The 136,741-nt window shown below is 43.4% G+C and overlaps 5 protein-coding genes across 8 annotated transcripts; 3 read left to right on the plus strand and 2 right to left on the minus strand.

Annotated features, from left to right (window-relative positions):
- The first annotated feature begins 891 nt into the window (after positions 1-891).
- On the plus strand, positions 892-9,409 carry IL4 (interleukin 4). Its single transcript, XM_042955583.1, has 4 exons — positions 892-1,026; positions 1,297-1,344; positions 6,962-7,087; positions 9,317-9,409. The coding sequence occupies exons 1-4, from the start codon at positions 892-894 to the stop codon at positions 9,407-9,409; spliced, it is 402 nt and encodes a 133-aa protein (XP_042811517.1).
- A 9,507-nt stretch (positions 9,410-18,916) lies between these two features.
- On the minus strand, positions 18,917-65,053 carry KIF3A (kinesin family member 3A). Of its 4 annotated transcripts, XM_042934806.1 has the most exons (19): positions 64,866-65,053; positions 61,456-61,729; positions 51,952-52,096; positions 51,728-51,812; positions 43,099-43,204; positions 38,562-38,701; positions 37,966-38,163; positions 37,485-37,659; positions 33,391-33,489; positions 31,577-31,648; positions 29,468-29,476; positions 26,012-26,168; positions 25,436-25,616; positions 24,727-24,837; positions 24,004-24,129; positions 22,822-22,875; positions 22,396-22,464; positions 21,696-21,820; positions 18,917-20,031 (listed from the first exon to the last, which is right to left on the minus strand). In XM_042934806.1, the coding sequence occupies exons 1-19, from the start codon at positions 64,869-64,871 to the stop codon at positions 19,983-19,985; spliced, it is 2,181 nt and encodes a 726-aa protein (XP_042790740.1). In that variant the 5' UTR covers positions 64,872-65,053; the 3' UTR covers positions 18,917-19,982. The 4 variants fall into 4 exon arrangements, with proteins under 4 accessions (XP_042790740.1, XP_042790714.1, XP_042790733.1 ...); XM_042934780.1 differs by lacking the exon at positions 31,577-31,648 and having other exon boundaries at positions 18,918-20,031; positions 64,866-65,052; XM_042934799.1 differs by lacking the exons at positions 31,577-31,648; positions 64,866-65,053 and adding an exon at positions 64,375-64,725 and having other exon boundaries at positions 18,918-20,031.
- A 5,760-nt stretch (positions 65,054-70,813) lies between these two features.
- CCNI2 (cyclin I family member 2) lies at positions 70,814-76,977 on the plus strand. Its single transcript, XM_042955593.1, is given in 7 exon segments — positions 70,814-71,175; positions 71,309-71,375; positions 71,599-71,742; positions 72,242-72,307; positions 73,812-73,952; positions 74,886-75,116; positions 75,767-76,977. Coding segments are annotated over 7 exon segments (1,317 nt in total). The 3' UTR covers positions 76,073-76,977.
- A 1,897-nt stretch (positions 76,978-78,874) lies between these two features.
- Positions 78,875-99,983, minus strand: SEPTIN8 (septin 8). The gene is made up of 10 exons (XM_042934820.1): positions 99,865-99,983; positions 88,107-88,227; positions 86,968-87,163; positions 86,471-86,657; positions 85,784-85,945; positions 85,103-85,199; positions 84,734-84,902; positions 84,379-84,511; positions 84,094-84,284; positions 78,875-81,591 (listed from the first exon to the last, which is right to left on the minus strand). The coding sequence occupies exons 1-10, from the start codon at positions 99,892-99,894 to the stop codon at positions 81,588-81,590; spliced, it is 1,290 nt and encodes a 429-aa protein (XP_042790754.1). The 5' UTR covers positions 99,895-99,983; the 3' UTR covers positions 78,875-81,587.
- Positions 99,984-132,216: 32,233 nt separating this feature from the next.
- On the plus strand, positions 132,217-134,061 carry SOWAHA (sosondowah ankyrin repeat domain family member A). Its single transcript, XM_042905857.1, has one exon. It carries the CDS (start codon positions 132,217-132,219, stop codon positions 133,924-133,926), a length of 1,710 nt encoding a protein of 569 aa, XP_042761791.1. The 3' UTR covers positions 133,927-134,061.
- The last annotated feature ends 2,680 nt before the right edge of the window (positions 134,062-136,741 follow it).

Genomic DNA, 136,741 nt, shown 5'->3' on the forward strand with positions numbered 1-136,741 from the left:
GTGGGGGTGCTTGGACCTCAGCGGGGCCCCGGGGATTAGACTCAGGCAGCAGGGCAGGTTGTGGGGTGTTGACAGACAACCGACTTGTAAACCAGGAAGATTATGGCTCTTTTTCGTAATGAGCTGAGGACATATTTAAGTTCCATTTACAAAGTGGTCATTCCTGAAAACCCGAGATAGACATGTTTTGTGAAGGGGCTCCTTATCGCTAAAGGCCTATGGACTGGAGGTAATCTGGACTGAGCCCCACCTGATGTCACTCATTTTTGCCAAAGCCTAAACCTGGAGGAATGGCATGCCTGAGTGCCAAGACAGGAGAGAGTCTTTGCCCATTATGTTCCTTCTACCCAGAGAAAGAACCCCAGATCAGCTTTTCCACAAGAGCAGAGTTTCCAAGATGCCACCCGTACTTGGAAGAAGCCAGGCTGAAATACTATTCAAGTCAAACTTTCTTGATATTACTCTATCTTTCCCCAGGAGGACTGCACTAAAACAAATTCGGACACCTGTGGCCTCTTCCTTCTGTGCAAACAAAAAGCCAGCAGCAACCCCAAGCTGATAAGATTAATCTAAAGAACAAATTATGGTGTAATTTCCTATGCTGATACTTTGTAGTTAATTTTAAAAAAAGGTTTCATTTTCCTATTGGTATGATTTCACAGGAACATTTTACCTGTTTCTGTGAGGTATTTTTTCTCCTGGAAGAGAGGTGCTGATTGGCCCCAAACGAATGACAACCTGGTGTAATGAAAATTTCCAATTTCCCTCATTTTCCCTCAGTTTCAGCAATTTTAAATCTATATATAGAGATATCTTCGTCAGAATTGCATTGTTACTCTCTTTTAGTAAACGGATTTGTCTCAGATTGTCACTGCAAATAGAGATCTATTAATGGATCTCACCTCCCAACTGATTCCAGCTCTGGTCTGCTTACTAGCATTTACCAGCACCTTCGTCCACGGCCAGAACTTCAATAATACGTTGAAAGAGATCATCAAAACGTTGAACATCCTCACAGCGAGAAACGTGAGTAAGATATCTGGCACCATCTCTCCAGATGTTCTGGTGATGCCGTGGGTATTTCTTAGACTATGAGAACATCAGGACTTCCAAAGAAGTGGATGGTTGGTGACAGACAGGGAGCTGTGCAGAGATTTCTCTGCAGGAGCTTTTTGGTCCTGAGGGATGGTAGGAAATTTACTTGGTTGGAGGGAGGGAGAACTGCCCAGCAAGGATCCCTCCGTACAGTCGGAAGTGACTCTGTCTCTTGTTCTCTCTCGTTCCCGTCGCGGCCAGGACTCGTGCATGGAGCTGACTGTCATGGACGTCTTGGCAGCCCCAAAGGTAAGAGCTATCCCAGGGTCTGCTTTGGCAGATTAGTGACTTGGGAAAGGAAGGCCACGTGTTTCTTGTTTGAACTTTTAGAAATTTCTTTTACACAGAAATTGAATGGCCCAAATTAACTATAAGCTGTTAGATGTTTTTAAAGAATGAGAATTCTGATCTTTACTCTCAAACATGTTTTGGTGTTTCTGGTTTCACTTGATTTACAAGATGGGTAATAGGAAGCTTGGATTTTGTCATCTTAAATCAGATCCTGGTCAAGGAAAAGTTCTTTCTTTTCCTCCTACACTGCAGCCTAGTACCTGGAATATAGGAGGCACTCAGTAAAGGCCTGTTGAAGGGGAGAGTTTTTCCAGCCCATACATTTCTGAAAAACCAAATACCCTCACAAAGAGAGATATGGAGATTACAGGTTGAAGGAGCTTTCATTTTGTCTAAGAGACTTCCTATGGCAACAGAGGAGGTATCGCCAGAGCCCCTCCTTTTCCGCAGCCTGGTCACCTAACAGCCCACTGGCTCCGGGGGCGGCTGTCCAGAAACCCTCAGCTGCTCCATCCTGCCAAGCCCCTTCCAGTCTGGTCCAGAATGGCCCAGCTACACGGGGACCCACACATCCCTGGCTTTGGCTGCTCGGGCATCTCGCCTTTCCGCCTCCTGTGCCGTCTCACCCCCGCCCCTCTATCTTTAGTGGGAGGAGACAGATTTGACAGCTGATAGTGCATTTTCTCTGACAAACATATGACTACAGCCATGTCAATAGCTTTGTGCACATCAGTTCCTGTTTTCATGGAAACACAAGACTGAGAATGAAAAACCCAAAGCTTCAATTTACCAGTGGTCTCCTAACCACTTGCTTTCCACGTGGACCAGAGGGGATCAGTTGGCCAGGAGTGCAGCCATGCAGGCTGGGCATGGCCACACCCCAGCACCTGGGCCAGAGGACAGACCCATCCTTCTGGGTGAGGAAAACTGTTCTTCAGGCTTTGTCTGGACGATCTCATTTCATTAAAGATTAGTCCCGGAGTCTGATACACAATAATATATAATACTATAATCATATATATAATATTGATGCATAATGTATTATTATGGAATAATATATATAATATATTATATATACATTATGCAATTTTGTCCTTTAGAATCTCATCCCATTTCAGACTCTGTCCATCAGGAAGGAGCTTGGAAGAACTTGAAGATTTTATACATACGTAGAATTCTATAATACATACATAACATCTATTAACATGTTATATATATATATATATATATATATATATATATATATATATATATATAAATAAATATATAAAAATAGCCAAGAGTCCACTGGGCTGTGCTCTGGGTCCTCCAGATTGCAGTGCACTGCTGAAGGGGCTCCATCAAAGCCAAGGGCTGGGTCCCAAAGTGCTAAGGGTCTGGAAGTGACACAGCCTGTCGTTCTAGCCACAGTTTTGCCATTAACTAGCTATGTGGCCTTTGGCCAGTCTCCATATCTCTTTGTGCCTCAGTCTCCACACTGGAAGATATGAAAGTGATTTTGACAGTTGGCTGATATCCAATTCTTGAGTCAGTGGAATGTGTTACTGTAAAATGATGTAACTCTTGGTTAAAGGCAAAAACTGGTTATAAAGGAGCAGTAATTCTAAGGAGGGGCCAGGGGATAGAAATGATCCAACCCTCTGTGACTTCATGCCCAGGGGCAACTCCACTCCAGGCCATCTCTAGAAGACCAGGCCTGCCCTCACCCCTGCTGAGGCACAGGCCAGGACATGCCACTGTCCTGCCGTTCTTGGCCTTCCTCTCCACCAGTTACCACATGCTCCCCTCACCACATGGGTAGACATCTGCTAAAAAAGTCCCTGTTGTCCTGCTTCAGTCCTACCTGCCTTCCTCAAACTGCTTCTACCCCTCTGGCATTAACCATCTTCATTGTTCCCTTTTCTTTTCCTCAAAAACACAGCACTGCTTACTTATCCATTAAGATATTATAGAATAAGGAAAGGCTGCTATTTTCTTTGTGTTGCCAAAGAAGGACATCTTTCCCAAATCCCATGTATTAGTTTCCTTTCTTTGGGGGATCAAGAATTCTATTATCTCCAAGTTGGGTGGGATCCTGCTGTTGGCAGTGGCTGGAAAGAAAGTGCTGATCTACCCAGGTATCTTTGAAATTAAGGTGGTCTGAGATAGATCAAAATGGAGAACAAGCAAGCTGGCTGGTCCAAGATGGATTTCTTAGGTGGACCATTAGTTGGAGGTATTTCCTGCTTTCCAAAGAAAGCTCAAGTCCATGATTCCTCAGAGAACTCTATGCCAGCCCTCGACACCACCCCCCTCTTTTTTTAAGTAAAAGTGAAAGACTTTTCACAAGTAGTATTTGGGCAGAAGTGGAGATAATGAGTACAACACAAAGGGGACTAGATTTTTACGGCCCTCAACGAAGCTAGTCAAGGACCACGTTAGAAATCTAACAGTCTCTGCCACAGGAGAAAGCCTGGAAGGTATTCTCCCATTTGCTTCTACTCCCATGAGGATCAGGCTTGTTTCCAGCAAAGGCCTAGGCCCCCCTGTTGAAGCTCCTTTCCTTGAGCAGTCCTAAACTGCAAGGCCCACCAGGCTGTCCGAGCATGCCCCCTGCACTAGGCAGGACACGCTCGGGCAGCAAAAGCTGGAGAAGCAGGGAGCAGCATCCTGTAGCTGCGATACCAGTGCAACTGAAACTTTGAGGTCTTAACTAAAACTTCCTTTAGAATTAGTGCTTTTAAAGTTTTTCCATGAGATTCAAACTCTTTTCAATTCCTATTTTATCCTAGTAACCTTTAGAACATCCTTTGAAGAATGTGTTCAGAGACAATTATATATAAGGCCATATACTCAAAACTGACAGGGTTTAATTTCTTTTTTTTTTTAGTTTTTTTTTTAAATTTTTTAATGTTTATGTTTTAGAGAGAGCAAGAGAAGAAAGAGCACAAACAGGGGAGGGGCAGATAGAGAGGGAGACACAGAATCTGAAGCAGGCTCCAGGCTCTGAGCTGTCAGCACAGAGCCTGATGTGGGGCTTGAACTCACAGATCATGATATCATGACCTGAGCCGAAGTAGGACGTTTAACTGACTGAGTCACCCAGGGGCCCCAAGGGAGCTTAATTTCTAGGCTCTAAGCCAAAGTCTTAGAAAAGTTTTCATTCCGTTTTGAAGAAAAAATAAGCAAAGAGGCTCTTGTCTTCTTGGTCTTCCCGAACCTCATTGTTCTCTCCAGCAGCACAGCTGGGGTCTGCCTTCCCTTTGCCTTCACCACCTCGGCTCACCCACTAAGCCTCCAAAGAGAGAGAGATTTACGGGAGGTTTCTGGACTCTCAGAGCCCAGAGATACTGGTACTGCTTTCAAGTTTCCAACTACAATCAGAGACCAGGAGCGCTCCTGTCTGGTTCATTAAGTCCGCGTCCTCCCAAAGGCCTTGCCCATGGGCCACGAAGGCCCACAGGGCAAAGGGGAAGCTTCTGTAGCCTGGGATTCTAATGCTTCCGTCCAGGTCTGGGTCTTCCCGGAAAAAACCCTAAATTATGAAATACACTTCTAGAATTTAGCCTAAAGAAATACGAGATGAACATAAACATTTACACAGATGACTCACTGCCACTTTATTTTACGGAAGCAAAAAACTGCAACGATCGGGTATGAACCAATTACGGTACAAAGATGCCACGGGTTCCCATGCAGCTCTCAACCCCATGGTCTTAAACACTAGTGAATACTTAATGTTTATACTATCTAGTGTGTAAAAAGGCTACAAAACAGTATCAATAGTTGATCTCCATTTTTAAAAAAGTATTTTTAAAGGGGCGCCTGGGTAGCTCAATTGGTTAAGCCTCCATTTCTTGATTTAGGTTCGGGTCATGATCTCATGGTTTGTGGGTTTGAGCCTTGCATCAGGCTTTGCACTGGCCGTGGAGTCTGCTTGGCATTCTGTCTCTCCCCTTCTCTGACCCTTCCCCGCTTACTCTCTCCCTCCCTCTCTCCCTGTCTCTCTCAAAATATATAAATAAACTTCAAAAAACATTTAGGGGCGCCTAGGTGATTCAGTTGGTTAAGAGTCCAACTCAGCTCAGGTCATGATCTCATGGTTTGCAAATTCAAGCCTCACATCTGGTTCTCTGCTGTCAGCGCAGAGGCCACTTCAGATCCTCTGTCTCCCTCTCTCCGCCCCGCCCCCTGCCCCCCCCCCCCCGCCCCGCTGGCTTGCATGTGTACACACACTCTCTCTCAAAAATAAACATTAAAAAAATTTTTTTTAATAAAAAATAATTTTTAAACTGTAAGGTATTTATCAAAACATCAAAAGTTACCTCTCTCTGGCTGGTGGAGTAATGAGTGAATTTCATCTTTGCTGAATATATATCACCTTTATAGTAGACATATATTACCTTAATAATCAGAAAAAAAAAAAATGCAGGAACTTAAAAAAAAAAAACTGCCCAGACAGTACTTGTCATATAAATCCCCTGGAGATTTTGTCAATGGAACTTGTGATCTAGTGCGTCTAGGGGGCGGGCTTGAGATTCTGCATTTCTAACAAGCTCCCAGGCGATGCCCAGGCTGCTATTTCATGGACCACACTTTGCGTGGCAAGGGACCAACAAAGCATGTTCTCGAAGAGGATAGAGACAGCTTTATCTGAGCTGGATCAGGTTCAAGCTAAGACCACTCTCCACGCTCTGTGCTTTTTGTTCTTCAGTGCAAAGTGGGAGGACACACTGAGCCTGATTCAGACTGAGTTACAATCCCTCTCCCAGGTTCCCCAAAAGAACTGTTTTCCCCCACTGGACATTCCCTCTTCTAAAGCCCGAATGTCCCCATGAAGAGTCATACAACCAGACACACATCAGGGCTACTGCATCCCACCAAGGTTCTCTCATGCTGCACATCCCAGACCAAAGGCCTCTACAGAAGCTGTGTCCACAGCTCAGCTCAGGGGCACCCTCTCCCAGAAGTTTCCTCTGATCTCACACCTAGCCCCAACCCTGGCACACCCCTCTAGCTGTATGGGCTAATGTCTGATCTCCTCACATGGACCCCAAGCTTTGCACATACTGCCATCTCCTGTGGGGAGGGCCAAGTGGAGAATGCTACCCAAAGCACCAGGCCACAGGATGGGCACTCATTTATTCAACAAGTATGTAGGATCTCTGGGAAACCTGGACTTTAAAACCTTATAGCAACGAGACAGAGCAGAATCTGACTACAAGCTCATGCAGACACCTACAGAACAGCACGTGTGGTGGAGAGAAACAGACGTGGGCTATAGACAGATGGCTCTACATTCAAATCCCTGCTCTGTCACCTACTTAGCTGAGTGACTTTACTCAGGTACCTTTTCAGCAACACCATCTGAGGGAAAAGAGAAGGTTGCTGCACTTGCAGGTAAGTGGGAGAGGATGTTTACTGTGACCAGCAGCCTTCAGTCACATGGAAGGAATTCTTGAGTACCTGATCCATAGTTGAGCAAACTCACTTTCTCAACTTGTCCTCCTGGAAAGAAGCAATCACAAGGAAAACTCTCTCCCCCATGGTCAAAATGGAGCTAGTGCATGGCTAACTGTGGCATTTTTCTTTCTAGAACACAAGTGACAAGGAAATCTTCTGCAGAGCCACAACCGTGCTCCGGCAGATCTATACACACCACAACTGCTCCACCAAATTCCTCAAAGGACTCGACAGGAACCTCAGCAGCATGGCAAACAGGGTGAGCTGCTTGATGCCCAACAGCTTGGCTCCTGATGGACAGGAACCTCACGTCTAAATGTTCCTCCTTCAGAGTTGTAGTAACCTTGGTTAATCAACCCATTCATTCATTCAGCAAGTATTTGTTGAGGCTCTGTGAGTGCAAGGGGCTGCTCTAGGCACTGGGGAAAAAGTGCCTGCTCTCACAGAATGTTCTAGTGAGTGAGTCAGGAAAGCAAACTAACATGTAATACTATGTCCAGTAGTGATATGTGCTATGAAAAAAACTGTAAGAATAAAGAATAGAAGGGTCATGAGAAAGAGGGCTGATTTAACAATTGATGACATCATCTGAACAAATATTTAAATTATGTGAGGATAGCAGGCCACATGACTAACTGGGGAAAGAACATTGCAGGCAGAGGAAATACTTGTGCAAAGGTCCTGAGGTAGAAATGAGGTTCACATGTTCAAAGATTAGTAGGAAAGCCAGTGTGATTGGATCAGATTGAGCAAGGGGGATTTTAATAGATAACACATGGTCTTTGCATTCTACCCCAAGCATGGGAGGATATATCCACAGGGTTTTGGGCAGAGACTCCAGTCTAATTTATGTGATTTAAAATGATCACTCCGGTTGTTGTGTGGTGAATAAACTGAATGAGACTAAGCACAGAAGCACGCTGGCCCACCAGGTGGTCATCCCACTAATCCAGGTTGGAGGGAACAGCAGTTTTGCAGGTGAGAGCGATACAAGCTGTGAGCTTTGGAATATAGCTACAAACAGAGCCAGGAGAACCATCATCACGGGTGAGGGAATGAGTAGAAGGTGGCCTCTTGGTTCTTGGCCTGAGCCCTTTGGGAGATGGTTGGTGTTGTTTACAGATTTTGAGGACTGGGTGCGGCAGGGATGGGGGCTGAGTGCAGGATCGGGAGTTCAATTTATAAATACTAAGTGTGAGGTGCCTCCTGGATAGCCAAGTGGAGATGTTGAGATTGTTGGACTGAGCCCAGAAGCACTCTCACATACAGAGGTCAGGAAGAAGAGGTCGGCAGAAGAGCTGAGAAGTGGCCAGTGAAGCAAGAGTGAAATCAAAGATTGTGTGGTGTCCCAGACAGCAAGTGAACAGACTCTTTTAATAAGGAAGGAGGCATCAAATGTGTCGAATGTACCAGAAGGTCAAGTCAGATGAAGAGGAGAACGGCCAGTGGATCTGGCCTGACAGAGGACAGGGGGGATGCCGATATCTATGGAGATTCAGCACTGAAAGCGTGATTAGAGCGGGTTCCACAGAGAGTGGTGGTGGGGAGGAGTGGAAAGGAAGGGGAAGTGAGGACACAAAACTCTTCTGAGGTGTTTTTCTATTAGGCTGCCTAGAAGTGGAACAAGAGCTGAAGGACAGGTGTGGATTCAGGGAAATTCTTTTGAGGTGGGGCATATATGCAGCAGGTTAACACTCCAGAAGGCATGATCCAGGGGAGCGGGGAGAATCGACGGTGTGCAAAAGAGGAAGAGCCAAGAGTAGATGTTATCTAGGGCCAAGGGCAGGAATTGGGGACATTCACCCCCTTACTGCACCTGCCCCCCTCATTTGTAAGGTAAGGTAAGGAATAGGGTGCTGCCACTACGCTCATTCCCTCTTTTAATCCTCTTAATTATCTCATGGAATAGGCACAATTGTCCCCCTTTTATAAGGGAAAACACCGACGCTTTTATAAATGAAGTAGTGTGTCCTAAGCAACATAATTAATAAAGTGGCAGAGCAGAGCTGAGCCCCAAACTGAAGCAGTGGCCTGGGATCCTTTCCACCCGTGGTGCTGCCAAGCTGGAGGGATGCTGTTCATGGGCAGGAGAGAGAACGGAACGACTCTCTGTCTCAGCAGGCCAGCTGGCGATGCGGAAGGCCCAGGATGGCTGCAGGCAGGTCTGAGGCTCCACCTCATGTTAAGCCCCAAAGCAGCATGGAGTTGTGACACTCTCCCCCCCACCTCCCGCAGGGTCTGTGGCACCCCTCAGAGGCTGACAGTGAAGGTAACCATTTCTAGGAGTTTATTAGCATGCACAGAAGAGGCCTGGTGGCAGAGAGGGACTTCCAATGAAACTAGACTGGAGGAGTGAGGAGGTCCTGGTCAGAAATAATTGCTTGGGTAGCAAGGGCCACAGCAGGCTTGACTCAGTAGACAGGCAGGAAAGACAGACTCAATTACTTAGCTAATGAAATGACAAGCTAATGAAATGTTTCTTTTGCAGACCTGTTCTGTGAATGAAGTCAAGAAGAGTACACTGAAAGACTTCTTGGAAAGGCTAAAAGCGATCATGCAAAAGAAATACTCAAAGCAATGAAGCTGAATATTTTAATTTATGAGTTTTTTAATTACTTTATTTTAAAAATATTTATATATTTATAATTCATTATAAAATAAAGTATATGTAGAACCCGACAGTACGGTGTCCCTTCAATGGCATCAGTTGTATCTACTTGACAACTTTTGGGGAAACCATTGTAATTTACCAAGAGTCTAAAATTGGTGTGGGTGTAAAAGTGGAGACACTGTTTTCCTCTCCAGATGGGGACTCAATGCACAAAAGGATTAAAGAATAGAAGGCCACACAAGATGTAAATGAGAAATAAGGGAGCTTGTAGAGTGTGGGTCCCTGAGTCTTACTAACTAGCAACTAATTGTGAATTGAAAGGTGTTAACTAGACACTTAGAACGTTCGTCTCCCAGTGGCACAAGGCTGTCGCCCTGAGTCTATGGGCAGGGCCAGGGATGAAGTCCAGCACAACATGTGGATCTGCAGTGAACGATATCTAAAGCCCTGATAATGTCAATTCCCTTGACGATGTAAGACTTTCAAATCTTAGGACCAATAGACAAAGCACAGACAACTTAATTGTAATTATACAACCGGCTGTGAATGCTATCAACCTGACAATGTAAGAGGTACAGCTGAAAATGGTTGAGGGGTAAAAGCAGAAGGAAAGACAGGTGAGGCTCCCCCAGCTTACCGGTGGAAGGCATCAGTTGAACAGCACTGAGGAGGATGGAACAAAAACAAGAGATTTAAGTATTCAAAATTGCAAAGGTAACATAAGATCTAAAAATAATTTACCATAAAAAAATGGGGGGGGGGCACCTGGGTGGCTCCGTCAGTTAAGCGTCCAGCTTTGGCTCAGGTCATAATCTCACAGTTTGTGGGTTCAAGCCCCACTTCGGGCTCTGTGCTGACAGCTCAGAGCCTGGAGCCTACTTTGGATTCTGTGTCTCCCTCTCTGCCCCTCCCCTGCTCGCTCTCTCTCTCTCTCAAAAAAATAAACATTTTAAAAAATTTATAAAAAATTTATAAAAAATTTGGAAGGGGCAGTATAAATGGGGTAAACCCTTACTTTTCAAGAGGGAAATCAACACACAATATCTAATGTTGGAAAATTAAAAAAGAGTTGGCAAGAGGGGTCATAAGCTGAAGACCGGTGTGGCTGGAGGTGGGAACAGGAGAGGTAACTGTACTACTCTGCCCTCATGCATGTTTGTAAGTTTTTGTAATAAAAAGTGGACAAAAGCCCATAGTGAGTGAACTGACAAATCTTTGGAATTATGCTAGTAGCCACCATAAAAACTAAAAACTGAAAAAGGAAGGTGGTTTGCTGGCAATGGGACTTGGAGTAAGGATCAGGGAAAGCAAGACACAAGACTGCTGGCTTTCCATGTTAAGGCCGTGGCCATGTGCATACATAAATGATAAAATTTTTTTTTATTTTTTAATTTTTTTGATCTTCCCAAACTTACTTACTTATTTTGAGAGAGCGAGAGCGAGAGCATGCACACTGAAGAGGCAGAGACAGAGGAGAGGCAGAGACAGAGGAGAGGCAGAGAATCCCAAGCAGGCTCTGCACAGTCAGCAGGGAGCCCATTGTGAGGCTTGAACCCACAAACCATGATATCAGGAACTGAGCCAAAGTAGGATGCTTAACCCACTGAGCCACCCAGACACCCCAGTAAGTGTTTTTGAAAATTAAAGAACTAAAAATGACAAAGACAAATGCTGGTGAAGACGTGGAAGAGTCAGAACTCTCATATATTGCCAGTGTGAGTGGGACAAGGTGCAGCCACTTTGGAAAATAGTGTGACAGTTTCTCAAAAGGTTACATGCAGTTCCTATATGCCCCAGCAATTTTAATCCTAGCTATCTGTCTACCCGAGAGAAGTGAAAGCTTATGTCCACACAAAAACCTCTACACCCAAGTCCATAACAACATTCTTCACAATAGCAAGAAAACAGAAATAACCCAAATAACACCCGAGGAGAGAATAAAGTGTGGTATACCTATGCAACAAAATATTACTTGGCACTACAAAGAAATGAGGTACTGATACATGCTACAATATGCAAAAAGCTTGCAAACACTAGGCTGAGTCAAAGGAGCCAGACACAAAAGGCTACATAGGTTATGATTCCATTTATATAAAACGTCCAGAAGAGGCAAATCACTAGTGGGGTACCTGGGTAGCTTAGTCGGGTAAGAGGCAAATCTATAGAGGCAAAAAGCAGAAGACTGATTTCCAGGGGCTTAGGGGGATGGAAGAAGAGGGAGTGAGTGCTAATGGACACAGGCTTCTTAGGAGAGATGAAAATGTTCTCGGACAGTGATGACGACACTTGCATAACTATGAATACTAAAATACTAAATACTGGGGCACCTGGGTGACTCAGTCAGTTGGGCGTCCAACTTCGGCTCAGGTCATGATCTTGCGGTCCGTGAGTTCGAGCCCCGCGTCGGGCTCTGTGCTGACAGCTCAGAGCCTGGAGCCTGCTTCAGATTCTGTGTCTCCCTCTCTCTCTCTCTGACCTTCCCCCATTCATGCTCTGTCTCTCTCTGTCTCAAAAATGAATACATGTTAAAAAAAAATTTTTTTTTAATAATAAAAAAATAAAATACTAAATACTAAAATTCTAAAAACCACTGAAGTGTATACTTTAAAAAGATGAACTTTATAGTATATGAGTATACTTCTAGCATATGAGTATACATCTTAACACAACAGTTACTTTTTAAAACGTTAAAAGGGAAAGGGCGCTTGGGCGGCTCAGTCGGTTGAGCATCTGACTCAGTTTTGTCTGAGGTCACGATCTCACGGTTTGCGAGTTCAAGCCCTACATCAGGCTCTGCGCTGACAGTGCAGAACCTGCCTCAGATTTTCTCTCCCCCTCCATGCTCAGGCTCTCTCTTTCTCTCTCTAAATAGATAAATAAACACCAGAGTTAAAAAAAAAAAAATTAAAAGGGAAGACAAACAAAAGCAGTGGCAAGTTGTTGAAAGTTGCCTTTTGAAGACATGCAAGAAACTGCATCTAGTAGCAGTGAATGAGCACTCTCCTTTCATCCTCGCTTACACGTATGTGACAAAAATTAATACTAGTACTAAAATTATACCCAAACATGTAACATCTTTTTAACCCTTTCAAAATAAGGGAACAAATCAAAAGCTTGAAGTCTCACCCTGACCACAGCCAGTTTCACCCTGCCCACATAAAATACCAGCATGTCAAGGGCAACAAGTAACTAAGAGAGTCATGGAGCCTTCTAAGGCCACACTGAAAACTTTAGTTTCCTTTCTTCTTTGATTGAGACTCATTTGCATTCAATGGCTAATGTGAGCTGTAGTCTGCCACAGGATATGAGTTGTGGGTTGTATTTGTGTATGAGGCCAGGATGGTAAAAGGAAAGGTTGTTGGGAACAAAGACTGAGACGGGGCCATAGGAAGGACAGGCAGACTCCGGGCACGTCTGTCAGAAGCCGAGTTTCAATGGTTAAGAGGCAACTAACATTTTTATTTGCTTCCAGACGGGTGGTTCCGGGCTCTGGACAGAAACGCCCAACAATCACCCCTTGAATTTACCAGGAGGGCAAGAGAACATGAACAGAGGAGGACACACATAAGAAGAAGGAGTGAATAAATGAGGATGAAGTGAAAGGTGAGATGGCTGTCATTTGAACACATTCATTTAGAAACTTTGCCACAGCCCAGGCTTGAGGGGACGTGCCTGCCTGCGTGGACTGTGCAACACTGACGACAAAGTCTGAACCTCTCCTTGCCAGCAACCACCTCCACCTGTTGCCCACGTATATATTATATCTCTAACTGACATTAGTAGGTAAGAAATACCTATTGAATAAATGAAAGAAAGAAAAGATGTTTCACTCCAATCTATGGTGGAAGGACTTTTATTGACACATCCTTGGACCAGCCACGGTTAGAAATGCATCAGGGGCTTCCTTGTTCCTTACTGGCTTATCCATGCCAGTGAGCCTGCCCTATCCTTCTCCCCTCTCCTCCACAGGTCATCTTGGTGGGGAGGGGCTCTCAGGGTGCCCAAATCATCTGAGAACAAGGAATTTCAGTGCATAGCGGGCTGCATGGCTTTCTCATGGGGTAGGGCTCAATCAGTACGCAAGGTTAGCCTCTCCGTTCCCACCAGCTTCCACTGAGAGCAAGGACTTTGTCTGGTCCCAGAGCTGATTTCTTGGTTCAATTTATAAGCTCAAGTGGAGAACCAAAATCTAGTTAGCTGTCAGGCCCAGCGTTTCCCGAACTGGGTTTGCCCTGAGCCCCTGGACATCTTCTCCTCAGCTCTCCACAGTTCGGCTCTTGGGATCCATCCTTCCTGTCAACTTCCTCTTAGGTGCACCTTCAGGCTCTCCACCGTCTCCTATTAGCCAGTGTTAAGCCAAACACAATCATTCATTTACTTTTGTGTGTGCTGGCTGCAGGCCTGGGTACCTGCCAGGTGACGTGAGTAAAGAGAACCAGGGAGCTGGCAGAGAAGACAGAGGGCTTGGCTCCTCTGGCTCAGAACCAGGTCAGCCCCCAGGGCCCGGGAGTGCGCACCATCTGCTCTCCCAGCTCCCGTCTATCTAATCCTTCACAGTCTTTCCAGAAGTTGTTCCTCTAAAACACAAATGATATGAGTGACCCACTTTAAGTTCCCGTGTGGCTTCATATTCCTTACAGAAAACTCCCTTCACAATAGGGTCCTGGCCTATCGCTTTCCTTTTCAGGCTCATCTGTCCCCATGCTTTTTGCCTTCTGTATCAAACATCCTACCGGGGCACGTGGCATTCAGACCCATATGTTACTCCTGCTGCCCTGGATGCCTTTCCCTACTTGTTACAACATTTCAAACGGCACTGTCCCTGAGAAGATGCCTTTTCTGGCCATTTGGTGCCAGGCACCATCCTGGCTGCCAGGGAAGAACACGGAGCCTGGCAGCTCACCAGTCACACCCCGTAACTACAGCCCTCAATGTGCCGCACGCTTGTTCTCATTTCCATGGTCACCTGTCCCTCCGGAGGGAGGCTGTGAGCATCGCAAAGACCTTCTGAGTAGAAGAGCGTAGGCACACAGTAAATAGAGAAGACACCAGTGACGCAGTGGCACAATTCATGATGGAGTAGAAATCAAGGCCAACATAATATTTCTGTAATGACTCTGGTGCTTTTAGGTTGGGTTAGGCAATATCCTCTCACTGAGATTCGTATCAACTCCGAGAAATATTTTATTCAGTTGTAAAGTCCCAGTTAAATTCCTTTGTACCACTGGAGAAATAAAGCCTTTGATTAAAACCTAAAATTTCCCCAGCCCTCTGAAAAGGGGAGGGGGAGGGGAGCAGGTGTGGAAGAATGTGTGATCTGTCATATTCTTTAGTCAGAGCCATAAACGTGTTTGGGTAAGACAAAGTGATGTTCTGATAACGTTGATAAAAGTAACTTGAAGATTGGGTCACAGGAAGCCCAAGATAAATGCTGAGAGGAAACAGGTTCTTTTTGAAGTAGCCTCTTCATAATCATTTTCCCACACATTTGTTCAACTTCCGAAGGAGGACTGAAGACCTGATTTGCTTTGCAAATGAAACAGCCTAAGAATGAGACACTCAGCTCCTGTTGTAACAAATGTGCTCAGAGGCTCCTCCAGCTCGGTGTAGGCTTAGGCTGTGGCTTCCGAATTCTGTGAACTATTCCCGCAGGCACAGGGTAACTATGGTCCCCTAGGCTGGTCCTTGGCTCTATTTTTTGTTTTGTTTTCGTACTTGGTTTTAAAAGAGATTTCTCAAGGTCTTCAAGAGGACAGACAACGTCCTCAGCAGCATCCTGACAACACAGGCAGTAACAGGTTTCGTGAGGGAACGCATTAGTGGGTTAGTGGTATCGCTTGGTCGGAGTATCACGCTCGGAAACTCAACTGGGGAGGATGGGCAGATGCGAAGGCGGCACTATTTATTACCTTGCTTGGGCCATAGCGGGCCTTTAATCTTCTTCTCACATTCTACACAGTGAAGGAGTGGGAGCTAAGTTAGCAGCTGGGAAAAGAGAACAAGACTGAAAGGCCCAGAGGACTCTCCTTTCCTATGTAAAAGCACATCAAGTCCTCTGAGACTGGCTGACAAATCCAAACCTCTCAGCGCCTGCCTGCCGTGAATTTTCCAAGGCAGCTCAGCACGGTGACTGGTAATCAATAAGTGTTTGTTAAAAGAACACACGATTAATAATAATCCAAGCAAAGTTTTGTTTTACAGATATATTAAGCTCATTAAAAGTTTTTGAAAGAAATCAGGATATCTTACCACTAAGAAATGTCTCCTTTTACCTTTTAGTGACATACATTTTTCATACATGGTTAAGTTTCTGTTCTCAAATACCTAGTGAAAGGGTAACAAAATTTAGATAAAAATATTTTTGGTGAAAATAAATTTTATCAATTAGAAGAAACATTTTAAAACTTCTCTCCCAGGTTTCTGTTTCAGGATGATTTCTGTTTAAAGGCTCACAACATTAAAAGCTTTGGGTGTGGGGGCGCCTAGGTGGCTCAGTCGGTTAAGCACCCAAGTTTGGCTCAGGTCACGATCTCACAGTTTGTGGGTTCAAGCCCCGCATTGGGCTCTCTCTGTGCTGACAGCTCAGAGCCTGGAGCCTGCTTCAGATTCTGTGTCTCCTTCTCTCTCTGCTCTCCCCCCACCATACCCCCCAGCTCGTGCTCTCTCTCTTAAAAATAAACACACATTTGGGACATGTGGGTGGCTCAGTTGGTTAAGTGTCCAACTTTGGCTCAGATCATGATCTCACAGTTTGTGGGTTTGAGCCCCATGTCAGGCTCTGTGCTGACAGCTCAGAGCCTGGACACTGCTTAGGATTCTGTGTCTCCCTCTCTCTCTGCCTCTACCCTGCTCACACTCTGTCTCTCTCTTCCAAAAATAAATATTGAAAAAAATTTTTTAAACACTAAAAATTTGTAAATAAATAAATACACATTTAAAAAATTAATAACAAAAAGTTTTGGGTGTGAAAGGTGCTTGGGTGGCTCAGTCAGTTAAGCTTCTGACTAGTGATTTCGGCTCAGATCATGATCTCACGATAGAGCCCCACATTGGGCTCTGATGACAGCACAGAGCCTGCTTGGGATTCTCTCTCTCTCTCTCTCTCTCTCTCTCTCTCTCTCTCTCTCTCTCTGCCCCTACCCCACTCACACAAATCTTTGTCTCCAAATAAACAAACGAAAAAATTGGGGTGTGAAATGACACAGGCCTCTCTAAACCATATAAAATTGAGATGCCAAGCATAAAGACCCACAAAGAGAGTTCAGGGGAAAAAGCAGACCACCACTATCAGTGTTAGGTAAAGATTTTTATTTCTAACTTAACCATGCTGCATGTATACATACAATATCAATATATACAACTTGAACAAATACAATTTATACATAAAATACAATGAAAGTGTGGCTTTTGAAATTAATGCAACAAACTCATTGGAAGATTTGCAATTTTGGCCAGTATACAGTATTGTAGTAATGCTACTGAAGTTATTAATGATTTAAAATTAATCGAACTACAGTATAAGTTCAAAGGCACTAGGAAGATCTAGGTTTTCTTCTAGCATTTTAAAAACAAAAAATAACTAAAAAGGAAAACAAATGTATACATTAAGAAATTGGGCAGACACTGGCATGCTTAAATGTAAACTCTACCCATTCCTTAATTCACAGCCCTGTAAGAAAGAGAGGGACCTCCCTTTATAGAAGAGTTAAGGGGAAAGATATTTTTAGAAGACTAAAAATGATAGCTACAACCCAAAAACCATAATCATAATTTTAAAAATATGTTACAGATCAAGTAGAATCACCTCCCTCCCCTAAAATAATCTTAAATTTCTTGCTGCAAAAAAAGGTCCCCTTTTCCCAGAAAGATGAGATACCTTGTCAAATGGATTCTACTTGCCAGATAAAAACACAGATGCAGGCCACCCCCATATACCTTGATTAATCTTATATTTTACAAGAATCTAAACAAAAAGGGGGTGTACTATTATATTTTAATATCCTAATTATAAGTATATATAATTGAGGTTTTAAAACAGGGTTTATTAAAGAATGTATCACAAACAATTAACATTCTACCAAGGCTCCTTTTAATAAATAAATATTACTTTTTTTAAATTAAAGAGAAAATACCCTTTCAATAACCTATTTATATGAGACACTCATCTTAAAATTGTCTATTTCAAATAATGAGCAAGTATCTTCATCCATATCCTTTCATGAAATTAACACTGAAGTTAAAAATATTTCATTTTATGGACAAAGACACAGTACATGTGAAGAAACCACAGAATTGCTATGATCAGAGCTAAATGAACAGCTCTAAAGTCAGTATCCCATGTTTTCATATGGATATTCAAGCCTGGCTCGAATATCTTATTTTGGTATTTCATAAAATGAATTATCTAAGGTACATCTGGTATAATCAATTTCTGATGTAAATGTTAAAAAAAAAAACAAAACTGCTCACATGGCCTGTTTTGTAAATTGCTCAATGTTTTGACTTTTTACAGATTTTTGCTATTGTAGCAGAAGTGGAATAGAAAAATAAATCTAACACACTGGCTTAAATTTTCTGTTTTAAAGCTTAATGCACAAGTTGTTCCTTCCCCACAGCAAAGGGAATATAGTGAACGATACTGTAATAGCCTGTAATAGCGTCTTATGGTGAAAGATGGGAGCTACACTTGCCATGAGCACAGTGTAACTCAGCAGCGGAATCACTATTTTGCACACCTGAAACTAATGTAACACTGTGTGTCAACTCTACTCAAAAACAATAAAAAATAAAGTTATTCCTTTCCTATTCACTGGATGGTTAAAGGCTAGAAGTGTGGATTTTTAGAAAGAAGTATGCATCTTTTTTATTCTACTGGCAAAATTAAGATTTCTCTGGAGCATTTGCTAACCATTAAATGTGCATCTACAACTGCCAAGACATTCTGCACAGACAAAGCTTTTACAAGACACAAATTCACCTCTAGTCTTCACAGTACCTGAACAATGCCCCACAGAGTGTAAAGTCAAAACTTCTAACTATCTTACACATTACAAGGAAAATGCTGCCAGGTAAATGCAATTCTTATTACCTAGAAAATATTCACCATACACAGGACATCTGGTACACCACCTTTGGAACGAACTTTAAACTTAGAGACGCATTTTTACCACCACCTCACAATCATGCCACCTACACTCACCCCCAGTCTATAGGCAGCTTGGTAACTACAAACCAATATTTAACCAAACTTACTAAAATACTGTTCACTTAATAAATACTAATTTATGAAGTCTCAAACTTGCAACCAATGGACTTTAGGGCTGATCATATAATTTTAAAATTTATAAAAGATACATTAAGTGGCTTAGGAGTAGCATAACTTATGAAAAAATTAAAATTTTGTAAGCAATCACCATGAGAACAATTCTAACTATTATAACTTATTTTACTATAAAAATGATTTTTTTTTAATTTTTAAAGGAATATGGTATAACTGGGATTTGTCAATAAAAGAAATTCAGGGAAGAATGTTTTCTTTTTATAAAATATAAATAAAAGCAAAACAAATGTTTTAAAGTCTAAGAATTAAAAGATACACATATTTCTTGCTTTGATTGCATTTTGTGGAAAATGGAGACCTTTCTCAATTGGGAGATACAGAGCAATTCCTATCACAATTTAGAACTGAGATGCAGAAAAGCATCCATTAGTCACACTTCAAAGTGAATTTTAGAAAATATACATATATGGGCAAAGATTAGTGACCAATATTTAGCTTCTTAATTTTCTGCAACTGTGACTTTTATATCTATGTACAAACTCAATGCTTCGAGAGAACATGAAACCAGAACCAAAAAAGTGTATTTCACTTGAAGTCCAAGTGGCAGAAAAAGGTCAAGAGAGGTCCTAAAGAAACGTGTTTCCAACTTCTGCATTTTAAACATGTATACTTCTAAAGTTTGGCTGCTGAATTATAAAATTTTCCAAAGATCAATAACATAAGTTGTCTCATACTTAAAATGCAATGAATGTTAGTATAAAAATTAGAACATTTTTAAATAGGCCAGGTGGGTGTTAAGATCAAATAATTTCTTAGATATGCAGCCCATACATTCACATATGACAGCACAACATAGAATGATGAGATCTGCTACTTTCTGTGTGCAAAACAGGACATATATATTTTTTTCTATTTTGCCTATCCAGTTACCTAATTATACAGTAGTTGAATAAATCACTAGCAGATTTATGTATACATTAAACTGCAACTCTCTCAGTATAGTAAGCTGCTCCCCCAAGTTCCCTGCACCGTATAAACTAGAGTGTAATATGACAATCTGAACAATTACCAGTTGTACAATTTTAATATGACATTAATATATATACTAAGACTTATTAGGCAAAATATTAGTTCCAGTCTTACTCCATGATTTACAGCTTCCATAATCTGAAATTACACAACAGTCTTCAGTGTTTTAATTAAAGATTTTGTCTAGGCATGAGAATATCATTAATTTTTATTGTGACTTTAAGTCTGTAATGTTTACTGAAGTAAAGAGTCAATCACAGTTTCAGGCTTTGCAGAACGCTTTCTGTTTGGAGAAGAGAAAAAGAAAATATGAATGCTTTCCTAAAAGACTGAATGCGAACACTTTACATTATGTAGCAGGTATGGCCACAGGGTGGCCATAAGGTCTAGAAACAAGCCAAGGTTTGCCACATTTGACATGTTAAGAGATCAATGCCCACCTTTTTAGGCCAGAGGAAGGTCACCTGAAGTAGGTGCAAGAGCCTGACACTTTACCCTACCAACCAGAATGTAAGGGATTGAGTCAATGAAAACTTCTAAAATAGGACTAGACAGGCCAGGGCCAAGTGGGCTGTATGTTTGCCAGGCCTGAGCCCCTGGATTATCCGTTCTGGGGCATGCTGAAGGTACAGGTTCATTCAGTGAAAAAAAGAGACACAAATCCTCTGAAGCAACACCTGCAGAAGCATGTGCAGGGACCGATGGAAATACTACATTAGTGTACGGTGTTCAATGGAATTTTGCTTAGCGCACTCAACTATGCATTTCTAATTTACAGGAACATCACATTGGACCTTATCAGGTAATGTGATACATTATCAACAAACCATTTATTGTGTATGTTTACGTTCAGGGGCATCTACTGTTTTTATAATACAGAAGGCTAATTCTGGTACACAGAGAATGATAGGTTTGGCTCATCCAATGTTGGCTCAAATGAATTTTTTTTACGTTAAACCATTTATCATCACTCTTGTGTTGTAATTTTTCTTATTGACTGCAGAGGTAAGAGAAAAATATCTCTATTAAAAATGGAAAAACGAAAGATCCAGCAGGATTTGTGTTTGACTTCTTCATTCACTAATATTACATACGTGGCTTCTGTTGACATGTGAAAAGTTTTTAACAAGTGGCACTTGAATGCCAAGAAATGTAAAAATTTGTACATCTTTACAATGCTACTGACCTTCAGTCACATATACCAAATTTATAGATGTTAGGTTATGTCTATGATGTTACGTAACATAAAATATTAAAACCTTACAACTTCATCTGACTTATAGCTCAAAAGTCTACATACTCAAAGTAGGGGGGAAAATAAGCTTAATATTTCCTATCATTTCAGGAGCTCCAAGTGTTAAAATCAGTTTAAATAAGCTGAACAGTACTTACGTAGGGAAGGGAGAGAAGAAACACGCCCCAGCCCTGATCTCATGTTATGATACATATAGACTACTCAACAGTCAAAACCAGCACTCAAAGGAAAGGGAAAAAATGGTCAGAAAAGCTTTCTTTAACTAGCAAGGTTAAAGGTTAAAGGTTCTTGGAGCAATGTTTATAACAGAAAAGCAAGCCAGCAAATATAAGAGCTTGGAGTTGAACCAGGCAAATTCATTAGCATCTCACTAGAAGAATTACTGTAAGAAATTAAGGGATTAAGACAGATAAGAGATGACTTCTAATACATTTGGATAGAACAAAGTATATTAAAAATAAACTCCAGTACTCAGGAAGGCTAAAGAAGTTGGAAGCCTTAATTTAATTCTTTAGTTTTTACTTACTCAAATCATTACTACCTAAGGACTCTGATATTTATTTAAATACAACTAAAATGCAGCTTTTTAATACAGCTAAAATATTTATTATGTTAACTAAATTTCCTCTAAATGTACCTACATAGGATATCTCAGTGCCTTTATCTCACAGGACTGAAAGAGAAGTCTTTACCTTCGCCCCGTCTTTGGCCTTGCTTTCCCCTTTGACGTCCGTGGCCTCTCTAACTTCATCAGGGACTGCCGTAGGCTCTCCTCAGTATAGGCAAGATACACGTGGGAAAGGTCCACTTCAAAGGGCTAAGTAAAGGGAGCAAACACAAGACACACTTATAGGAAGGATTTAAACCAGATGTGGGGAGAAGATTAAAAATACTGAATATACTCCTAGAGAAAAACTGCAGAAGACCAAATAAATGTCTAAGGGTATCTTTTTCTAATGCCACTCATGTCAAACGTATTCACCACGGGCGGTAAGTAAGGAGCCCTGACACCCTACCAATATCTTCAGAGGAAAGGAAAACCATTATTGTTTTCCCTATAGCTGCTACTTCCTCTTGTTGACCGAGGTCCAGGACCAGCTCTGAGAAGGAGACAGACCCACTCTGGTCTCTAACTATCCCCCCGCCATGGCCTGGAGAGGTGAAGAGGCTCTGAAGAAGCCACCATGCCACCTGTGTGGTGCAAAGGGAAAGCCTACCTTCATGACTGAGGGGAGCAGAAACGTCCTCTACCCCCCTCCCAGGGCTTCTCTTCCCAAAAGATAGGCCTATTTTTCAGCTGAGCTGATTAATTTAAATCATATTGATAACACAGATGAGTGACCCACATCCTATAAAGAAACTGCAGTTACAACAACAAAAAAGCACTCTTACATCTTTCTCTTTTTTATCAGGAGCTGGAGTCTGCTTCCTCATGTTATTTCCTGTATAGGCAACACATTTCTCAAAAAAGGAAAAAAAGGGGAGGGAGGAAAATTATCTTAATTAGCAATTAATACTGAGAATACAGCAAATTACTATGAGGTATACTGATGTTACAATCGTAAAACGTAATTTGAATACTGGAAAAGAAAGGAATCTAGAACTCCGACAGTCCTGTGCAGCCCCAAACGACACCACTTCCCCTGAATAGTCTGTGTGTTATAACACGGTTAATGAGAAAAATATCTTATCCACTCTAGTGGACTCTCATCTGATTCATTCCCTGGACCATCTTAGTCTCCTCAGAGCCCGCACAGTCCCCAGGCCACAAGATGCACTCCGTTAAGTACTTCATGAGAGGATGAAGGTAATACTCACCAGCTGCCATTCTCCTATGTCTTCATTCCAGTGGACGTAGTTTTCAATCATTTCCTTTTAAGAGTCAAAGATGGTCTACTTTTAATATTTAATAACATTTGAAATACTGAAAATGCTCTCAAAACTAAAATTTTAACATATTAAAAAAAGTTGCCTCAAAACATATACTGCATTATAACTTTCTGATAAATTTAAAAATACATACTTTGAAGGAATATACATAAATGCAATTAAACCATATAAAAATAAAAAGCAATTAAATGAAGAACATGGGATTCAGGATGATGGCGACCATGAGTTGGAAGAGGCAATGGGATGGCAGAGGGGAGAGGGAAACCGTTTGGTTAGAAATAGGTTAGTCCTGATAGCAGCTTTTGTTATGCATGACAAGGTCACTACAAAATAAATAACAAAAAAAGGCCAAACAAACACAACTAACCAACTAAATAAAAGCAGGTCACCCAAGGACCAGTAAGGAGAATGTACCATGAAACAAACCTCAACCTGAGGTCCAAAGGAAAAAAATATTAAGGCTTATTTTCAGAAAAAGTTCTTTGAGCTATACAGAGACTCGAAATAAATTTTTGAAAAATTAGTATGTTAAGGTACACTAAAATGTACCAGAAAAGTGGCAATTTGGGGTACAGAGAGGCTGACATTTTAAAATTATACTAGAATTAAAACTCAACATCCACCTGGAGATGGATGGCAGTGATGAGTGCAAAACACCATAAACGTACTTAATGTCACCAAACTATATTCCTAAAAATAGTGTAAAAAGGTAAATTTCATGTTATGTGTATTTTACTATGATACACACACACACACACGCACATACACACAATTAGTATCCATAAGCAGGGAGAAAAATTAGCAAAGGAGTTTCATTCATTCTATTTATAGGATCAAGTATATTGAATGAATAAACAGGAATGCAATTACCTAAATCTGGGTTCCTCCAAAGGGCTGAGAAATTCTTAGTTAGATACTTACATACTCAGAGAATTATGTATTGAGAAAAGATAACAGTTGAAGTGAAATGTGATGGCATTAGTTCAAGTAAATTTTACTGTCAACAACTGAAATGTAAATACGTACCATCAATTAAATTAAAAATTATATTCCCATTTCTTCACCCCAGCCAAGTGATGTAACATCTAGGTCAGAGAACTTCCCTCTTACCTGATAATCTTGAGGTATAAAGTTATCAATAATAAGCATCTGAAGTCGAAGCTCCCGGCTAAGTTGTCGAATATTCTCCAGGAGGCCTTCAATTTCCCTCTGATGTTCCTGTTGGAGATCAGCCATCTACCAGAAGAATCAATAAAAATATGAAGGGCAAACAAGATTTTAAATACAGAACAGTTTTATCTGATTTAAGCACTGGCTTAAGAAACCTTGTAAAACTTACTCAGTTTTTTCACAAAAACAATGCACAAAATGATACTACCCCTTCACTGTCTATTTCCACATTATTTTTTTTCTTTTTTAATGTTTGTTTATTTTTAAGAGAGAGAGAAAGAAAGACAGAGTAGAGTGTGAGTGCAGGAGGGGCAGAGAGAGCGAAGGAGACACAGAATCTGAAGCAGGCTCCAGGCTCTGAGCTGTCAGCACAGAGCCCGACGCAGGGCTCAAGCTAGGTTAACAGCAAGATCATGACCTGAGCCAAAGTCCGATACTTATTAACCAAATGAGTCACCCAGGTGTCCCTATTTTCACATTATTAAGGTTGGAAATACACAATATAGCTTAACAGCTAAAATGTGAAATTGCACACAAAGGAGAAAATGTTATTTCTTTAAAACTGTAAGCATACACTATACCTCTTTAGGATTTTTAATCATACTCAAACAACTTTTTTTTTAATTCAGAGCTACATTTGTAGGTAATCTCTAGGAAACCAACCTCTGATTTGGCAGCCATCAGCATAGTCCACACTTTCTTTAATTTCTTGGTTTTTCCCTGTGCTTCCTCTTGCAAGCTGGTGTATTTTTCTTCAATATCCAAGCGTTCTTGCTATGACAAAAATTGATAAACTTCAGCCAGAATCATTTATTCGTTAAGTCACAAATTTCATTATTTAACAAATGATAAAAATGTTTAGCAACTATTATCTTTCAAAGCAATTCACAGATCTGCTTTAAAATTTTATTAAGATTATAGATATAAAACAAATACCACATGATTTCACTTATATGTGTAATCTAAAAAACAAAACAAATGAACAAAGAGATAAACAAAAAGCAGAAACAGACCTATCACTACAGAGAACAACTGCTGGTTGGGTTTCAGGGGGAGAGAGGCAAAATGGATGAAGCAGGGAGTGGGAGGTACAGGCCTTCAGTTATGGAATAAGTCACAGAGATGAAAGGTGCTGCACAGGGAATATAGTCAGAGTACTGTAACAGGGATTATATGTTAACAAACGGCAGCAACATTTGCCAGGAGTACAGATTAACATATAGAAAAACTGAATCACTATGTTGTACATCCGAAACTAGTATAACATTGTGTGTCTACTATACTTAATTAAAGATTATGGATATAGAACTTTTCACTAGAAGAGTTAAATACCCAAGGCTAAGTGTCAACCAGAAACAAAAAGTCACATTACCTCTTTTTCCTCAAGTTCTCTGCGAAGTTGCTCTGCTCTTTTCCTCCGTTCTTCCAGCTCCATGTTAGATTCTTCAAGAAGTTTCTCTTGTTCCTCAGCTTTTGCCAACAAATCAACACCACCAACAATTACCTTCTTCTCCAGAGCAGATAATTTCTCTAGCAAAGATTGATGTTCTTGTCTGTTGATTAAAAAGGAGAATAGTTAATATCCATCGATTATCTTCTATTCTATCAATATCATTTCCCAAAATTTCCCAGGTATTTGGATGCAAAATTTAAAAATAGGGATATAATTATGTAACACCTCTATCAAATTATATCACAGTGTAGTATTAATTAACTTATGATTTAATCTGTAACACCCAACTTCACTGAATATTGTTCCTCCTACACAGAGATGAAATAACAAAAACAGATGTAATTTCTGGAAATACAACAAAACCTTCCATCCCAAAAAGCTATTCTGGAGACAAAAATCAAGCTTTTAATTACTATTTAATTTTCTTGCTTATACATGCTATGAAAAATACAAGATTTTTAAATCACGAATCTATCTCAATTCAGTAATACTCACTGAGCCTTAAGTAGATCTTTTTCCCGTTTCTCTAATTCAGCTCTAGCCTTGTTTCTTTCTTCTTCTTCCATGTCAAGCTTTGTTTCAAGTGCTTTTCTCTCCTCATCAATTTTTGCTTGCATTTCAACCATCTTATCTGGGGACACTTTCTTTTTACCTATATGAGTCATTTATTTGCAACAATCACTTTAGGGCCAATTTTTCAGGCTTGTATAAATTCTCTTCAATTACAAAAGATACCTTCCTCAATAATACAAAATCAAATACAATTTTGAGAAAATCAAATAATATATTTTATTTCTATTTAATATGTTCCTAGAATAACTTTTTAACTAATTGCTAAACAAACTGCTGTGTAATTATGCGATGATAACTAAAAACAAAAGTATGTGAAAGAGAAGCAAAAGAGGTAAGTAGGAAAAAAAAAAAAGAGAAAGATTAACAGGAAAGCCTAATAAATAAAAAAACCAAAGACCTATGTGTCCTCAAATACGCAGTATGTTCAAAAAAGCAGTATGATTATTTACTTTTTTCTGATAACGAGGTACAAAATAAAGTGGCTTCCAAAAATACCCCCCCAGAGTTTATTAAAATAAATGAATAAATAAAAGGCACATATAGTCATAAAATGCACAGATGAAAGTATCAGGCAAAATTTATAGCAAGAAGTTTCTAACATGTATCTTCAGAATTTTTGTAAAATTTATGTTTAATAAAATTACTTGAAAGTATTTCATTTCATATTATACCTTTATTAAACGAAAAATTCTATACTAATTATTTAATGGTTACATTACAATTAACCAGGCATTTTACAGTTGTTGAGCTACCATGATCTATCATCGTGTCTTAAATGAGCAATTAAAATAGCTCATTATTAGGTCAAACTCAGGAGCCTAAATCTCAATAAGCCACTTTAAATATGTCAAGTATCAAATATAAATAGAAATACTATCAAATAATAAAGCTGGAAATGCAGTTTCCAGTTGATTATTTTGACTATAATGCCAACTAGAATGTTTCACATATATATAACAGGTATCCAATGTAAGTTTATTGAATGAATTTCAAAATCATGAAACTAAAATGAGAAATCAAAAAGAGCAAATAAAAAACCAGGTTATCAAACTGGTTATGAAACTGAATCAAATAAATTCATTTCTGGTAATACAATTTCTTTGAAACATACTTTCCTTTAGAAAAACGATCAAACTTTTCGTAGAACTGGTGTGTGGCTCTCCTGAAAGCTTTCTGTCATTCTTAACTTCCTTCCCAAAGGACCACAGAAGAGTGTAAACCAGAAGAGTTTATAAATTGTTAATGTCTCCACCCAAAAGCTAACCCCTCCTGCTAACAAGGAAAGAGAACTGAAAGATAATGATGATGCAGATATTTATCTGAATATACGTTTTCAGGAAACATGAGATGAAGAATCATTCAGAGACTTTAAATCTTTAGGATAAAATTATATTAAAAACCCAAGGGTTTAAAATATATTACCCTCCATTTCTATAGAAATAAAAGTCCAAAGCAAACTTAAGCCACAAAACAAGTAAGTTAAATAAAAGAGTAAATAAAAGCACTGATCCAAATTCATGCTTTGGTGTGGTGTGATTCATTGCATTCCAAAAGTCAGGATGTAGACCTGAGTATGTTGGCTTCTTTGGCACAGCCACCTGTATTGAATATTCTGAATTATGGTGTTAAAAAAATGATTTCAAAAAGCAATCTAATTCCTACTCCCAGTGAACTCCTAGACAGGAGTAATCAGCAGTACTATTTCTTAGAAATTTGAGAGGGAAAAGCTGAAGTTCAGGTATAAAGGAATTGCATACAGAGGGTGCCTGGCTCAGTGGGTAACACATACAACTCTTGATCTTGGGGTTATGAGTTCAAGCCCCACATCGGGTGTAGAGATTAAAAATAAAATCTTTAAAAAAATAAAACAAGGGCATGCATTAAAAAATTGTAACTTACTTTCCACCTCAGCATTACAAATATTTAAAGAAAAAATGGCCAGTATGTTAAGACAAAAAACAAAACAAAAAAACCTCTCTGTAAAGATGTGGATATTAACAGTATAGTGGAAATAATCTGATAAACATATGCACATTAATTTTTAGGCTTCAGGGTTCTAGTTGTTTGGTTAGCACTTAAAAATATCTAGTTTTCAACCCCATTATGAGGCAGTAAAAAAGACATTATATATAGAAATACAAAAGCACAACCTGTTGATGAATTACTAGCAGGCCTGAATTGCATTAGTTATTCAAAACCATTCAGGTAGGATTTTCAAACTGATGCTTTAGCAGCAAAAATCTTACTGTGCTCTTACAATATTCTCATAAAGATGGCCATGCATACAGAGTTCGGTTCAGTTTCAAAAGTCTAATATTTAAGTTAAATAATATTCTAGCCAGTATTATTCAGATAAATCATTGTATTTCTCTGCAAATAATATTTCAGGCTAAATGTGAATATGTTCCAACTCTCCTAACCAGTCACTTAAAATTGTGACATCACTAAAAGTCACTCTTATGTTGATTTTTTTTTTTAAGAATTTAAAAAAATCTTAACTAAACCAACCAAAAACCCTTCTTCTAATACTGCATGATAGATTTCAGCACAAAATTTCAGGTAAATACATCTTAAAAGTTGGTCATGTCATATAGTATATAATTAAGCCAAACAGGAATAATAGTATTTTTAATTGCCCTTTGCCATGCATTCCAACCAAAATTGCCAAGATGAAATTAAAGGGAAGAATTTCAGGAAGAGTTAACTGAATTAATTTCATTCTCATTACATGAGCATTGTTGGGCGTAAGTACCCAGGTGTGTGATTCCTTTTTTTATTTAAGAAAAAAAAACTTTAAGTTTTTTTTTTTTTTTTTTGATTCCTTGCTTTAAAAAAATTCTTGAATATGAAAATCATTTATATTTGCATTACTGAAATTTGGCCTAACGGGTCCTTAAAAATTTAGGAAAAAATATTCTGTCATCTGGTTCTGGTGTTATATTGACTTTTGTCTATTGTGTTGATGAGGTCTAGAGAATCCAGTGTGTGTGAATGTCGATCTAACACTTGTCAACTGTTCCTCTAAAAAGATCATTTGGAAACAAGACTGTTGCTAATATCTTCCTGAATAAAAATGGAAGTAATTTTTTTTTAATTTAGGAAAAAGTAAGTTTTTTAAAAAAAACTAAAAGTTGAAAACTAAAGTTGATTTTTTAAAATAAAAATTGAAACATTTTTTTTAATTTAGGAAAAAGTGAGGTTTTTTTAAAAAACTAAAGGTTGAAAACTAAAGTCAAAAGATGTTTTTTAATACAAAAGACAGATACTTACCTTGTAAAAAAATAGTATTAAATTTTAAAAATGTAATGTAATTAAATAACAAAATTCTTTATAGTTTAAATAATTATACCATGTGGAGTGCAAATCAATCACACCAACCTGCTTGATCTTTCAGTAAGAAGTAGTAAGCAAATCGTAGACAGGAAGCATATGCACAGAGATGAAGAAGAAAAAAAGAAAAACATTATTTCCTTTGTAAAACAAAGAAAAATGTATAATAGCATTTACTTACAGTATAAATACAGAAATAAATCAAATCATCAACACTGAAAGAGAGGAGCTTTACGTAAAAAGAAAGGATATTCAACACAATCAGAGATGTAATTTAAGCAAATAAGATTAAGATTACACTTCAAATCAATCTCAAGAGCTCACACAATGACTCCCACACTCCTGAAAATATAAGAGTTCAGCACCATGTGGTCACACCAACGATACACATGGAATTGGGAACCTGCTAAGATCTAGGAAGTAGTCTGTAAGGACAAAACAAAAAACGATGCCAAATTTAAAAAATTAGTTGAAAGTAGCAAAATTTGCATTGTCTGTTTATAAAATTTCCCAATTCAATGTTCTAATATAAAGATCCAATACAGGTGTGCCTCCCTTTAAGAAAATCCAACACAAAAACCTCAATCAACTAAAGAGATGAATTGGATTATAGTAATTTGTAGTGATAACTTGATTAACAAAAGGATTTAACAAAGAAATGTTAAGGACAGCAAGTTCTCCCAATGGATGTGATTCTCCAATTTGGTTTATAAGCAAATTTTTCAGAAAAAAAAAACCAAAACACATTAATTGCATAAAGTGAAGTACACCTGTATAATAACAAACTTGCATTCAATCTATTAGTAGATTGTTAAAGGCAATTATGATTTCATAGAAGTAAATGATCAATTGATGATTCAAGCAAAAAGCACCTTAAAAAAGGCCATTCATATTCTTAAAAGGAAAGGTACATACAAGTTACACACAGCAACCACATGCTGGGAAAACCATTTTTCCAATGCACCAACACACCCACATCACAACAAAAAACGTTGTATGCTAGGTACACAAGTAGTAACTAAAACTGCATGAACTGAACAAAGTACAACTCATTTCATATAACTACTCTTTAAAGATTAAGGTAAATTTTAAAAAAGAAAATTAAATTATAATGTTCCACTCAGATATTTTCTCAGACCTGACAGTTTATAATAAGAAATAATACCTCTATATGGTTTCTAAAGCAATTTCTCGTATTTTATAAATTATCCTATGAAATTAATTGTTTTGCTAAAATGTAAGAGTTGTCAAGAGAGAAAACAATTCTTAATATTCTTGGAATTCTTCCTCTAGAAAGCTAAATGTGTAAGAACAACCAAAGGTTTTTGTTATTAGTTTTGGAAAGGTGAGTACACAGATAATGCTTTAAAAGGCAGTAAGCTGCAATCTAGTACAAGAAAACATCAATTCCCCTTTCTTCTAAAAATATAAATAAAATTAACAATACTTTTCAACTTAATGAAATTAAGGTTTAAGAAAAAGCCTTTACGACTGAAATAAGTCTAGACAGATCCTGCAGAAACAAGTTCTTGTGGATCTGAAGTCTCTAATCATACCTTAGAACATTTCTTAAAATCAATCAGGTAGTTTAGAAATAGAGAAAAGTGGCCATTTGAAATACTACCCAATGTATCTTTACTTGCTTCAAACTTTACAGTTTATTTGGGAGCTTTCCATCTTAAGCTACCCCTAAGAATAGGACACCAAAGCAGAAGATCTTTATAACCGTAAATAAAACATGTTATAATGGGCACTGGTGCATTGCCAAATATAATTTGTACTTTTAGAAATTCAGGATTTGTTACTGCATGTCCCTGATACTGACTAGGATTAGAAATTTATGATGAAACCTAAAAAGGAACCTCTTAAGAATTACTCTTTTATACAGCTTACTAGCTCTCTTTACATTATCTCAATTGCAAAAGCATGAATCTCTCTTCCATTGTCTCAAACATAAGTTTAAACACATGTTTTAACAATTATGGATAATTGGAAGCAATGAAGAAGGGGAGAAATCATCACATGCTTTGTTCTACTGAGAAGTCCAACACGTATTCTTTAAATAATGATAGGGAGCAGTGCAGCATTTCTCAAATGAAGCCCACGGGTTATGGAAAAGCCAAAGCTCTGTGACGGAATTTAAGAGCTACCACTCACTAGGCAAGGACTTATCCAGAGGTTTCTCTATGACAGAACATGTGGAGTCTGAACTACTGCTGCTGCTACTGCCTGGAAGACAAAGAAATGAACCCAACGGGAACCAAAGAAAGAGGAAACAAGAAAATGAACACATACACAGAGGAAAATTCAGTTCCAGAAACAGAATTTTAAAGAACAATCAAGCTTTGTATTAAAGAACAAAACTTATTTTCCCTTAAAACCAGTCCTGGTATATTATCCAATATTCTCTAATTACAAAGTCAGAGAGGGCAATTAGAAACTGTATTCCTTTAAGCATGTACTATGGGCAAATCCCAATATCTACTTAAAACAGCAGCAATTCAGAGGTTGGAATGACATGAATAAAAAAGTAAGTCAGCTGGTGACATTTAAGTCTCTTTAAACTATTTAGTTGATAAGTTACAGGAAGTGAGTTTTAAAACTCCAAATTTAAAGTTATGCACAATTAAAACTATAGAAATGATAAATTACCCTTCATTATAGACAGCTTGCTTTGTCTGCAATTTCACTCCTTCTCCACCAAAACATCAAGCAATTGGATGTAATTATGTATGTTTAAGGTTTCATGACAAAACTGTGAAAGGCTCACTGAAAAATTTAAAATTTGTAAGCCTATCTTACAAGGTAATAAACTATCTTACTATTAAATATTTTAACATATTAAGCAATGGCATTTTTTTCTACTTAAAATTTTATTTTTAACAGATCTATTATCTGCTTTAGCTATGACAAGTCTGAAAAAAATAGGTATGAACACAAAACCATTTATGTAAATCAGGGGTGGGCAAACATATTCTGTTAACGGACAGATAATAAATGCCTTAGGCATTTATTCTGGGCTATCCAGAATCATGTGAAAGCAGCCATACACCATATGTAAACAAATGAGCATGGCTGTTTAAATAAAATTTTATTTACAAAAACAGGTGGCAGGGCAGATTTGGCCAGTAGACTTATCATTGACCAACTCTTGCTCTAAATCATGTTCTTCCTGTCTTTTTAAGTTATAGGACCTTTCATTTTAAAATTGGGGACTTCTGGTTTTATCTTCAACAAGATCATTTTAATAAGACAAGCAAAATATGCACCAGCTTGAAAACAATGATCCACACATTAATGATCCACATTAATGGAAGAGAGTTCTGAAATAAACAAACACTCAGAGCACAAAGGCTTGAAAAGCGGGCCATTATAATGTCTCTCTCTTTCACCTGTTACTTTTATCTTTATCACAATAAACACAACCTTACTTCACCCTTGGCAACAAACGCCCCATAAAAGAGTAAGAATGAAAATGCATTTTACAAAGTATTGAAACATAAAATCCTCATACAAAGTTATTTAAAAAATTCAGTGACTTCTAAAGCCTACCCATGCTTGAGAAAAACTCCACATTATCCTGACTTCCTAAAACAAAACAAAACAAAACAAAACAAAACAAAACAAAACAAAACAAAAAATTTAGGTTCCTAACAAAGATCAAAGTTCCCACATAAAATTAAAACCCTGAATGAAATCTTAACATGGTATAACCACTATCACAGATTTTTACATTTCTAAATTGTAAAAAGACAGAAGATAAGGTATTCTGATTCAGCTGTAAATAGAAGATCAGCACTAGAGAAAAAAATAAGGCAAAGTTAACCATGTATATGGCATATTTCTTGTTTGAACTGCTACCATAACTAAAAATGGCAAAAGAAAAGGCATGCACTCAACTGCATTAGGAATGTGAAATCATATGTAGGTAGCAATCCCAGTTAATTTCTAGAACATTAAAAAGAACTTACCCCTTCTTTTTTTCCTCTTCTCTCCATCTTCTCCAACCTCACCCTCTTCATCATCCTCTTCCTCTGACCCACTGATATCAGAGCCTGATATTTCTTCCCCTGAACAGAAATGTTACAAAACAATTTATATTCTATACCAGGTAGGTCATGACCTCTATTAATTTTCTTCATTAAGTTTTTTTTTGCCTGAAACAAACCATATTTTAATATTCCTAAACAGTATATCAGATATGCTAACCTCAGGAATAGATAAGATGTACGTAGAGGCTTTAAAGTTCCTAAAGAGAAGTTAAACTGATCTACTTAAAATTTCAAATGATTAGTTTACAAACAGTTCTAAATACACATAAAAATTTCATGTTAAAGTTGTTATTTCGGTTTTTTGAAAAAGAGATCACTTTGGGAGACCATTTTCTCATGGGTTTTCTGTTTAAGATGTTAAATAATTCATTCAACCAGCATATTTTTTTAAGAACCATAAAATTGTCATCTAACATAGTGATTCCACTTTTAGAACTGTATCATAAGAAATGTTTCAAAAGAAGGGGTTATTTGTACAAAGAGTATAATAACTTTTCCTTAAGACTGCATTTTTAAAAAAATTTTTTTTAATGTTTATTTATTTTTGAGAGAGACAGAGACAGAGTGCAAGCAGGGGAGGAGTAGAGAGAGGGAAACACAGAATCTGAAGCAGGCTCCAGGCTGTGAGCATGGAGCCTGATTTGGGGCTCGAACTCACTAACTGTGAGATCATGACCTGAGCCGAAGTCAGACACTTAACTGACTGAGCCACTCAGGTGCCCCAAGACTGGATTTTTTAAGTAATCTGTACACCCAATATGGGCCTCTTAACTCACAACCCTGAGATCGAGAGTCACTCTTCCAAATGAGCCAGCCAGGCACCCCAAGTATGACTTACAATGAAAAACAAAAAATAAAATAAAAGGGAATAATTAAACTAATATTAATTCAAAGCAGTACTATATTACCTCCAAAATAGTTATTTAAAAATAATACCGTCAATGTAAGAAAAGTCTAAAAAAAACAAAGGTAACTTGGGGGGAAAAATATACACTAATCACAAATGATAATATCTGAACAATAGTAAATAATGGATGGGAAGAGATCAGCATATTGGGAGAAAAAATTCATTAAAAACATTTTCTTTAGGCCTAGTGACAATGACACCCTTGTAGCAGTGAGTGCACATAATGTCCAAATCTCGATTTCTAAATACCATTCTCCATTGAGAGGGACCAGGGAGAAACAGATGGTTTTAAGACCAGAGCAGGGAAAATATAAAATGAGCCTAAAATACATGTGGTGCCAGAAATAAGTAAGTGCTCAAAACCACAAGCCAAAAAAGTGATGGGAGCATGCTCAAAGGATGTAGCAACCAACTACCCTGAAGGGGTGCCTATGGCTAAAGTCCAAGTAATTTGAGCAATAAAACAAATAACGATATTGTTGCATTACACTGCACAACATAGTGCAATGACATAAATAAATAATTGAATAAATAAACCAGTGGGGGATAAGGGACTATTCCCCCTCACAAGAGAATGCCAGACATTAAATATTAGAAGGAATGGTGAGAAGAGAAAGTCACCACTGAGCAAATGCCACAGATTTATTGCTACAGGCAAGAACGCCTGTTGGGTGCTAAAATTAGGGCAGAAAAGAATGATGAGAAACAGGATCTTTTCATAATTTTTCAGAGTATCTTCTCACGAGACATACCTTAAGACCAAAGAAAAAAAATTAAATGATAGAATTTATAGTGAAGAATCCTTGCAGAATAATTATGAGAGAACTACAGACAACCCAAACTGAAGAACATTCTACAAATATATGACCTTTACAGTGTGAAGACCATGAAGACAAAGTAAGATGAGGAACTGGAGACAGGAGGAGACTAAAAGGTCCTGACAACTAACTGCAATGTGTGAGCCTAGACTACATTTTAAAGTGAAGATAGGGGCGCCTGGGTGGCGCAGTCGGTTAGGCGTCCGACTTCAGCCAGGTCACGATCTCGCGGTCCGTGAGTTCGAGCCCCGCGTCAGGCTCTGGGTTAATGGCTCGGAGCCTGGAGCCTGTTTCCGATTCTGTGTCTCCCTCTCTCTCTGCCCCTCCCCCGTTCATGCTCTGTCTCTCTCTGTCCCAAAAATAAAAATTAAAAAAGTTGAAAAAAAAAAATTAAAAAAAAAAATAAAATAAAAAAAATAAAGTGAAGATAAAGGGCATTTTTTGAGGAAAAAATCAACATCTGAATAAGATCTACAGATTAGTTAATAAGTCTGTATCATTGTAAGTTTCCTGGTTCCAACAAACATAAAAGATGTTAACATTAAGGGAAGCTGTATAAGAGCTATATAGAAACTCACTATACTTCCAAATTTTCGGTAAGTCTATAAAAAGTGTTTAAAAAATCATTCTTTTAATGTTTTCCCTTACCTTTTTATTGTTTATGTGACCAACTGTATTAACCATAACACTCTTAACTGGATTATAAAAACAAATGTCATAAGCATCAATGAAATGAAATGAAATGAAATGAAATGAAATGAAATGAAATGAAATGAAATGAAATGAAATGTTTTAAATATAAAGTCAGCATTACCACATGATCCAACAATTCCACTTCTGGGTATATACCCAAAACAAGTGAAGGCAAGAACTCAAACATGTATCTGTATCCCCACATTCATAGCACGATTATTCACAGTGGTCAAAAGGCACAAGCAACCCAAGTGCCCATCAACAGATGCACGGATAAACAAAATGCGGTGTATACAAAGAATGAGTATCATTCAGCCTCTAAAAGGAAGGAAATTCTGACACATGCTATGACATCGATGAACTGTGAGGACTTTATGCTAAGTAAAATAAGCCAGACATAAAAGCACACATATTATATGATTCTACTTATATGAGTTATCTAGAATAGTCAAATTCAGAGATAGAATAGGGGTTACCATGGGTTGAGGCAGAGAGGGGGATGGAGAGTAAATGTTTAATGGGTACAGAGTTTCATTTGGGGATGATTAAAAAGTTTTAGGGATGGACAGTGGTAATGGTTGCAGAACAAGGTTAACATACTTAATGAATAAACGAATAAAAGTAGTTAAAATGGTAAATTTTACGTGATGTGCATTTTGCCACAATTAAAAAATGTAAAAAAATAAAGGCAGCAAAATAAAGGATGAAATGAACATTAACAAATCTAAGAAATTTAAACCTTTAAAACATACTGACTATAAATACCACCTAGTGGTCATATTTAAAATACCAAATTTCATTACCTAAGAGGCAACTCAATTATACTGCTTTTCCTCAATAATCTTACTCAAATTTATTCAATCAGTACCATCTCCAAACATTTGTGATGTTGGAATTCACATCTGACGTATCCAGTTTCCCCATAATCTGTAAAAAGGCTATTTTAAGCCCTCTGTTTATCTGCTATGCAAAGCAGCCCTTATGCCAATCAGTTCTTAGCATGAAGTGGAGAGAGTCATTGAGCACTTAATGACAGCCAGTAAATTTCTCACCCTCATGAACAAGGTCTTCAAACTTTCTAACCTTCTAACACCTTATTAGAAAAGGATTCCTCAAATTCAATCTCATGTTCAAATTTAAGAACGAAAAAATATTTTCAAAGCCACACAATGAATTTTGACTTAGAGTAAATGTGGTTTACCCATGACTCTCTGATAGCTTTCTTTATTTTGAACAGTGACTGATACTCTAGGTCATTTTCACCTAAATACATATATGGTAAAACTCACTCTTATATGGAGACAAAAAAATTCATTATTGAATAAGTGGTCAAATGAAATCTATAAAAGGTCATAGGGATTGAGATGGAGGTTTAAATTAAATCAATTTTTAAAAATTACATACACAAATATTACATAATTAAACTTAACATGAAAATGCTAAAGTATGTATCAAGTTACCTTGTAGAAATATTCCTTAAAATATCAAAGTTAGATGCTCAAAGAATTTAAATAAGTGATTTTTATTAGAATACTCAGTGGTTAAACAATATATTTTTAGCCAATATTAACATTAGTATTTTGAGAAAAAGTTACCTTCTTCAAGCTTTTTTTTCAGTTCTTCTATTTCTTTCTGAAACTGACGAAGCAAAGCATCCTTTGGATCTTCATTGATTCTAGCTTTATTTTTAATATTCTTAGCACGGTTAGCATACCGTAATGTACTAATAGTTTCATCATAATTGTAATCTGCTGGCCCAATATTTGCACACTGTTGAATCAGGAATACAAAACATTTTACCCTTGATGCAGTCAAAATTAATAATACTATTACAAATATATCAAAAAGAATTTCTTAAGCATAGATAGTTCCTCTCTGGCCTTCTGGAACAAGAAAGCAACCACCACACGGATTTCTAAACACCATTATATGGGTTAGCACACGTGATGTTCTTCCAAAAGAATCATCACAAAATCAAAAAAAGTGAAATATCAATGGTTTTTAAAAAGTCATGGCAATACATAAACAGGAATCTGAAATTTGCCTGATGCTAACTATTCCACAATTAAGTCTTACCATCATGGTTTTTGAATTTCCTCCTAAGGAATCTTGAAGAAGACGAGTCAATTTAGAGTTGCGATAAGGAACATGAGTGCTTTTTCCATCAACCAAGGCAGAAATTACATTACCAAGGGTGGAAAGGGAAAGATTGATTTTTGTGGCTTCCTTCAGGCGCTGTCCAGTAGCTCCAGTTTTTGCTTGTCTTTCTGAACCCTAGCAACAGACACAGAAATAAAGCTCAAATAAAAAATAGAGAATATGCCTCTGACAGTTTAAAACAGACTTTGATGCTGAAAAATCTGACAGGATATCTGGAATTTGCTTCAAAATAATACAGGAAGGGAAAAAGTGGCTAAAGGCAAAAATGAATCAGGACTGCCCATGAACTGGTAATCGCTGAAGTTGGGTCACGGGTATATGGGAGATCATTCTACTATTCTAACTAGTTTTGTATACATTAGAAATATTCTATGATAAATAAGTTAAACACGTACATAAGTAAACAACTTAAAAACTGTATGTAAATTACACATTTTCATTTGAATTTTTATCCGTTAATAAAAGGTAAAAAACAACAAAGGTTATTCCTTCAGTAGTATCCTGTTACTTACAGCAAGGTCTACAAGATGGAGCTTCCCCATTCTGACATGCATGTTACCATCAACGCCTTTTTCACTGCATTCTATAGTAATTGTAAAGATGGCATGAGAACGGGAACTGTGTTCATTCATATTAGTTGCGCCAACAGAACCTTGAAGAAAGGAAGGAAGTTCTTAGAAAGTGTAACACCAGGGAGTATCTTTTAAAATAATCAAATATACAGGGGCCCCGGGGTGGCTCAGTCAGTTAAACGTCTGGCTCTGGAATTCAGCGTGGGTCATGATCTCACGGAGCCTGTTTGGGATTCTTTCTCTCGCTCTCTCTCTCCCTCTCTCTGCCCATCCCCTGTTCTCTCTCTCTCTCTCAAAATAAATAAAACATTAAAAAAAAAGTAATACCACAATTAAAGTTTTTTTTTTAATCTTTAAAAATCCGATCCGACACCACTTTATAACATCTGGTAAGTAGTACTACACATACATGTTTCCACAGAGTATTATTTTATCTTCTGTTTTTTTCCACCTAACATTATCTCCTATATTTCCATGCAAAAACAACTTGCAAATCTTACTAAAACTGATTTCGCTATTCCCTGATACTTGGATTGTTTCCCATTTTAGGTCCTCATAAGGAACAACAATACGAGCATCTTTGAGCAGATACCTCTCTTTGTCTTAAGGACTATGTCTATGGGATGTATTTTTCAAACTGGCACTAGTGGATCAAAGGGTTGGAAGAGTTTTACAACTATGTGATTTTCAATCTGGGGTGGGAGAAAACATGTAATGTAAAAAACTGGTATTAAATATTTTAGTACCTATTATTTTTCCAACATAAGTACAGCATGGGATTTATGACTGTGATTTTTCTTTATTTCCAGTTATGAAAACAAAGCAATGCAACAGACAAGCTATACTGAATGTTATAATCCCTAAGGAGAAAACTGCTTGCAGCAGTCAAGTTGACTCAATACTCCAATCTACTGAAATACCACATATGGAAATAAAACAAAATTCCACAGCTTTAATTTGTGTCAAAATTTTTATTTTGGAATAAGAAAAAAATTAGGGCGCCTGGTTGGTTCAGTAGGTTAAGCGTGCAACTCTTGGTTTCAGCTCAGGTCATGATCTCACAATTTCGTGACTTCGAGCCCCATGTGGGCTCTCAGCAGGCAGTATGGAGCCTGCTTGGAATTCTCTCCTTCTCTCCCTCTCTCTCTCTGTGCACCGCCCCCCCCCCCCCCAACTTATGCTGTCTTTGTCTCCCTCAAAATAAATGAACAAACTTTAAAAAAAAAAAGAAAAAAATTAAATATTTATGTTTTTTAAGATGGTAAGGAGAACTTATGCTATAAATATGATTGCATGTGTATAAACTCACATATGTAAGAATATTTACTACAATATTACTAATAACAGCGAGAGTGAAAACAACACAAAAGTCCATGAATAAAATATTGGGTAAATACGTTATGTAGATAAATCCAGCGGAATACTATATAGCTATTTTAAAAAGGTCTACCGTGTGTTGATGTGAAATGATTTCTAGAACAACACCCTTAAGTGAATAAATACTACTATTATTTGGCTCCTGAAAAAAGGACAAGGACTCTCTGTAAAACTGCACTTGGGCATTCATGGACTGTATCAGGAAGGGTACGTGGGAAATTAATGGAGGTTGCCACTGGGGTGGGAACTAGGTGACTGACACCCAAGGGTAAAAGAAAGACTTGTTTTTCAATGTTTACTTTTGTGCCTTTTGAATTTTAGAACATGTGTATGGATGATCTATTCAAAAATAAAAATTTTCAAAGAAAATGATAATTTAAAAAAAATTTTTTTTAAATGTTTTATTTTATTTTTGAGAGAGAGCGTGAGCAAGGGACGGCAGAGAAAGAGGAAGACACAGAATTGGAAGCAGGCAACAGACACTGAGCGTGTCTCCACAGAGCCCAACGTGGGGCTCAAACCCACAAACCGTGAGATCATGACCTGAGCTGAAGTCAAACGCTTAGCTGACAGAGCCACCCAGGTACCCCTAAAGACTTATTTTCTTAAGTGTAAAATTAACTATTTCTATACTATGACCTCCTGCACAAAATGGGAACTAATTTTATATTTGTATCAATTTTTCATCTGTTTACAATAACAGCTTTTACTGTCACATTTCCTTGCTCTGCTACTGTCCTCTGGATAGTTACTTTACTCTATTTCCATATGATAAAATTACTATTTTTATGTTAGAACTTTTCTATTTGGTATTTGTACTAAATGTCTAATTCTTGGATTCAATCTATTAATTAAGATTATTTTTTTTTTTTTTTTTTTTTTTTTTTTTAATTTATTTTTGGGACAGAGAGAGACAGAGCATGAACGGAGGAGGGGCAGAGAGAGAGGGAGACACAGAATCGGAAACAGGCTCCAGGCTCCGAGCCATCAGCCCAGAGCCTGACGCGGGGCTCGAACTCACGGACCGCGAGATCGTGACCTGGCTGAAGTCGGACGCCCAACCGACTGCGCCACCCAGGCGCCCCAATTAAGATTATTTTTATATCTGCTATCTTACGTCTTAAAATGTCTTTGGCTTCATTTCTCTTTTTTTATTTCTTCTTATTTCTCTCATTAGAATTGTAGTTTTCCTCAAATCAATCTCACATACCAAATTAAATTAATTCCTTTTTTTTGTTTTGTTTTGTTTCTGTTTTTTAAAAGTTTATTTTTGAGAGAGAGAGAGAGAGGGAGAATGTGTGAGCAGGGGAGGGGCAGAAAGAGAAGGAGACAGAGAATCCCAAGTAGGCTCTGCATCATCAGTACAGAACCCAATGTGGGGCCTGAACTCACAAAATGCAAGATCATGACCGGAGCCAAAATGAAGAGTCAGATGTTTAACCAACTGAGCCACCCAGGTGCCCCAATTCTCAGTTCTTAATGGAAAGTTTTGATCACTACTGTGAATGGACTCTTAAGTCAAAAAAAATTTTTTATAGAATAAGCAATACATGATCGTATTCCTGGTATAAAAAAATTTGAAAATACAGACATCTGAAAACATAAAGTAAAGGCTCCATATATCCCTTTTGCCCAAACTTACTTCCCCTTCCCTAAAGGTAACCACTATTAAATGTTCTTTTGTTTTGTATTTAACATACACACAAGTCTATACACACACAAACACACACACACACACACACACAGCCCAAATACACAGTTGTTTAATAATTTGGCTTTTTTACATACATAAATGAGATGATGCAGTACATACTATTTTGTGATTTGCTTTCTTTTCATTTAATGATATACCTTGAAAATCTTTCAGGTCTCTACATGTAGATTTACTCTTTCTTTTTTTTTTTTATAACTTCATTATGTTCCATAGTATTTCTGTACCATAATCTGTATAGACAATGTTTGACTGATAGCTATTTAGACTACATCAAACTTTTACTATTACAAATAATGTTGCAATAAGGCATTTTGTTTGTTTATGTCTAAAAATATTTTTCTAGAGGTGCCTGGCTGGCTCATTTGGAAGAGCATACAACTCGATCCCAGGTTTGTCAGTTTGAGCCTCACACTGGGTGTAGAGATTACTTAAATATTAAGAAAATATTTTTCTACATATATATCAATATAGGTAGGTAGGTAGATAGATACGTGTTAGAATCAGAAACACTGGGTCAAAAGGCATGCCCTCTCTATCGTTTCTCGGCCTTTTGGCTAAGATCAAGTGTAAAAGGCATGCACTCTAAAAAATGTCAACAGATACCATTACACTACACTTCAGAAAGGCTGTAGCGCATTACACTCCCATCACCAGTGCCCGTTTCGTCAGAGCTTCATGAACCTGGATATCCCTTCATCGAAAACAACGGGTGAAATATCTCCCACTGCTGTTCTAATACACGTTTTCCTGATGAATTGTCCTGTTGAACATACCTCCATACGCTGGTTGCTGTGTATAGTTCTTCTGTGAGTAACATATTCATATATATCTTTTGCTCATTTTCCTGTTATCATGTGGTCTATTACTTGGTTTATAAGAATACAATTGATTTTTAAATTTTTCTTTAATTTCTTTGAGCTTGCTAGATTTACAGTCTAGTAAAAAAAAAACTCTTAAAAAGACGTTTACTTCCTACGTTCTCAATTTTTTACCTCCGATCTCTCATTGCTGCTGGCAGCACCACTAGTACTAGGCCCGAGGCAGCTTGTGTTTAAAGTGCTGAAGTTTCTTACTCTTTACACAAAACTTCAAATAATTCTTAAAAAGAATTTCATTTAATTTTGGTTTGCTTTTCTCCCCAACAAAAGGGAAGCAGTAAAGAGCTTGGTTAATGATGACCAACAGTCTACACTCAAAGACTATGCCACTTACTAAGTAGTATACAACCTTGGACAAGTTACTTAAACTAAGATTCAGTTTCCTCAATCATAAAATAGGAATTTAGTACCTTCACAGTCCACTGTGAGGATTTTTAAAAATCATTTTTATAAATAAAAGCCTACTCAACACATAAATGTTCAATCACAATTATGCACTACCACTTACGATTTTTGTGGCCTAGAGTCATAATTCTATCCATATCATCAGCATTATTTACCACATAAGCTGATAAATCTTTGATATAAACTCCCACATCAGGTCTTTCTTTAACCTAAAAAAAAAGAGAAAGAAGAAAATGACCATAAGATTTTATACACATATCCGTAATTCTTCCACAGTTAATTATCAAACATCTATTATGTATTGGACACTCTGCTACACAGTGATGATACAGTGATGGACAAGGTAGTCATAGTCTCTACATTTGTGCAGGTGACAATCAATGGCAAGAACATACAAATGAAAAATAATACACACTATTTAATTTCAATTGGTATATCAGGAAGCAAAAAAGTACAGGATAGTATGAGAATGCATTATAGCAAGACTAAGACATATAGTTTCCCCAAGATGATGTTTAAGCTAAAACTTGATAAAATAAGAGGTAGCCAATTCAGGCTGGGGTAGCAAGAAAAGAGTATGTTATGGGATCCCGAAATGGGAAAAAAACTAAGCACTCAAAAAAGTTAAAAAATAAATAAATAAATAAAAAGCCAGATCAGCTGGAAAGAGTAGGAAGCCTGGGACAAACAGGCGGGATACCTGGCTACAGAGGTAGCCAGAGATAAGACGAAGCACAATTATTGGTCTTTATGTTAACAGCAACTTGAAGCCACTGGAGGATTTCAAACAACGGAGTAAAATAATCAGATCTACAACATCTATGTAAAAACATTACCTTTCTACGAGTAACCTTATGAGAACTTTCATCAAATTTCAAGGACATATTTAGGATAGGTTTACCTAAAATACAGTGTTAGAAAGCTGACGCTCACTTTGTAAAGGCCCTATTAGTGACCTCCACGAGTCAACAAAACATAGGCATACCTCAGAGCTATTGCGGGTTGGGCTGCAAATGACAATGAAGCTGAAATACTGAAATAAACCAAGTCAAATGAATTTTTTGGTTTCTCAGTATATATAAAATTATATTTATACTATACTATAATCTATTAAGTGTGCAATAACATTATGTCTAAAAAACAGTGTATACAAATCTTAAATAAGAAATATTGTATGGGGTGCCTGGGTGGCTCAGTTGGTTGAACATGAGTTAGTCCAACTGTCAGGTGAGGTCATGATCTTGAGGTTCCTGGATTTCAGCCCTGCATCAGGCTCTGCAGTGCAGAGACTGCTTGGGATTCTCTCTCTCTCTCTCTCTCTCTCTCTCTCTCTCTCAAAATGGATAAACAAAAAAATTTTTTTTTAATATCTTATTGCTTAAAACACTAACCATCATCTAACCTTTCAGCCAGTCATCATCTTTTTGCTGGTAGAGGGTCTTGCCTGACTGATCAGAGTGGTAGTAGCTGAAGGCTAGGGTGGTTGTGGCAATTACCTAAAATAAGACAACAAAGTCTGCTGTAGTGATGGATTCTTCCTTTCAAGAATGATTTCTCCATAGAACATGATGCTGTTTGATAGCATCCTACCCACAGAACTTCTTTCAAAATTGGAGTTAATCCTCTCAAACCCTGCCACTGCTTTATCTACAAGTTTATGAAATATTCTAAATCCTTTGTCATTTTAACAATCTTCACAGCATCTTCACCAGGAGTAGATTCCATCTCAAGAAACCACTTTCTTTGTTCAATCCATTAGAATCAACTCCTTATCGGGTCGCCTGGGTAGCTCAGTGGGTTAAGTGTCTGACTTCTGCTCAGGTCACGATCTCACAGTTCATGGGTTCGAGCCCCGCATCAGGTTCTGTGCTGACAGCTCAGAGCCCGGAGCCAGCTTTGGATTCTGTGTCTCCCTCTCTCTCTGCCCCTCTCCCACTAGCACTCTGTCCCTCTCTCTCTTTCAAAAACAAATAAACATTTTTTTAAAAAGGAAATAACTCCTTATCCATTAAAGGTTTATCATGAGACTACATCAAGCCAGTCACAGCTTCAGGCTCCATTTCTAATCCTAGTTCTCCTGGTGTTTCCACCACATCTGCACTGACTTCCTCCACTGAAGTCTGGAAACCCTCACAGTCATCCACGAGGGTTGGAATCAACCCCTTCCAAACACCTGTCAATCCTGATATTTTGATCCTTCCCATGAATCATGGATGTTCTTAATGGCACCTAGAAAGGTGAATCCTTTCCGGAAGATTTTCAATTTACTTTGCCCAGATCCATCAGAGAAATAACTCTCTAGGCAGCTACAGCCTTAGAAAATGTATTTCTTCAATAACAAGCGTTGACGGACAGGCTGCAGAATGGATGTCGTGTTAGCAGACATGAAAACAACATTCATTTCATTGTACAACTTCATCAGCACCCTTAGGTGATCAGGAGCACTGTCAACGAGCAGTAATATTTTGAAAGAGATCTTTGTTTCTCAGCATGTCTCAACAGTGGACTTAAAATATTCAGTAAACTGGGGCAATTGGGTAGCTCAGTCACTTGAGTGTCCGACTCTAGATTTCGGCTCAGGTCATGATCTTAAAGTTTGTGAGATCAAGCCCCGTGTCAGGCTTTGCACAGACAGCATGGAGCCTACTTGGGATTCTCTCTCTCTCTCTCTCTCTCTTTCTCTCTCTCCCTGCCCCCATCTGCCCCACTCCCACTCATGCTCTCCCTCTCTCAAAATAAATGAACATTTAAAAAAGATATATTCAGTAAACCATGTTGTTGACAGATGTGTTGTCATCCAGGCCTTGTTGTTCCATTTATAGAGGAAAGATAGAGTATATTTAGCATAATTCTTAAGGGCCCTAGGAGTTTTCAGAGTGTTAAATGAGCACTGGCTTCAACTTAAGAGTCATCAGTTGCATTAGCCCCTAAGAGGAGAGTCAGGGTGTCCTTTGAAGCTTTGATGCCAGGCACCGACTTCACCTATCTATGAAAGTCCTAGATGGCATCTTCTTCCAATAGAAAGTTGTCATCTACACTGAAAATCTGTTGTTTACCATAGCCACCTTCATGAATTATCTTACCTAGATCTCCTGGATAACTTGCTACAGCTTCTACATCAGCACTTGCTACTTCAGCTTGCACTGTCATGTTATGGAAATGGCTTCCTTCCTTAAGCCTCACAAACCAATTTCTGCTACCTTCAGACTTTTCTTCTACAGCCTCCTCACCTCTCTCAGCCTTCACAAAATTAAAGAAAGTTAGGGCTTTTCCCCGGATTAGGCTTTGGCTTAAGAGAATGCTGTGGCTAATATCATCTTGTATCCAAACCACTAAAACCTTCTCTACATCAGCAATTAGGCTGTTTGCTTTCTTATCATTTGTGTGTTCACCAGACTAGCACTTTTAATTTCCTTCAGGAACTTTTCTTTTACAGAAAAAATTTGCTGTTTGGTGCAGGAAGCCTGACTTCCCACCTATCTTGGCTTTCGACAGATTTTCCTCACTAAGCTTAATCATTTCTAGCTTGTGATTTAAAGAGATGTGTGACTCTTCCTTTCACCTCAACACTTAAAAGGCTGCTATACAGTTAATTAGCCTAATTTCAATACTGCTGTGTGTCAGAGAATAGAGGGCCACCAGGAGAGGAAGAGAGATGGGGAACAGCCAGCCTGCAGAGTAGTCAGAGCACACGAATTTATTAAGTTTGCTGTTTTATGTGGGCGTAGTTTGTGACACACCAAAACAATTCTAATAGTAACATCAAAAATCACTGACCAGAGATTATCATAACAAATATGATACTAACTAAAAACTTTGGAATATTGTAGTAATTACCAAAATGTGACACAGAGACACGAAATGGGCAAATGCTGTTTGAAAAATGGTGCCAACGGATTGCCTGACACGGAGAAACGCATTATCTGGAAAGCGCAATAAAGCAAAGCATCATAAAACGAAGTATGTCTGTAAAGTGAAATGGAAGGCTGAGGTCTGTGGCTGCCAGTAGGGAGAACCATTCCACAGGCAGTAAGATCCCAAAGACAAAGATGACAAACAAAATTTTAAAAAAAACAACCCCATGGGCACCTGGGCGGCTCAGTTGGTTAAACGTCCAACTGTTGATATCAGCTAAGGTCATGATGTCACGGTGTGTGAGATGGAGCCCCACATTGGGCTCTGCAATGACAGCAATGAACCTGCTTGGGATCCTCTCTCTTCTCTGCCCCTCCTCCTCAGGCTCTCTCCCTAATTAAATAAAGTTTAAAAAAAAATTAAAAAACAACCCCAGAGACAAAAATCACAAGGGCAGACACTCCAAATTCTAGGTGTTGATTCGAGATCTACTTGGCAGTTTGGGAGTTTTTTGGTATTTTTTGTAAAAATTTATCAGATATATTTATACATTAGGAAAAATTACTCTTTACCTTGTCATGAGGTATAAATATGCCCTAATTTTATTTAGTAGTAAAGGAGTAATGGTGGTCTCTATAAACCAGGAGTGTCAAGCTGCTCTGAGAGCCCTAGAGAGTCCATGGTGGCCCTGAGGGGGCCACTGTAGGAGTTTAGGGGTTCTCAAGCCCAGACAAATTCTAAAGAGAGCTTCATTTCATGTGTTTTGCACACTGTGCTTCCATACGAGGTCTGGTACAATGAATGTATTTAATTGTTTTAAGTCTTTTAAATGTTTGAAAATTACTGGTCTATATCATTTACAGATGATAAATTTTCCTTCTCAGGAAATCTATGGTAAAGAACACTGTGTATGTTTCTATTCCAGCAAACTGATATTTCTGAAAAACACAAAAATCATGCAGCTGATGTCATGGCAATGTCAAAACTTTTAAGCATTTACTCTCATTCTCTGCAGTCATTATAGAGCATTATAGAGCAGAAACACACTTCTAACTTGCTTTAGTCTGCAAAATCTAAGGTCATTTCCAATAACAATGTGACATTAATTTAAAATTCATTTAGTAAGTGCAGTAGATAAACTGATTAGATATGAAGATGAAGAACTGAAATATGACTCTAAATTTATGAAAGTTTTTATTGGGTAATGATATCAAATAATTTTTGTCATAAAAACAAAGAAATTTAGCTTCTATAACAAATACAGTTTATAACACTCAAACAGTAGATCTCAAAGGAGCAGTTACTCCCCAGCCTAGAATATTTTAGAAATTTGTAGATGGAGTTTCTGGTTCGAGAACATGATTGGTATTCACAGGCAGGAGCCATGGATACTAAATATCCTGAAACGAATGGGATGGTCTATCACTGAAGAATTGTCCCATGCAATTTTGATGTCCTAGTATATATTCACATGAATGAAAAAAATTATTTATGATTACCTGAGTCTAGACCCAAACTCTATTTTATATATAAAGACAAAGTGCTTTTCCATGGTAATAATAGAGCAATGTACAAAACTGAGGAAAGAACTACTACTTTATTTTGTTCAGAATACCAAGAGGTAGTTACTATTTTAAAAGACCATGCCATTGACAGGAACACCAAGCAAGGTGCTTCTTTGTTTTTGTTTTTTGGAGGGGGAGTTAAAAAAATTTTTTTAAGTTATTTGAGAGAGAGAGAGAGAGAGAGAGAGAGAGAGAGAGAGAGAGATTGAGAGGGAAAGGGAGAGAGACAGAAAAAGAGAATCCCAAGCAGCCTTCACACTGTCAGCGCAGAGCCCAATGCGGGGCTCAACCCATGAACTACACAATCAGGACCTGTTTTTTGGGTTTTTTTTTTTTTTTTTTTTTTTTTTAAAGAAGGCTTCGCACCCAGTGGGAGCCCAACGCAGGGCCTGACAAAGGGCCTGAACTCACAACCCTGAAATCAAGATGTGAGCTGAGATTAAGAGTTGGACACTCAACTGAATGAGCCACCCAGGCCCCCCCCAGTCAAGGTGTTCAGATCACCGATACAACATACTTATAACAGTCTGCATTTGTAGCTGTTGCGTTCATGATGTTTACATAGGCCTGACTATTTCATTATGTCACTGAGTACGGTCATATCTAAGCATTTATATAATGAAATACTACCATTTTATATTTTCAGTACTTTTATTCTCATTTATATTACAGTTGGGCATTCATCAGATGAATGGATAAAGAAGATGTGGAATTCTGGATTACACCACCATTCACCTACGTGACTGTGATTGAATCAGGAAACCTCTCTAGGTTTCGGTTTTCACATCAACAAAACTGAACTGCTAGGAAGAGTAAATGAAATAAAGTGTGTACTACTACCACAGTTTATTGCATTGAATGCCTACTACCACACTGTAAGAACTTAACAGTAGCCACTGTTACTCTACATGTATTCTATGCAATTCTACGACAGTACCTATTGTTATTCCACATTCAACTACCATATACACCTTATTCTTTAATCATTTTACTGACAATGAAATTCCAATCAAAATTCCAATATTAATATTTTAAAGGCTAATCTTTTTTATGTCTGTCTCATATCTTAAAATATTAAAATGTTAGGCAATATTTACCAATTATTTACCACCTGACCCAGCAGTTGAGCTTCAGGAATTTATCCTCAGATATGCCTGAAGATGTATGAATTCATATATGTACAACACTATTTACTACAGAATTGTTTGTAACATATCAGCAACAACCCAAGTGTTCATCAAGAGAGGGCTGGCTGAATACATGATGCCCCCCAAAAACAGTATGCAGCTTTTAAAAAGGACAAAAGAAAAAAAAAGAAGAATGAGGAGGCTTTTCTGTACTGATATGCAAAGATTGTCACAATCCATTGGTTCAGTGAAAAATACAAAATGCAATGAGGGATAAAAATAGGATTTTCAATAAAAAACAGTGAATAGGAATCAGCTAAACCTATCAGTTAACAACCTTATGTACCTATTCACAAATTTTGTGATTCTCTAACATTTATGCATGTAATTTCGTATTTCCCTTTTCGGGAATTCATCATGACAACAGTCTTTCATGACAATCTATTATTCCAATGTGTAAAAACTAGAATTTCTTAATCAGAAATTATAGTTTTTCCTTTAGGTAAAAGAAACATTGAAAACTACTATTTTTTTATTATATCTATAATTAATACCATTATTTTTGACACTTAAAAAATTTCATTTTTCCTCCTCCCCTCTTTCTTTTTCCTTTTTTTAAGTCACATTAGTGTTGACCTTTTTTTTTTTAGATTATTTATTTTGAGAGAGACAGAGAGAGACAGACAGAGAGGGCGAGTGAGGGAGGGGCAGAGAGAGAAGGAGACAGAGAATCTCAAACAGTCTCCATGTTCTCAGCACATAGCTGGACAGAGGGCTTGATCTCACAAACTGTGAGATCATGACCTGAGCTGAAATCAAGAGTCGGACATTCAAATCAACGGAGCCACCCAAGTTCCCCTTCTTTTTCTTTTTTGACACATTAAAAATTTCTGACTTAGAATAAATTGTAAAGTACTCTTGGCATCCATACCAGAAAATGGAACTTTACATTCACATAAAAATTTGTGTGAAGGGGCACCTGGGTGGCTCAGTCAGTTAAGCATCCAACTCTTGGTTTAGGCTCAGGTCATGATCTCACAGTATGTGGATTTGAACCCCACATCAGGCTCCAGGCTGACAGCGTGGAGCCTGCTTAGGATTCTCTCTCCCTTTCTCTGCTCCTCCCCTGCTCACACACATACTCTCTGTTCTCAAAATAAATAACCTTAAAAAAAATCTGTGTACAAATGTTCATAGATGCTTTATTCGTAACAGCCAGAAACTATAAACTGCCTAGATGTCATTCAACAGGTGAATGGTTAAACTTTACATATATACACCATACATTACTACTTACCAGGTGAATGGTTAAACTTTACATATATACACCATACATTACTACTCACCATAAAAAGTAATAAACTATCAATACATGCAACAACTTGGATAAACCTCAGAGGAGTTATGCCAGGTGAAAAAGGCCGATCACAAAAGTTATATATTGTAAGGCTCTATTTATATAACATTTTTGAAACGACAAAATTTTAGAATTGGAAAGAAGATTAGGACTGTCATGGGTTAGGGAAGGGGACAGAGGAACATAGTCAGGAGAGAGGTGGATGTGGTCATAAAAGGGCAACATGAGGCATCTTTGTGATACAACTGCTTAGTACCTTGACGTGGTAGTGGACAGATCACATAAACATGTGACAAAATAGTACAAAGTACAAATGAGTACAAGAAAAACTGGGGCACTTGAGTAAAATCTATAGACTATAGCAATGTCAATATCATGGTTGTGATACCGTACTAAAGCTCTGTAAAATATGACCACTGGGGAAAACTGTGTAAAAAGTACTTCTATGTAAAGGGTAATCTCTCCATATTCCTTCTTAACAGCTGCACATAACTCTACACTTACCTGAAGAAGAATTTTAATTAAAAAAAAAGTGCAGATCAATATACATATAGAGCCACTTACAGAGCAGAAGTAAAATTCTATTTGTATTTACATAAAGGAACACTGAAGGAATACTGACAGTGGTTATCTTAGGGTGGGGAGAAAATGGAGTAGCAACAACTTTTCAATGCATAAATTTTCACAATATTTAAAATTTTGAATCGGGACCATATAAACAGGTAAAAAAATAAGTAAACTATTAAAAGTACCTTTTGTACAAAAGGAACTTTAATTTAGTTAACATTCTACTGCTTTGGAAAGCACTTCAATTCCAGTTATCCTTACCTCTAACCTCTGTGTCTGATCCTTGCCCAAAAGGTCACGAACTTCTTCATTATATATTTCCAAGTAAGACACTCGAACCAAAAATCTGTAAATAAAACATCATTTTAAAAAACAGAGAAATACTTACAAGAACAGTTTTAATACGTATTGAGAAGATATGTGCCTATATGCCTTTCTTGTGTTTGTACTTCTCAATAGTAGAAAATAAAAGAATTCTCTTTTACCTTGTATCTCCCTCTGCTTTTGCAATATGACCAAATATGTGAGCAAATGAATTTGGAATGATTCCTCTAAGTTCAGGAACAGCTCGAACGCCTTCCATGGTAAAAGTTTTGCCTGTTCCAGTTTGTCCATATGCAAAAATAGTCCCTGAAAATGATGAAGAGAATCAATCACTTTTAGAGTCCAATGCTACAGAATAACAGCTCTTAAAAATAATTCCTTTGATATTGTGATGCAATTTCTTCCTTGGATTTAAAACTTACTCAAGTACAAATTTCACTTCTATTATCAACAATTACAACATGTACTCTGTGCCAGGTAAGCCAAGCACTGTCAAAGCCCTAAAATCAATGATATATTCCTAATTATTAATAAAAAGTATCCCAAACCGTAAATGTAAAGTCTTACACCATGGCTAAGCATAAGAAATTCATTATAATGTGTATGCTGATTACTTAGTGTAAACATTACGTTGGAGAAGGTAATACAATTGCAGTAGCAAAAGAAGACAAGTTCTAGAATGGAAAGACCTCAGTGTGACCTATCTGCCAGTGGTGAGCCATATGACCTGACACAAGAATCTACCCAGAGACTGTCTCCTCAGTGGTAAAACAAGGATAAGAATAAGTACCCGACATTAATAGTAAGAACCAAATGAAACAATTTACTCCAAGCGACCATCATGATGCCTGGTAGAGTAAAAGTAAATGGTATTTTCCTTCTTCTTTATCCTAAAATAAATTCATTACTTAAAAAATATGTATTTTTGAAGTAAAAGCTGTAAGGAATAGGGGAGTCAAAAAAGGTGACAATACAATCATTACAGGTAATTACAGATACAATTTAAACTTTCTAAACAGCTAAATTCATTCATTCAACAACTACTCACCACACACCTGAGTATGGTAGTGTGCTAGGCAGCAGGGGACACAGTGAAAAACAAGACAAACATAGTTCTTAATCTTACAGTATGTGTAATCTTGGAAAGGAGGTATTGGTCAAATATTTATAGGAGGATGAGTCCTGGGACTGAGAAACAGAATTCTAGAGGACAGTAAAGGGACACAGTGTAGGCAGGAGAACTGATGCAAGAGGAAATGCGGGGGTGGGGGGGATGAGGAAAGGCATTCCAGAAAAGCTAAAATTTAAGATGCAATCTGAAATATGAGTAAGAGATAGTAACAGAGTGGACAGCAAGAGGCAAGAGAGAAAAAAGAGAGGTTTTGAGGAAATGAAATGAGATCAGAATGAAGGAAACAGAGATGGAAAATGAAGATGGATGTAGACAGAGCTAAAGACACCAGCAGGAGCATAATCACACAGGGCCACGAAGACCATACTAAGGTTTTAAGAAGGTATCATAAAAGCAAAGCGAAGCCAAAGAATGATTCTGCAGTTAGGAGTGAATCAGGATCGCTACAGCTATACTGTGTACATAGAATTGGAAGAAAGCAAAGGGAGATTTGTGAAGAAACCAGTCAAAGAGCTGGAGCTGACAACAGAAGGGAGTGAGAAAGGTGGAAGGATTTCAGAGACATGTAACAGAATCAATAGCACCTGGGAAATAATTAGCCAGGGGAGGAATCCAGGACGACTTTCAAATTTCTGGCTGGAACAAAGGGATGTATGGCTATGCTGTATACTGCTGTATACTGAGATGGTGAACACCACTAGAAAAAATGACAGTTTGAAAAGAAAGACCATGAATTCAGTGCAGGGCACACTGAGCTTTAAGTGCCCGTGACACAACCAAATAAATGCATGCATCAAGCATGTGGAGGCAGGTGGAGGGATGAAATGTATTTGCTCAGTGAAGCCCTACGAGTGCATGTGATTTCCAAGGGGGACAGCTCAGTTTAAGAACACAGCACAGGAAGTGACAGCTCAAATGACAAAGGCTTTTCAACTATCACTCTATGCAGTTAACCTCTTATGTCATCATCATTTCTAGACTTTCTGTGACAATAAGCACAATAATTAATCACAACAGAAGCCATTTTTTACACATGGGAATAAAAAAGTCTTAATTTTTTCTAACTCACTGAATATTTCAAACTCTGCCATAAAAATGCATTATTGCATTCAAAAGAGCTAAAAATATTATGAACTCACAGACTGCACTTTATAACTGACACAAGAGCTATCATTTACAGATCATCTGCTATGAGCTAGGCATGTACTTTACATGCATCCTTACTGAATTTTCACCCCAATCCTAAAAGCTGGGCACTATTTCTATTTCCATGCTTTAGTTGAGGAATCGAAGGCTTACAGAGGTTGGATTACTTGTTCAATGTCATAGTAAGTGGTAGAAAGAAGGTCTGCACACAGTCCATTTGAGTCCAGAGCTCATACTTCTAAAAAGTATGTAAGGGCCAGAAATTTTTTGAATTCAAAATTAATTCCTAATGCAACTTCTATGAATGCATTAAATACATGAAGATTACTAATTTAAAAAGCATATTAATCTCTAATTTTAGAGCTAAGAAGGATCAGGAATGCCTGAAAATAAAAGAATCTTATCTCATTTTCAGAGAGGAAATTCCAAATTCCTAGCTTTTTACGTCCAGCTTAACAAATCTAATGCCAGCATTTCCTTCATATGAACTTCTCTTAAAACTCTACTTTTTAAAAACTAAAAACGACCTGAAATCTTACCACATCTCCCTATTTCCTAACTACATCTTTAAAATGGTGGAAGGCCTACAAAAAATCTGCACGTGGATTTTTATTTCAGTGCATAATCCTAACTGCCAAAACTTGGATGCAACCAAGATGTCCCTCAGTAGGTAGGTGAATAAATAAACTGTGGTACAGCCAAATAATAGAGTATTATCCATTATCAGCATAAATAAAGATATAAGCTATCAAGCCATGAAAAGACACGGGGAAAACTTCAGGGCCTATTAACTAAGTGGAAGAAGCCAAACTGAAAGGTTACATACTATATGATATTCTAGAAAAGGTGAAACTATGGAGACAGTAAAAGCATTAGTGGTTGCCAGGCTTAGTAAGGGAAGGAAGGATAAACAAGCAGTGCACAGAATGAAACTATTATTTATATTACAACAGTAGACACATGTCATTATATTTTTTGTCAAAGCCCACAGAATGTATAAGAGTGAACCCTAATGTAAACTATGGACTTTGGATGATAATGACATGTCAGTGTATGTTCATCAATTGTAACAAATATACCACTGTAGTGGAGGATGTTGAGAGTGGGGAACTTTGTATACATTTGGGGACAAAGGATATATGGGAAATCTCTGTGCTTTCTTCTTTCTTTCTTTTTTTAATATTTTTTAATGTTTATTTATTTTTGAGAGAGAGACAGAGTACAGGTGGGGTAGGGGCAAAGAGAGAAGGAGACACAGAATCTGAAGCAGACTCCAGGCTTTGAGCTGTCAGCACAGAGCCTGACGTGGGACTCAAACTCACGAACTGCAAGATCATGACCTGAGCTGAAGTCGGACACTCAACCGACTGAGCCACCCAGGTGCCCCTCTCTGTACTTTTTTCAATTTTGCTTTAAACTAAAACTGTTCTAAAAAACGAAGTTCACTAACTTTTTTAAAAAGTTTTAAATGGTAGAAGGATTATGTATTTGTCTTTCCACATTTGAATAATACATTTAAATAATGTAACATTCTATGTTACAGCAGTCCTGATTTTGGTCCTTTTTCCAAATGTTTTTGTATGTTACTATCAACAATTTTCAGTCAGCATAATAGGTGCAAAATAGGTGAAAAGTCCCTTGACATTTACATACTAATTCATACAACATTTATTTTTTAAAATACACAGTTCTATTATTTCAAAATTAAACTTGTGACACTTCAGCTTCCAACAAAGATAGAGTAACAAGGACCAGATTCACCCTCCTGACTGAAACAAATACGAAGCAACAGTTTTCAAGACCATGGACTCCAGTCAACAAAAGGCCATGACCCCTGAAAAGTGGCAAACAGGTGAGGTGGGCCCTATGACAGCCCAGCTTCCTGGCGTGTGAGATAATCAGAGCCACGGACCAGGATGGGGAACCCAAGGAGTGCTGGGTGGATTCCCTGAGTCAAGAAGGAGCCACAGTCCAGAGAGCCCAACGCAGCTATATGCTGTAGAGAGGACAACAGTGCACACAAAACTCCAGATTCCAAACATCTGCAGATGGTCTTCCTCAAGTACTCAGCTGAGTACTAAGCATCTCAAGAGTGTAAGGAAACTATCTAAATGGGGGGGGGGGGGGCGGGGGGCGGGAATCATTTGGAAGGAAGAGTGCCCGGCACTCAAACAGGCCAGAAACAGTATCTATTTATACCAGTCAGACTGGAAAACCTCATGATTCACAGGACATTAGGTACAAAAAGGTCTTGCCTCATTCTTAGGGAAATAACCTCAGAATGAACACTGTTCCAGTCCTAACTAAAGATCTTAAAAGATCTAAAAGAATCTGGGGCGCCTGGGTGGCTCAGTCGGTTAAGCGTCCGACTTGAGCTCAGGTCACGATCTCACGGTCTGTGAGTTCGAGCCCCGCGTCAGGCTCTGGGCTGATGGCTCAGAGCCTGGAGCCTGCTTCCGATTCTGTGTCTCCCTCTCTCTGCCCCTCCCCAGTTCATGCTCTGTCTCTCTCTGTCCCAAAAATAAATAAACGTTAAAAAAAATAAAAAAAATAAAAAAATAAAAGAATCAAACTATTTTCAAGTAACTGCAACTCAGAACAAAGTTCATCAATATTTATAGAAATAAAAAAATTCAAGAGCCAAGGTGAAACTCGCAGTGTCCTGGCACCCAACCAAAATTTGCCAAACTTGCAAAAAAGATATGACTCATAATGAAAAAATCCATCAATCAGTCAAAGCCAATTCAGAATGGACACAAATGTTAGAATTAGCAGATAGGGACATTAAAACAGTTATAAAAACTATATTCTACATGTTAAAAAGTTAGGTGGAAACTTTGGATGGATATTTGGAAGAACTTGGACAGAAGATACAGCAAAGACCCAAATCAAACTTCTAAAGATAAAAATTACGTGTGGGATGAAAAATACAATAGATAAGGTAAATGGCAGATTCAACACTGCAGAATAGAAGATCAGTCAACTTGAATATATATCAGTAGAAACAGTAAAAAATGTAACAGAGGAAAAAAATAGAAAAAAGAAAAACAGCATCAATGAGCTGTGGGACAATTTCAAGCAGCCTGATATACATGTCACTGCAGACCCCCAAAAAAAGGGTGGGGACAGGAAAAATATTTGAAGAGACAATGCCTGAAATTTTTCCAAATCTGATGAAAACTACAAACTCACAGATCCAAAAAGCTTAATGAATAGTAAGCACAGAAACATAAAGAAAAATACATGGCACATCATAATCAAATTGCTCAAAACCAGTGATAGAGAAGATCTTAAAAGCACCCAAAGAAAGATATGTCATATAAAGAAGAACCAAGATAAGAAGAAAAGCAGAATTCCAGGAGGAAAAAATGCAAATGAGAAGACAGGAGAGGTATATTCTTCAAGTATTAAAAAAAGCTATCAACCTAGAATCCTATACCCAGTGAAAATTTCTTTCAAAAACAAAGGCAAAATAAATACTTTTTAGACTACAAAATCTGAAAGAATTCATCACCAGCAGACTTGCACTTGAGAAATATTTAAGTTTTTCAAAGCAGAAGGAATGTTACTAGATGGAAATATAGGTCTACATAAAGGAATAAATAGTACCAAAAATGTTAACTACATAAGTAGTTATAAGTAATATATGTTTTTTCCTATTATTTAAATCTCTTTAAAAGATAACTGATGGTTTAAGCAAAAACATTAACAATGTGGTTTGGAGTGCATAACATGTAGAAGTAGACAACAGCACAATACTGAGGAGACAACCACTGGAAGTACAGCACTACAAAAATTTTTTAAGTAGCATAGTATCACCTGAAGGTAAAGTGGGATACATTAAAGATTTATACTATAAACCTTAATGCAACCACTAAAATAAAACAAAGATGTATTGCTATATATGCCAACAGAGAAGAATGGAATAATAAAAATAATACAAAAGAAGGCATAAAAGGAGGAAAAGAGTACAAAGAGAAAACAAAAAGCAAGACATAAATTGTCTCAATACCTGCAGTGAAGAAGCAGAGTTAGCAAGACTGAGTTTAAAAACACACACACACACACACACACACACACACACACACACACACTCAAAATACTACCAACTATACAGTGCTGTGCCAAAAAGAGCTAACAACAGATCTGGGATTGCTATTCTTTGAGAGGCCTGCTTTCAAAGTTGGCTTTTGACTAGCATCTGGGAATGTGGATTTAAGAAGGGTTCTCATCACTCCCTAACTGGTAAGAGTAGCTCACTATGCCTAACTTGTTTATATAAACAAGGTGGTTTGTGCTAAACACCTGCTTTCCTTCTCCTGAGAGCCTGGGATCTTGGCAAGTGCTAGGCTGAGGGTGCCCATATGAGCAGGCTCCAATAAAAACTTTGGGCACTGTGTCTCTTACAGAACTTCCCTGACAAACAACATTTAACAAGTACTATCATAGTCAATGGTAGAACAATTAAGCACATCTTGTGTGCCTACTAGTAGGAGAGGACTCTTGGAAGTCTGTACCTGGTTTCCTCCACACTTCACCCCAGGCACCTTTTCCCTTTGCTGTTTTTTGTTTTCTTTCTTCCTTTTTTCATTTCTTTCTTCCTTCCTTTCCTTCTTTCTTTTGGCTATGCATGTGTGTCTTTTTTGCTCTAATAAGCCAAAGCTGTAAGTACAACTATAGACTGACTCCCTTGACTTCTCCCAGCAATCTGCAAATGTGGTAATCTTAGTGACTTCCAGTATAGCTACCTACTAGAAATGCACTTTCAATATAAAAACACAAGTAGGTTCAAAGTAGAAGAATGAAAGAAGATATACTATGTTAACATAGCATCAAAAGAAAATTAGAATGTCTATATCAATATCAGACAAAGTAGGTTTCAGAGTAAGGAATATTACCAGGGATAAAGAGAGTAATTTCATCATGAAAAAGAGATTAACTCACCACAAGGATTTAAAATGCCTAAGCATTTATGCACCTACTCAGAGGGTTTCAAAATTCATTAAGTAAAAAGTGATAGAACTGAAAGGAAAAAGCAAATACAAAAATGAAGTCAGAGAATTCGAAAGCCCTCTCTCAGTGACACACCAAGTAGAAAATAATTAAGTATAAAGAAAATCTGAACGACACTATTGAACAAATTGATGTAATGAAATGAACATTTATAGAACACTCCACCCAACAACAGCAAAATACACATTCTTTTCAAGAATATACAAACATTTAAGGGAGCCTGGGTGGCTCAGTCGGTTGGGTGTCCGACTTCAGCTCAGGTCATGATCTCACGATTCATGGGTTTGAGCCCTGCGTCAGGGTCTGTGCTGACAGCTCAGAGCCTGGAGCCTGCTTCTGATTCTGTCTCCCTCTCTCTAGCCCTCCCCCACTCACACTCTGTCTCACTCTCTCTCTCTCAAAAAATAAATAAACATTAAAAAAAATTTTTTTTAAAGAATATACAAACATTTAATAATAAACTTCATTCTAGATTATACAACACATCTCTAATTTCAAAAGATTCAAGTTTTACATAGTATTTCTCTGACTAAAATGGAATTAAACTAGACATCAGTAATAGATCTCTGGAAAATCCCAAAATATCTGGAAATGAACACTTTATTTTTTTTAAGTATTTTTTTAATGCTTATTTTTGAGAGAGAGAGAGCACACGGAACATAGCACGAGCAGGGTACAGGAAGAGAAAGAGGGAGACACAGGATTTGAAGAAGGCTCCAGGCTCCGAGCTGATAGCACAGAGGCCCACACGGGGCTTGAATCCACGAACTGTGAGATCATGACCTGAGCCAAAGTCAGACACTTAACTGACTGAGCCACCCAGGCACCCCTTAACACATTTCTAAATAACCCAAGGATCAAAGAAGAAATCAAAAGGGAAGGAAGAAAGTTCTTGCACTGCATGAAAATGAAAACACAGTGTGTCAAAATCCATACAATGCTACTAACGCAGTAGTTAGGGTTTAATTCATAGCATTAAACCTCTATATTAGAAAGGAATATAGGTCTCAAAACAATGACCTCAGCTTCCACCATAACAAAGAAAAAGAGGAATAAAGTAGGAGGGAAAAATAAAGATCAAAGCAGAAATTCACAAAATAGAAAATGTAAAAAATAATAAAGGAAAATTATTAAAACCAAAAGCCAGTTCTTTGACAAAATCAGTAAAATTGTTAAACCTCCTGTCAGACTAATCACAAGAAAAAGAGAAGACACAAATTACAATCTATCATGTATCACATACCAATATCTTACTGAAAAAGATCACACCACATTCTAACGTAAGAATGATAGAGGACTGACATAAACCACTTGTTGCCAATAAATTCGACAAATTCCATGAAAGATAAACTACCAGAGCTTACTAAAAGAAAAATAGGTAACTTGAATATCTATATTATTAAAGAAATTGAATCTTTAGTTAAAAACCTTCCCACAGGGTTCCCTGGTGGCTCAGTCAGTTAAGCATCTGACTCTTGATTTCAGCTCAGGTCATGATCTCACGATTCACGAGATCCAGCCCTGCACTGATGGTGTGGAGCCTGCTTGGGATTCCCTCTCTCCCTCTCTCTCTGCTCCCCCACCTCAAAAATAAACAAACATTTAGAAAATAAGTATATGAATAGCTGCTCAACATTATTAGTTACAGAGAAATACAAGTTAAAACAATGAAATACCACCACAGAGCCTCTACAACAGCTATAATTAAAAAGACTGATAATCTAAATGTTGGTGAGAATGTGAGGAAACTAGAACCCTCATACCACGCTCATGAGGAAAACAAATTAATAGTCACCACTCTCAAAAACAGTTTGGCAATTTCTTCAAAAACAAATATACCTTAACAATATGACCCAGAAATTCCACTTCTAGGTATCTACCCAAGAGAAATTTTAAAATTTAGTTGCACAAAGACTTATAAAAGAATGTTCATAGCAGGACTATTTATAACAGGCAAAAAACTGGAACAATCCAAATTTCCATCAAAGATCACTAAAGGAGGTATATTCATAAAATGGAATTCAGCATTAAAAAGGAACAAAGGACTGATATACACAACAACATGGATGACCCTCAACAACATTATACAAGTGAAAGAAAACAGAGAATAAAGATAGATAGTGTATGCTTTGGTTTACATGGAATTTCAAGGAAAGACAGAACTATAGACTAAAGCAGGTCAACGGCAGCCTGGAGATGGGAATGCAAAGGCACATAAAGAAATTTCAGTGATCATAAAACTGGATTGTGGTGATAGTTTCAAAACTGTATGTATTTACTGTAACTCATCAAACTGTATGATTACAATGGGTGAAATTATAGGGTATTAATACCTCAATAAAGTTATTTTTTAAAAAGTGGACTTTATACTCACCATTGTAGCCTTCAAGAACAGAATCAATAATAGGTCTTGCAGTTAAGTTATAAACATCAAGTTGTTTACTCTCTGGTCCAAACACAGTATCAAAAGTAAATGTCTTTGGAGGTTCATTGGAAGAATCAGTCTTATGTACAGTAATAGTTCCCCTCATCTCATCCACACTGACAGCTTGTTTATAGCACATTGATTTCTCTCTCTCGTTGAGGGGCCGGCACCTAACAACCACCTTCACATTATCACAGCTTTCAGGCTTCTCTGATTTATTGATCTGGTGGAGAAAATGTTCACAAATAATGAAAAGAATATTTACTTTTACCTTCAGCAAATTAAATTTCAAATTTGAAAAAGGCTACTTTGCCATCCTAGTGCCTTGCACATATTAAATACTCCATGAATATTTGTTAAATTCAATTAAAGATCTTACAGATATACAGAAAAGGCTTATTAAAAGATATGAAAAGGCAAATAGGTTTTTTTTACAATACAAATGAGGGGAGAGAAAATCTAATTTACATTTATAGTAAATAAATGCTATTCAAGAAGAAAATGAACCAGTATATTATAGACTGCCTTTCTGCATAAAAGTCCCTGACTTCCTCTGAGTTTCCTGCCTATAGGAAAACACATGTGAACATGGTTAAGAACTTTAATCAAGAATATAGTAGTAGGTTCTGTGTTCCCCCGAGACTTTTATTTTCTACAATGCATTAGTCAAATTTTTTTTTAATCACGTAACTGTATGTAGTCTATCTTCTCTATAGAAGACATTAAATAAAACACAGAAAGCCCAATAGCAGACATAAATGTTTTAGTATGCCTCTAACCTTATGAACATCTATACATGTAAAGTTTCAATTTTTGAAATTTTATGATTAAGACTCTATGTTAAAATATAATCCTTAACAAAGACAAATACTGTATGATTTCACTTATACGTGGAATCTAAAAAAAACAAATGAACAAACAAAACTTGTAGATACACAGAACAGATTAGTGGTTGCCAGAGGGGAGTTGGGTACGGAGATAGACAAAATGGGTGAAAGGGATCAAAATGCACAAACTTCCAGTTATAAAATACATGAGTCATGTATAAATAATATATGGCATGGTGACTACAGTCAATAATACATATTTGAAAATACATATTTGGAAGTTGCTTAAAGACTGTATCTTGAAATTTCTCATAAGAAAAAAAATTTAACTCTGGCGATGGATGGTAACTAGACTTACTGTGGGGATTATTTCACAAGGAATACAAATATTAAATCACGTGGTATAGGTGAAATTATTATAGGCCAATTATACTTCAATTAGAAAAATACAATCCGGTTACTGAAGTAAAGTTCAATCGTTTAGTTGAACAGTACCAACACAAGATACCTCTCCCCTTCTCTACTTTCACCACGTTAGTCTAGTCCCCATTCTCCCACCCTGCATTGTAAGGCTCCTTAACGGGACACCTGCATCTAGTTAGGTTCTCCTACAGTCTGTTCCCTCCATGGCAGTCAGCTTCAACACAAATTTAATCATGACGCTCCCTTAGTTACGACTCTGCAAAGGCTTCCCGCTGACATCACTGACATAAGGACGGTGTATGAAAATCACAGTCCTTAAGGCGGCCTTTAAGACCTGGCTCTGGCCCATGTCTACCTGTTTAGCCTTATTTCACAAGTTTCCCTGCTTGGCTTTCTTAGCCACAGCCACACGGGTTTGTTTGTTTGTTTTTTAAGCCTTTTCTGTTCACCATGCTCCTTCTTACCACAAGCCTCTCCATGTGCTGTTCCTTCTGCCTAGAACATTCCTCACTCTCACCTTCACTTAGTCTCAGGTCTCACCAAAACAGCCACTTCACTTGGAAAGACTTCCCTAACTAGGTCAAATCCTGGTATAGGCCCTGAGAGCACCCTACTCTCTCCCTCCTCTACAACGGTTTCAATTCTACTTTTCTTTGCTTCTTATTTGATTGTCTGTCCTATCTGTCTACACTAGAGGTTGCGAACTGGTATTCAAGGGACTGAATTCAGCCCACAAATACTTTTTGTATGGCTCATAGAATTTAAAAATATTTTTTAATTAGTTGCTAAAATTCAAAAATGGAGAAATTTCATAAAAATAACAATTTCTAGATTCTCTGGGAAAAAAACGATGATTTGGGTGGCTCAGTTGGTTAAGTGTCTGACTTTGGCTCAGGTCACCATCTCGTGGTTCGTGGGTTTGAGCCCCATGACCAGCTCTGTGCTGACAGCTCAGAGCATGGAGCCTGCTTCAGATTCTGTGTCTCCCTCTCTCAAAAATAAACATTAAAAAAATTTTTTTGAGAAAAAAAAGATGATCTGACATGTATAGGCCAGCGTTCCTACATAGAAACACCTTACAACTCACCAGAAGCTACCTTCTATTATATGCCACCCATTCACTTCGTTAATGTTAAGGGTCTTGTCTCTACCAACGTGATTTTCACCTCTGCCCATTAAGGCAAGCTTCTATCTTCCCAAGTTCAAGAACCTGTCTGGTTTTGCTCAATATTTTACCTCCAGTGCCTAACATGTGATTGATCCCCAGTATTTGCTGAGTGAACTGATAAATAACTTGAAAGCAAGATCACGGAACAAATACTAAGCATTTAATGCTAAATGTCAAGTACTGTCCTTCAATTCCGTTGTGCGTTACCTTATTTCATCCTGATAAAACCCCATGAGGAAAAGTTTAATTACGTGGGAATTAAAGACCCAGAAAGATTAAATAATTGTCCGAGGCCTCGGACCAGAAGAAAAACAACCAAAGCCCTATGTGTTCTCCACGACCCTATAATGGACTTAGGACGCCCCCTATTAAATGCACGATAATGTCCTGTGAAATCCTACAAGACAAACATACCACCCAACCCCCGGCCTCACACACAAAGACACCTACGGGTTACATTCTGCACTGTAAGCTAAAGCACCACGAAAGGAATGACAGCTCGAGTCAAGGGCTGGAGTAAGAACACGCAGCTCTCGTTTCGCTCCTTTCCGGAGCTGGCTCCTTGGCGTACAGATCCCACCAGGTGTGGAGCATCCAAAGCCGACCCCCCGCGGCCGCTCCCAGGCGCCCCACTCAGCTAGCAGGGCTGGGAGCGAGAGCGCATCCTCAGGCGCTGTGCCTTTATGTCAAGCAGCACAGGCCCTGCGGGATGCAGCACCGGCGAAGACAGCAGGGCCTGCCCGGGGCCCCTCCCAGGACCGGCAGGATCCTCGCGGGCTCCAGCCCACCCGCCAGGCTCCCCAACCGCTGGGGCCAGCAGAGCTGACCCTGCCCCGCCCCACCCCAGACGCCTGCCTGTTCCGCGCCTCCATGGCAACAGCCGCGCCCCCGAGCCAGGCCGCTGGGATGAGGAATCCCAGCAGCTGAGCGACTCTCCTCACCGGCATCGTGGCTCCCTCCTGTGCCCCGCTGACGTCCCCGCCCTGGGCGCAGTCCAACGGCGCCGGGTTCGCAGGAGAGGTTTGTCAGAGATTACCGAAACACCGCCTTGGCGCTCTCGAGACTGCGGCTCCTCGGGCGAGAGCAGGCTGTGCGCAAGCGCACTGCGAGCTCGCCCCGCCCCGTCCCCGGGCCTCAGGCTCTCTTGGCCTTCTGAATTACGCCTGCGCGGAAGCTTTCCGAGTCCGTCTCCTAGGACGCCAGTACTAAGGCTGCGCCTGCGCAATGCTGCCATTCGACTGCGCTAGAACTCTGGCCCGCATTGGGGCGGGGATACCTGGCTGCCACCGGTACGCAGGGGGGAGGCGCTCCTAAATCCCGCGACTACCTTTGTGGCTCTTGCAATATTCCCAATATTAAAAACAACCATAGGGGGGCACCTGGGTGGCTCAGTCGGTTGAGCGTCCGACTTAAGCTCAGGTCATGATCTCATAGTCCGTGAGTTTGAGCCCCGCGTCGGGCTCTGTACTGACAGCTCAGAGCCTGGAGCCTGTTTCCGATTCTGTGTCTCCCTCTCTCTGCCCCTTCCCCGCTCATGCTCTCTCTCTTCTCTTGAAAATGAGTAAACGTTAAAAGAAAAAAAACAACCATAGGAAAAAATTCAAAAAGCAGTTGTACACTGCGTCCATGCGGAGAGCTAAAGACTTAGCCTGATTGCTGACTTGTTTATGACCTCTCTTACAGATAAGGTCATAAGGAGCTTTGTAGGTGTTTTCACAAGTATCTCCAGAGCCTAAAATAGGACTTAAAATAGGACCTAGCACAGACTAGGTTTTCAATAAATATTTGTGAAAGAACGAATGATCTTGATCCATCTTCTTTCCTGTCTGAAGCTCTGCTCTGAACACCAACTACTGGGCTTGGATGTGCGATAGGCTTTTCAAGATCATCCTTGTCAAAAATTGAAAGGTTGATTCCCGCCCCCTCCCACACACACACTACTACTGCCCATCCCCACCCCAAACCCCTGGCGAAACGCTAAAAAAAAAAAAAAAAAAAAAAAAAAAAAAAAAAGGTGCCCTCTCAGACTTGCCTCAGCATAATAAATCTAAGCTGAATCCTGACAACTGCTCAGGTCAAACCAGTCTCTTTTTCTCATACCCAATAATCAATCTTTCAGCAGAGCTTGTTTCTATCTTCAAAGTAGAACCAGAATCTAACCCTTTCTCACTACCATGATCACCTGTTATCTGTATTACTACAACAGCTCAAAATTGGTTTCCTTGAGTGCACCCTTGTCCTCTTTTAGATGTTTTCAACACAGGAGCCAGAAAGATGGTGTTTAAACATGAATCAGATAGTGTCTTTTCTCTATTCAAAACCTGCCGATGATTTCCTTTCTCACAAACTGAAAGTCACAGGCCCTTTCCCCACTTCCTACAATCTTCCCTCTTGCTCATTATTTTGCACCAGCCCCACTTGGCCTCCTTCAATGGACCTTCCGGGCATGGTTCCATCTTAGAACGAAAGAGCTTTTGCACTTGCAGTAGGAAATAATAAAAACATCTATAAAGCATTTTACTTAGTGCCAGTGTACTATTCTAAGTGCTTTACTTTCTTTTTTTATTATTTAATCCATATAAAAACCTTTTGAAATAGGTACTGTTAGTCATTTTACTAGAAAATAGGAACAAGGATTTTACAGATAAACAAACTCACGTACAGAGCCATTAAGTAACCGTCCAAGGTCAGACACATGGGCAGTGACAAAGCTCAGATCCAAACTTAAGCCCTGGAAAGCTCTCCCTCTAAATATCCCCATGCCTCCCCCACCTCTTTCAGAATGTCTTTGTTCACACATCACCTTCTCAATGAGTCTTACCATGACCTCTCCACTTAAAATTTCAGCTTTCATCACCCATCTTCTTATATCTTCTCCCTATTTTATATTTCTCCATAGTATTTATCACCATCTAATATACTGTATATATATATTATGTAAACACATATACATAGCTTTCTTGAGATATAATCAGACATCATACAAGTCACCAATTTAAATTGTAAACATAAATGGCTTTTATTATATACACAGACTATAACCACAATCAATTTTAAACATTTTCATCACCCCAAAAAGGGATTCTATATTCATTATAGTGACTCCCACTCACCCCATCCGCTCCTCGCCAACATCCTAGCCCTAGGCAATCACCAATCTACTTTATGTCTCATAGATTTTCCTATTTGGAACATTTCGTATACATTGAATTATATAATATGTGGCCTTTTGTGAATGACTTCTATCACTTAGAGTAATGTTTTCAAGCTTCAGCCCTGTTGTGGAATATATCAGTAATTCTGTACTTATAAGGCTGAGTAATATTCCTTTGTGTGGATATACCACATTTTTATACATTTGTCACTTGATGGACATTTGGGTTATTTCTACTTTTTGGCCATTATGAATATTGCCACTACAAGTTTCTGTGTGAACATGTTTCATTTCTCTTACATCTAATATGCCTGCAAGTGGAATTGCTGAGTCATTCAGTAACTGTAATGTTAACATTTTGAGGAACTACTGAACTTTTCTCTACAATGGCCACACCACCAGCAATTTTTCATTCTCACCAGCAACATTATGAGGTTTACAATTCCACCACATCCTCAGCAACACTTGCTACTTTCTTGTTTTGTTTTGTGTTTTGTTTTTATAGTCATACTATTGATGTAAAATAGGATCCTACTGCAGTTTTGATTTACAATTCCTTGATAACTAATGATGCATTTGCTTTCACCTGCTTATCGACCATTTGGACATCTTCTTTGGAGAAGCGTCCGTGCAAATCCGTTGCCCATTTTATTTGTCTTTTCATGGTTAAGTTGTAAGAGTTCCTTCTGTATGCTAAATACAAGTCCCTTTTGGGATACACAGTATGCATAAATTTTTCTCTGTGGGTTGTGTTTTTAATTTCTGGAGAGCATTCTTTGAAGCTCAAAAGTTTTTTGATTTAGATCACATACAATTTATATATATTTTTTCTTTTGCTGTTTCTTTTGTTGTGCTTTTGGTACGTATCTAACAAACCATTTCCTAACCCAAGGTCATGCAGACTCATTCTTCTAAGAATTTTATAGTTTTAGCTCATACATTTAGATCTATGATGTATTTTGAATTATGTTTACATAATGGTGTGGTACAGGGATCCAGCCTCATTGTTTGCATATGAATATCCAGCTGTCCTATCACCATTTGCTGAAAAAACTATTCTTCCCTCCACTGAACCACTTGTAGCACCCTTGCCAAAAATCAGTTGATCATGAATGTGACTGTTGATTTCCAGACTCTCAATTCAATTCCATTGATCTAAATGGCTAACCAAATGCCAGTACACCTTGATTGCTATAGGTTTGTAGTAGGTTTTGAAGTCATATAGTATGAGACCTCCATCTTTGTTCTCTTTTTTCAAGATTGTTTTGGCTATTGTGAATCCTTTGCATTTCCATGGAAACTTTAGAAACACCTTGTAAATTTCTGCAAAAAGCCATCTGGAAACTTAACAGGGATTACATTGAATCTATAGATCAATTTGGTAAGTATTGCCATTTTAACAATGCAAATCTTTTAATCTATGAACATGGAATGCCTTTCCATTTATTTATGTCTTCTTTAATTTCTCTCAGTGATGTTTTGTCATTTTCAATATGTAAATAATGCAGTTTTTGGTTGTATTCTTGAATATTTTAGTCTTTTGTATGCTATTGAAAATGGAATTATTTTCTTTCTTTTTTTTAAGTTTATTTATTTTGAGAGTGACAGTGTGAGCAGGGGAGGGGTAGAGAAAGAGGGAGAATCTCAAGCAGGCTCCACACTGTCAGCGCAGAGCCCAATGTGGGGCTCGATCCCACCAATCATGAGATCAAGTCCTGAGCCAAAATCAAGAGTTGGATGCTTAACCGACTGAGCCACCCAGGCATCACTGGAAGTATTTTCTTAATTTTATTTTCAGATTGCTCATTGATAGTGTATAAAAAATTGATTTTTTCTAGTACACTGACCTTGTACTCTGGACTTCCATGAACTTATTACTTCTAATAGTTTTTTAGCAGATTCCTTAGGATCTTCTATATACAAGATCTTTATTTCTTCACCTGAAAGATAATTTCATTAGATACACAATTCGAGGTTGGTAGCATTTTTCTCTCAACACTTTAAATATCTCGGCCCACATCTTGCTTGCATGATCTCTGAAGAGAACTGAAATGTAATTCTTATCTTTGCTCTTCTATAGGTAAGTTTCTTCCCCTCCCCGCCTCCAGCTTCTTTCAAAACTTTATCTTTGATTTTCTGTAGTTTGAATGATATGCCTAGGTATACTTGGGGGGCATTTATCCCACCTGGTGTTCTTTGAGATTCCTCGTTCTGTGGTTTGGTGTCTCATATTACCTGAGGAAATTCTCAGTCATCATCACTCCAAATATTTCTTCTATTCCTTTTTCTTTCTTCTCCTTCTGACATTCGCATATATTTTAATGTAAATTTAATGTAATGTAAATCTTAATGAAATATATCTCACGTAAAGAAAAGTGCACAAATCAAAAATGCACCGCTTGATCAGTTTTCGCAAGGCGAACACGTGTGTAATCAGCATCCAAATCAAGAAACAGAACATTACCAGCCCTGGAAGCTCCTTGTGTTCCTTCCCAGTCACTATCCACTGCCCTCTAACGGTAACCACTATCTTTTTTTTTTTTTTTTTTTTAACGTTTATTTATTTTTGAGACAGAGAGACAGAGCATGAATGGGGGAGGGTCAGAGAGAGGGAGACACAGAATCCGAAACAGGCTCCAGGCTCCGAGCTGTGAGCACAGAGCCCGACGCGGGGCTCGAACTCACGGACCGCGAGATCATGACCTGAGCCGAAGTCGGCCACTTCACCGACTGAGCCACCCAGGCGCCCCGACCACTATCTTAACTCTTAACGTTACAGATTTCGTTTTTCTTGTTCTTATACTTTATATTAATGGAATTATACAGTATGACGTCTTTTGTCTCTGTCCCTCAACATTCAGTATTATGTTTGTGAGATTGTTTTCTTGTTGGGTGGAGCATTAGTCCATTCTTTTTCAAGGTGGTGTAGTATTCCATAGTGTGAACATACAGAAATTTGTTTATTGCATTCAATTGCTGACGGACATTTGGGGCTATGACAACATTGCGTAGGTGTCTTTTTGATGCACATATATGAATTTCTGTTGAGCAAATACTTAAAAGTGAAATCGCTGGGATTTCTATATATTCTGTTCATGTTTATTATCTGTCTCTCCTGGCTAGAATGTAAATTCCATGTCTGTGTTATTCACTGTTATGTCCTAACATTGTAGGCCTTCACTGAATAACTGCTGATGGGAAAAATGTATGCATGAAGGAACTACTTTGTGAGGCAGATTTTGCCTTTTTTTAAGAGTCGAAGTAAACAGGACTGAGAGCTCAAGTCCCATAAACGAGATCACACAGAGTCAGAATTCCATCTCAAGGGTGTCTGACTGAGGAGCGCTCTGGACGCTTCTCTACCTGGTCTTGTGTGCCGCAAAGCCCTACTGTGAAATAAGACGCAGGGTCTGCGGCCCGGTGAACTTCTCCAGGGCCGAAGTGCTCACCAGGTGACGCATTCCGGGTTCGGGACTCTGGTCCTGGGGCTTCGGGCATCGGGTGGGGAAGAAGCGCTCAGCGGGAGGTGGGGGCGGGGAGTGAAAGAAGACGGAATCCTTCACCCACCGGCAAGCACTCCACGCGCCACAAGCCGTGAGCAAGTGTCAAATCCCGGCGGGTTGGGAGTTCCAGGAGCTGCTGCGCGCCCGGGCTGGGGGTGGGCCCGCCGAACCCTCCCCGCCCCGGCGCGGCCCAAGCTGCAAGTCCCCCGTGCCGGGTTATAAAAGGCTGGCTATGGCGGGACCCAGACCCAAGAGCCGGCGCTCGCCATGGCCTCCGGCAGGCGGCTCCCCTCGCAATCTTCGGCCCCAGGGGGGAGATCAGAGCCGCGTTTGGGCGAAGCGGCCCGCGGCATTCTTCTCCCGCGGCCTTGGTGGAACCCGTAGCTCTCCGCGCCGTCACCGAGAGGACCCCGAGCTGCCTGTCCCGCTCTCGGTGCCGCGCCGGGTCCGCAGCTCCCGCGGCCACCCCTCCAGGCCTCAACCCCGCGGGTGCCGTGCGAATGGGGACGCCCTCTGGATGAGCGCCGACTGGCCGCCCACCCGCAACTGGCCCTGGGCCGCGAGGCGCGCCTGTGGCGTGGCTGTCAACCCCAGGTAGCGGGCCCCGCGGCCGGAGCCTTCCGGGAGCACGTTCACCCCCTTCCCCGCGCGCGCACGGGACGCGGCCGGGTTCCACCTGCGCCCGCGCCCAGGTGAGCAGCACCCTGGAGGCGGGGACCTTCACCAGGTGCGTGCCTTGCACGAGGCACGAGGCGGCGGTCGCTAGCCCCTCTCGCAGAGAGGACGCCTTTCTGGTAGGTGCTTCGGAAGAGGTCTTGAGTTGGAAAACTCTGCTTAGGACCAAAACGGGCGCGAGGACCATCTCAATCCGTGAGCCGCTGGGCAACACTCAGTCCCATCGCGGTTTAAGGTGCAGGGACGTCTCACATCCCCTATGGTGACCTTCAGCAGGCTTGTGTCCACTACACTGGCCACCAACGACCTTCCCTGCCCTCCCCTACCCCTTCTTTCCAACAGGCTGAGATCTGCCACAAGGTCCAGGAAATCGTGTTGTCGCTCCTGGGGCTTAAGAACATTTTTAACTTCTCCCAAATTACTTTTAACCTGGCTCTCACTACCTTCAGCCGCCTACTGGTTTCAGTAAAGGTAGGGGCTCTGGGGGTGGTAATAGAGGGTGGGAGAAGAAACTGACCTCTGCCCTTGATTGCTGCCTGAGAGGTGCACTATCCCAGCTGCTTAGAGGCTCATAAACTAAGGGTTACATCCCATACCCAGCCTGTCTGGCTCAATGTTGTGTGGCTGTCCCTCTGAAGGGACCTAGCTGGGAAAGGACTTACTGTGTGATCATGTGGGTGTGTTTGTCTGGATCTTGCCATTGCAGCCTGTGGTCATGATGTGTTCCCTGAAATGGTGCTGTATTTCCCACCCTCATTCATCCCCCTAACAAGGGACTACTGACTAGCCACTGGTGCTTCTGAAATCAGGGGCATATTCACGGGTCAAATGTAAAACATGGCACTAACTGGTGGAAGAATACAATACATCTCTTTTTGAAGAAAGGAAAAAAACTTAATTTCCCAAAGAAACCCACCGGTCCTTGACTACTTGTTCCTGGCATTCATATTCTGGTCAAATGTGTTTGTTCCATATTTCAGATAAGAGATTACTCCATTGTGTCATGATTACTTGCTTGAGACTTGCTGCCAAATTTAATGAAGAAGAGGAGGTAGGCATCCCTGGGAGTCCACTCTGGGCTGCTTTTGAAGTATAGGAGTGTTACACTGGAACATTCAGACTCCCAGAAAGGTATGTCCTTAGGAATGGTGGGCTTTTTAGAAAATGCATTAACTTCCCAGGATCTCTGCTTTGCTGCCTTTAGCCTTGTTGGACCTCACGACCCCATAATGGGCACTTAGAACAGCTGAATTCTCCTGGTCCAGCAAACCCAGAGGCCTGATCTCCTGGCAGATGTATCTTTATTGGTCGATGTCTGATGCCACCTCCCACTGAACAGAAACATTGGCTGTTGAGCTAGGAAAAAGGCCTCCCCAAACCATGTGCCATAATGTCCCCCCCTAGAAACCTGTTGAGACTTAAGGACTTGTCTGTGTCACTGAAGCTGCTCTTCAGAGACTTTGGGACCCTTCTCTTGAGAGGCAGGAGGGCCATGTGCCAGGGGTCGAGGAGATGCCCCCACAAGTGCTTCAGGCTTGCTTGAACTTGGCAGTTTCACTATAGTTTCTGTTCAGAAGATTCTCTCCCAATACCCTTTCCAGACCCCCCTCCTTCCATCTCCACAAACTTTCCCACTTTAGGGATAGTAAAGCCTGTCATTGCCATAGGGTTCCCCTTGGCTAAGTTCAGGGTCTGAAGGGTCAGAAAATATCGCTTGTGTGTCCAGTTCCAAACATTCAGTAAAAATGCTTTTAACCCCTGTCCATTACAATATAATGTGTGTTCCCCTCCAACAAAGTTGCTTTTTTTTTTCAACTAAAAATCAAGTAAATGACCCTTAAAATAAGTGTTTGTGGAGGTTATAATAGTAGTTGGCTTACCTAAAAAAGTAGACTGGTCTGTGCGGCACCTGGTACTTGAGTAAGTCTTATAAGTCCCTCTGGGAAAAAGTCCTTGTTTTTCCAGAACTGAACCGCCTTAAATCAAGGTTGAAGGAAACGTGGTTGCAGCTATGGTATTGCCAAAACCACGGGAGATTTTGTGAGTGAGCCTGTCTAGTGCAGACCGGGAAGTTCAAAGACCTTCTTTTGCTCTCTATGACAAGTAATCACCGTGGGGGTCGGGAACAGGAATGATAAGGATAAAAACCGTGGGTGAGTTCTTGCAGCTGAATGGGGGGGACACGGCACAGCCCCACCCTCCAAAGCACCTTTGGGCATGAGCTGGAGTGCATTTGTGGATCGAGGCCTGTTTGCACTGAAACACCATATTGTACACCTAAAATTGACCTCACACCGTATGTTAACTACGCTGCAGTTAAAACAAAAACTTGTTTGCAGAGGGTGACCATGTGCCATTCACTACACGTTGTCATAACTACCTGGGACTTGACACATGGCCAAAATCTGACTTGGTGTTTCTGTCAGAAGCATTTTCTGTGGCATGTCACAAGAAGACAACTCTCCTAGGGTCACGGATGCCCGGTTCCCATGGATAAGAAAACAAGTTACCATGACATGATACAGGGCTTTGGCCTCTTTATTTTCTTTTTACAGTTAATTCCACGCATAAAAGACTTCATAAAGCACTACGGCTCTGGCTATACCCCGGGCGAGCTGCTGAGGGTGGAGCTGGCTATTTTGGACAGACTGCACTGGGACCTCTATATTGGGATACCGCTGGACTTCTTGACCATAGTAAGTACGAGGAGTTTGCAGAGTCTGCCCTAGACTCGTGTGCGCCTTTGGAACAGCTGTTCACAACATAGGATGGCAAAGCACAGGCGTGCACACATCCTTACACGTACCACAGTGAGGTGACCCACAGGGCTCATGACACACGTAAGAGGGAAAATGGAGATCTTAAATCCAACACAGTTCCACCAGACCCCCGCTTCTAAAAGACAATAGATTATAAAGATTTTTTTTGACGGCACTGTTGTGGTGAGTTTCTCTTTAAATACACACTGCAAAAATATTTAACTTTCCATTCTATGAATACTGTACATAAAAAGCTGTCTGCCTGTGCTACACTTTACACACATTCACTTAGCTGTCTTTATTCACCTACACACGATCCTTATTGAGGCTTTAGACCATATTGATCTGGCACTTAAAAAATATTGTATTAGTTGGTATTTTTTGAGTTGGGAAATGATGGTCATTCTTAAGGAATGATTCCGTTAGTAAGGCAAAATTATGCAATGGGAGATGTATGGAGTTTTGGTCGGTTAGGAAGCATGAAGATTAAATCACTAAGGGCTGTTTCATTCTGAAAACTGGCCATTGTTGCCAAGTTGCAGTATACAGATACAAGTAACTTTTCTGCTATCTTAATCTTGAATAGTATGCTTCTGTTTTTCAGAACTGAAACATTGTCATCTAGGTACTTTAAGCTCTTAATGACCATCCCAGGAAGCAGATTGTCTTTTCTCTCCAAGGTTGAAGCTCAGCTTGGCCACAGAATGAGTATTAAGCTTCAAGTCCCTTGTGGGACCATGGATGGGAATGGAAGGGGTTGGGAAACATCGGATGCTCCCTGAAGGAAATTTAACTTGTTTGCACTTTTGGTCATTGATATATGAAAGGTATGGGGTTTTCTGTTCTAACATTAAAAACCACGGTCTCTAGTTCCATGCCCTGGTGGTCCTGGGCTGGCCCCACGTGGTGGAGCTGCTGCCTCAGAGGAATCCTTCCCTCCACGTCGCGTCCCTGACCAGGCAGCTGCAGCACTGTATGGCGGGCCACCAGCTGCTGCAGTTCAAGGGCTCCACACTGGCCTTGGTCATCATCACCTTAGAGTTGGAGAGGCTCATGCCCGACTGGTGTACTCCTATATCTGATCTGCTAAAGAAAGCACAGGTAGACATCAACTTTGCCCCGGACCAGGCTCTCGGTTTTGCCCCTTGAGCTGATGCACTCTGCCCCCAAAATGGTACGCATCACCCTTCTTGGCCCCTGTGGGCTCCAGATGTTCTGGCCACAATGACTCTGTGAAGAGTCTACCTAAGGCCTAGGCTTTGTACACTTGGCATACCCTCTGGATGAGTATGGGGTACATGTTCCCTTCACTGGACCAGTTGGGTGGGTTTCTTGACAGTGAAAAGAGCTTTATCTCAGTGGCAGCCCTTGTTGTCAAGAAGATGGGGTGAAGTCTGGGGCATGTGCCCGGCTCAAGAGGAAGCACCCCTGAGCTTAATATTGCAGCGTGTAAATCTCAGACCCCTCACCTTTTATCTGACTGTATGGTACCGGGTACTGGGGTACCATGAGGGAGGCACTGAAGGATCGGAGTCTCTGAGTATGGACAGGGTAAGATGGAAATGCATAGTTAGATGAATGACAGTTTTACTGAGGTTGGAGGTGGATGTCCCTGAGATGGTGGGGTTAATGCTCTTGAGCCAAACAGTTGGACCTTCCTGAAATTACTCTGTGCTAACATTTAAGCACTCACTATTTTATTTGGAATGTAAAATGGTTCTGTTTCAAGGATGACTCTATTTTAATTACAGGTCAGTAGTGAGCAGTTGAGCCACTGCAAGGAACTTGTAAAGCAGCACCTGAGAAGTTTGTAGTCCTCTTCCTGCTCAGACAACTTTGTTTCACTTCCCAGCCTCTGTGCCCCTACCCTAGTACCCTTTAGAGCATCATGGCAACCCCTTCTTGGTGGGATGCCTCTAAATTCTAGGCTTTATGGATCCTATAACAATAAAGGAAGAAGGCACTGGAAGGCAGCTGAGAAAAAGCTCCCGAGTCTTGAGAAGGCAGTAAGGAGAAAAAAGGCAGGTCGGGGGTCCCTGTTGGGAAGGGTGGTCTGACAGATCAAGACCCTGCTCTCTTCTCTCCCATGGGTCCGAGACCAGCATGAATGAATGAATGGTCATACTGCAGCTTGGTTTTCCCTTCTTCTCCAGCATGGACTGGTAGGGGCCCCTAAGGGAACTGGAGTCAGGCCAGCAGTGGGCCTTGCTCAGGACCGAAGGGCCGGGCTGGTTCTGACTGACCAGCTTGTGCTGCTCCACCTACGGAGCTGGCCAGGTTCTGTCAGCTTCCCAGACTTCTGGGAAGTGTAGCACTTCAAGTGCCAATGACCCTGCCCATCATGGCAAAAATGGGACCGTTTCTCCAAATGAATGTCCCCTGACTTGGCCATGACTTAGGTCTTCTCTTCATAAGACCTGGATCATAAAGTATGCTTTGTTCAATGTACAGTAACTTGGTCAAGCTTCACACATGTTTGTCCTTTGTTACTTTTAAGCAAAGTAGTTTACTACCTTAGAGGAATTTTATGTTTAAGAATGATCTCAGCAGCTGACCCCTGATGGGGAAACACAGCTCTGAGAGCTTTAGGTCGAGATGAGCAGGTTCTGAGGCTGAGGCTGCTCCCAACACGGCACTGCTAGAAGGAGATGACTGGCACAGCCGTGAGGGAGAAGCCAGCTGTCTCTCGGGCACCAGGACACTACAGAGCCATTGTCTGGGCGGGAGAGTCCAGCAGGCAGAGCTGCCCCCTGGAGCTGTGTAAGCAGCGTCGGGAACACGAATGACAGAACCACACATTTCACAGTGATTTCTGAAGTCTTGCCACCCTGAGCAGTTTTTTGTAAACAGGCTAAGCTGTGAGGAATATGACCTGCTGCTAGATGCAGAGAGGTCACAGACCAGGTAGACTATAACAGTGCGCATATGAATCTCTACCTATTGTCCACACAAATTTGCCTGGTGGAGCTTCTGTAAAAATAAAGTTTAATTCCTTTCAACCTCATCAGAATCTTATTTTAAATGTATTGGATATCCAGCATTTAAACTCGATAGTCACATACACTTAGAATACCACCTCCTGGGTCCCAGCAACAGCTGTCTGTAGTCCAGCACCAATGGGGAGGCTGAGGCACAGCCTGCTGCCCACGGCAACCCCTCCCAGGGCCACAGCTGCCCCCTGCCTCCTTCCTTGCGCTGGGAGTGAGGACTGGGGGCGGGGGGAGCAGGGAGTATGGGCTCATGCTGAGCACCCACCCCAGCTCTGGCTCTCTCTGACTTTGGAGAACTGCAGGGAAGTCTTGACCTCTTAACTAGGGAGCTCTGAGTGGAAGCTGGGTCCTCAACACTAATCTCTCAGAGAAAGGAGAAGGTGGACCTGTGTGTGAACCCTGTATTGAGAAAAGGGACAGCCCTGCTTCAGTAAACAGTATTGCTCTTTGAGAAAGCAAACTTCTGTGTTGCCAAGTACCACTTGGGAGTTTGAGAAAAGTTTTTAGGCTGTTGAGGCTCACCTTGGGATTCCAGGTCCCATCTTCCTCTCTCCCTCTCCCTCTCCCTCTCCCTCTCCCTCTCCCTCTCCCTCCCCCTCTCTTTTTAAGCAACTCCTATCCCACCTCAGATCAGAGATTGGGATTGTTGTGGTGGGAGAAGTATGGACACCATTTGTCTTGTTTTTGTCCCTGTCTACAGAAGGGGAGGGATTGGTGAAGGACTGTAGCTGCAGAAAATGGAGAGGAGAGAAGACACGGCAGATGGGCTGAGAACAGAGTAGGGGAGCGTCCTGGGCCTTTTTAATACTTGTCCAAATATTACTTCCCCCAGATGGGTGAGCGAGCTGTACAATGCTGTTCCCTCTACCAATGTCACCTTTGTCTCCTCTGGTTTCCTGGAGGGTCTTTGTCCTTCAAAGCTCGGTGAAGACTTTGCTTCCCTGCTAGCTGACTCCCCACAGGGAGAGCTGAGCTGAACGTTCATTAGGGGTGTCTGCACACAAGTCTCCCCGGTGTGCTGTCACCTCCCTGACCTGAGTCTCCCTCTCCTTGTTTTGGTCTTCCCAGTGATGAACCTAGTGCCCAGTAGAGAAAGCTCCTCTGCAAATGAATCCACAAGCTTGTCATCGCTTCCCTCCACCACTGGTCTGCCCTTTCTCAGCCAAATATCCACCTACCAGGGCATCCCACCTCTACCAAACCATCTCAGGTCCACCAACCCACACTTTTGTGTGTCAAACTGCACACTTCAATTGTGGCTACATTTTCACTATAAGTCCATCATCCCACTGGGTTGCCAAGTAGCAACTGTAGCTCAGGAATCAAGGGTACGGGCTACCAATAATCAAATCTCAATTCCACCAGTTAACTAGCTGTGTGACCCTGGGTAATTACTCTACCTCTCTGCCTTACCTATAAAATGGGGGGGAAATCGTACCTGATCTTGGGATTATTATGAATATTAGAGGAATTAATGCACGTAATGCAATTCAGAACAATGCCTGACACACCATAAGAACTCAGATGTTAGTTGTCCCATGTCAAGCCTCTTCCACAAGGATGTAAACTCTTAAAAGGCAGCCCTTCCCTTCTCTCGTGGCCTGCACCCACTCACACACGCTGAAGATTGATGGACCATAGGCTCTCTCCTAACTATGACTCTTTCCTCCATCCCACACCCATTCCAGAGCTTTTCACAGATGCCCACAGCAGGAGTCACTATTGAAACACAACTCCTATAGAAGCTGGCCAACCCCACAAAGTTCACAGAAAAGACAAGCTGTGTTTTACCACAGTCGTAGCAGATTAATAGGCTAGGAAACATGTTAAATCAGAAAAGCTACTGCCCAAAAAAGACACCACAAAAACTCAAAATAAATGCAAAATTTAATGGGGGAAAAAAAAAGAGTACAAAGTGAATGGAAAGGAACAAAAACAGTCAATGTATGAAGGAGTAAATGAATTAACAGGTGAAGCAGTTTTAGAAAAGCATGTTAACGTAACAGACGAGCAAGCCACACTTCCCTTGGGCTTCTTATCCAGTAATATGAGCCCCACTTAACGAGCACCCACACACAGACACATGGAAACATATATGCAGTCAGTCTGCACAATTACAAACCACCTCAATTCGGGTTACCCATCACCAGGGTAACCATTCATGCCGGTTCGCCTGAGACCGTTCCAGCTTACACCTGTTGATCTGGCATGATTATTAACAGGACCTGCTTTCACTCTGAAAAGTCTCAGTTTGGACAATAAATTACATGATTCTACCCAAAACCAACGTGGCTCATGAGAGGCATGATCATAAATGCCAGCATGACCCCACTGACAGTCCTAATAATGCCAAAAGATTCTGAAAAGAAGAGGCAAATCAGATCCTGCCTACAAGGGTCACATCCCTCACGGGGTAGCTTGTTAAATAACGGCACGTTTTAAGCTCATTTTGTGCATCAAGGATTAATTTGGTCTCAGCTGAAGATGATAAACTTACAAACACAAATAGCCCAGGGAGAGAAGGGTGGCAAGGCTCACTAGAGCCGATGGTACCTGTGGAAGCAGCTCAGACCCCAGAAAGTGTAAGAGTGACAGGTCTCCCGAGAGATGCTGGGAAGCCCTGCACCCATAGGAAGGTAACCAGCCACAGTTCCGACCTTCCAGTATGCCCGAGCTGCAGCCCACAGGCTGTAGTGAATGGGTGGCAGGAGCTGTCCACTCCAGAGTCCCCAAATCGGCCCGTGAACCAGGAATCTCTGTTTCTTATATAACCAGCGAATCCTCTGGGTCACTGAGCCTCATCTTCAGAAATACATTAGCTGACAGAGGCGATCTTACAGGTCATGCCTCAGCCAAAATGAATACATTCTCACACATATAATCCCCCTAAAGTCAAGCCACCGACAGTCCACATGTGCCTTAGGTATACGCTGATTTGCCTTTTGAATGCCCACACTGAAGCCCCTTACAATCTGGATCCACCCCTGGTCACGGCATGACACTTTGAGCAGTTGCACTCCGGACATCCGTAAGACCTTCTCTGCTCCTGGTGAGGAGGACAAGGCTGCCTTTTTCCTGCCGTGCCTCTGGGGACACACACACGGCTCGCCCCTCCTCCCCACTCTGAATGGAACCCCATCTCAGAAGGGCAGGACGAAGCCAGGACTTGGTCCCGGAAATCAGTAAAGCAGGCCAAGGCAGAAAAGGGGGAAACAGCGATGGGAAGGAGGACAGAGGACATGAAAAACAAACGACCAATCCGACAATAAATTAGCGCGACTTCCCAAGGCTTCCGACTAGGGAGTGCACTAGACTGTGAGCTGCCTGAGGGCAGGGCTGCGTGTTATTCTGAGTACACTGTATCTAGCACAGTGCTCCATCAACATTAAATGAAATCCTTTCATCTACTCATTTTTTATCTATTTCATCACACCATATTCTCAGCCCTGATACTCGCAGTGGCTCGCAGACCAACAGGAACATCGGAGAATCAATACTGCCAGTACTTCCTCACAATGATCCCCTGAAGAACGCAGTGGAGGTGGGAAAGCTCCTTGGCTGGTAGTGTTTTCTTAAATAGTCCACATACATCAGACACCTTCGTGTCTTTGCCTTGTGAGTCGGCCAGGAAAACAGAAAACAACGACCTTGAGATAAAAAAACGACCTTTTCCCGGCAGAGTATTCTTTGCATTAGGAATATGCAGGATTGGTTTGGGAGGGTCTTAGTTGGAGTCAAACACTTAACACACACGTGGAGTGGTCCCTGTGTATGGGTAGCACCTGTGGAGCACACAGACAACGGCTTTGGGCTGCTGTTCCATTTACGTCCACATTTAAAACACTGCATGTGGTCTCCTTCGTGTCCCACTTTCATCCATAAAGAAATTCCAAACACTGTCATCACAGGATGTTTATTACCCACCTCTCCCTAAATATTATAGGGATACTTTATACATAAGAAAGGTTTAGAGATATTTTTAGTTTTTAAAAAATGAGGGAATCTGGGTTACTTATGAAAATAACGGGAGAGGATATTATTTGTCTTTACGCTTGTGCCAAAATAAAAATTTAGAAGTATCTTAAAAGTTATTATTGAAATTAAGCTCTAGGTTAGAAAAATTAAACTGAGGGGGAATCGAGCGAATTTTGCAGCATGTATACCAGACCACGCGGCCACACCTAGGGCACCGCGTGAGTTGCCATCTTGACGCTGAACAATTAGGCCGAGCATCGCCGGCTGGGGCCTTCGCTAGAACAGCACATAACTGCTCCGTCAAGGAATAGTGACACTGTAAATGGAAGACCAGCCACTGGCTCTGAAAAAAATAAACCTTGTCAGTTTTGGATTCCAGCATTCATGGCTTTGACGTGTTTGCATAGAGAGGGTGGCCCACCAGGCCCAGGGCAGCCTGGGGGTGGGGGTAGGGGACAAAGCAAGGCTGTAAACACTGGAGTCTGTACCGGCTCCCAGTCCGTCCTCACACCATGTTATGGGAGAAGAAGGGTCACAAGGTGTAACTCAAGCAACTTAACACATGAAAGTCTAAAGTCCGCTCTTGACATGTAAGTCTGTGCGTGCGTTAACTGAAAAATAAAAATAAAACAAACAAAACAAAAACAGACACATTAAAAGATACGCAGACGACCAAATCAAACAGAAACAAAAGAAAGCAAGTTGGCTGCTGGGAAAGGGCAGTCAGTTTGGCATTTGTGGCGAGCAAAGCAGAGAATTTGCTTTAGTTTGTGGCATTCCAGGCTGACGGTCAAGATCTGATTGGGAAGCAATTTTGCAAAAATGGATTAAAATCTAAAGACCAAGTATAACCAATCAAAGCAATCCAACTCAGTGGTCATGAAAAACCACCCCCCCCCCCCCGAAAGCGCTCCTCACATACCCCATTCCCCTGACCAGGACAGGAGGAAGGGGCACTCCGGGCCACCTCACCTACCCAACTCCTGGCCTCACAAGGCCAGCATGGGAGGAGAGGTCTCTTCCGGAGGCCAAACTGACTGAAGCTTTCTGGCATGTCCAGCAAGCAGAAAAGACCTGTTTCCCAGACCCAGGCCACACTGGGAAGGCAGGGAGACCCGACACCACAGATGAACTCTCACCCCGAGAGCTGTGCTGCTGCCCTTGCAGCCAGCCTGCACCCCACCTCCTGGCCCTGACCTGGCCACACGTCCGTGTCTTCAGTGTCTGAGTAGTTTCTCCATAGTTTATCTCCTAGGAGATTCTGCCTGTCTTTTCTGAAACAAGATGGCCCAGACCAAGCTGGCAGGGAGCAGGGCACAGTCTCTTTAGATGCCAACACCTGGGATGTAGACCCACACACCCCTTTCCAGGAGAAACTGGATTCTTAGCCACTAGCTTGAAACCCACAGAGATTCCAATTCACAGAGCCCCAAGGCTCACCAAGCCAAGAGCTGGACATGAGGCTGGGGCTGGAAGCAAACGCAAAGCAGAGAGCAAATTCACATGGTTGAGGGAAATGTGGGGCTAGGGTCCTCCCTGGGGACAGGCAGGGGGTCATCTCTGCCAACAGTGCCAGCAGATGGGGTGGGACACACCAGGAAGCAGGACGAGGGAGACTATAGAAAGGAGGGGGGGGGGGGGGGGAGGGTCTGTCCCAAAGCAGAGGACAGGCCTTAGGAATAAGAACTAGCATTCATTCCTAAATGCCTGGCTTTGTCCCCCTCATCTCTCCCAGGAAGCAGCTCAAGAAGGTTTTTTTCCTCAGATGTCTCTGTGCTTATGTGCCCTGGGGGCTGTGTGTGTTGGATGACAAGTGCCTGAGTCTGTGCATGTGACAGGGCTGGAGTGAGAGTAAGACTGTGTGCATGGGTGTATGTGTGCTAGGGAATGGCAATACTAGGGGCGGGGAGAGTGCTGATGCCACAAGCAGCGTCCCAGAGCCACGGCTGGCTACCCGCTGCATGGCCTTAACCACAAGCCTCCACTGCCACCAGGGAAAGAAGGGCTTGAACACACACATTCCCAAACATTCCAAGAAGACATGAATGTCCAAGAAACTCGAGAATGAGGACAAAAATGGAATCATCTGCTTAGTTCCTCAGCTGATAAGCGAAAGATGGTATCTGACCCAGGCCAGGGGCAGGGAGAAGCAGGGATGGACTAGATCCCACAGCGTGATGAGGTACGGGACACTGAATGAAGTAGTGTGGAGGAGGGAGACCCCCTAGGAACCAGGGCATCTGGACTCTGGCTGAGAGTGTGGAAAGAGGCTTTGAAAAAGGCTGAGGAGAAATGACTCGGAGTTGCCCCCACCTGGCTAAGAGGTTCACTGCACTGCGGGAGGCTGGAAGCCTCCTGTCCTCTCTCTTCCAACTCTAACTTCTACTTGAAGGGCAGCTCCTCTCTGGAGCAGGACTCCCAGAGCCCCTTCAGGGAGCTGGTGTCCTTCCTTCCACCAGGCAGTGAGCAGAGTGCCCGGGGGCCAGTGCTGCCTGGGCTCAAGCATCCACCTGCCAACCAATGTAGGTCCCACATCCACTGTAGAGACTAAGGGGGATGCACCACGCTGCCCAAGCAAAAACCACAGGAGATTGTGGAATCTGAAAATGCAGACATTCACGGGTCCTGCCCCTCTCTGGGCTTGAAAGACCTTCCCTGAGACCTCTATACCCTTTTAGGCCTGTGTGGCCTGGACTTCACCATCCCAGCTCTGAGGGGGCGGCAGGAGGGGGAGAGAGAGAGAGAGAGAGAGAGAGAGGGAAAGAGAGAGGGGGACAGGAAGAAAGAAACAGAGACAGAGACTGAGACAGAGCCAGGAAAGAGAGAGACAGAGAGGAATAGAGAATCGGCGGGGGGGGGGGGGGTAAAAAGGGGTTACCTGTGCAAGACAGAGCATGCACAAATACCCAGTATCCTGAGATATCAAGCTCACCAGTGAGAAGAAAAGAAAGGAGGGCAAGAATGAAGTGGGAAAGCGGGTGGGACTGAGAGCCAAATGGTGACTAGGCAGAGCATGGGCGAGAACCAAAGTAGACTCAAGGAGCCAAGAGTAGGACAGAGTGGGTGCCCAGGAGGGAGCAAGAGCCAGCGTGGGCAGGAGGCCCACCACCTACTTCTTCTTGTCCTTGTCCTTCCTCAGAGGCTGCTGCGAGGTGGCGTGCAAGGCCTGGGACTGCAGGGCCTCCACCGCGGCCTTTCTGCGGTTGAAGGCGCTAGTCTCCTCCTCCAGCTCCCTGCGCTTCTCCTCCACCTTGCGCTTCTCCTCCTGGTGGACCCGCTTGAGGTGCTCAAACTTCTCGTGCAGCTGGGAGCAGAGGAGGAACAGGGGCTTCCTGTGAGCCTGGCCAGGCCCTGCCCTCCCTCACCTGGCCTCTCCCAGACCTGGAGCCCACACGTACCTCCCTCTCCTTCTCCTTCAGCTCCAGCTCTGTCTCCTTCACTTTGTTGACGAACATCTGCCTCATCTCTTCCTCCTTCCTCTGCAGCTCACTCAGGAACTCCTTGCGCTTGGCCTCGTAAGTCTCCTGCAGACTGTGGAGACACACAGACAAGAGGCCAAGGGTGGGATTGCAGCGGGACGGGATGGGAGAAGGGGGATCACTTGGGCACAGGAGGGGTGTGGGGGTGCCGGGGTCCCCACGCCCCTCCCCCTGGCTCATGAGACACCCCCCCGCCCCCACCAGGCACAGCTGCCAGCATGGCAAATCTGGCCGTGGCTGTGGAGATGGGCTCACGCCCCACGCAGGATGTCACCTGAAGGGCTGGCTGTCACCATCGCTGTCCTGGAAGCCCATCTCCTCCAGCTTGCAGCGCCGGTACAGCTCGTAGTGCCGACTGTGGGTCTGTTCTCGGAGATCCTCCATGTTCACTCTGATCAACATCTCCCGGAGCTTCACAAAGTCACAGTGGTTCTCATTCTCCACTGAAAGCATAGGGCCCGTGGGGCATCAGGTGAGCACACACACAGGTGGGCACAGGGAGGAAAGGACACAGGAACAGCAGTCAAGTGTTCCAGGCCGACTCCATTGGCAGCACAGGCACTGGACAGTCAAAAGGAGGACACAGACCAGGAGACTGAGTTTAGGCCCACCACCTGGGGATGTGCTCCCTCTAGTCACTTACCCTGCACCACTCCCCATGGGTACTGCCGTGCTCGGACCAGCTTGTTCCCCACCTTCACCTCCTCAGTGCTGCCTACCACAGCGAAGGGCAAGTGCGCCTGGAAAGGAGCCCAAGTATGGGTGAGCATTGGGTGGACAGACTAATGGACAGACCCTCCCTCACTATCCTGGACCCCAGGGAAGGGATGCCACACCTGAACAAGGCATGGCCAGATGCTTGATTCCTGGCTCTCTTTTGGAGAAGTATCCTAAGGCCTCCAAATAGGAGAGCAGGCTGAACCTGCACCCCCATCTTCCTCACATTTGAGGGGTTCTTTCAGACCTTGGGCTCCCTAGGGGCCATTAGAAGCTCCCTCACAGGACCTGCAAACCTGGCTTTCCTCCACGTTCCCAAGCTCTGGCATCTTACCTGCTTACTCCTACAGGTTTCAGTTCCTGCCCTGCATCCTTATCTTGTGAAACTTAAGCGTGGGAAAGGCCCAGCACCAGCCCAATACCCAATTCCTCCCATCTCCTGGCCGTAGGACGTAGGACTGGCTGGCTTCCAGATGCCCACCCACCCGTCTTTCCTGAATCCTGGAAATCCTGGGGAATCCTGGGGGAGCCAGAGTCTCTGGGGCTGCCACAGATCTATGCTGGCTCCAAGCCCCCTCTGGCCCTGAGGCCAGTGCCCAATGCTCACGTTCATGACTGCGTTAATCTCAGCAACAGCCTCATCATCAGTGGGAAACTGGTAGATCTGAACCCCATTGCTGACCAGCTCGCCCATGATCTTGATCTTGAACTTGTGGAGCTCACTCTTGGAGATGGTGTCAGCCTTGGCAATGATGGGAATAATGTTCACCTGCCAGGATGAGGGGTGAGGGGCAGCAGGTTAATTCTCCCTGACTGTGGACAGCCCTGCCCAGGCCACATCCCCAGGCAGAAAGGCAGGAGGCCAGAGACATGGAGCTGCTCCCATGGGCAGCCCTAGCCTGAACCCAGCCACCTGGGGCCTTTCTAATGGGTGGTACCAATTGACTATGGGGCTTCTTACAGCCCTGGTTCCCTCAAACCACCATCTAGCCCTAAAAACTAGTCCTCGGGGCAAACCCAGCTTTGGTTTTTAAATAAGAAATAATTCAGCTAGAAGAAAGGGGCTCAGGACCAGACTAAGGAGACAGAGCTCTACAGAAAGAACCCAGAGTGATGAGGGCCCACTGGAGCAGTAGGGAAAAGGCAAGAGAAAACAGGACCAAGCCCGGGAGCTATCTGCAGGCCCCTAAGCAGCAGAGCCCCTGAGGACCACAGTAGACAGTCACACTGCAGCCCCCAACTCAGCGGAGGACCATGAAGCCCACGGAACAAGTTTGGGGGGCAGGGTGTGTACCTTGCTGTCTAGTTTCTTCATGGTCACCAGATCCAGGGACTTGAGAGAGTGCCCAGTGGGCGTGATAAAGTAGAGGCAGACGTGGACCCTCGTGTCGTGGTAGTCGAAGAGTGAGCGGCGGATCTTCAGCTCCTCCTGCAGGTAGTTTTCAAACTGCGCGTCGATGTAGTCAACTATGGGCCTGTAACTAGAGACAGCTCCATCACTCCTGAGGCAGGCACTGAGCCGCAGGGCGCGGGCCGCCCCCAACCTGCTCTCTGTAGGGACAAGCGGCTTCAGTCTGGGGTTCCCTGTCTGGGTATAGGTGGCTGACCCTGTCTCCTAACCTCCAAAGGGGTACTTGGGACCTCTGGTCCCCCATAGAGTGGAGGGCTTGCCGATTAGTGTGGGAGCAACTAGGAATTAAGGGTGCTTGGGCAGAGCGTTAGAACCGAGCCCACCATGGGGGGAGGGGGGCAGGGATGAGAGTAGGCGGGGCCGCCCTTCCCGCCTCTTGCCTCTCATCCTTATTGATCTGATCCCCGAAGCCCACAGCATCCACGATGGTCAGCTTGAGGTGCACGTTGCTCTCTTGGAGGTCGTAGGTCTGGGGCTGCAGGCGCACACACTCCTCATGATGACTGGCTTCCTCTGTCTCGAAGGTCGTGTTGAAGAGCGTATTCATCAGCGTGGACTTGCCAATGCCAGTCTCCCCTGGGGAGCAAGGAATGGAGGAGATGTCAAAGTTTAGAAACAGGACTGTCCCTGGCTGCTGGCTAGGATGGGTGGGGCTTGGGCACCTCAGCCTCCACACAGAAGAGAAGGGCAGGCCTCCAACTCCATCCCTCGCTGTCCCCATCCCCAGGAGCCACCCCTTCTTGGTGGCCTCAAAAACGTGTGGAAGAAAAAGCCAAAAGGCTGACTTGGACATAAGCCATGGCTATGTGGGATGTGAGAAATGTTTCCTCAGGGTGTGGGGAAGAGGCAGAGCCAGGCAGCTGTGGGATCCACTGGACATTAGCCTCTGCTAGCCTCAATGGGACCCATCACCTGCTCTGCACACCATCGTTCCTGGGCTGGGGCTGGTCATGAGCCAGGGTCTAAAGCCATCAGTGGCCTCCTGTTCCAGCTAGCTATCCGGTTCAGGACAGGCTGCTTCCCAAGGGGAACCCACAGCCCAGCAGATGCCAGGGCTTAGGCACCTGCGGAGGGTGTGGCAGAGCTCTTTGTACCGTTGGCCTTGAGACCCATGGAACCTCCCAGAGCCTCCCTGTTTGGGGCTGTATTTGTTCAGATGCGTGCTGGAGCTCTCGCATGGTATTATAATAGGACAGTCTTGTTTACCATAGTGTTCTTAACACACAGTAGGAACAAGAGTGAATGTTTTAAAAATAAACACACAAATCTAAACCTCTGTGATAAACACTCTCAGTTTACAAAGCACTTTCACAGCCCTGATCTTGTTCACTCTTCGAGGCAACTGGAGTCAGGCCCCCAATATCTGTTCTTGACCCTGGCAGAGACACCAATCAGTGCCTCGCCATGACCCTCAAAGTGTCTCTCTGCCTAGGAGGTCCCTTGTAGCTCAACAAGTGGACAGGGCACAGAGCTCCATCCCCTGTCTGAGGCTGCCCCCTGGCCAGACTATGACACGTACCCACGCAGAGGATATTAAAGCTGAAGCCCTGTGTGACTGACTTGCTGACGAGCTGGTCCGGGAGGCTATCGAAGCCCACGTGGCCACCAAGGGAGAGGCTCCGGGGCTCTGGCTCTGCATTCTGCCAAGAGAGAAATAGGGCAAAGCAGTGAGCCCACCGGGGAAGAGGGACCATGTGGGGAGAGGCTAAACCCCAGTGACATGCACCACCCCTGCCCTTGCCAGAGTTCTCAGCAAATCTCAGGACACAGTGTGAGTCTGCCAGAGCTCCAACTCCAGGACAAATTTCCACACAGGAAGCCCAATGTGCCTCAGGGCCCCTGATCCTGTCCTAGAAAAGGGCTTTCACCCATGGCTCTTCTCTACCTGGGCTGGCAAGCGATACCTGGGCCTGGGGCATCTCCTGGCACAGATGGCCCACGGAACTATCTATCCTGGTCGCCATCCCTGAGGGTTCACCTGTCCTCCTGCCCAGGAAGAGGCTCCAAATGGTTCTCCCATCTTAAATAAAGATTTCAAGAGGCCAAGGTTGGATAGTGTGTATGTTCCTGTAGCCCCCTCTCAGACCTCACAGACACTCCTACTGAAGCAGGATTCAAGCAGAGGCAGGCCTGGTCTGACCCCCTCACACCTGTTCTCCATCAGGGGGCCCTCCCTCATTGGGCTGGGCTCACAATCCTACATGTGCACCCCTTGTTCGTCATATACCCAAGCATGGAGTGCACAAATGGGCCCCGCTAAAGGGGCTGGTGCTACCTCACACCCACCACTGGGTCTCAGGGCTAGTGTCTGAGGCATTGTGACTGAGGCTTCATCCCTCCTGCCTCAGCAATGTTCTCTAGGGATTTCTAGGCTCTGGCTCATACCACCGTCCCACACCCATTCCAGCCCTGGTTGTTTAGACAAAGGATTCTGGATGAGAATATGGAGGTCTGGCCTCAGGAGAGAGGCAGGCAGCAGGTCCCGAGTGAGCTAGGGCCACTGGAGCTGGCCCACAGCACTATAAAAAGAAACCAGCAGGACCCGAAGCAGAGGGTCAAAGTCAGACTCCAATTTGTGCGGATAGTTTCTCTGCTTCCCTGGGAATGGGGATAAAATGCTGTCCTCCGAAGGAAGGTTCCCAGGCTCAGCCTTCCCTGGTTTGGCCCTCTTAGGGGGCTGGCACCAAACAGCTCCAAGTTGGGCAGAAACACGTCTCCTCCATTCTTGAACCCCTCTGCCCTGACTGCCCATTAGAAAGAGCAAAGACAGGGAAGGGCAGTGAGTGTGAGTACCATCCTGCCATCCTGCCCACAGCTCCAGAGGGGAGGAAACAGGCCCAAATGGAGGCAGCCCTAGGAGCTACTGATCAGTAGACAGTGTGTGGCTACCAAACAGTGGATGTGCTGGGTGCCTACCCTCCTGCACAGTGATCTCCTCAGCACCTGAGCACATTCTGACTTCTTCGTAGCTGCAGCCTGTTGACTTAGCCTGAACCCCTCCAACCATTCTTTCCTCCCCACCAGAGCTCCTGGCACACAAACTCCACCCTCTCTCCTTGACTAATAATGTTCCCCCCGCATCCCCACCCCTGCTCAGTCACTTTAGCCTTTTATCAATGACAGCCAAGTGTGTGCCATGGCAGCCTAGACTCCACATGGACCCTCTGAACAGTGGTACTATCTCCTCAAACAAGTTGGGGTTACCCCTAAATCTGCTCTCTGATAACGCTCTCTGTGCTGAGCCTCTGCTCTTACAGCTGACCCTTTCTCCATATCCCCTGTCCCCAGGGAATCGTGTCACAACCTCCCCACTTAAGCCCAGGTTGCCCCCAGGGCTGCAACATAAACCAACAAAGAGGCCCCAAAGGGAGCTTCCTCTCACTGGTGCCCACATCAGAAACAGTTAATGGAGCATAGAATGTGCTGGGTCAGGTCCAAACCCCACACACATGGCATCCTAGGCCCTCATGGTCTGAGGCCTTCCTCACAGGCTCGGCCAGGTTACCTCTGAATTTGTTCTTCTAACAGAGTCTGCTTCTCAGGGCTCCAGAACTCACTCTCCCTTTTCCCCGGCACCTGCTCTGTCCTGGCTCTATACACCTACATTCCAGACCCCTCACTTGGCTGTGACCCCATTTCCATGCACTATTAGTCGTCCTTTCTTTATGCATCCCGGTTCTCCAATTCTTCCATAAGCTCCCTGAGGTTGGCTGCAGGCGGGGGGAGGTCAGGCTTTCCACTCTTCCCACCCTCCCACCACGATGCCCAACATGCTAGACAATGCTGCCATTTATAAACTACTGAACACTGTCTTCAACTGCTGTGGCATCAGGGGCATCTGCCCACCTCACACAGAGCTTCATTATTTAGTCTCGGTTCCACCTGCTCGTGGCAGCTTAAGGATCAAATGGGGGACAGAACAGGGAGTCTAGAGCATTTCTCTTTGCAGGCGAAACAGAAAATCTCCAAAATTTAAGGCGTGCTGTGCTTGCAGAGAAGGCTGTGTGTTTATTCATCCTCTTCTTCCAAGGGTGACACAATCAGGACACAATCCAACATCCTGTAGCCTGCCGCCAAAACCCATCCCGTCAGCTGTGTCTGGGAACCACACGCGCGCGCACACTCGGCCACAGAGTCCTTCCACAGAGACAGAGGCCATCCTGGTTCTGCATTTCCCCCACTTCCTCACAGTTCCAGGCTTCAAAGGCTCAGAGCAGCACTCAGATGGGGGCTCTTGGAGAAGTCCACCTATCCTCACTCACCTGGCCCTGGCTGCCTTCAATCACACAACACTGCTCCCTCTGGAGAAGTGTGTGGAGTACAGGGAGGTGCTCATCCCCAGATTGCTGTCCAGGCTGCACTCTGTCACTCCAGGGACCACAGGGCTGAGGCAATCAATGCCTGCTCAAGAGCCTCAGGGACCATGGGACTATTGATCTCTAGGGCATGTGTGCACACACGCATGCATACACACAGAGGAGTGGCCTCTGGTCCTGAGGAGGGCAGATTGCTGTTCCTCCGTCTCAGGAGACAGATCTGACTTCCTGACTCTACCGAGGTGTGACTCTCACTAATGTCAGCCTCTGATCCTATATGTGCATTAACAACATGTGATCCAAGGTGTGCTGCTCACTACAAAGTGCCTGGACCAGGTGTCTTTGCTGACCCAGCCTAGGAGGAGCCAGCAGCCCCCAAAGCATCATCAGCATGTCTCAGTTAATACAAATCAGAAAGAAATTGCAGATCTCCCAATGGCTGCCTGATGACCCTACAAATGCCCTGCAATTTGCAGCTAAGACCTCAGCTCCAACTCTAAAGGTAGGTCCTAATAGCCCTGAGCCAATCATCAGCACGATCCCATGACTGGCTCCAGTACAATCAGGTGACCCAAGATGAACCTTTATGATCATCTTATAACCATTCAGGGGGCTGGAATAACATTAAAGCCCACTCAGAGGACAGCAGCACCAAGAAAATCACAAAAAACAGAAAGCCAGCGTCTGCTCTACCTCTGAGCTTTTCCCTTTGCCCCCTGCCATATCTCCCCTTTACTGCTTCAGCTAATTGAGTGGGCCCATCCAGTCCTTGCAAATGAGGACATCTTGACTGCTAGGGTTTCCAAAGTGAGACTCAGAATGCAAAGGAACAGAGAGAAAGCAAGGAGCGTAAGGAAGGGAAGGAAAAACTGTAGAAAGTAAAACGTCTCAGTGTTTACAACCAAAGGAATGAATGAATGCCAGATGATGACACAACACCTCACTGAGGACCACCCTGTGTGAACTAAGCCAAATGGTTTACGGTCTCCTACACGGCCCTTCCCCACCCTGTGTGGCTGACACCACTATAATTCCCATTTTACAGGTAAGGAAACTGAGGTGCACAGACACCAGAAAACGAGTCGGAGCAGAGCCAGGATTTGAGAGTAGCCAAGCCCTTGCCCTAAACCACCGTACTACACTACCTCCCCTATTCTTACAAGGCCCCCGGACTCCTTCATTCAGTCGCTCAGCACACACGCGCCAGTCCTGCCTGCCAGGTGTGCCAGGCCCTGGGATGGCTGCCAAGGAAAAAATGAGGACACCAGATCCCAGACCTCAGGGGCTCAATCGGACGCAGTTTAAACTCAAAGGGCTACAGAGGCCAGGCAGGTAATGTAAATGAGTGAAGAGGAAAAAGTACAGGAATAACAACAATGGTACTAACAGTTGTCGAGAGCTTACCACGTATGACTCTGAATGTCATCTGGCCCACACATCAGCCCTATGAGGTAGGCTGTAATATCACCTCCATCAGACAGATGAGACAATGGAGGCTCCAAGAGATGAAGTCATTTGCCCATGACCACAGTGCTCAGGAGGGTGAAGCCAGGATCTGCACGGAGACAGTATGACTGCAAAACCCACGCTTCTAGCCACATCACTCCGTGGCCTGCTGGCTGAAAGACCTGCTGACTTGGCTGAGTGTGGGGTCCCTCAGGGAGAGGTTAGGAGCGCCAGGGAACTGCAGAGCCTGTGCTCAGTCCACAATGGCCGTGGTTCTGCAACTCCAGCCAACTGTGGGAACGCAGGCCCAGTGCTGCCAAATCTTAACGATTTTTCCAGAGAATCCACAAATCTAGATTTTTACGTGCAACGCCCTAATTCTGAAAGGTTGGCAACCAACACAACCCGAGCACACCACTGGGGCCCAACACAACCTGTCTGAGGGGTGTACCTGGTCCGTGGCCTGACAGTCTGCAACGCCAAGTCTGGTAGGAGAGTGAGGTAGAAGGACAACACACTCGTGTCTCCATTCTTGGGGCACGGAAACCCACAGGAAAGAGCTCCGCAGGAGAAAGCTCCGCAGGAGAGAGCTCCGCAGGAGAGAGCTCCGCCGGAGGGGCCTTCGGCTGGACAACTCACCTCCCTGGCCTGCTGGCTCAGGGGGCTTCAACTATCCTCAAAGCTCCAGAACAGAGTTGGCAGCTCTGAGCCCTACATACACAATGGGAAACTCCACAGGACCATTATCCCCTCTCTAATCACTAACAAGCTTTTGGCTCCTGAGCCAGGCCCCAGGCTTCTGTGTCATCATTTCTTTGGCACATCAAAGACAACAACCAAAATAATAACTGCTCAGGCCGGCTGCATTCCTCCATGCCCAACCGTCCAGAACAAAGTAGAGAATGGCATTTTGTTATACAGCCCAGTGGATAACTAGGACGTCATCTTCCTGACCAGGAAACACTCGCTCCGAGCTTTCTGGAGCAGCCCTAAATGCCAGCCAAAAGGAGATACTTCTTTCACCATGAAGAGAGGTGGGTTTGGGGGAGAAACCATGTCTGATGGCTTGCCCACACAAAAACAGGATTTTATCCAGAAGAAATTGGAAATCTGCTGAATGTGTGAACTAACATAGCCAAAGAAGCTGTGAGTGGATAAAGAACCCTGAGATCAAACCTCCCAAACTAGGCTGGTCTTTGGGATGGGAAGAGAAACGGTAGCCCACTGGAAGTGTACCTGACTCCTGAATCCTGAACAAAGAAGAGCTCCCCATCCTAGGGCTTCCAGAGTTCTCTGGTGCCTCGGTCTTCGTACAGTTTTCTCCCCCAGGCTCCTGGGCCTAGCACCCACTGGCCTGAGCACCCTGCTAGGCAAACAGGAAGCCCACTTGCCAGGAGAGCTCCAGCCCTAGGGAAGCCCTATTAATTGTTGAGCAATGGACCCACGAGTCATTGCGCCACTGGGAGCCTTCCCCACCCATGTTCCTGGCACAGACTATCCAATCCACAGCTCTAGCTACTCTAAGCAGCCTGGGCCTTAAATAGCCAGAGCAGAGGCTGCTGGCCAGAACCCGTGGTCATAGCACAACTGTCCTTGAGTCTGAGAGGAATCCTAGGAATTTTCCCAGGAAAGGCTTAGGCTCATATCCCAGGATTCCACAGCAAGCCTCTAAGCCCAGGTCAAAGGTTACGGGAAATAACCAAAGGGATGTGTGCAGGAGGGCAGGGGGTAGGAATGTTGCTATCCTGGGCCAGAAGGGAAGGATAGAGGCAAGATACACCTATCCATAATCAAGGGAATACCTAGGAACAAAAGCATCTCTCTCCTAACAGAGAAAAAAAACCTAGGGAGGAGAGGTGCCTGGGTGGCTCAGTCAGTCATTAAGACTGACTCTTAATTTCAGCTCAGGTCATGATCCCCGGGTCATGGGATCAAGCCCTACATCAGGCTCTGTGCTGAGTGTGGAGACTGCTTGGGATTCTCTCTCTCTTTCTCTCTCTCTCTCTTCACCTCTGCCCCTCCCTGCTCATGCATTCTCTCTCTCAAAATAGATAAATAAACATTTAAAAAGAAAAAAAACCTGGGAGAAGACATGAGCATAGACCAAGCAGCACGGTGGCAATAACAGCACCAAGGTAGGTAGGCCCCAGGAGGAGGCCACCGTCACTCTCAAAAGGCCAGTCACCCCCTCCTGCATCCTGGGAAGTGAAGGGACTTTGGGTGCAAAACTACTCCCAGGAGCCTAAGGCCACCCCTATACTCCATTCTCTCAGCTTCCCTGTCTCACTAACAGGCACTTTCCTCCCTCTTCATGCAAATAGAAAGCCAGGGCCACTGCTTAGTAATATGGGATAATTTGTTGCCTACTTCTCATGACAAAATCAGATTTCCAAGAAGCCATAAGAAGTTACCAACTTCTGGGCCCAGCCAGCTTGCTCCAAGCCTAGGACACATACCTGCTTAGACTGTGTTGTGCTATCTGAGAAGGAGGGGTCCATCCCACCATGGAGCAGATAGGAGAGACACTCTGGGCCTCAGAAGCTACTGGAAACTCATGAGTTCATACTGTCCCACTTGGCTCAGGGACTCCAGCAACAGCTCCCACTGCTTTGCAGTTGGGAAGCCATAACTGATCTGGACATCACTGGAAGGAAACAGACTATGTTCCCAAGTGAATGAGACCCCACCCTTAGAAGGGGGAATGGGGACAGCAAACATGACCCTCCCCTCTCCAATCCCAGGATGGATGCTGGTGCTGGGAAGGGGCAGAGAAATGCAAGGGCACCAACAATGGCCAGTGGATACTCAGGGCTGCTGTATTATAATTGTCTGTCACTTGCTCCATTCATGCCAGCACCAGGTTAAGTATCAGGGTTGCACCCTGGCCCCACAACCAGGTCTGGAAAGCGGACTTGAGTCCATACCCAATGGTCCTTCTGAACCCCAGGCCCCAGGGAGCCCAGACCTAGGAGGCCCCTCAAAGAATAGTTTGAAACTATGATCTGAAATAGACCCTAATTCCCTCCTCCCCTGGTTCTATCCCTCTAATGTGTCCTCCAGCATAGGGGCCACAAACTGCCTGGAAGCCATGTGTTCTAAGGACGAGAATATCTAATTGCCTCAAGACCACCCAGGGCAATTAAAGTGAAGTTACAGGATAGTGCCTGGGTGACTCAGTGGGCTAAGCATCTGACTCTTGATTTTGGTTCAGGTCATGATCTCATCATTCATGAGATCGAGTCCCACATCAGGCTCCATGCTGACAGTGTGGAGCCTGCTTGGGATTCTCTCTCCCTCTCTCTGCCCCTCCCCTGCTCATGCTCTCCCTCTCTCAAAAAAACAAAACAAAACAAAACAGATTAAAAATAAATAAATAAATAAATAAAATCAGATATCTTAAAAAAAAAAAAAGTGAAGTTACAGCCAAGACGTCCCTTGCCCTGTTCTCCACCTCCTCTTCCCAACCATGGTTCCTCATGTGAGTCCTGAGGATACAGATGGTCCCAGCAAAGAACACTCCAGCTCTATCATGATGGCAAACTGCCCTTAGAAAATATCCTTTCCCCATGTGCCTGTGTCTCCCTCCTGACCTACACAGCTTCACATCGGGTTGTCTGGCAAAGCTTGAGCCTTGCGAGCCATGCCTGGGGATCTCAAGACCCGTGTTGGAAGCACAGGGGCAGGAAGGCTGCAGAGGCTGCAGGGGACACACGGAGGCCAGTTAGCCCTCAGGCCCTTTGCTCTGTCATCCTGCAGTTGCTCTCTTCCAGTAGCTGGACCCGAGCCACAGAGACATTCATGGTAGTTAATGCCCCAGTACGCACCTCCACCTAACCCATCTTAGGGCCCCAGATTCAGAGGGCTTTACCTTCTCTGTCATCTCAAGGGTTACTTGGGTGCTGGGATTGGGTCTCAGGTCCAAACTTGCCAATGGCCAGAGACTGCCATCCTCACCCAACCACAGGCTGCTGGTATCAACAACCTGATGGGCACAAAACATCCAGAGCCCTCTATGCCACCCAAAGTTTTTCACAAAAGTCAGGCCCTGGGTCAGGGCCTCCATCCATTTTCTCATCTTGTTGGCACTATAATTAGGTTCCTTCTTGCCACCTTCTCTGTTCAGAGCTTAGTCAGTCCCTTATCATGTGCTGCCTTGCATCACCAGTGCCTTCCCACCAGCCTCCCTGCTCTGACCCATTCCAAACAAGATCCCAGGCAGACCTTCCTGGAGTTGACATCCATAGCAAGGGCCGCTGCCCATGAGGGTGGTGGGACAGAGCTGCAGCCTTGCAGGTGGTGTTCACTGATGATCTCTCGACACCACCAGGGCACTGAGAGCTTCGCAGACGTTCCTTGCTGTGCTCTCATTTCTCTCTCAGAATGGCTCAGCAAGGAGGTTCCTGGCCATTTTTACAGGACAGGGAGATACCAGTCCATGACAAAGCCCTACTGCGTGAGAGGGTTGCCTCCCACATCCCTTCCCACCAGCTTTTGATTCAGGGAGGGAAGAGGCACTCCTTGGATAGCCTGCTTCTTGGAGAAGTGTCAAGATTACAGGGGTGACAACGGAAGTGACAGATGGTGCTGGGGATAAAGCAGAGATGGCGGGGGGGGGGGGGGGTTGGGGGGGGGATGACTGGCTGGGAGGAATGCCAGGCATGAGGCTGCCATGCTCACGCTTCTTCCCTCTCCCCCTCATAGCTCCGCCTTCCCCCAGCTCTAAAGCCTCCCTTGCCCTGGAGTTTCAGCCCTGCCCCATGAGATTCTGACAGAAGGAACACAGGAGATGGCCATGGGTGCAGGAAAGTCTGGAACCCATTAAGGAGTCTGGGACCTAGGAAGGAGGAGGAGCAGAACAAGAGTGGACAGGAGTTGGGCTGCTCAAGGACAGCAAGAGGCAACAGAAACTCCCCAGAGCGCTGTCCCAGACATACACGCCCAGGAGATGTCAACCCTAACCCCGCGGTTGACCTAGGGTTGAGCAGGGCCTAGACAAGATGTAAAGGCTACTGATCCTGTTTATATCATGCTATGTGGGCAATAGGAACCCAGCACATAATGACCTTGAAGTACAAACTCCGTATGCTCATCTAAGCTCCAGAACGGGACAGTTCCCAGGCCCTCCAGGGCTGGGCTGACCACCAAGCCAGCCTGGGGTGGGGGCTGGGAGGCAGTGTAGACCTGCCAAAGCTCAATCAAATCATAACCTCATGGTCAGCATTGACCAATGCTTAACACCAAAATCAACCCTGCGGCTGGGAGACATCTAAACAGATCTCCAAACATGCCACAGACTGCAATTAACCTTCCACAAACTCTTTGAAGAATATTAGTATGGTTGGGTCCATTTTATAGCAAGATAGAGAAAGAAATGATTTTCCCAGGATGACAAGCCAGGAGAGCAGAATGGAGTCCAGACTCTGAAATTCAGGCCAAACCCCACCCAAGGTCTCCACCCAAATTCAACCCCATACAAGTCCTCCCAGGAGGCTGCCGGCTCAGAGCATGGAGGGTGTGGAAGGCGTCCACCCAGCCAGCTTAACCTGACATAGTCACCAAGGCTCCTGGACAGCCATACATACCTGAGTCAGTCCTGTCTCTGTGCCTTGGCCCACCATGGAGATAATACCCGAAATCCTCACAGAAATGCCAGCATGGGAATCTGAGGGAAAGGCCTTTTCCACTCCACCTCCTGGAAGTGCAATCAACCCCCTCAGCTCAATTCTGAGGACAATCTCTGGGTGTGCAGTGACAGGAGCCCTAGGGAGGGGACCATGGAATGGAGCAAACTCATTTTCTGCTGCCTTCCTATACAGAGGACCAGTTTCTACCTCCACATGGACACTAGGTATCATGTGTCATTTATTATGTCCTTATCACATGCCAGACCTTGCTCTACATACTTCACCAGGATTCTCTCGCTGAATCTGCCCAATAACCCAAGGAGGAAGGTAATATTTTCATCCCATTATATAGATGAGAACACTGAGCGGTTAAATAATTTTCTCAAGGTCACATGGCCAATAAGTAGTAGACTAAGATTCATATCAGACAGTCTGATTCTAGTTACTCTGCATACCGCTCCCACCAGCAAGACCAACTGTTAGGGTAACCTCTGACCACAGACAAGACTCAGACATAACTTTCTGGTCAGCTGGACACAGAAAATGTACACAGACACACATGCACAGATGCACAAACACTGCCAGATCTCTTGGCCTCCAGCTCATCAGCAGGTCTCTTAGGATTCAGAGATGGCCCTCCTTGGGTACATAAATTCCAATTTATAGTGCAGGGGTGAGGTAAACCTCTGATTCCACTCCTCCTGTATTTAAACTTACTTAACTGACACAGCACCCCTTCCTCAATGGGAATAAAACACCTCAGTCTAGAATTATGAAACCAAGAGCTCCTGCTTCAGTTATGCATATTTCCAAAGTAGACCAACAAATGTATTTTCAGATTAAAGGGAAAATTTACATACACTAATTCAGATGACAGTATTTATAGCATTAATTACATAAGTCCTGACTCCCTTATTTAGCCCCAGAACCAATTCCTTATCGGTCACATATTCAACATTTCCCCCTCCCCCCCAACAGCCCTGGGCCCTCCCTCCCCCTTCCCGCCGACCAGGGCCTCACATGCTGGCAAGAGGACACAGCTTCCTTCACTGTCACAGCCCAGCCTTTCAGACACACCCAGATCCAGCCTCAGACACCATAGGACAGGCAGACACAATCCCCAAAAGGCTCCCCTCCCCCAGGTGAATTATAAACACCTTTAGAAAGTTGACTATTGGTGGGCTCAGCCCTAGAGAGACCCCTGCAGGGACCACCCGAACAGAGAGCCCTGCAGAACGCCTTCCGACTGGGGCCCAAACAAACATCCACTGGGCTGTATCCAGAATCGCTGGTTCCTGGGGGAATGGCTGCCTCAGACCGGACCACTGAGGTGGGACCAGCCTGGAATCGCACCCGGGATCTGAGCGCTTAGGCGGGGAGTGGGGATGGGAGAGGAGTGGAGGGGGAAGGCAAAGAAGGCCCAAGGTCTTCGGGATCCAAGTCTGCAACTCATTGGAAAGACTCCCTAGGATCCTTTGGGGTTTCATCTTCACAGGCTGTGCCCATCCAACAGCACCTGCGCGGCTAGGAATCTCCCCCCCCCCCAATCAGTGCAGAAACACCCCGGGAGATGTGGGGGTCCGGAGGATCCTGGATCCCCCCCCGCCCCCCTCCCCGGCCTCCGCGGCTCCTGGGCCCCCAGTCTGTCCTCGCACCTGGTCCGAACCAGGCAGGTATTTATTTGCTCCTTCCCGCGAAGGGGGTCTGTCCCTCGTGCGCCCAAAGTGGACGCCCCCTCCCGACGCCCCGGGACCCCGCGCTAGCGCCGCGAAGAGCTCGTTCGGGTGTCCCCGAGCTGACAGCCCGCCCGGCGCCCCCCGCCAGCTGCAGGGCGGCCCCTTCCCAGCGCCCCGCGCCTCTCGCGCGCGCCGCGGCCCGGCAGGGCCCTCACCGAGAAGCGCTCTAGGTCAGTGGCCGCCATGGCTATCTCCGCACCGGGCGGGCGGGCCGGGTCGAGCACCCGGGCCGCGACGGGGACCAGCCGGCTGCGGGACGCGCTCCGCCCGGGCGGCTGCGGCTGAATGGATCCAATATGGCCACTTCCTGGAAACTCCCCTTGGCGGCGGCGGCGGGAGAAGTCGCGGAGCCGCCCCCGCCCCCGCCCGCGGGACCGGCCTCCCCGCCCGGCCCCGCCACGAGCGCAGCCCGAGCCCCACTTGGACGGCCGGGGGTCTCCGCGGCGAGGCGGGAGGTGCAAGCTGCGAGGGCTGCTGGGACTTGTAGTCCGCGAGTTGGGGGTCCGGGAGGGCAGTGCCTGGGGGGCCAGGGGCCGGTGCGCGTGTCTCTGGGAGGCTGGGGCCGAGCCGGGGTGGTTGTGGCTGGGCCCCCGCGCGCTAGGAAACCAGTTCAATGGTGAGGACAGTGGGGTGCTGCGTGCGCCCTAGGGGTATCCCCGACCAAGCCGCCTCCACCCCGTCCGAGGCTTCAAATGCGCTGGGACCACCGAGCAGAGTGTCGACAGGCTACTTGCCGCCGGTCAGGGCCAGGAGAGACCGCCTCAGCCTCGCACTCCCGTGCCCTAGGCCCCCACCTGATGCTCTGGTCGGAGCCAGGGCGGGACCTGGGGCGGGACCCGCGAGTCTGCCCAGGCGGCCTTCCTGGGAAAGGACCCAACCTTGGGCTCCTGCGAGTTGACTCCCCGCAGGATGCTCTTTTCACCTCGACGGTCAAGGCACCAGAGTGCAAGTTCTCATCATCCTGCTTGCCCCAGGGGCTTGGGGCGACATAGTAGTGGAATCTAGGCTCTGTGCAAAGATGATGACGGATCCCAATGCATGCACATTCTCTCTGCTGAACTCACTATTGAAAACACACACAAATCTCAGAAAAATAACACTTCTGCCCAAGTGTTGGCTTCAGCCGGCTCTCGTCCTTTTCACTGACTAGCCACACAAAATTTAGCTCCAAGTCATCTAAAACGCTCCTTTTTCTTTCCTCCCCTTCTGCCTCTCTGTTCTCCCTTTGGGAATATGGCAAGGTTTGCCTCCACTGGCCTCACCTCGGGTCATTCCACCCTCCATACCTCCTCCTCACCACCTCCAATATCTTCCTGAAAAACAACTCGGCCAGTCCCTCCTACTCAGAAACTTGTACTGACTAGAGGTGCCCAAAGACCATATCTGGACTTGGAAAACTTAGTTTTAAGGGGAGCTCCCTTCCTGCCCCTTCCACTGGCTCACAGGGAGGTAGGTGACTTTCTCTCCCCGAAAGGGCTTTCTCCTCTCTTCTCTCCCAGGCAAATTGTAGCTTGTCACCAGAGTGAACTGAGTCCTTTCCGACTCAATGTGTTTTTACTTTGTTCCTCTCTATCATGGTGTTTCACGTGCTGTATAGTAGTAATCTACAAGAAATAGGCAGGGTGGTGGCAAAGTGAGGTGGACAAATAACAAGCCGCCTGGGTTGGAATCCTGCCTCCAGTCCCTAGCTAACTTTTTAACCTTACATAATTAACTGTTCCTCTTTTTCGTCATCCTAAAAATAAGAATTAGAGTACTTATGTCACAGGATTAAATGAGACAAAATAAGTCAAGGGCTTTAAACTATACTTGAGGGGCACCCGGGTGGCTCAGTTGGTTGAGTGTCCGTCTTCGGCTCCAGTCATGATCTCACTGTTCATGGGTTCAAGCCCCGAAATGGGCTCTGTGCTGACAGCTCAGAGCCTGGAGTCTGCTTCAGATTCTGTGTCTCCCCCAACTCTGCTCCTCCCCCCCACTCCCCCGCCTCACGCTCTGTTTTCTCTCCCTCTCTCTCTCTCTCTCTCTCTCTCTCAAAAATATAAAGAAAGAAAGAAAGAAAGAAAGAAAGAAAGAAAGAAAGAAAGAAAGAAAGAAGCTATACTTGAAATAAAACGCTTAATAAAATGTCCCTCTCTAGACTATAAAAGCCTTAATGTCAGAGCAGAGAGACAGAGAGAGATGAGATCAATGTTAAATTGATCATCCTCAACCATCTCTGCTGTTTCCCTTTTTTCCACCATAAGTGGCAAGAAATCTTTCCCAAATGCCATTTTCTGCATCACAACTCCCTGACATCTGCCCTAAATTATCTTTAAAATGATCTTTTTTTCAGGGCACCTGGGTGGCTCAGTCATTTAAGTGTCCAACTTAGGCTTGGGTCATGATCTCGTCATTTGTGAGTTCAAGCCCTGCTTCAGGCTGTGTGCTGACAGCTCGGAGCATGGAGCCTCCTTCAGATTCTGTGTCTCCCTCTCTCTCTGCCCCTCCCCTACACACTCTCTCTCTCTCTCTCTCTCTCAAAATAAAATAAAAACATAACATTTTTTAAATGATCTTTTTTCCCTTAGTTGGGCATGTTTCAAAATGTCTACATCTAGTAGTCCCAGCTGATGGCCATGAGAAGGAACAACCCAGATTACAGCTGACTTTCTTATCTTGGGATATGTTCACTTGACTAGGGGAATTTACATCTACTCCCCAAACCCTGGATTTCTTTTTTCCTTCTTCCTCTTCTTTTTCGTCTTCATCTTCGTCTTCTTCTCCTTCCCCTTCTTCATCTTCTTCCTCTTCTCTCTTCTTCTCCTCCTCTTCCCCCTCCTCTCCCTTCCCTTCCCCTCCAATGCTACTACTGGTCAAAACTACTGAAGGAGTAAGAGTTACCTGTGGGGACACAAAGATGAATGCAACAGTCATTTCTCACATGAGCCAAAGTGTTATTTCTTATGGCAACTTTTCCAAGTGTTCCTCAAATTCCTCATACGGAGAAGTGCATAGATGGAACACACACACACACACACACACACACACACACACACACACACACACCATGGTCTCACAGTTAAATAACTGTGTGTATTGGGGCGCCTGGGTGGCTCGGTCGGTTAAGCGTCCGACTTCGGCTCAGGTCATGATCTCACGGTCCGTGGGTTCGAGCCCCACGTCAGGCTCTGTGCTGACAGCTCAGAGCCTGGAGCCTGTTTCAGATTCTGTGTCTCCCTCTCTCTGTGACCCTCCCCTGTTCATGCTCTGTCTCTCTCTGTCTCAAAAATGAATAAACATTAAAAAAAAATTAAAAAAAAATAACTGTGTATATGAATGCTGAGTTCCATACAGGGGGAAAAAAAAAAAAGATTTCTGTAGAGGTTCTTAGATCTTTTGATAAGCCAGTATGCATTGTCACTACCTGAGAGGTAAAAGGAATACGCAGCTTTCCTCAAATTTAGTCGACTACCCCTCTGCCCCCACCCTACAGACACATCCAGCACCACACTGAACTTGAACATGACAGACCTCACTGCTGCTTGTCTTTTCCATTTATGGTTTCTTTTGCCATACAAAAGTTTAAACTGTTAGTGTTGTAAAGTTTACCTATTATTTCCTGTATGGTTTTCCCCATAAAACCTCTTTTTAAAAAATCCTGCCCTCTCTCAAATTCATAAAGATATTCCCTTTGTATTTTCTTACAAAGCATTTTTAAAATTTTTGTCACATTTAGGTCCATCCACGATGGTCCATCCACGATTTGTTTATTCACGTACCAAGCCAATTGTTCCATCTTGCCCCACTGCTGCACAATGCAAATAGTATCACAGACTAGATTTCTGTATGCATATGTGTAGGTCTGTGGATCAGTTAGGATCAGGTTCCATTGCTTCCACAAGATAAAAGTTTCTTTCTTTCCCATGTTATCCACAGAGGCAGTCTAGGTGATGTGACATTCTATACATACCTTGTGTGTTGCTTTAGTTTGAAAGGTCCTGACCTCATGGTCCCACACAGTGAAATCTGCATTCCAGGCAGCAGGAAGGAATGAAGGTGATAAAGAGAAAATGATCAAATACTGTCAAACGATTCACAAGCTGCCCCATGGTAGCCAGAGCTGGGAAACGGGATCTTTATTCTGGCCATCACATATATGCTAAAAATTCCACACAATGTTAAGGGAGTAGACACCTGGGAAATAGCAGCCATCTCTGCCAAATCTGCTTTGGGACTATTTATTCTGTTTCAGTAAGGTGCCTGAAAAATTCTTGTTTTTAATATTTTAAAATTTTATTTGTAGATGTATCAGAAAATTAAAATATAAAAAAGTAACAAACAAGAATATAATCAGCTGTGTATGACCTTTCAGAATCAACCACAGAAATGACCATGACATTATATCATTCCAGAAAGCTCTCTGTGCATAAAGATAGGAGGAAAGATCACAGAGATACTTTATAAGAATTGAACCTTAATATAGATGCTATTTAATAGAAGTATTACATTTAATTTTACTTCAACTTAAAAGAATTACAAGTGAAACTGAAGGAAGAGTTGACCTTCAAATAATATTTCTTGACCACAAAAGACATTACTTGTTAAAAGGTACCTCTGAGGTTAAACAAAAATGGTGAAAAACATTAAGATATTCGGTCATTTTTTAAAATGATACATTTCAGGGGGGCCTGGGTGGCTCAGTCAGTTAAGTGTTGGACTTTTGATTTCAGCTCAGGTCATGATCTCATGGTTTCATGAGTTCGAGCTCTGCATTGGGCTCTGTGCTAACAGTGCAGAGCCTGCTTGGGATTTTCTCTCCCTTTCTGCCCCTTCCCCGCTCCTGTTTGCTCTCTCTCTCTCTCAAAATAAATAAACTTTAAGGGAGCATCTTAGATCTCAGGATTCTTTCCCTTTTTACATCTCCCTTGACCCTGTCTCCTGACTTTTGTTACTTATATTATTCTTGCTACATTGTCCAGGTTGATGAGAAACATATTCTGTTCTGTAAAAACACAATTGCATGGTTACTTGGTATATATTGTAGATTTAAATGAATTCCAAGTCTTTTATCATGGCTTTTCTGTTTGCAAGTTCTTTATTTCAATTCATCTCTTCATGCACTAAGTTTCATCGTCAAGCTGTGTTTTCAAGAAGGGTTTTGGATGTTTAAGAATCTCTGTTGCCTTTACACTGGAATCATCTTGGCTGGGTATAATATTCTTGGGTCTCACCCTCTTTCCCTTAGAATAATGTAGGTTTTGCTCTTTTTGCTCTGGAAGAAATCTGAGACAAGTCTGAATGTTCCCCCTTAGAGGTGACCTCTTTTTCCTGCTTATATGCCTAAAGAAATCACTTTTCATCATTTTTTTTAGTTCAATAATTTAACTAGCACATGTCTTAGTATTAAATATTCTGAATTAAGCTTTTCTGGAACAAAATGTGTCTTTCAATCTGCAGTTATTGTTTCTGCTGCATTAGACATTCTCTTTTGGCTCTATTTTTGGTTTTTCTTCTTCAGGGATATCAATTCATCCTCATATTGGATCATCTTTGTATGCATTCCCTTTCTATTACTTCTACTTTCTTAAATCTCTTAACTTTGTTTAGCTGCCCTAGTTCGGTCCTGTGAGTTTCAGTGTGGTTAATTGCTTTCTTGTTAGTTCTAATTTATTTCTTTGTTCTATAATGATGTTGTTTTTGTCCTCAATTTTTTCCTTGTCATTGATTCTCATTTTATCATCCCATCTTTGAGACTTTGATAATTATTTTTTTTATTTTTTTAATGTTTATTTATTTTTGAGAGGGAGAGAGAGAGAGAGAGAGACAGAGAGACAGAGTGTGAGCAGGGGAGGGGCAGAGAGAGAGGGAGACACAGAATCTGAAGCAAGCTCCAGGCTCTGAGCTGTCAGCACAGAGCCCAATGTGGGGCTCGAACCCACAAACTGCGAGATCATGACCTGAGTTGAAATCGGATGCTTAACCAACTGAACCACCCAGGTGCCCCTGATAATTACTTTTTCAAATTTATTTATTTATTTTGAGAGAGAGAAAGAGAGAGAGGGAGGGAGGGAGGGGAGAGAGAGAGAGAGAGAGAGAGAGAGAAAGAGAGAGAGAGAGAGAAAGAGAGAGTACGTGAGTGAATGAGGCAGGGAGGGGCAGAGAAAGAATCCCAAGCAGGTGCTGTCAGCGTGGAACCCAACACGGGGCTGGATCCCACAAATCATGAGATCATGCCCTAAGCGGAAACCAAGAGCTGGATGCTTAACCAACTGCGCCAACCAGGCATCCCGGGGCTTGGATTATTAAATTCATATTCTTATTAAGTTGTTTTCTATGTGAAGCAACTGAAAGGAATTTCCTTGGGGTGGGGTCAGAGGAGTCTTTGTCTTTTGCCTACTGTTTTCTCTCTATTATTTGCTGCATGTGTTTGCATCCATTTCTTTTCATTTTGTTTTTTTTTTTTTTGTTTTTTTTTTTAATTTTTTTTAATGTTTTATTTATTTTTGAGACAGAGAGAGACAGAGCATGAACGGGGGAGGGGCAGAGAGAGAGGGAAACACAGAATCGGAAGCAGGCTCCAGGCTCTGAGCCATCAGCCCAGAGCCCAACGCGGGGCTCGAACTCACGGACCGCGAGATCGTGACCTGAGCTGAAGTCGGCCGCTTAACCGACTGAGCCACCCAGGCGCCCCATTTCTTTTCATTTTGATTTGATGGCTGCTGGAACATGATAGCAGGAGAGAGGGGCTCATTGACTATCTCCCCACTGTTTGAGACCAGTCTGTTTTTCCCTCTGAGGTAAGTGAGAGGCAGAGTATTTGGATTTTGTACACTTTTTGGTAGTCAGGGAAGGGAAGGGAAGGGAAGGGAAGGGAAGGGAAGGGAAGGGAAGGGAAGGGAAGGGAAGGGAAGGGAAGGGAAGGGAAGGGAAGGGAAGGGAAGGGAAGGAGAGAGAAGAACTCAACCAAAGTAGAGTGCAGTCTTTGTTGGAATACTGGTGTGTGCTTCTGTCCTGAGGTTCTGATTAATGTCCTGCACAAGGCTCAGGTCACCTGACTGGGGATGGAAAGAAGGACACTATATACCTTTTACAAGGAAAGGGGATAAGCCAGGCTTTACATCAGTTTCTCAAGTTGGAGTATTGTTCTAAATGCTTTATTTCCACCAACTGAGTCAGCTCCACTGGTCATGCTCCCAGCTTCCCCTGTTTCTCCCCAGCACACTTGGTAATACGATTCATTCAGAAGAGGAAGAAGGCAAGGGCATGACTCACATCTGTTTCCTTTCAGGTTCAGGAGCACTAGGGAGAATGTTCAGGATTTTGTCCATTTCTGGAGGTTCAGGACAGGCGAGGGAGCAGGAGATGTTGTGCCACTCCGTGTCATTCCAAAATGTTCTGCATCTTTCACTGGCTGCCAAATGTGAAGTTTAAAGTGTTGGCTGTTGATAGTAAATCTCCACTGTGGTTTATCTTTCTTTTGTTAGGAACTGGGAAAGACAAATGCTGTGGGGAAGCTTTAATCCACTACCTATATCTTGAAGTGCCCCTACACATTTTTAAAAACAGTGTTTACTATCACTGGCTTTCACATCTGACTGGTATCATTGCAATGTGAACCAATGCAAAGCCAAGAGCGGACCCAAGAAGCCTACTGGATCCCAGGCACTGAGCTCACAAGTCCCAGGATGTCCCAACCAGGCAGGCAAATGCTCCCATTGTGCAAGTCATGACTCTGAAAAGCTGGATTTAGGAATCCGAGTCAAGGGGCAGTCCTGCCATGTTGAAGCCCAGACCAGGAGTCCTGGCCTGCTGGAAAAGTCATCCTGAAGAGAAGGAACTGTGTTGACTCCTTCTTCCAGAAAGACCAGACAGAGTTTACACCAAAGCTAGATGTAGAAGCCATGTGGCACAAGGGGAGCAACCAGCAGAAAGCCCTTCCCTAGCTCAGGGGTTTCCAGTTGTCCCCTGCCTCAGAGGTCCACAGTGGGAACTGCATGCTGGGGATGGGATAAGAAGGAAAACTAGGCTCCCTGCCTCCCACCAGAACATTGTCATGGACACCTGTTCACAAAGTACTGCAAATGCCTAGGAAAGCCTTGGAGATGAGAATCTCTTCCTGTTTTTCACAAAAGAGGCTCTCCTAGAGCATGGGTCCCTGGGTCCCCTGGAGAACCCTGAGACCATGGTTCACAGGGACACATCCAGGTTTTTTTTTTAACTGTTTTGTTATAAGTTTATTTATTTATTTTTTTTTGGCGGCGGGGAGAGGGAATCCCAAGCAGGCTCCACACTGCCAGCACCGAGCCCGCTGTGAGACTCGAACTCACAAACCATGAGATCGTGAGCCAAAACCAGGAGTTGGACACTTAACCAACTGAACCACCCAGGCGCCCCTACATCCAGGTTTTATAGGGCCTGAAGCTTATAGAATGTGGAAGGCTTTCTTTGAGAAAAAGAATACATGATTATAAGCACAAGATTAGCTATGAAAGTGATTATTTATTTAAAAGGAATTTGGGAGGGGCCCACTTAAGTGGGAGGCCTGGAAATTTAAGCTTCCTGTGTTTCAGGAGATCCAGGAGGTCCAGGATGCCCTCAGTAAATGAGCCACAGAGGCACCCACCGGTCCCCAGTCCCTCAGTCTGTAGGGACTCCTGAGCAACCCCTGTGGTCCAGAGCTGCCTGCTGGGGAGGACAGCCCACTCCAAGACTGAGGACAGGCCAGATACCAACTTTCCAAGGGGCACCATGTGACTTGTCAGAAGAACCTGCTCACGGCCCTGCCCCACCCCCATTCCCCAACAGGCACATGGAACCTGGGCCTCCCTGAGGTGGAAGCATGTCTGCCCCTCCAAGGTAGTTGTGACAAAAGAGAATTCTCTGGGGAAAATTGACTGTCCAGTAACCAGAGGGGTGTGGTCTATGTAAGTGAAGGACTTCACATGCTCACATTGTGGAGAGGCCAGCCCGTTTCAGCATGGCCTCCATCCCTGAAGGCCAGACAGGTGGGATACAAGCAGGCAAGAGGAAGCCCCACCTGGGGACACGCCAGACACAGATGAGAAGTTAAAGGGTCATGCTTGTTTGGGAAAATGTGACCTTCAAAGAGCATGAGGGACATGGAGAGAGAATGAATGCTTCATGCTGGCCAAGGCACTAAAGGAAGCCAGCCATCAGGAAAGGAGACAGTTAACTGGGGAGAAGCAAGTCGGCATGTGGAGTGATGGTTTCCAACCTGGGCCCAGAGGTGCCATGCAGAAGAGCGGGGAGAGGAAGGGGTACAGCTGGAGGGGCTGCCCCCCACCCTGCAAACAGCTCCATTCCATCTGCTGTATGTAGCGGGCTTTCACTTCAATGAAGGATTCCTCTGCAGCTACAAAGAATCCTGAAGAACCACATCTCTGGGGGGAGTTTAATCAGACAGACAAAACAAGCCTGGAAAAGCCTGGTGCTGGAAGGAATCCAGAGAAACCAGTGACTCTGAGTCAAAATAACTGAGAGGTAAGGTTTTACCTGGAACCAAGGGGTTGGCCAGGGAGTTTGGAGGAATGAATTCAAGGGACCTGAGAGAAATTACTCTAACTTGAATTTGGAATGGAAATAGGGAAGCCTGGGTGGTTCAGTCAGTTAAGCATCTGACTCTTGATATCAGCTCAGGTCATGATCACATGGATCAAGCCCTGCGTCCAGCTCTGTGCTGACAGCACAGAGCCTGCTTGCATTCTCTGTCTTCCTCTTTCTCTGCCCCTCCCCCTCTCTAAAATAAATAAATAAACATTGAAAGAAATAAAACAAATTAGCAATAAAGAACATACACACAGAAGAGGAGGCCAGCTGACTAAGGAATGAAAATAGAACTAAGGACCTGGTTAAAGTACAGAACCCAATCTAGATATACTGATGAATAAGAGGCCAAGGCCCCATAACTCACCTACTTGGTTCATAGTACTGCTTTTTTTTTAAATTTTTTAACGTTTATTTATTTTTGAGAGACAGAGAGAGGCAGAGACTGAGCAGGAGAGGAACAGAGAGAGAGGGAGACACAGAATCCGAAGCAGGCTCCAGGCTCCGATCTGTCAGCACAGAGCCCAATGCGGGGCTCGAACTCACAAACTGAGAGATCATGACCTGAGCCGAAGTCAGTTGCTCAACCGACTGAGTCACCCAGGCACCCCCATAGTACTGCTCTACTAAGTATTCCCTCCTGGTTGGACAAAAGCTCTTAGGAAAGCAGGCAAAGGTTTGAGGGAATGCTCCTCCATTCCCCGGAGTGTGACAGAACTTCCACTATAGAACATGGGGCCCATCGGTCCAGGACCTGGTTTGGTACAAGATATTAGACCTGCCTGGGCGGAATGGTGGAGTACTCAGAATAATGACCTCCCAAAGATATCCCTGTCCTAATCCCAGAACCTGTGGATATGTTCCCTTACATGGCAAAAGGGATTTTGCAAATGTGATTAAGTTAAGGATATTGAGACAGAAATTATCTTGGATTATCCAGATGGGCCCAATGTAATCATAAGAGCCTTGCAAGAGGAAGTAGGAGTGTCAGAAAAGAAGATGCAACAGTGGAAGCAGAGATCAGAATGATGGAGCCGCAAGGCAAGGAATTCAGACAGTTTCCAGAAGTGGAAAAGGCAGAGAGAGGTGCTGGACCCTACGGCCCGCCAAAGGACTGCACACAGCCTTGCCAACGCCTTGGTTGTATCCCAGGAAGACCGTGTTGGACTGCTGGCCTCCAGACCTGTAGGATAACAAACCTGCACTGTTCAAAGCCACACTGTTGTAATTTTACAGCAGCAGCCGGAAACTTATACAGTTGGCATTGTGTCTAAGTGCGTGCACTCTGAGCTTGAGCTGTCTACAACCACTTGCCAGCTGAATGACCTCGGGTAACTTAATTTACATTCTGTGCCTCAGTTTCCTCATGTGCAAACGAGAATAATCATCTCCACCTTTATTGTGAGGATGAGATGTGATGTGCTTAAAACCATTCCTGACACAGTAAACTGTCAATAAATGTAAGCTGCAGTTAATGTATTATTTTTATTAAATGCTCATCACAAAATTCAGTTTCACTCTCCTGCTTTGACCTTCCCAACCTGGGATTCAGAAGTGAAGATTGATCAGAAGACAAAGCATGATTTCAGAGTCACAGGTATTAAGGCTGGGCATGGGCACCGTTCATTCACTCATTCAACCAACCGTTTGTTGAGTGCCTATTATGTGCCAGCCACTGTTTCATTGCCGAATGAATGGAGAGAGGAAACACAACAAAGGATTTCTTCCATACATTGCTTTTGCCTTTTGTCAGGGAAGAAAAAAATCTTTTCAGAAGCCCTGTAAAAATTCCCCCTGGGGCTTCACTGACCAGAAATGAGTCACATGACCACTCAGAAGTTTGTGATCGCCAAACGTTGGCTTAGACTATTATAATATGTGTTGGCTGAATTATTGAGAATATTTAAATCTGCTGTAGAAGGAAAGAAAAGAGAGACAAAATTCATAAGATGTGTTAAGTATAGACAGTAGTTGGTAACTTGCAAGAAGTGCTAGACACAGAATAAATGAAACATATGGATGTTGAACATAGATTAAAAAGATACAAGAACACAAGAATGTTACTTGCACATAGAAAAGGATGGAAAAACCAAGTTATAAGATTAGGATCATGCTAATTCCAGACTGACAGCTGTCAGCCTCAGCTGGGGATGACCCCCAGGCCCCTTGGTGGCCCTCATTATGATCCTGTTCTGGTCCCTTGTGTACTCTTCCCTAGCTTCCCATAGGGTTACCCACATGCTATGATCGTAGCTAGGAGTACCTACCGGTTCCACGTTTCTTTGATAGAACATCTGTTGGCTCCAGGAAATTTCTGTCGGCTGAGCCCATTTGTTCAATCTCCACTCTGGGTCTCACGACCACACTGTCAGTGGGGAAGGATGATGGGAGGGAGGGAGTGTGGGTGGAGAATGTGAACGCCATGGGACACAGGACTCAGGCAGTGTGCTTCTTGCGCCGCGTCCACACCTCACCCTAGTGGGTTCCCCTACTCCAACTCTTCCCCCTTGCTTCTCACTGCAAGCTTTCAATTGAATCCTTAAACTGATTGATTTGACCATCTTAAATTGGTCTATGAGTCCTTCTGTTCATGACCTCTGAACAGCTTGTCAGATGGAGTCCTTAGAAGCAGCATCGCATCAAGATAATTTCCCGCATGACAAACAAATAATGTTTTGTCCCTTAGGGCTGGAAGCATTGCTGTCTGAACAAAAGTGGAGTCCTGTTAGAAAGAAGAGGACAATGGTTATTGGGTAGGTGCCTGAAGTCACAAAAGTTGGTCTATTCTAAACTGATGGTTTTCAGAGCAGCAGGGGTGAGGGACGAAACATGGGTGAAGGGGGGTGGGAGGTACAGGCTCCTAGGTACGGAATGGATAAGTCACGGGGATGAAAGGGACAGCACAGGGAATATGGTCAGTGGTACTGTAACAGCATTGTATGGAGACAGAGGGTAGTGACACTTGTGGTGAGCATATATAACATAGAGAGTTATCCAATCACGATGTTGTACACCTGAAACTAATGTAACATTGTGCCTCAACTACAGTTCACTGAAAAAATAAAATAAAACAGAGGCGCCTTGGGTGGCTTAGTTGGTTAAGCATCCCACTCTCGATTTTGGCTCAGGTCATAATCTCATGGTTTGTGAGTTCAAGCCCTGCATCAGGCTCCACATTGACCGTGCAGAGCATGCTCGGGATTCTCTCTCTCTCTCTCTGCCCTCCCCCCACTCTGTCTCTCAAAATAAATAAATACACTTTTTTAAAGTAAAAAAAAAAAATAGACTGTTCTTCTGATTCCAGGTCAGACACAGTTCATCTGACATAAAACAGTGCATTTTCCTGATAACTTGCAGAAATGGGACCTTTAGAATTTGTTCTCATCTGTTAAGCCCCTCCTGGAGTGGAGGGGAAGGACTGGCTTACTTCTCAGGATCTTGCTGGCCCACACCAGTATGATTATAGACGGTTTATAGATGGCACTGACCAAACAGAGGTCATTCAGTCATTCGCGAAACAAAGATTTACTGAGCATTGGGGCGCCTGGGTGGCTCAGTCGGTTGGGCTTCCGACTTCGGCTCAGGTCACGATCTCACGTTCAGTGAGTTCGAGCCCCGCGTCGGGCTCTGGGCTGATGGCTCAGAGCCTGGAGCCTGCTTCCGATTCTGTGTCTCCCTCTCTCTCTGCCCCTCCCCAGTTCATGCTGTGTCTCTCTCTGTCTCAAAAATAAATAAAACGTTAAAAAAAAGATTTACTGAGCACTGAGTGCCAGGGGCATGAGGATAAGGCATGGTTACTGGCTGCCAGAGTTCACAGTCCAATGAGAGAAAACAAACATTATTAATTATTATAGTACACGGCCGAACGTGGCCACCCCTTTAAGAATCTGCCCTGAGCAGGGGCAGGCTCAGTTGGTCAAGCATCAGACTTTGTCTCAGGTCATGATCTCACAGTTCATGAATTTGAGCCCCATGTCGGGCTCTGTGCTGACAGCTTGGAGCTTGGAGACTGCTTCAGATTCTGTGTCTGCATCTCTCTGGTCTCCCCCGCTTGCATTCTGTCTCTCTCTCTCTCTCAAAAATAAGTAAACATTAAAAAAAAATTAAGAATTTGCCCTCAGCAAAGCAAAACACGTGGGGAGTCAAATAAACAGGCACAAGCAGCAGTATTATTAAGCCCAAATCCTGAGCTACCGGGTGCCAGTGACCTGCTCTGGTCTGTCACTGCCACCCTCCACCCTGTTCCCCATCTCTGACTCACTCTTCTAGCCGGCCTGTGTTTGGTTTTCTGTTGGTCTCCGGAACCCTGGGTCCCAGCTAACACCATTGTTCTTTCTCTCTGTGGCTGGGCGATCCCGCTGAAAGCCTGTTGGAGAATACCTGATGTCCCAACGTGGCTCCTGTCCTCGGGGTGTGTGCTCAGCCCTAGCTGATTCCACCCCAGCCCAGGCTTCCTAGGGGGACTCGTGGTACCCCTCCTGGGGACGGCGGGGGGGGGGGGGGGGGGGGGGGGGGGGGGGGGGGGGGGGCGGGAGGGAGGGGGGGGACGATCCTGAGGAGGATGCGAGGAGGGAGCAGGAGGGAGAAGGCTTCCCTGGGGATGACATTTGGGCTGAGGTTTACACACTAATTTGCTCTGGTCACAGCAGCGACAAACACAAAGGATCAGCCCACCCAAGGCAGAAACACTCTCTAGGAATGAAGCCAGGGCCTTGGGGAGTGACATGAACTCTTCCAGGCCTCTGCTGAGAGAATGACAGCAGGTCAACTCACATTACAAAACTCATTACAACTCACATTACAAAAAACCCATCTGCTTTCTCGGCATGCTCCTGCACTGCCTGGAGTCGCATGACAGGGGAAAAAAGTATCACAAGACATGCTGCTTGACAGCACTATGTCCTGAGGTTTCCATGCAGCCCTCCCAGAGCTGCTTAGAAATTCTAAGCCTGCTCCCGGCCACCGCCCTGGCCCATTCCCCACGCCGCTGCTCCAAATATTAGTCACTCCCCCTCACTTCCATCCCCTCCACATTCAGCTGATACCCCTTGACCTCTTTTTTACAAAGAAAATCCATTCATTCAGTCGACAAACATTTCTAAAGGCCTACCATGTGCTGGAGTCGCAGGGTAAGTCCACTTTCCCTCACAGGAGAGCGAGATGCAGACAGAAATCCAGACAGGCAAGACACAGAGGCAAACAGGCTGTGCTGTAAGTGAAGCTGCTGGGCATAGGTCAGCCTCCAGAGCCTTTACCCGGAGCCGTGCTTTCCACAACTCACCCAGCCCAACACCTGTCTGTGTCCAACAGTACTGCCTGGACCACCTTCCCTCTGGGCTCGCGGATGTAGTGCCCAGCTCCTCCTCTGGGCGTTCCCTGTTACCATGCCGGTAGTTCCTTCCTTCTCCCACAGTCCTAAACCTCTCCCTCCCCTCCTCCTTCCACCTTCTCATCATGGCAGGCACCTCCATCTAAATAAGCCTTGTCTTCACCCCCTGCCCCCTCACGGCCCCTTTTGATCTCTCTCCTTCCCTTCCCCATCCAATCTCTTGAAAGAGCAGTCGACTTTTCAGCTCACTCGTGTGTCTTGTGTCTTGTGTCAGTCTGTCCTGCGTCTCCACAAAGCCAAAGAAACTGTTCTTGTTGAGGCCACCAATGACCTCTCATTGGCCAAACCAGTGGCTTCTTTTCAGTTCGGGGCCTACTCCACCCACACCACACTAGGCTCCCGTTACTTTCTCTGTTATGGTATTTATACTCATTGAGCAAAAGAGCCAAATGTATCCAAAGTTTAGAAAAAGAGTGGGAGACCAGTGTCCCAGCCTCCTACTCCACTCCCATGCATGTCTTTCCAGATATCTGTCCACACATAAACAAAAGTCAAATTTGTGTACATTTAGAGTTTGAATTTTAAAAAATAACAACAGGGCGCCTGGGTGGCTCAGTTGTTTAAGCATTTGGGTCAGGTCATGATCCCATGGTTCCACGGCAGGCTCTGTGCTGACAGCATGGAACCCGCTTGAGATTCTCTCTCTCTCCCTCTCTCTCTCTCTCTCTCTCTCTGCCCCTCCCCTGTCAAAATAAATAAATAAACACTAAAAAAAACCATGAAAAACTATACATCCCCCTGTACAAGCTCCTCCCCAAGCTCCACCTGATTTCTTACTCCTCTTCCCTTCTTTATTCTTTCCCCTTAGTGCTTGCCAGTTACACTTGCTATGCTAGCACTTGCTTCTAACATACTGCTGTATTTCATTTTTCTAATTTGTCATCTGTATTTGTCATCTAAATACTACTGTATTTCATTTTTCTAATTTGTCATCTGTCTTCCCCGCTGTATTGTGAACCCCACGAGGACAGGGATTTGCTCACTAATGAATCCCCGCAGCGTGGACAATCAGTAGGCCCTCAATAAATATTGGTTGAATAAAACCACTAGGTTCATTTCACAAACACCATGCGTGCACTTCACTCCTCATCAGAATGTACAGCTCTTTTTTCTCCCTGTGTTCCAAGGAGACGGCCATGTCCCTACGTCCTTATGTTCGGACACTCTTTCCTCCTTTGGCTTTCCTGACTCTCATCCCGGCTCTCTGTCCACTCCTTCCTCTTCCCCTCCACCCGCCACTTCAGGACTGAGATTCCCCAGGGTTCTACCTGCTCCTGCCTGCTCTTCCACGCCTTCTCTCTAGATGGATCCACCCACACCCTCAAGTCGTCCACCATCTGGAAGCTCATGACTCCCACTGCTGCAGCCCAGGTGCCTCTCTTGAGCACCAGGGCCTCATCTGAAGCTACTTCCCACATGACCCACAAACACCTCCTAACATAAAAACTCAATTTGTCCAAACTCAACTTGCACCTTCCCCTTCTTTAATCTTTCCTGTCTCAGGAAACAGCAGCACTGTTTTCCTCTTCTCACAAGACAGGCACTGTGGAGCCACTTTTGAACACTCACTGTCTTTCATCTCCTTCTGAAGGGTCACCAAATCCTAACTGTGTCCTCAGAAACATCTCCACGGCCGGGCTCACCTCTCCCTCCCTCCTGCCTCTGCCCTAGTCCAGCGCTTTTCTGTCTTTCCAGTCGGTCTCCCTGACATGGCTCCCTCCAGCCCGTCACCCACACTGCCACCTGATAGCTTCCTCAAAGCCACGCTGGCCACTCATTAACTCCTAGCTACCCACAGAGAAGGTCTTTGAAGCAGGAACATCGTGCTGCATGCGGCAGATGAGGTCCTGCCTTCAAGGGGCCCAGGGTCTGGAGACATGCACCGGACAGGTCATGAGACCAGTTGGAGATGTGGCAGTGGGGAAGGCAGAGAATATGACGGGGGCCCAAGCTAGTGGAGGAGCCAAGGGACCACCCCGAGGAAGGGCTACAGACTGGAAGATGAGCAGGAGTCACCAGGCACAAAATCTCTGCGAGTGGAGGTGGGGAAGGAGAAATATTCTGGGGTGAAGGAACAGAATGCAGAGCAAGCAAGACACCTTGCAGGCACTGAGAAGAGCCAGAGGTCAGGGAAGAGTGCTGAGGGACGAGGCTGAGGCTTCCAGTTCATGTTCACCTCCACGCTTTCCAAGAGCCCATTACAATAACTATAACAAAAATTTGTAAAATATATTCCTTTCTGCTCCCGTACAGAAGAGAAGGAGATATCGGCAAGATTTCAGATAAAGGATGTCAACATATTTCCATAAGGCAGCAAGCGGAAGGATGAATGTTTAGAGATGAAGCAGAGAAGGTGGAGCCCAGAATCCTCACACAGGGGACTGCATCCACCTGTCCACACACCCTCCCAGTGGCTGGACTCAGAGACCACAGACGCCACAGACAGCAGGAAGCAGAAGAGGAGCTAAAAGCCAGAGGGTAACTGGCCACCTGCATATTGAATACTTGCCCCTATTCACCTTCCCAAGCAAGTGTGGATCAAGGTTCATTGTAAAGGGCCCGCATCATGGGGCACCTATGTGGCTCAGTCGGTTAAGCGTCCGACTTCGGCTCAGGTCATGATCTCGTGGTTTGTGAGTTGAAGCCCCGCATCGGGCTCTGTGCTGACAGCTCAGAGCCTGGAGCCTGCTTCGGATTCTGTGTCTCCCTCTCTCTGTTCCTCCCCTGCTTGCACTCTGTCTCTCTCTCTCTCCCAAAAATAAACATTAAAAAAAAATTTAAAAATAGGCCTGTCTAGATGTACCTTAGCCACATCCAGGGGCACCTGAGTGGCTCAAGTTGGTTAAGCATCCGATCTTGATCTTGAGTTCCAGCCCTGCATTAGGTTCTGCCCTGACTGTGTGGAGCCAGCTTGGAATTCTCTCTTTCTGCCCCTCCCTTTCTCTCTCTCCCTCAGAATAAACCTAAAAAACTAAAATAAATAAATAAAAGATCCACACCTAGATATGTCATAGTGATATGTCAGAACTGCAAGGATAAAGAAAAGATCCTAAAAGCTCCCTCAAATGAACAAAATAAAATAAAATAAGGCCCTATACACGAAAATGGCAGAATGGCACTAGACTTCTTAACAGCAACATTGGTTGCTTGGAAGAAAATGGAGCATGTCTTCAAAGTTCTCACGGAAAACTATTTTCTTTTTTTTTTTTTTTTAATGTTTATTTGTTTATTTTGAGAGAGGGTGTGCGCAGGACTGAGGGGGGCAGGGAAGAGAGAGAGGGAGAGAGAAGATCCCAAGCAGGCTCCGTGCTGCGCTAAACCCACAAACGTGAGATCATAACTTTAGCCAAAATCAGGAGTTGAATGCTCAACCCACTGAGCCACCCAGGCACCTTGCATGGAAAACTATTTTCACCCAAGAATTCTCTACCCAGCCAATCTGTCAATTCAGCCTAAGGGAGAACAAAGAGTTGTTCAGACATTTCAAAAGGTACAAAGCTTACTTCATACTGAGTGTGGAAAAAAAAGAGATTTAAGATCCATGAAGTTAAGTAAAAATCCTTACTCTTCAATTTGATTTCGATGTTTTGGTGTGAATTCATGATATATTTTCTCTTTCTAAAAATGCATTTCTAGGGGCACCTGGGTGGCTCAGTCCATTGAGCATCTGACCTTGACTGCAGCTCAGGTCATGCTCCCAGGGTCATGGGATCGATCTCTGTGTTGACTCCACACTGAGCATGGAGCCTGCCTAAGATTCTTTCTCCCTCTGCCCCTCCACCACTCTCTCTCTCCAAAAATTAGTGAATGAATGAATTAAAAAATAAATATTCATTTCTAGCTCTACCTACTAAAAAGATCTGAAAATATGACCCACCCAGTAACAATGAGAAATAGTCTATTACATGTCTAGGACAGGAAATATATAATATGAAACTGGAACATCCATCATTTCAGATACCAAGGAAGAAAAAGGCAAGATTCTCAGGAGCCAACTGAACAAAGTTTGCACTGGCAAAAGAAGGGATGATGAGAACATCCATAAGGATAATAACTATAATGAATCGGAACACATCAAACATGCTTAGGTCCATGACTAAAATTTTATAAGTTCACAGGTTGCCCTTGGGAGATGCTAGGGATTCATTATTCTGAAAAATGGTAAATAAAGGGAATTTATCCAACCTTTCCCATAGGAACCTCAGAGTAACTGAATAGTAAATGAGGGGACCTATCTCTCCACTACAGAAGTCTTCCAGCTAATAAGTGAAGGAGTGACAGAATATCACCAGGTTGCCACTCCAGTAATATAATGCATGTAGGCGAGGATCGCCAGTGGCTGCTCATGTCATTAGCAGAGAAACACGTAGACATACTGTGCATCTCTTTGGGAGTAAACAATACCACCTAAGAAAGTGCTTGCAAAATAATCAAACTTGAGTCTGATCAAGACCCTAGATTTAATGACTAATTCACAGGAAGTACAGGAGATCAAAGACTGTGTCAAATGTCACAACAGGAATGCAATCAGCAAAATCCAGATTGTGGGAAATTTTACAAGAAAAACAAAACCGAAAAAACAATTCTCTTCAACAAATAAACTATAAGGGAAAAAAGAGGTGGAGGAACCATAGATTCAAAGACACTCAAGAGGCACATCAAACAAATGTAATTGGATCCAGTTCAAACAAGCAAACATTTATATACATCAGGGATATCTGAATACTGCTGGTGATTTGATGATACTAAGATTTTATAGCTATTTTTTAGGCGTGTTAATAGCATAGTGATTATGTTTTTTAAATGAGCCTGTACCTTTTCAAGATATATTCTTTTTTGTAATGTTTATTTATTTTTGAGAGACAGAGAGAGAGAGAGAGAGAGGGAGACAGCATTAGTGGGAGAAGGGCAGAGAGGGAGACACAGAATCCGAAGCAGGCTCCAGGCTCTGAGCTGTCAGCACAGAGGCCGATGTGGGGCTTGAACTCACAAACCATGAGATCATGACCCAAGTCGAAGTTGGACACTTAAGAGACTGAGCCACCCAGGCGCCCCATTCTTTTTTTTTTTTTTAAGTTTACTTATTTACTTTGAGTGAGAGCTGGGGAGAGGCACAGAGAGACAGACAGGAAGACAGAATCCCAAGCAGGCTCCACACTGCCAGCATAGAGCCGGACGCAGGGTTCAAACCCACAAACTGTGAGATCATGACCTGAGCTGAAATCTAGAGTCAAATGTTTTACCCCCCCCCCCCAAGGTGCCCCCAAGATATATTCTTACATATTTACTGGTGATGTGATACCTGGGACTTGATTTCCTTGAACATAACCTGGGGGTAGTGAGAAGTGGCTACTAATACAGGTGAAATAGAGATGGCCAAGAATTGATAATTATTGGAAGTGATTGATGGGTATATAAGGGTTCATTGTATTATTTTCTCTTCTTTTATATGTGTTTGAAGTTTCCCATAACAACAATGAAACAAGGTAAATAAAAAAAAAATCATCCCCCAAGCATTCTTTCTTAGGAAATTACTTCATAGCATGCTTCAGCAGTTACTAAAAGAAAGATACGACAGTCATAAACAGTGCATCTAACCCAGTTAAAGGAAGTCCCAGGTTGAAAGCCCAGAGCTGTGCAGCAAGCTGGGGCAGCCACCCAGTGGGCATGACCAGAGATATGAGGTGGGGGTTGGGGAGAGGGGTTCATTAGAATAGGTAGTATGATTGATGGTTTGGGAAACTCACAGAACAGAAAGAAATAAAAGACAATTACATTTCCAGAAAACCCATAAAGTAGACAAGAAATGCCGAGTCAGATATGAAGCAAACTGAAACATAGCATAGATAGGAACTGTGCGGAACAGTTTTTGGTGATTATCACAAAGTAAAAAACCAAAGTTTTTTTTTCTTTTTAAAATCAACTTGGAAAAAGCTTATGGGAGATTTCACTGTGTTTAAATGGAAAATAAACATCACAAAAATGCGTAATGCATAAGGCACAGAATGGTTGGGTCAGGTAAGGTGGATAGTAGGCTGGGAACTCTAATGGTCTCATCTTACAGAGGGGGAAGATAGTGGTAAAACTGTTCAAGATTGATGAAGCAAGAAGTTAAGGTTTAAGTATAGTTTTTGAGGTTTCAAAATAAGTCTGAGGAAGAACTACAAATAGTCTGGTGACAGAGAAGAGAGGCAAAGATAATAGAAGTCAAAGATACTTTATATATACCCTTGCTATATACTAGGATATTCAAGATTGATAAACCAAGAAACCTCAGTATAAGAATAATATTTGGGGATATAGAGGTAACCACCAGAAGTACAAATCTCAGAACTGCTGGAAGAGTTTCTGTAGGCGGGGGAGGCACCTGAATGTGTCAGTCAGTTAAGTGTCTGACTTTGGCTCAGGTCATGATCTCACAGTTTGTGAGTTCAAGCCCAGCGTTGGGCTCTGTGCTGGCAGCTCGGAGCCTGGTTTGGATTCTCTGTCTCTGTCTCTCTCTTTCTCTCTGCCCCTCCCCTGCTCACACTATCTCTCTCTCCCTCTCTCAAAAATGAATAAACATTAAAAGAAAAGAGAGACAGACAGAGTGTCTCTAGGAAGGAAGCCTGGGATGGGAAGGGCTTTGTTGGAGCACAACTGCTTTCCATGATGAGCTCCTCTGAGCATGTAGTGCTTTGATCCGAAGCTCTACTATAAAGGGTCTTGTGAGCCACCTAAGATAGTTGACAGTTTTACATAGATGACCAGGTGATATGATTAAATCTGTGTTCTAAATGGATCGCTCTGGCTGCAGGCAGAGAATGGAATGGAGGTGAGCCAGAATGGGAGTAAGGAGGATGGGGTGTGAAGGGGTGGGGCTGGGGCAGGGCAGGAGAACAATTGTAGATGTCCCAGCTGGTGGGAATGGAGACAGCTGGATGGATTCAAGAAGTAGCAAAGAGGGTTTGGGAGAACCATGTCCAGTGCCCGGGTCTCTGCCAGCTGAGTGAGTGATGGTCCCTTTTTATGAGCTGGAGACCCCTGGTGGGAAGGGCAAGAGGGTTCGAGAAGAAGATAACCAGTTCAGTTTGGACATGTTCGGTTTGAGTCATCGAGGATGTGTGAGGCCTTTAATAGTCTGGCACCAACCACCCTCCCAACCTGTTTCTGCACTCACCTACCACCCCCTGCCATCCTCTCCCCTATTCTCTTTTCACCCCGAGCTTCTTGCCATTCCACAAGAGCACTGTATGTCTTTGCTTCTGCAGATGCCTCTGCTGAGAGTGCCTTCCTCTCCCTCCCTTCTCAGCCTGTGGAGTTTCTGGTCATGACTCGGCTCAAATCTCTTGTCTTCTCAGAAAGTTTTCAGATTTTAGGGATGCTCGGTCAGTTTAGCATCCGACTCTTGATTTCAGCTCAGGTCACAATATCACGCTTTTGTGAGCTGGAGCCCTGCATTAGGCTCTGCACACTGACTCCAGGGCTCCTGCTTGGGATTTTCTCTCTCCCTCTAGCTCTGCCCCTCCCCCACATGCTCTCTCTCTGTCTCTCGCAAAATAAACTTAAAAAAATAAAATAAAAAGGAAAAAGAAAGTTTTCAGATTCTCCCAGGATGTGCTCCCTCCTCTGGGCACCCCCGTATGCTAAGAGATCTCTGTCTAGCCCTGAACACATCCTCCCATAGATCTCTTTTTATGTGCTTGCTTTCCCTACCAGGCAATTTTATAGAGGATAGGAACTGTCCCCTAATATCCTTTCATGCTAGAAGTATGAAGATATTTCATCTTGTTTATCATCTGTCAGCTTGGTGATGACTACCTGGAATACCACTTTGCAGATGCTTCTGGACAGATGCGGGCAGCGCAAGGTGGTGGGGGCTCTGGGAAAGTCAAAGTCAGTCATGGCTGGAAGAGAAGCAGAGGCCAGGAGTTCAGTGAATGAACTATCAAGAAACACTCCTCCCAAGTAGAGGAAAAGAGTCTCCTGGCCTGCCATCTCAACACTTCCACTGCCTCCCAGAATGAGGAGCCTGCCTTGGGATCTGGGTGTCTTTATGCTACCCGGGAATTTTTGCTCCCAACATTTGATCTGCACACCAGGACTCTCCAACATGCAGCCACACCATGGGTTTTAGCTGAGGCCGGGTGTCTTCACAGCCCTGGGTCATCTGAGCCCTATAGTCCTGAGGAAAGCCATTTCAGGAGGGAACCTTCCAGTCCGGCAAGATTTGGATAAATCCCCAATTTTTTTCTAACCTTCTATATTAGTTTTCCTGTAGCTACCATGACAAATTACCACAAACTGGACAGCTTAAAACAACAGAAATTTGTTTCCTCACAGGTCTGGAGACCAGAAACCCAAGATCAAGGCATCAGCAGGCTACACTCCCTCCAAAGTCATGAGGGGAGAATCCTTCCTTGCCTCTTCCAGCTTCTGGTGGCTCCAGGAGTGCCTTGGCTTCCCCGGCTATATCTTTCCCATCTCTGCCTCCGTCTTTATGTGGCCTTCTCCTTTTCTCTGACTTCTCTTCTGTCTCTTAGAAGGACACGTGTCATTGGATTTAGCATCCAACGGATAATCGAGGTTGTTCTCATCTGGAGATCCTTAATTACATCTGCAAAGATCTTTTTTCCAGATAAGGTCCCTTTCACAGGACATAGACATTTCATTTTCTGGGACACAGACCTATCTTTTGGGGGGCCACCATTCAACCCCCTACACCTTCTGAATGGAAAAATGACAAATAAGACACAGGATTTGTTAACTTTGAGACATAAACAATTTCTCTTAATGGGGACATAAACGATGTTCTTTAAAATTTTAAACAGAATAGTGAACAACTATCACAAAGAAGCAGCAGCAAAAAAACCCAATCCTAACCAACAACATTAACATGATTGTTTTTGTCTTCCCTGTCACAGTCACACAGAAGGCTCTGTGCAGACTGTGGCCTTATTGTCTCTCCCCTGGAAAGTTTCTAAGGCCCAGTATGTTGAGCTCTGAGGACAGTAGAACATTGTGATACTTTGCCAAAATTTTCCAGCTAAAAAAGAAAGGATTATTTTTCCCAGGAAATTCGGTCGCCATCGCTAAAGAAAAGACAAATCGGGAAAGGAAGGAGAGAGGAAGGAACGCAGTGCTGAGCTGCAGCCTTCAGCATTTTTCTGAGAGAAACCTTCAATTGCTTGTGTTTCAGAGACTGGATGGTGAAGTGGAACCCTTCCTCTTGCCGACCGCCACCAAGTACTTCTGTGTATTTGTCCCTTGCTCTTGCTCTAGCCATCCCATCTGGAACCCAAGCCTGCAGGGTTAGTGTAGCTTGTGCCGGTAGCCTTGCCAAGCTCACCTCCATTCCATCAATATCTGAGAAGGTCACCAGAAGTCTACATGCAGAAAAGTCCAAAAGAAGCAGTCCTCTCGTGACCTCACTCCTTGCTTCTGCAACCAGGGGCCTCTTAAACCAAGGTAACGTACCATAGCAGGTCCAAGTTGGTTACCCCCAAGCGAGAGTCAGCTATGCGGACAGAGCATCTATTCCCATTTTGAAAAGGAACAATCAAAGTGATGAGAGTCACCGTCATGGGGCAAATTGTTACTGTTTCACCATTATCAATAGCTGTTGAACATACTGAATAGCCAGCCGTTCAATAGTTATTGATGGGGGCGCCTGGGTGGCTCAGTCGGTTAAGCGTTCGACTCTGGTTCAGGTCGTGATCTCACAGTTTGTGAGTTCCAGCCCCACATCGGGGTCCGTGCTGACAGCTCGGAGCTGGAAACTGCTTCAGATTCTGTGTCTCCCTCTCAGCTCCTCCCCCGCTTATACTGCCTCTGTCTCTCAAAAATAAACCAAAAAAAAAAAAAAAATTGAAATAGTTATTGATGACAGTGTCCTCTGACCCCACTCTGAAACAGAAAAATCAAAGAAAGTCACTATTATGTGACAGATTGTTGCCATTCCATCCTTATCGTATTTATTGAACATTTCGAGTTTTATCTCAACTGGTGAGACACAGCTTCTTGCTTCTGGGAGCCTAAGCCGCCTGGGGAGTAGATATCCAGAAAAAGGCCTATGTTATCCATGTTTTCATGTAGCACTGCTTGTATTTCACTGATGCTCAGTCAGGTAAGTAAAAGCCATACTATTGATGACTCCTTCCCCAGACCATAGCCTGAGAGGCAGAGTTCAGCTTCCTGTTTCTGGCTCATTGTTCCATGTCACAAATTATAACTCTGAAGGCTGTTAATAAAACTGTTCGATATTTACTTAGCTGATAGTCTCCAAGTGGCAAGCAGGTAGATCTGGATGAGGACCTGGAATTAGCCCTTTGGCTGCCTGCCCACCCCACCACCCACCTCCTACTTCCTGCCACACCCCAACTGCACAGACCTCAGCTGGACTCCTCCCCCAGCACATCCCTTCTGGAAGGGAGGGTCTCAGTTTCAGTGTGTTCGTGTTCGTGTAACTTACTTCAAATTATTTTGAGCTCTCTGTTAATGAGCTCTTAGAACCACTGACTAGGAAGCTGGATAAATTGATACTTAAGAATTCTTCCTATCTTTAGTCCTGTTGCTATACAGAAGGCAAGTTAAACATAGTATACTAGTACAAGGCTTCAGATTTGAACTGTTTCTACCTGTCCACCTTTAAAGCCAGATGCTGTTGGGGGATCTCACACTTCCATACATTCGGCACTGTCTTCTCTCAGCCCATGTGAACCGGGCGCCGGTAGTGGAATGGATACCTGGCCTCTGGATCGCTGCTTTGTTCACCCTGACCCACGCAAAGACTCCACTTTACAATTAAGGAAATGGTTAAAATAGTACATTGCAGGCCTCTCAAACTAAACTCTCTTAATCTAGACACTGACTCACTTGAAAATAAAAAGAAGTCCCAAAATATCCCTCTGGGGGGTCAATTTTTTTGAGTCAAAACTCATCTATGAGAATAAAACAGGCCAAGAAGGGATGACTGAAGGTAGCAAAGGACCACATCTCCTCATGACTCACCTAGCCAGACAGCTTTCCAAGTCTCCACAGATTAGGCCTACGGGTGCCCTACCAACCAACCAAGCAAGTCTGCAGAATCTGATAAGCATCCTGAAAAATGAGCCACAGATGCAAAAACTCAGTTTACAGCACGGGATCTGGCACTTGTCATTAAGATTTAGAAATAAAGTCTCTTGACCTCAAAGAAGAGTGAGCTTCACAAGTCACAGGCATGATGAGAAAGAGGCCCTTCTTGCTTCCCCTGGGCTGGTAAGCAAGAACAAAACATGATTTGTTCCGGAAGTCATGACTGCAAAAGCTTGCTATCTGGGCAAAGTCCCTTTACAGCCACTCTGGGCAGCCCATCCCCTTCATGTCCTTGGAGCTCCTAGAGGCCCCAGACACTCTTCTTTACCGACGATGACGCTTTGGTGAGACACCAGGAAGTACAGGGGCCAGACTGTGGTGGATGAAGCCTAGTGGAAGGGGCCTATTCTGGTCCCATGACAGCAACCAGACACTCACAAACAGGAAACATCCACTATGGGTCTCTGTGGGGCCCAGGCATGGGGCTCAAAGGATACTGTGTGTTGGAAGAGGCAATACAATACAACATAACATGATATAATACAGATTAGGCAGAATTTAAAATCTTACATATGGTTTAAAATGTGGCTTTAAAAAATATGAAGAGCCTTCTACCCTGACCTTCAAATTTAAGATACTGAGATAAAAAATGTTTGAGAGATGTGAGAAATGAGAGAAATGACATAGAAAACAAATTTCCATTGCTTTCTCCCATGTTCAAGACACATTATAAAATTTTACCCTTGCTATAAATGTACATTTTATACTTGATTTTCCTAACATTTATGAGCAAACTGCCTGGTCGCTGGAAGAATTGATTCAGCGGCCTCATTGGCAGCAAGGCACCAAAATTTAAAAGCAGCCTGGGGAACTGGATGTCACTGGCAACCTCGCCTTAATGCTTGCTCGAATTATAAAGTAATCACCTAAAACAGTAAAGCCGAGTATGTTTAGATGCACAAATATAAAGGTTTAAGCTAGATTTTTACTTGACGAGTTTTCCCCTTTACTTGCTAAACATTCAGAACATTGTTTTTACGTAATCGGTGATCTAATTGTAAATGGCAAACGAGTACAAATTAGTATTGGGCTCAGCCAATAATAAACTGTGACCTTGGGCACATTGCTTTGTGTAGCTCAGAGCCTGGAGCCCATTAGGCACTGTCAATAGACTTTGCTTGCACCAGCAATTCCATTTCAATCAGTATTTAATCCCTGGTCTATTCTTAGTGATCATAATCAGAATGAGTTCAAACTCTATACATCAGTAATGATCTTTAACAGGGGGTTTTCTCCCTCCTCCCCCTGGAGAGAGGGGCCTATAACAAAATTCCAAGTTGATTGAGGCTCCACTTCCTATGAGATCACAGAATGATTTCTCCAAAGCACCCAGCAGTCTGTCCTGAAAAAGCTTAGAAGATGTGAAAAGCAGCTATGGAAATGAAAATCACAACAAAGGGAATATGACTAAGAATGAAAACAGGCAGTATAATGCCAATTCTGCTTCTGAAATAGCTTTGGCATCCATCTCTGTCTTTCTGCCCACCCCCTACCCAGCTCAGTGTCCCTTACCATCTCTCCCAGGGACCTGCCACCACCCCAGTAGCACCGATCTTCCATCCATTCGCTGTACTGGCATTGGTTATAGCAGGCTGTAAAGAAGCATAGGTCATGAAACAACATGTGGTCTAATTCCATCTGTATAGAACATATATTCGGCTGTGTTTATACCTATGGACGTATACAGAAAACTTTGCAGAATAAACCAACAAAAGTTAAGAATGATTCTCTAACATGTGATCCATTCCTCTTATATTTTGGAAATTATTGAGAATTGGGAAAACATAATCATCAATTTTATGATCAGAAAATAACTAAAGCTTATAGAGAACAAACTGATGGTTACCACAGGGAAGGTGGGTTGGGGGATGGGTGAAATAGGTGAGGGGGATTAAGGAGGGCACTTGTCATGATGTACAGAAGTGTTGAATCACTATATTGTATACCTGAAACTAAAACAACACTCTATGTTAACTAACTGGAATTAAAATAAAAGCTTTAAAAATAACAAAAAAATAAATAAACCCAATGTTTTCAGAGAACCAAAAAAGAAAAAAGAAAAAGAAGAGAATCGAAGCTACTTTTTAAAAAGAAAGAAAGCAAGCTTTCCACGGTATTCTACTGCAAACAGGGTAAAGTCCAAACTAGAATTTAAGAGCCTCTATCCATGACCCCAGATTATTTTTCCAACATTGTCTTCTGTCTCTCTGACACACACCCAAATGGAAAACACACTAGACTATTTACCCTTAATTCTGTCTTCCCTATCTAACCTGCAAGCCCTTGCCTATATTGTTCATATAGCCTGCTTCTTGAAGACCTCAGATGCCTTTTAGAATCTGCCCGCTGGTAAGCCCATTGAGCATTGATTTCATTTGGATGGGTAACATAATTGTGTTTTTCTCTAGTCCACTTAGCAGTGAGCTCCCCAAAGGCAGGTAGTGCCTTCTCCCCTGAGTATCTGGCTCACTGCACCTGCGGCAGTTGCAGAAGACTTTACAGGGGTGGGATTTCAGCTGACTTTAAAGAAAAGCTGAGTTTAAAGATAACTATTTAGATAAATGATAGCTGATTGCTGTTCTCATTGTATATTTAAAATGCAAGAACTTCTTTGAAGGGCATTGTTATGATTCTGATGTAGACTGTTTAATATTACTAAATAAACTGACCTCAAAAGTTCTCCTTTATTTTATTTATTTGTTTATTTTTATTTGAGAGAGAGAGAGAGAGAGAGACAAATGGGGGGGCAGGGTAGGGAGAGGGGCAGAGGGAGGGAGAGAATCACGCAGGTTCCACACTCAGTGCGGAGCCTGATTCAGGGCTCAATCCCACGACCCTGGGATCATGACCTTAGCTGAAATCAAGAGTCTGATACCCAACCCACTGAGCCACCCAGATGCCCCTAAAAGTTATCCTTTAAATGGGAGATGTACCTTCTTTTTTTTTTTTTTTTTAATGTTTATTTATTTTTGAGAGATACAGAGCATGAGCATGGAGGGACAGAGAGAGAGGGAGACACAGAATCCGAAGCAGGCTCTAGGCCCTGAGCTGTCAGCACAGAGCCCGATGTGGGACTCAAACTCACGAACTGTGAGATCATGGCCTGAGCCAAAGTCAGACGCTTAACCGACTGAGCCACACAGGCTCTCCGGGAGATGTACCTTCTGATTTTGCACTAACATTCTTAAGCTAAAAGGATACAGTATCTACAATTTATAAATGGTTGTCATCAATAAACAAAATTAAAAGGCAAATGACAAACTTGGAAAATATTGACAACATATATAATAAAAGGTTAATAACTACATATCAACAAGAAAAATGAATGGGGAAAGGGGAGAAAGGCAATTCACCAAAGAACAAATTCAAATAGCCAATAAATAAGATGGGAAAAGTTTAACGTCATTAGTAATAAAATAAATAGGAACTAGAGTGAGATACAACTTTTCACCTTCGAAAATGACAAGTTAAAAGATCCTACTCAGCACCATTGAGGGAAAGGCAAGTTTCTTTCATGGGGCTGTAACTTTTCTGGAAAACAGTTTAGCATTAAATTTCAAGAGTTTTGAAAATAATTCCCTTTGACCTAGTGATTCGACTTGTAGGATTCTATCCTAAGGAATTAATCAGAAATGTGCACAAAGTTTTATATATGAGCACCACCATTCATAAGAATTAAAAACTGGAAATAATACAGACTGCCAACTATAAGAAAACAAAGTGTAATACTACTACATTTATTTGATGCCATAATAAAAATGTATTTTTAGAGGCGTCTGGGTGGCTCAGTCGGTTAAGCGTCCAACTTCAGCTCAGATCATGATCTCACAGTTTGTGAATTCGAGCCCAACATTTGTCTTGCTACTGTTAACACAGATCCTGCTTCGTTTCCTCTGTTCTCCTTTGTCTCTGCCCCTCTCCTGCTTGCTCTCTCTCTCTCTCTCAAAAATAAACATTAAAAATTTTATTAAAGGGGCAGCTGGGTGGCTCAGTTAGTTGAGCATCCAACTTTGGCTCAGGTCATGATCTCATAATCTTGAGTTCGAGCCCCGCATCAGGCGGTCTGCTGTCAGCTCAGAGCCCCCTGTGGATTTTTTGTTCCCTTCTCTCTCTGCCCCTTCCCCACTTGCACTGTCCCTCTCACAAAAAAAAAAAAAAAAAAAAAAAAAAAAAAAAATTTAAAAGTTATTAAATTTTTTTAGTTTAAAAATCATACATTTTTACGTTTTTTAAAAAGTTTACCTATTTATTTTTGAGAGAGAGAGAGAGCATAAGCGGGGGAGAGGCAGGGAGAGAGAAACACAGAATCCAAAGCAGGCTCCAGGCTCTGAGCCGTCAGTGTAGAGCTGGACCCGGGGCTCGAACCAACGAAGTATGAAACCATGACCTGAGCCAAAGTCAGATGTTTAATTGACTGAGCCACATAGGCTCAAAAATCATATATTTCTAAAGAATAGATGTCGTCATTGAGGAAAATGTTCACACTATGAAATGGGAGAAAAAAGATTAAATACTAAGCATTGTGGACATAGGACTAAAGATAGAAATCACCCTGGGAAATGGGATTGGGGAAAAGATGGTCTTTCATATTTCACTGTTCTCGTTTTTGTTTTAGTCAGTGATAATAGTATAATAGTTGCTATACAACTAATAACAATTTGAATGTTCACTGTGGGCCAAGTATTGTTTTAAGTATTTTGTGTTTATTTTCTCACTTAATCCTCACAACAACGTGATGAGGTAAGCATTATTATCATCCCCACTTTACAGATAAGAAAACTGAGGTGCAGAGAGGTCAAGCAAGTTCCAAGGTAGAGAGCTATGCTTCAAGTGTGGCATTTTGACTCCTGTCTTATTCTCGCTAACTACTGAGTGGCACCTCTGGGTATCTACTTGTAGTATGGTGTTTGTAAATTAAGCTGATCCTATTTTTTTTGCCCTGGTGGCTTACTCAGCTGAAAAGCTTCTTCTACCTAGCTACATAACTACCTGATCTCTTCAAGTCTTTGTATAATGGGACCTTCAAAAGAGTCCTACCCTGAACACAGGGTGCAAAATGGCAGTCTGCCCCTCCTCTGTTTTACTCTGCTTTATTTTCTCCATAGTATTCATCTAGCATATTATACAATTTTCGAATGCACCATATTACTTCTGTCCCCCCCTCCCCCAACCCATGAGCTCTACTAGGTTAGGGGGTTTTATCTGTCTTGCTAACTGGTGTATTACAGCCTGAAAAGATACCGGCACAAACTAGGTGCTCAATATATATTTACGTATTAAAGAAAAATTTTAAATACAGCACAATTACAATTTTGTTTCCTTGTTTTAAAGCACAGCATACTCATGTGTATGGTGGAGAAGAACAATTATTTCAAAACGTTAATGGTGATTTCAAGTGATGTTTCTTCTTCATTGTGTCTTTTGTGGTTTTATTCTCAAAATTCCATGTGAAAATGTACTATTTTATCATGAAACTACTGCTTTTTAAAACGTCTCTTCTAGGGGCGCCTGGGTGGCTCAGTTGGTTAAGCTTCCGACTTCTGCTCAGGTCATGATGTCGCGGTTCGTGAGTTAGAGCCCTGGGTCGGGCTCTGTGCTGACAGCTCAGAGCCTGGAGCTGCTTCAGATTCTGTGCCTCCCTCTCTCTCTGCCCCTCCCCTGCTCGCACTCTGTCTCTCTCTGTCTGAAAAATAAATAAACACTAAAAAAAAAAAAAAATTAAAACGTCTCTTCTGAACCTCGGGTAACATACATGGCCATGCACAATGAATTGTCTTTGCTGCAGATTGTAAGAAGCCGTTTTCCTCTGTGAAACGCAGAGGAATCGACAATTGGAAAGATACCGATGGTCTTTAAATAAAATATTGCTTTTAAGTAATCTCCTGATATTTTGTGGTGGTTAACTATTCCTTATAGAAATAAAAATCCTTCCCTCTCCAGTCGACCACGGCATCCCTGGGAAACACGCCCACCTAGCAACCGGGAGCCAGCTGAACCATGGCACTGCGCCTTTAATTCCCGGCTTGGGAGGGGTGCAGTGGATAATTTCCGCTCCCCCACTCCCTCCGCGGCCCTGGTGGCAACCGTCACCTGTAAGGCGAGCACCGAGCACGGGCGATGGAGCCTGGCGCCCATTGGACAGAATACAAAGGCAGAAACCTACCCCGAAGACTGGGGGCCTGGCGCGGCGGAGGCGGTGGGCGCGCGCCGCGGCCCCCCGCACCTTTCTCCAGGAGACACCCGGGCCCCGCGGCGCGGGCGTGACCGGGGTCCAGCTTCATGGTCACGCCCGTCCCGCCTCAGTGAAAACAGGTGAGCGTGGCGGAGGAGGACGTGACTCCCGGAACCTCTGCTCCGGCTGGTCCCAGCGGGCGCGGCGACGTCCACCTGCCCCGGCAGCCGGGAACCGAGGGCGGGTGGCAGGGGGTGACCTCCGCTCTCCCGCGGGACGGGACTGACCATGGCGCTAGCCGCCGCGGCCGCCGCCGCGGCCGCCGGAGTGAGCCAGGCGGCCGTGCTGGGCTTCCTGCAGGAACACGGCGGCAAGGTGCGCAACTCGGATCTGGTGAGCCGCTTTAAGCCGCTCCTGGATGCCGGCGACCCGCGCGGCCGTGCCGCCCGCAGGGACCGCTTCAAGCAATTTGTCAACGACGTGGCTGTGGTGAGGGAGTTTGACGGCGTCAAGTTCGTGGTGCTGAGGAAGAAACCTAGACCCCGGGAGGGACCAGAGCCCCTGGCCTCGTGCGTCCCCGGCACCCCCGCGGTACCAGACTCTCCGTCGAACATCACTTCCGTCTCACAGGGGGAAACCCCCAGCTCGGGGGTTCCATCCCTGCCTGGAGAGCAGCAGTTGGTGGAACCACTTGAGGACCCGGCCCAGCCATTAGAGCCACAGGACATCCCCGGGGCTCCGGCCTCTGAGCCCACTCAGCCGAACGGGGAGCTGTTGTTAGGTCTGACCCAGCAGTCAGGGGGACCCTCCGACTCCCAGATTCCAGCCTTTGAGCTAGCCCTGCCCTCTGAGGGACTCTCTGCAGACGTGGCCCCGCCGTCTAGGTCACCGTCGGAGGAGGTCTTGTCCCAAGCGGAGTCGCCGGACCAGGAACCTGGGCATGGAGCCACGAAAGAAGCTTTACCACTCCCTCAGCACGCGCCGCCGCCAAAACCCTGCATGCTGCCGGTGCGCTGCGTTCCGGCCCCCTCCGCGCTCCGGATCCGGGCGGAGGAGCAGGGCCTGCGCCGGCAGCTGTCGGAAGAACCGAGCCCCCGGAGCTCCCCACTGCTGCTGCGGCGGCTCTCGGTGGAAGAGTCTGGCCTGGGCCTCAGCCTGGGCCCGGGCCGCTCCCCACACCTGAGGCGCCTGTCGCGCGCCGGCCCGCGCCTGCTGAGCCCAGACACCGAGGAAGTGCCCGCCGCGCCGCCGCCGTCCGCAGTGCCTCTGGAGCCGACCGAACACGAGTGGCTAGTGCGGGCGGCCGCGGGCTGCTGGACCCACCAGCTGCACGGGCTGCTGCTGCGCGACCGCGGCCTGGCGGCCAAGCGCGACTTCATATCTGGTTTCACGGCCTTGCATTGGGCCGCCAAGAGCGGAGACCGGGAGATGGCGCTGCAGCTGGTGGAGGTCGCGCGGCGCGGGGGCGCGCCTGTCGACGTGAACGCGCGCTCACACGGCGGCTACACGCCACTGCACCTGGCCGCTCTGCACGGCCACGAGGATGCCGCTGTGCTGCTGGTGGTGCGCCTGGGTGCGCAGGTGCATGTGCGTGACCATAGCGGGCGGCGCGCCTACCAATACCTGCCGCCCGGCTCCTCCTACGCGCTCCGCCGCCTGCTCGGCGACCCAAGCCTTCGAAGCTCTAGCGAGCTCGATGCTACCGGAGCTAGTGGTGGCACGCTTGCGACCCGGCGCCCGGTGCAAGTGGCTGCCACCATCCTCAGTTCCACCACCAGCGCGTTTCTGGGTGTCCTGGCCGACGACCTGATGCTCCAAGACCTGGCTCGGGGCTTGAGGAAGTCAGGCTCCTTGAGCAAGTTCTTGGGTGCCTCGCCCATGGCTCCACGTAAAAAGACTAAGACCCGCAGTGGCCTACCGGCTTTTTCAGAAATCTCTCGTCGACCTACTCCGGGGCCCTTCGCTGGGCTAGTGCCCAGCCTGCCTCCCACAACCTGACGGTCCCTGAGGCTCAGCTTGGTTGATGTAACCCAGCCTGCCCCTCAGTCCAAGCCTGCCCAGAACCGTGGCTCAACACCTGTGGCTACATCCTTTCCAGCTTTCTCCACTGCAGCCTGTTTTACCCAGGTGGGCCTACGCCTCTAGCTTCTGCGTGAAGCTTGGTCTGTCTGCGAAGATGGGAATCAAGATCTGAGAGAGCGCCACCTATAACAAATTCCAGAAATCAGGCTTGAACTTGGGAGACTTGAATTTTAGGATCAGAAGTTAAGGGCCCCTGCATGAGTTACCCGGACCTCTGCATCTACACACTCCCAAGCCAGAACTAGAGCAAGGGTTTCTAAATGTTGTGTGGTGTTGGATAGTTTGTGAGCTTTAAGATACAGAGTGGTTTTGTAACCTGATGCTTTTATCCTATTTTTAAATTGAAATGAGGTAAAACAATTTTCATAATAGCCTTTTGAAATTATATTTTTCCATTTTTAGGCAAAATGCTCATTTTCAATCTTTTGCTAAATATTTTGGAGTTCTATTTAAAAAACAGATGATCAAGATCTAAAGGAAATTAGTCCCAACCAACAAAACCCTTAAACCTTTACCTACCTCATTTTAGGCGTTCAAGATTCTAGAGAGTCTTGGAGACAGAATGTGACCATTGTGAATGTAATTAATTTCAGTTGTGTTGTGAATGCTAAATATTAGGAAGCAAGTGCATCTTGGGAGAAAGAATGATTTAACTGAGAGAAAGAGGCATTTTGGCAAATACTTTTAATTTGTGGTTGTCTTTATGATGAAATACAAAATGTCTTTGGCACTGGTGGGTGATTTTTTTTATTTGGCATGAATATTTAATTTTTTAAGTGTGATTTATTTGTGAATGCACCATTGTGCCATGTTCCTGAATCTGGTTTTTCAAATCTGGCTGAGCCTTTCGATGCAGTACGTAAATATTCAAAGAAAAAAATGTCATAGCATTACACCAGAAAAATAACTGGTTAAATAATAGTGGGTACACTTAAAGAGCTACTAATTTATGTGAAAATTCTATAAAAACAAAAAGTATGTTATATCCATCTTTAAAAGCCATCTGAAAGCGGGCGCCTGAGTGGCTCAGTAGGTTGAGCGTCTGACTTCAGCCCGGGTCGAGCCCCGCGTCCGACTCTGTGCTGACAGCCCAGAGCCTGGAGCCTGCTTGGGATTCTGTGTCTCCCTCTCTCTCTGCCCCTCTCCTACTCATGCTCTGTCTCTCTCTCTCTCTCTCTGTCAAAGATAAATAATCATAAAAGCCATCTGAAAGCAAACAACTTATTCCAAAATAGCAAATGCAGAATTTCTTTGTTCAGTGAACTTAGAGGAATGGCCTAACTTCCCCAGACATTTGCTCACATCTATAATTGCGAAGGTTTGTAGATATCACCAAGAGGTCCCAGGCTCAACACATTGTAACTATAGTGGCTCTTTTTGTCTTTGAAAGATGGGGAATCTATTTGCTCAACCAGCCTTTTTGTATATCTTATTGTGGTAATGCTCTGCTTTTGCGAATTGTGTCTGCATGTCATTACTTCTATCAAATAGTTCTTGTGGCAGAGGAGAGTCCGGCTCCCCCCTTCCATATATATCAGTGAGGCATCTGACATTATTTAAGGCAATCCTTAATGGAATGTTTTGATTTAAGCAATGAAATAAACAAGTCTCTCATTTTGTTCCTGCTTGTGTGATAATGCACTCCCCTTCAACATTCTACAGCTCTTGCTACTGTATTTTTCTGTCTTCTAATCTAAATTTCTTCAGTTTCTCTTCATTCTCTTCCTGGCATTCTATTATTGAAAGAGTTTGAATTGATCTGCAAAATAAAGGCATCAGCCATACACAGTTACCAAAAAAAAAAAAAAAAAAAAAAAAAAATAGATGAATGTACGCTCTAATCTGACCCTTTCTACCTTCCTTGCTTGGAACTCTAGCTAAAGTGCATAAATTATTTAAAAATGCAAATTAAATCTGCCTCTGCAGAAAAATTGTGGGAGGCAATAATTATAGCAATCTCAGTTGCTGAAGGTGTAGAAGATGGAATAAAATATTAGAGATTTTCTATGGTAAAAGAGAGGCTTGACTGAAAAAGTATAACAAAGGTCACAAACACAGGTATGACCTGCCTGGAGAAAGACAAAATCTAAACCAGCAAAGTAGTAATAATAGGAACTAATGTTTATTGCACACTCAAATCAGAGGAGGGTTACTTAAGCTGCCAGAAGAATCTTTGGGTTTCAGAAGGGCATGCTGCAAGCCTTCCAAGTGAAGTAAAACATTTGGCAGGAGTTCAGGATCAATAAGCCTAAAACAGGTTAAAAACCAGTGTGTTTTCCTTACAGGTCAAGACTTTCTAAAACTATAGAGTAAATCAGTAGGAAATTACACTTTGATATGCATATGGAAAGTTTTCAAGTAACATATATTGCCTAGCAGGAGGTATACCTGTGAGGGGTATTGCCAACAAATGACATTAAATAAATAAATAAATAAATAAATAAATAAATAAATAAATAAATGTTGCTTATAAGTTAAGACAATTTAGCTGGCTAGAATCATCACAGGGAAAAGAATCACTCTTTTTAATGCAGGAGAAGTTGATCATTGATATAGATGTGTATGAGTCACCCAGAGCAAGCTTTTAAATAAAGGTTTACGCTTCCTTTCAGGGAGGCTGGGGGTTGTTCTTGAACGTGTCTCACTTATCTAATGAAGACCAGGGTATATGTGGTGATATACATATGGCCTGCATTTATTAAGCACCAGCATGCCTCTAACCACTGCACAA

Source organism: Panthera leo, chromosome A1 (assembly GCF_018350215.1).
Source record: "Panthera leo isolate Ple1 chromosome A1, P.leo_Ple1_pat1.1, whole genome shotgun sequence".
Classification (NCBI taxonomy): domain Eukaryota; kingdom Metazoa; phylum Chordata; class Mammalia; order Carnivora; family Felidae; genus Panthera; species Panthera leo.

What these genes read in the sequence shown, in the direction of transcription:
- IL4 (XM_042955583.1), top strand. Translation starts at nt 892, where the DNA reads ATGGATCTCACCTCCCAACTGATTCCAGCTCTGGTCTGCTTACTAGCA. An exon ending in ACATCCTCACAGCGAGAAAC is followed by an intron (nt 1,027 to 1,296) that starts GTGAGTAAGATA and finishes CGTCGCGGCCAG; the next exon opens with GACTCGTGCATGGAGCTGAC. An exon ending in ACGTCTTGGCAGCCCCAAAG is followed by an intron (nt 1,345 to 6,961) that starts GTAAGAGCTATC and finishes TTTTCTTTCTAG; the next exon opens with AACACAAGTGACAAGGAAAT.
- KIF3A (XM_042934806.1), bottom strand. An exon ending in GAAATTCAAAAACCATGATG is followed by an intron (nt 37,660 to 37,965) that starts GTAAGACTTAAT and finishes CTGATTCAACAG; the next exon opens with TGTGCAAATATTGGGCCAGC. An exon ending in GAAGAGGAAAAAAAGAAGGG is followed by an intron (nt 31,649 to 33,390) that starts GTAAGTTCTTTT and finishes TTTGTCTTCCAG; the next exon opens with GCAGTAGCAGCAGCAGTAGT.
- SEPTIN8 (XM_042934820.1), bottom strand. Translation starts at nt 99,894, where the DNA reads ATGGCGGCCACTGACCTAGAGCGCTTCTCG. An exon ending in CTTTAATATCCTCTGCGTGG is followed by an intron (nt 87,164 to 88,106) that starts GTACGTGTCATA and finishes CTTGCTCCCCAG; the next exon opens with GGGAGACTGGCATTGGCAAG. An exon ending in TGAAGGAGAAGGAGAGGGAG is followed by an intron (nt 84,285 to 84,378) that starts GTACGTGTGGGC and finishes CTCTGCTCCCAG; the next exon opens with CTGCACGAGAAGTTTGAGCA.
- SOWAHA (XM_042905857.1), top strand. Translation starts at nt 132,217, where the DNA reads ATGGCGCTAGCCGCCGCGGCCGCCGCCGCGGCCGCCGGAGTGAGCCAG.